Source organism: Bufo gargarizans, chromosome 5 (assembly GCF_014858855.1).
Source record: "Bufo gargarizans isolate SCDJY-AF-19 chromosome 5, ASM1485885v1, whole genome shotgun sequence".
NCBI classification, from domain to species: Eukaryota; Metazoa; Chordata; class Amphibia; order Anura; family Bufonidae; genus Bufo; species Bufo gargarizans.
In genome coordinates, this window is record NC_058084.1 from 459,370,808 (window position 1) to 459,475,250 (window position 104,443).

A 104,443-nucleotide genomic window follows, 5' to 3' on the forward strand; every position below is an offset into this window, starting at 1 on the left:
GCTTTAAGACACAAGATTTTTAAGGAACACCACGATACGGTCCTTGCTGGGCACCCGGGGGCAAGAGCCACAGTGGATCTCATCGCTCGGAGATTCTGGTGGCCGGCGCTTCATAAGTCGGTTGAGGGTTTTGTGGCAGCCTGCGAGACCTGCGCTCGTGCCAAAGTCCCTCATTCACGGCCATCAGGTCCTCTCCTTCCCTTACCCATTCCTTCCCGTCCTTGGACACATCTGTCCATGGACTTCATAACGGACCTGCCTCGTTCCTTGGGGAAGACTGTGATTCTGGTGGTGGTGGACCGTTTTAGCAAAATGGTGCATTTCATCCCTTTTCCTGGCTTGCCCAATGCTAAGACGCTGGCGCAGGCATTTATTGATCACATTGTCAAATTGCATGGTATCCCTTCAGACATAGTCTCTGATAGGGGCACGCAGTTTGTTTCCAGATTCTGGAAGGCTTTCTGTTCTCGCTTGGGGGTTCGGTTGTCATTCTCTTCTGCTTTCCACCCGCAGTCGAATGGCCAGACAAAGCGTCAATCAGAATCTGGAGACATATCTGCGCTGTTTTGTGGCGGAGAATCAGGAGGATTGGTGTTCTTTTTTGTCCCTTGCTGAGTTTGCTTTAAATAACCGTCGTCAGGAGTCCTCTGATAAGTCACCATTTTTTGGTGCATATGGGTTTCATCCGCAGTTTGGGACATTCTCGGGAGAGGAGTCTTCTGGTTTAACTGATGAGGACAGATTCTCCTTGTCTTTGTCATCTATTTGGCAAAAGATTCAGGATAATCTAAAGAGCATGAGTGAGAGATATAAGCGTGTGGCGGATAAGAGACGTGTGCTTGGTCCGGACCTGAATGTTGGTGATCTGGTGTGGTTGTCTACTAAGAATATCAAATTGAAGGTTCCCTCCTGGAAGTTGGGTCCTAAGTTTATTGGGCCTTACAAAATCTTGTCTGTCATCAACCCTGTTGCATACCGTCTTGATCTTCCTCAGACTTGGAAGATCCATAATGTTTTTCATAAGTCCTTATTAAAACCTTATGTCCAACCCATTGTACCCTCGTCTTTGCCTCCTCCTCCGATTATGGTTGATGGTAATCTTGAATTTCAGGTCTCTTGGATTCTCGTGTTGTCCGCGGTTCTCTCCAGTACCTCGTTCATTGGGAGGGTTATGGTCCTGAGGAGAGGATGTGGGTCCCAGTGACGGACATTAAGGCCACTCGTCTCATCAGGGCTTTCCATAGGTCCCATCGTGAGAAGGTGGGCTCTGAGTGTCCGGAGTCCACTCGTAGAAGGAGGGGTACTGTCACCACCAGACATCTGAGAAGCTCTGACAGATGCCTTTTAGAACCTCCTCCTTGAGCTTCCTTTGTTTTGCTTTCAGTTCCTCATCTCGTTAGCCTCTCTCAGCTGTCATGTAGTTGTACTGATTGCATCCCTTTAAATTCCTCCCCATAGTGCATCAGTTTGCGGTTTATATTACTTCCTGGAGTGTGTGTGCATGCTGATCCTACTTCTCAGTCTTCTACAAGATAAGTGTTGTGCATTCATTTGTTTTTCTGTTTGCTGGATCCCAGGTGACCCTGACTCCCTCCGTATCTAGTGTAGGGAGCCGGTGGTCGTGTCCCCTCACTATTATAGGGTGTTCAGGTGTTATACAGTCGAGGTACGAGGATATGCGATCATCTACCATTGGGATTTTCGCATAGGCTGAGCAGTAAGGGAGAGAGTCAGGTCTGATGCAGGGGTCTCCCTTTTTGTTCGTTAGTTTTGGATCCAGTCAGTCGTTTATTCATATTGTGTTTCCTTGTTTCCTGTACACCTTCCGTGACACCTTTCCATCGGCCAGGATGTTCAGCCACACTCTGAAGAGTCAGATTATCAGATGTTCTGGATTATTGGACAGTCATTGAAATGTCTATAACACTCAATTATGATGTTGGGAACCTTCAACCTGCTCAAAGTGAAGTATTAGCACAAAATCTGAAACTGTAAAAGATAATGAAAAAAGTAAAAAAGAAAAGAGATATCACAGTGAAAAATGAAACATCGCCTTTTACACTTCCACACTAGTTCCCTCTCCTTCCCTCCACTTTTAGATATGTTTTATTATTACACTTTAAAGTTTTTTTTATCTTAATATTATTATTGTTAGCATTTTATTAGAGATATTTATTCAGATTTCTATCAATTTTATACGGTAATTTTTAACTATTTTATTTGTGATATTTAATGTAATATAATTTTCTACTATTTTACTTGTATTTATTATTATTGATTTTTATTGCTATTTTATTTGAATTAATTTTATATATTTTTTTATTACTATTTCATTTTTATTATTTCAAATTATTTTTTTGTTCCTTTCTGCTGCAGCTCTCTTCCTATCAAAGTTCTAGGGGTGTGTTCTTTCTATTGCAGCTCTCCCTATAACAGCTCAGGGGGTGACCTTTCTGCTGCAGCTCCAGCCTATCACAGCTCAGTAGGTGTGTCCTTTCTGTTGCAGTTCTCTCCCTATCACAGCTCAGTAGGTGTGTCCTTTCTGTTGCAGTTCTCTCCCTATCACAGCTCAGTAGGTGTGTCCTTTCTGTTGCAGTTCTCTCCCTTTCATGGCTTAGGGGGGAATGTCCTTTCTGTTGCAGCACTATCACAGCTCAGGGGGTTGTCCTTTCTGTTGCAGCTCTCTCCCTATCACAGCTCAGGGGGTTGTCCTTTCTGTTGCAGCTCTCTCCCTATCACAGCTCAGGGGGTGTCCTTTCTGTTGCAGCTCTCTCCCTATCACAGCTCAGGGGTGTCCTTTCTGTTGCAGCTCTCTCTCCATCACTGTTCAGGTGGTGTGTCCTTTCCGCTGCAGCTCTCTCCGTACCACAGGGGTGTCCTTTCTGCTGCAGTCCTTTCCCTATAACAGCTTAGGGGATTGTCCTTTCTGCAGCAGCTCTCCCTATCACAGCTCAGAGGGTGTGTCCTATTGGCTGCAGCTCTCTCTATGTCACATCTCAAAGGGCGTCCTTTCTGCTGCAGCTTTCTTCCTATCATAGTTCTGGAGGTGTTCCCTTCTGGCTGCAGTTCCCATCCTATCACAGCTGTTAGAGGATGGAACTAAGTATGTGCGACCACCTCAGTGATGTCACTGAGGTAGAAGGAGAAGTAAGGAAAAGAACAAACAGCAGGTGGCGCTATAGAGATAGATTTTATTGAATAGCTCAGTAGCTGTACAAAATTTGAATTACATGCAATTACAAAAGTGTTCAGATCCAGGAGCTGGCTTGATTAAGGCCTCTTTCCCATGAACGTATTCGTTCCGTGGCCGCATACTGCGGTTCTGCAATACAAGAGTCACCAGCCGAGTGCATTCCTTCATTACATATGCAGACCCATTCACTTGAACGGGTCCCCAAATCCAGAGATGCGTTGCGGAACGGAAGCATGGAACGGAGTCCCACAGAAGCATTACGGAGTGCTTCCGTGGTGTTCCGTTCCGTGCTTTCGTTCCGCAAAAATATAGAACTTGGTCCATCTTTTTGCGGAACAGACGGATCATGGACCCCATTCAAGTAAATGGGTCCACGATCCGCATGCGGCTGCCCCATGGCCCGGCCAGCACACGGCCATGTAAAAGAGGCCTAATCTAGAAGATTTTTTTGTGGACAACCCCTTTAAGGGTTAATATTATCCTCATAGTTCAGCGTATAAAATATAAACATATTGATGATACCAGACTGTAAACTCCTTATCATCTAGCTTCAGTTTCTTTTTGCCATTTTAAGTTCGCGTTTATTCTATGACATCTATGAATGGAAATCTCAATCTGATATCTGGAAACTGTCAGCAAGCAGAACAGCTGCTGCTGTAGAGCTGATAGTCAACATTCCGTTGTGGAGCTTCAGCGTCCTGGATAGATGTACAGGTGAATATCCTGCAAAGTTCATTTATTTCAGTAATAACATATGAGACTCATTACAGGCAAAGCGAGATATTTCAAGCCTTTATTTGTTATAATTTGGATGATTACGGCTTACAGCTTATGAAACCCCAAAGTCACAATATCAGGGACCCTTTGCTCAGGGGGTATGGGTTAATTACCTGACTAGAGTGTGACACTTTGAGCCGAGAATATTGAACCTTTTCACAATATTCTAATTCTGAATGTTGGTGATCTGGTGTGGTTGTCTACTAAGAATATCAAATTGAAGGTTCCCTCCTGGAAGTTGGGTCCTAAGTTTATTGGGCCTTACAAAATCTTGTCTGTCATCAACCCTGTTGCATACCGTCTTGATCTTCCTCAGACTTGGAAGATCCATAATGTTTTTCATAAGTCCTTATTAAAACCTTATGTCCAACCCATTGTACCCTCGTCTTTGCCTCCTCCTCCGATTATGGTTGATGGTAATCTTGAATTTCAGGTCTCTTGGATTCTCGTGTTGTCCGCGGTTCTCTCCAGTACCTCGTTCATTGGGAGGGTTATGGTCCTGAGGAGAGGATGTGGGTCCCAGTGACGGACATTAAGGCCACTCGTCTCATCAGGGCTTTCCATAGGTCCCATCGTGAGAAGGTGGGCTCTGAGTGTCCGGAGTCCACTCGTAGAAGGAGGGGTACTGTCACCACCAGACATCTGAGAAGCTCTGACAGATGCCTTTTAGAACCTCCTCCTTGAGCTTCCTTTGTTTTGCTTTCAGTTCCTCTTTGTTTTGCTTTCAGTTACAAAATAACAAAAATTCACTGTATAAGGGCTCATGCACACGACTGTATGAATTTTGCAAGCTGCAAAAAACGGATCCGCAAAATATCCGGGTGACGTCCGTGTGCATTCCGTATTTTGCGGAATGGAATAGCTGGCCCCTAACAGAACAGTAATATCCATATCCGTAATGCGGACAATAATAGGACATGTTCTATTTTTTGGGGGGAACAGAAATATGGACATACAGAAACAGAATGCACACGGAGTAACCTTCGGTTTTTTTGCGGACCCATTGAAATGAATAGTTTCACATACGGTCCGCAAAAAAAACTAAATGGACACAGAAAGAAAATACGTTCATGTGAATGAGCCCTAAACATGAGCAAAGGGATATTTTAATAGTTTAGACTTTTCAGACGTGGCGATGTGTAACATGTTTCTTTATTTATTGTTTATATATTTTGTATGTAAAATTGGGAAAGGGGGCCAGAACCTGGGATCTTTTCATCCCTTGTCTTATTCACCCTGATAGATCTCTATCAGGGTGACTAGGACTTCACACTCTCCCTGCTGCCCTGTGCATAGTACACACCACAGCAGCAGGGAGATTACCATGGCAGCCAGGACTTCAGTAGCGTCCTGGCTGCCACGGTAACCGATTTTAATACTGGGGGGTGGGTGCACTGCGCCATCAATGATAATTAACCTTTAATACAGATACAGGAGGCGGGTGCGGCAGAATCACATAGCCAGCACCCGACCTCTGACATTAAGCGGCAGTTAACCCCTCAGGTGCCACACCCGCCTCCTGTATCTGTAAGAGGACCTTTCATGGGTCCACACTTTATTAACTAAGTAGCAGGACATGTAGATCGGTGCCCAGGGATCTCCCTGGACTTATATTATTTCTGGGTGCCGCTCCGTTCGCCTGCTGTGGTCCCCGTTATCGTCTCATGCGCTGTATGCCAAGTAACAGCATTGGAAACACCAGGGAGGAGACATCAGCTTCTCTCCCCGGGCGTTCCTTCTCCCTGACTGTGACGCTCGGACGGCGATTGGACAGCGCTACAGCCAGGGAGAAGGAACGCCCAGGGACAGAAGCTGATGTCTCCTCCATGGTGTTCCAATAGTAGTAATTAGCACGGGAGATGGTAACGGGGACCACAGCAGACGAACGGAGCGGCGCCCAGGGATAATAGTAAGTGCAGGGAGATCCCTGGGCGCCGCTCTACATGTCCTGCTACTTACTTAATAAAGTCCAGACCCATGAAAGGTCCTCTGGTTAATTATCATTGGTGGCACAGTGGCCACCGTCCCTCCCCTGCCCACTCTCTCCTCATTGGTGGCTGGAGGAGGAGATGGGAAGATGGATTGAGCTAAATACAGGGCAATCCTGGAGGAAAACCTGGTAGAGGCTGCAAAAGACTTCAGACTGGGGAGGAGGTTCACCTTCCAGCAGGACAACGACCCTCAACATCCAGCCAGAGCTACAATGGAAGGGTTTACATCACAGCATCTTCATGTGTTAGAACGGCCCAGTCACAGTCCAGACCTAAATCCCATCGAGAATCTGTGACAAGACTTGAGAAATGCTGCTCACAGACGCTCTCCATCCAATCTGACTGAGCGCGAGCTCTTCTGCAAAGAAGAATGGACAAAAACTTCAGTCTCTAGATGTGTAAAGCTGGTAGAGACAGACCCCAAAAGACTTGCAGTGAAAGGTGGTCCTACAAAGTACCGACTCAGGGGGGGGGCTGAATACAAATGGACGACACACTGTCCAGAGTGTTATTTATTAAACATTCTGAAAGCAATGTATCATTTTCTTCTCACTTCACACATACTTGTTACTTTGTGTCTATGACATAAAATCGAAATAAAATACATTTAAGTTTGTGGGTGTAACGTGAAAAAATTTGGAAAAGTTCAAGGGGTATGAATACTTTTTCCAGGCACTGTACATACACAATACACAAATGTATAGTACATACGTATGCATATAAGCACATTACACTCAGTAACCCCCATTCTTTTATAAAGCACTTAACAGGAGCCATATAGCAGTGAGTGAGACCCGGAGACTGATGGACAGGGCTTCTGTTCAGAGCAAAGGCCAGCATGGGCAGGACCCAATCGGAAATATTTGGGTGCTGGCCCAGCTGGAGAGCCAGTCCAACATTAAATTAGGTGCATGTTTGAACCTTCGTGGCCCATTAAGGTTCATGCTAAAATTTACGCTGTATATTCGTGTAAATTTTCAGGAAAATGAGAAGCAAGGTGAAAAAGTGCAAAAAGTAGCAAACTTTGTGCTCAACAATAGGGTTTGTGCCTTTTATACACCAAAAACCTGGCATCGCAGCCATGTAATAGTTACAGTAATAAATCGGCACAGAATTCGGGGGCGTGCAGTCTGTGAACAGGAGCAGGACGTGGTGCTGGAGTCCCCTCTTCCGTGTGTAGTGACCTCCCCGTGATCCTCACAACGCGCTAAATTATTTACACAGTGGAACATCTGTTAATACTAAACCTCGCAGCAGAGGAATCCGGTCCTGTCCGTGCAGCAGCGGCAGCCGCCCCACGCAGAACAAAGCCCTCATGTATTATTTACACTGGAACAGCCACGGATCGGACCGGTCCCTGATTCCATCGAAAAATAAATGGGCTCCTGATGGATGTGGGGCCCCAGGTGACATGATGGACTCAAGGGGTCACTGCCCCCAATGCAAAATCTGTAACAAGCCCCTTCTACCATTAATAATACTGGTGTCTGATTATGTGGCCCCGTCAGGGAACATACGCTGTAGTGTAAATGTCCTGGTAGACCACACGCTATAGTGTAAATGTCCTGGTAGACCGCACACTATAGTGTAAATGTCCTGGTAGACCGCACGCTGTAGTGTAAATGTCCTGGTAGATCGCACGCTATAGTGTAAATGTCCTGGTAGACCGCACGCTGTAGTGTAAATGTCCTGGTAGATCGCACGCTATAGTGTAAATGTCCTGGTAGACCGCACGCTGTAGTGTAAATGTCCTGGTAGACTGCACGCTGTAGTGTAAATGTCCTGGTAGACCGCACACTATAGTGTAAATGTCCTGGTAGACCGCACACTATAGTGTAAATGTCCTGGTAGACCGCACACTATAGTGTAAATGTCCTGGTAGACCGCACGCTGTAGTGTAAATGTCCTGGTAGATCGCACGCTGTAGTGTAAATGTCCTGATAGTACGTGCGCTGTAGTGTAAATGTCCTGGTAGATCGCACGGTATAGTGTAAATGTCCTGGTAGATCGCACGGTATAGTGTAAATGGCCTAGTAGTACGCGCGCTGTAGTGTAAATGTCCTGGTAGACCAAACTCTATAGTGCAAATGTTCTGGTAGACCACACGATATAGTGTAAATGTTTTAGTAGACTGCACTCTATAGTGTAAATGTCCTGATAGACCGCACACTATAGTGTAAATGTCCTGATAGACCGCACACTATAGTGTAAATGTCCTGGTAGATCGCACACTATAGTGTAAATGTCCTGGTAGATCGCACACTATAGTGTAAATGTCCTGATAGACCGCACACTATAGTGTAAATGTCCTGGTAGACCGCACACTATAGTGTAAATGTCCTGATAGACCGCACACTATAGTGTAAATGTCCTGGTAGACCACACGCTATAGTGTAAATGTCCTGGCAGACCGCACGCTATAGTGTAAATGTCCTGGTAGACCGCACACTATAGTGTAAATGTCCTGGTAGACCGCACGCTATAGTGTAAATGTCCTGATAGTACGTGCGCTGTAGTGTAAATGTCCTGGTAGATCGCACGGTATAGTGTAAATGGCCTAGTAGTACGCGCGCTGTAGTGTAAATGTCCTGGTAGACCAAACTCTATAGTGTAAATGTTTTAGTAGACTGCACTCTATAGTGTAAATGTCCTGGTAGACAGCACGCTATAGTGTAAATGTCCTGGTAGACCGAACTCTATAGTGTAAATGTCCTGGTAGACCGCACGCTATATTGTAAATGTCCTGGTAGATCGCACGCTCTATTGTAAATGTCCTGGTAGACCGCATGCTATAGTGTAAATGTCCTGGTAGACCACACACTATAGTGTAAATGTCCTGGTAGATCGCACGCTATAGTGTAAATGTCCTGGTAGATCGCACGCTATAGTGTAAATGTCCTGGTAGACTGCACGCTATATTGTAAATGTCCTGGTAGACAGCACGCTATAGTGTAAATGTCCTGGTAGACCGCACACTATAGTGTAAATGTCCTGATAGACCGCACACTATAGTGTAAATGTCCTGGTAGATCGCACACTATAGTGTAAATGTCCTGATAGACCGCACACTATAGTGTAAATGTCCTGGTAGACCGCACACTATAGTGTAAATGTCCTGATAGACCGCACACTATAGTGTAAATGTCCTGGTAGACCACACGCTATAGTGTAAATGTCCTGGCAGACCGCACGCTATAGTGTAAATGTCCTGGTAGACCGCACACTATAGTGTAAATGTCCTGGTAGTCCGCACACTATAGTGTAAATGTCCTGGTAGACCGCACGCTATAGTGTAAATGTCCTGGTAGACCGCACGCTATAGTGTAAATGTCCTGGTAGACCGCACACTATAGTATAAATGTCCTGGTAGACCGCACACTATAGTATAAATGTCCTGGTAGACCGCACACTATAGTATAAATGTCCTGATACACCGCACACTATAGTGTAAATGTCCTGGTAGACCGCACACTACTGTGTAAATGTCCTGGTAGACCGCACGCTATAGTGTAAATGTCCTGGTAGACCGCACGCTATAGTGTAAATGTCCTGGTAGACCGCACACTATAGTGTAAATGTCCTGGTAGACCGCACACTATAGTATAAATGTCCTGATACACCGCACACTATAGTGTAAATGTCCTGGTAGACCGCACACTATAGTGTAAATGTCCTGGTAGACCGCACACTATAGTATAAATGTTTTTTGTATATCTTGCTGTTACCCCTTTAAATGAAACTGTCAGGAAACATTGTAACAATCTGCTCTTCTAGCAGCAGAACTTGGAGACAAGATTTCATGCTACAGCCAGATGGAGACAGAAGTCAGATATGTAAAGCAGGGGGCGCAGCATCTGTCACCTCATGTTCATGTGGAGCGCCCAGTGTTGGGGGGCGGGGGGGACTCTACAGTAAACTGTGAAATTATAACGATCAGAATATGTCATAATGTAACACCGATTCTGTCACCGTCCCAGAGACTGCAGGATTAGATACATTGTAACAGGCAGAGGCGTTGCTAGGCTAAAACATTCGGGGTCTGGGCCCCTGATGTTTTGTCCCAGGCCCCGAATGTCCTGCCTGACAGCTAGATACAACTGTAAGTCCCCAGGACAGCAGTACAATTGAATCTAATGCAGTGGAAGAGCAGAAGGACCTGTGATGACATCACAGATCATGTGACCAGTAAAACAGGCAGTGGTCGAGAAGGACCTGCGATGATGTCACCATCATGTGACCAGTGCAGAAGAGGACGGCAATAAAGAAGAAAAGTCCTGCTACATGAGGAGAGGTAAGTGAAGGGAGAGGCAGAGCAATGCTGGGAGTTGTGGTTATTTAACTGGGACTGTATGTTAGGGCTGAAGGGAGGGAAGTTATTTACATGGGACTGTGTGTTGGAGGTGGCTGTGGAAGGGGATTATGTTATTTAGGGCGGGTTCACATTACTGTTATGGATTCCGTTTATGTTTTCCGCATGGTTGTAATGGAAAATAATACAATATAATTCATTCATAATAATATTCATAATACAAGTCTATGGGCAGCATAACAGATCCGTCCTGGCTTCCATTATGCAGGAGTCCAGTTATGCTGCCCATAGACTTGTATTATGAAGGATCAAAACGGAATGCCTCTTAAAGGCTTCCGTTTTGACTTCCGTCTTATGGATTCCATTTTTTCCATTACAACCATGCGGAAAACATAAACGGAATCCATAACGGTGATGTGAACTTGCCCTTACATGTGACTGTATGTTGGAGGTGGCTGTGAAATGGAGTGATGTTATTTACATGGGACTGTATGTCGGAGGGGGCTGTTGGGGGGAATTATGTTATTTACATGTGACTGTATGTTGGTGGCGGCTGTGAAATGGAGTGATGTTATTTACATGGGACTGTATGTCGGAGGGGGCTGGTGGGGGGAATTATGTTATTTACATATGACTGTATGTTGGAGGCGGCTGTGAAATGGAGTGATGTTATTTACATGGGACTGTATGTCGGAGGGGGCTGGTGGGGGGAATTATGTTATTTATATGTGACTGTATGTTGGAGGCAGCTGTGGGATGGAGTGATGTTATTTACATGGGACTGTATGTCGAAGGGGGCTGGTGGGGGGAATTATGTTATTTATATGGGACTAAATGTTGAGGGGGGGATGTTTACATGGGATTGCATGTTGGAGGCAGCTGGGGAGGAGGTGATTTTATTTACATGGGACTGTATATTGGAGGGGGCTGGAGAGATGGTGTGATGTTATTTACATGGAACTGTATGGTGGAAGGAGGAATATACTGTAATTGCAGGGGGCACAGCAGGGGGCAGTATAAATACTGGGGGCACTGTAGGGGTATTATAAATCCAGGGGACATTATAGGCGTCTTATTACTACTGGGGGCTCTATAGGAGTGACTTATAGATCCGCATTATTTCTACTAAGAGCACTATGGGGGCCTTATTACGACTGAGGGGTCTGTAGAGAGCTTTAATACCACTGGGGGAAGAATATGGGGCCTTATTCCTACTGGGGGCTCTGTGAGGGTATTATTGTTACTGGAGGGCTCTTCTACTAATGGGGGCACTCCTGGGAGCGTTATCATGGTTGGGGGCACTGTAGGGGGCAGTATAACTAATGACGGTTCTCTAAAAGGGAATTACTATTGGTGGGACTATGAGGAGTACTATTAGGGCGCTGCTATATAGGTGACACTACTGTTTGGGCACTGCTATATAGGTGACACCACTGGCATCACCAGGGATGAGACCAGCGTCTGGTGATGTCTATGCGTTCCAGACTTCAGGCTGTAACTGACTGCAAAGGATTTGCAACCAAGTATTAAAAAGTGAAAGTTTGATTTCTGATTATTATTCTGTCCCATTACTTTTGGTCCCTTAACAAGTGGGAGGCACAGATGCAAACTGTTGTAATTCCTGCACCGTTCACCTGATTTGGATGTAAATATCCTCAAATTAAAGCTGACAGTCTGCAGGCAAAGCACATCTTGTTAGTTTCATTTCAAATCCATTGTGGTGGTGTATAGAGCCAAAAATGTTAGAATTGTCTCAATGTCCCAATATTTATGGACCTGACTGTAGGTGACACTATTCTTTGGTACTGCTATATAGGTGACAATACTCTTTCTATACTGCTATATAGGTGATACTACTCTTTGTATGCTGCTATATAGGTGACAATACTCTTTCTATACTGCTATATAGGTGATACTACTCTTTCGGGACTGCTATATAGGTGACACTACTCTTTCGGCACCTCTATATAGATGTCACGGATGTAGTAGGGGAGAACACCAAAAGACAACAAGAAGGAAGGGGAAAGACACTAGGCCTCACCGCTAGGGAAGGAAAAGGGTCACCACCTATAAAACCCTGCTCCTGGCCCTAACTCCTATTCATATGGGCACCTCTCAATGGTAGAGATGCCCATACACAGGAACCTAGAAAGCCCTGGTGACCCTCGGATGCCCTAATGGTAATGACAGGGCAGAGACAACCTGCTCCTTCCCTGGTGAAGGAACCAGCGTCTTGCTGAGGCCTAGTAAACAACCGGGGGGGGGAGGGCGGAACAAAACACAACAAGCAGAACACTTAACTTCTGAGGATGATGGATGAACAGGACTTCAACTAGAACCACACTCCAGCTCTTCCAAAACCAAATGAAGCTATCCAGAGCAAGGAGTGATGGGTAGAGTCAGACTAAATAGGGGGAGGTAAAGGTCACATGATCCATACCTGAACAGGAGGTGTGGACATACCAGCAACACACAGACAAAGTGAAACCAAAGAGGCTGTCAGATCACTCATGTGCAGTCAGTCTTTCAGACCTTCAAAGACCGGTCACAGGAGTGACAATAGGTGACACTACTGTTTGGCACTGCTATATAGGTGACACCACTGTTTGGGCGCTGCTATATAGGTGACACTACTGTTTGGACACTGCTATATAGGTGACACTACTGTTTGGGCACTGCTATATAGGTGACACTACTGTTTGGACACTGCTATATAGGTGACACTACTGTTTGGGCACTGCTATATAGGTGACACTACTGTTTGGCACTGCTATATAGGTGACACCACTGTTTGGGCGCTGCTATATAGGTGACACTACTGTTTGGACACTGCTATATAGGTGACACTACTGTTTGGGCACTGCTATATAGGTGACACTACTGTTTGGACACTGCTATATAGGTGACACTACTGTTTGGGCACTGCTATATAGGTGACACTACTGTTTGGACACTGCTATATAGGTGACACCACTGTTTGGGCACTGCTATATAGGTGACACTACTGTTTGGGCACTGCTATATAGGTGACACTACTGTTTGGGCACTGCTATATAGGTGACACCACTGTCTGGGAACTGCTATATAGGTGACACTACTGTTTGGGCACTGCTATATAGGTGACACTACTGTCTGGGAACTGCTATATAGGTGACACTACTGTTTGGGCACTGGTATATAGGTGACACTACTGTTTGGGAACTGCTATATAGGTGACACTACTGTTTGGACACTGCTATATAGGTGACACTACTGTTTGGGCACTGCTATATAGGTGACACTACTGTTTGGGCACTGCTATATAGGTGACACCACTGTCTGGGAACTGCTATATAGGTGACACTACTGTTTGGGCACTGCTATATAGGTGACACTACTGTCTGGGAACTGCTATATAGGTGACACTACTGTTTGGGCACTGCTATATAGGCAACACTACTGTTTGGGCACTGCTATATAGGTGACACTACTGTTTGGGCACTGCTATATAGGTGACACCACTGTCTGGGAACTGCTATATAGGTGACACTACTGTTTGGGCACTGCTATATAGGTGACACTACTGTTTGGGCGCTGCTATATAGGTGACACTACTGTTTGGGCACTGCTATATAGGTGACACCACTGTTTGGGCGCTGCTATATAGGTGACACTACTGTTTGGGCACTGCTATATAGGTGACACCACTGTTTGGGCGCTGCTATATAGGTAACACTACTGTTTGGGCGCTGCTATATAGGTAACACTACTGTTTGGGCACTGCTATATAGGTGACACTACTGTTTGGGCACTGGTATATAGGCGACACTACTGTTTGGCACTGCTATATAGGTGACACCACTGTTTGGGCACTGCTATATAGGTAACACTACTGTTTGGGCACTGCTATATAGGTAACACTACTGTTTGGGCACTGCTATATAGGCGACACTACTGTTTGGGCACTGCTATATAGGTGACACTACTGTTTGGGCACTGCTATATAGGTGACACCACTGTTTGGGCACTGCTATATAGGTGACACCACTGTTTGGGCACTGCTATATAGGTGACACCACTGTTTGGGCACTGCTATATAGGTGAAACTACTGTTTGGGCACTGCTATATAGGCGACACTACTGTTTGGGCACTGCTATATAGGCGACACTACTGTTTGGGCACTGCTATATAGGTGACACCACTGTTTGGGCACTGCTATATAGGTGACACCACTGTTTGGGCACTGCTATATAGGTGACACCACTGTTTGGGCGCTGCTATATAGGTGACACTACTGTTTGGCACTGCTATATAGGTGACACTACTGTCTGGGAACTGCTATATAGGTGACACTACTGTTTGGGCACTGCTATATGGGTGACACTACTGTTTGGGCACTGCTATATAGGTGACACCACTGTTTGGGCACTGCTATATAGGTGACACTATATGGCCACCTTTGTTCTTTGGCCTTCATCGTGTGCACATGTAGGAATGATATGGTGCTGGTATCAGATACACATATAGACAGATAGATGGCGAGAATCATAGAATGCAGTGGATGAGCCGTTTAGGGGCTTGGGAAAGCTGGGTCACAACTAATATGGCTACCATTACAGAATTCATAGCGGTTGTCACCCAGCTTTCCCGGATTCTATAATGGCAGACTGTGTTGCCCTGCAGATAATCAGAAGAAATGTATATTTACCAAGAATTAGGGTTTTAGGAGCAGGGCCCTTTAATAACAATCCCCCATACCTTATATTGGGAATTCATGAAAAACACTTTGCACCGGTGTCAGAATCGGCGGCGACCGCGCGGGCGCGTTATCAGCACGATAAGCCTGGAATGTGTTTTTGTGCATTTTTTCACAGAGAAGATGAAAGCTGCGGCTCCGGTGGAGATTGTGCCGCCAACGTGTGAATGTTGAGAGTTTTACTTCTTTTTGTCTGATGGAGAAATAAATGGGCGCACGTCAGAAACGGCTCCAGCCGCCGCATCCCAGCATCAGACATTCCTACCAGTCCTCTCGCATTCTTTTCTTACCAGAGCAGCAATTCGTGCCATACGACAAACTCAGCTCTGCTATGTCTGTCACATAAGAAATGAATACACAGTATATGTGAATATCAGGTAGTTAATGAATGAATTACCATGTTAATCGATGAAAAAGGCTCCAACCCACTTGCCACCTATGGTATTGAAATGCTGGAAATTTTTTGATGTAGCAGTGCTGAACATGTCAACTTCGTTTTTGTGCACCATATAGCAAGTCAGAGTTATGATAATAAAATACGTTTTCCCACAGTTCTATGTAAAGCATTAGAAAATATATAGTGGCATACTGAATGACGAACTCGGCTCTGCTACATCTTTACATAAGGATTATTATTTTTTTGCATAATCACAGCCAACTGTGGCTCACAAGGGTAATTTCTGCAGAGCTGTATATGTCATCGAGCTCTTACATTATGATTAGTCAGATAAGCGCGTCTAATTACAAGTTCATTTACTGCCAATGTGAATTACACAATGCCAATTTTTGGTGTAGCGCTGCTGAGTTTGTCCATCACCTGTTTAATTTCCGATGATAATTGATACCTGAGTCAAGAACAGGTTGACCTGCAGTTGAAGTCTTAGACACCACACACTGGTGCAAACTCAGCACTGCTATGTCAGCCACATCAGCATGTAAATATCTGGTAATCATGACTATTAAACATTAATTAATGGAACAACCTGCCGCCTATCCTCTGGCTATGTCAGTTACACAATTGTAATTTTAGATGTAGCAGAGATGGATTTGTCATGTAACGGTTTGATTTGTGAGCTGCAACAAGACACTAGATGATGATAATGAGCTCAGTCCTGCTGCATCTTTCACATATGGATTATTTCACATCATGAGGCAGTTATTGCATAGTGTCAATAAGGGCTCATGCACATGAACGTATTTTTTTCCGTGTCCGTTCCAGGGTTTTCTGGCAGCCCGTATACGGAACCATTTACTTCAATGGAGTCGCAAACCCCCCCCATAAATGACTCCGTGTGGTTTCTGTATGTCCGTTCTGCAAGACAATAGAAAATGTCCTATTATTGTCCGTATTACGGACAAGGATAGGACGGTTCTATTGGGGGCCGGCTGTTCTTCTCCGCATAATGCACCTGGCCGGTATCCGTGTTTTGTGGATCCGCAATTTGTTGTGTGCATGAGCCTTTACACAGTGATAACTTTTAGTGTAGCAGAGCTGATTATGTTGTGTAACAGTTTATTGTGTGCCATCACATTAAGGGCTCATGCACACGACTGTATGTATTTTGCAGTCCACAAAATACGGATCCGCAAAAAATACGGGTGACGTCCGTGTGCATTCCGTATTTTGCAGAACGGAAAAGCTGGCCCCTAATAGAACAGTCCTATCCTTGTCTGTAACGCGGACAATAATAGGACATGTTCTCTTTTTTTGCGGAACAGATATACCGACATACGGAAACGGAATGCACAAGGAGTAACTTCAGTTTTTTTTTGCAGACCCATTAAAATGAATGGTTCCGCCTACGGTCTGCAAAAAGAAAAAACTGAACAGACACGGAAAGAAAATACGTTTGTGTGCATGAGTCCTAAGGCCTCATGCACACGGCCGCTTAGTCCGCAATTCTGGAGATGCGAAACTGAGTCACGGAACACCGGAAGCACTTCCGAGTGCTTCCGTGGTGTTTTTTTCCGTGGTTCTGCACCGCAAAAAAAATGACATGTCGTATTTTTTCACAGTGCGGACCTACCACGGACCCATTTAAGTTGAATAGGTCCGGCCCGCTGCACGGATGTTGCCCGTGCATTGGGGACCGCAAATTGCGTTTCCCAATGCACGGAATGGACGCACAACGTTCGTTTGCAAGAGGCCTTACAGTAATTTTTGATGTAGCAGAACTAAATTTGTCATGTGGATGCCAACTTAGTTTGAATGGAGCAGATTTTACCTTCAGCTTCTGTCTGACCCATGGCCTGAGCATTTCTGATGTAGCAGAGCTTCGCTTGTCATGCATTAGTTTCCCTGATACACATGACAACTCACTGAGAAAGCCTCTGATACAACATGTCACTTGACATACTCAGCTCTTCTACACCCGTCATATGTGGAATGCATAGCATTGTGTCAGATGACTGGTAATTCGGAATGGAACAAGCTATGATCCATTTTCAGCAGTCACATAAACGATATGCATTTTTGATGTAGCAGAGCTGAATGTGTCAGGCCATGCCTTATACTGTGCATTATTATTGTTCATAATGGAGCAGATTCATTTGCAGTCCTGTGTAAACTCTTAGATCACATCTTGTGCCGTATGACAACCTCAGCTCTGCTATAAAAAGGAAGGCTTTTGATGCGGATTTCCAATCTAGGGTGTGGATTTCCCACTGACAACAATGGGAGGCGGATTTTGAGCCGATTGCACATGGATTCTTGTGTAGAATATGTGCCCATCAGTTGCCAACTGATGCTCCAGGGGCCACACCTACCATGTGCCATTCTTAATACGTGTATCTTTCTGTGTGGCAGACAGGCCTTTGGGGGCCCGGGTGCAGCTGCTGCCTCTGCACCCCCTATAGTAGACATTACAGGATGGGCCCGGGGCTTACCCCTCCTGTGCTGGCATGATGCTGTGAATGCACTGGACATGTTAGCCTGCAGTGAATTGACACCAGATTTTGCTCTCAGGATTTGCATTTCTCTTTCCTGGAAGTGACAGGTGTTTATAAGCTGAAGATGAGGAGTCGGAGAGAGGAAGCGCGCAGATGTGCGGGGACACAGACTTATCTCCAGTGATTCTTAGGTCAGGAAGCAGGAGGAAATGACAACTTCTGTTCCTTCTGTGTCACGTCTAAAAACAAGGAGAAGACGAGACAAAAAGGAGAGAATGAGAGAGCGCAGGGGTCTGCTGTGACCAGAGAGAGAGGAGAAGAGCGAGGAGAGAAGGAAAGAGAGAGAAGAGACAGAAAAAAGCAAAACAGAAAGGGACAAGAGAGAGCAAAAGTAAAGAGAGAAAGAAAGCAAGAAATAGATGGGAAAGGACAAAGGGAGAGAACAAACAGAATGGAAGGGAATGAGAAGGATAGAAGGAAAAATAAACAGTGAAATAAGAGAAGGAAAAGGAAGGAGAGAGATGAGAAGGAAATTGAAAGGAAGGACAGAGAGAAGGGAAGGAAATGCAAAGAGAAATGAGAGAAAGGGTAAGGAAAAGGAAAGAAGAGAAGGAAAAGGAAGAAGAGTGAAATAAGGTAAGGAAAAGGAAGGAGGGCGAAGAAAGGGGAAGCAGACGAGGAAGAGAAATTAAGAAAACAGAAAGACAAGAGAAACAAAAAGTAAAAAGAGAAAGTTAAGGAATTAAAAGAGAGAGAAGGAAAAGGGGAGAAAGAAATTATACAACGCAAGAAGAATGGAAAGGAAGAAGCGAGAGAGAACAAAGAGAATGGAAGGGATTGAGAGAAAGAAAGGCAAGCGGGAAAAGAATACTGCAAAATAAGAGAAGTAAAAGGAAGAAGAAAGATGAGGAGGAAAAAAAAAAAGGAAGGATAGAGAGAAGAGAAAAAAAAGAAAGGGATAGAGGGAAAGGTAAGAGAAAGATGAAGGAAAAGGAGGAGAGTGAAAGAGAAGGGAAATGAGAGTGGAAGAGGGGAAGGGAAAGGAAAGAGCGTGAAAGAAGAGGAGGAAACGTCAGGAAAGTGAAAAAATGAAGAGAAAGGACGGAGAGTTAAACAAGTGATAAGTAAACTGATAGGAAGGAGATGGAAAATACAATGGAAAAAAGAAGGTAACATCAAGGACAAAGAAAGAAAAAGCACTAAGGAGCGCTTCCGTGGGCTTCCGCTCCGTGCCACCGCTCCTCACCGCTCCGTGCCTCCGCTCCTCACCGCTCCGTGCCTCCGCTCCACACCGCTCCGTGCCACCGCTCCTCACCGCTTCGTGCCTCTGCTCCTCACCGCTTCGTGCCTCCGCTCCACACCGCTCCGTGCCACCGCTCCTCACCGCTTCGTGCCTCCGCTCCTCACCGCTTCGTGCCTCTGCTCCTCACCGCTCCGTGCCACCGCTCCTCACCGCTTCGTGCCTCCGCTCCTCACCGCTCCTTGCCTCCGCTCCACACCGCTCCGTGCCACCGCTCCTCACCGCTTCGTGCCTCCGCTCCTCACCGCTCCGTGCCTCCGCTCCTCACCGCTCCTTGCCTCCGCTCCACACCGCTCCGTGCTTCCGCTCCTCACCGCTCCTTGCCTCCGCTCCACACAGCTCCGTGCCACCGCTCCTCACCGCTCCTTGCCTCCGCTCCACACCGTGCCACCGCTCCTCACCGCTCCTTGCCTCCGCTCCACACCGCTCCGTGCCTCCGCTCCTCACCGCTCCGTGCCTCCGCTCCTCACCGCTCCTTGCCTCCGCTCCACACCGCTCCGTGCCACCGCTCCTTGCCTCCGCTCCGTGCCACTGCTCCTCACCGCTCCGTGCCTCTGCTCCTCACCGCTCCGTAGCTTGCGGATTGTGGACCCATTCAAGTGAATGAGTCCGCGCCTGTGATACGGAGCACACACGGCCGGTGCCCATTTATTGCAGACCTGCTGTTTGCGGGCAATGGCTGCACACATTCGTGTGACTGATCCCTGAGAAGAGGACAGAAGGAAACATCATGGAAGAAAAAGACAGACTGAAGTGACAGTAATAAAGGGAAGGACGTGAGGATAAGAAAGGCAGGGCAGGAGGAGATGTCATCTCTCTATCATCTCTCTGTCATCTCTCTGACATCTCTCTGACATATCTCTCTCATCTTTCTGTCATCTCTCTTTTATCTCTCTGTCATCTCTCTCATCTTTCTGTCACCTCTCCATCATCCCTCTGGCATCTCTCTGTCATCTCTCTCTCATCTCTCTGGCATCTCTCTATCATCTCTCTGTCATCTCTCTTATATCTCTCTATCGTCCCTCTGTCATGTCTCTATCGTCCCTCTGTCATGTCTCTGTCATCTCTCTATCGTACCTCTGTAATGTCTCTGGCATATCTGTCTCATCTTTCTGTCATCTCTCTATCATCCATCTCTCTATCATCCCTCTGTCATCTCTCTCATATCTCTCTATCGTCCCTCTGTCATGTCTCTATCGTCCCTCTGTCATGTCTCTATCGTCCCTCTGTCATGTCTCTATCGTCCCTCTGTCATGTCTCTGTCATCTCTCTATCGTACCTCTGTCATGTCTCTGGCATATCTGTCTCATCTCTCTATCATCTCTCTCATATCTCTCTATCGTCCCTCTGTCATGTCTCTGTCATCTCTCTATCGTACCTCTGTCATGTCTCTGGCATATCTGTCTCATCTTTCTGTCATCTCTCTATCATCCCTCTGTCATCTCTCTCATATCTCTCTATCGTCCCTCTGTCATGTCTCTATCGTCCCTCTGTCATGTCTCTATCGTCCCTCTGTCATGTCTCTATCGTCCCTCTGTCATGTCTCTATCGTCCCTCTGTCATGTCTCTGTCATCTCTCTATCGTACCTCTGTCATGTCTCTGGCATATCTGTCTCATCTTTCTGTCATCCCTCTATCATCCCTCTGTCATCTCTTTCCTGTGTATTCGGATATAAGCACACTGGGGCGCTGCATTGACGATACAACAGCGCATTTCTGGTCCTGTATGGCTGCAGGGTCTAATAGGCTGCCGGCTGCAGCGTATTGTCAGCGATCAGTGTGTCAGACGTTCCCAGCGGGACTGAAAAAATAATAATTTAAAAACACAAAAAAAACTTTCTATGTAAATTAAAATAAAAAGAGACATAATTATATAAAAAGAAAAATAACAAATAACAATGGCAGAACTGCTGTCCTGCTAAACTACAGAATAAGGCTGCATTCACACGGCCATAGTGTTTAGCGGATCCGCAAAACATGGATACCTGCCCGGTGGGCTGTCCGTATCTTTTGCAGCCCCATTGAAAAAAAATGAGCCCTAAAAAGCACCAAAAAGTGATGGAAAAATATAAAGGTAACAAATATAAATATTTGCTCTGGTTTTGGTCGACGAGGAATGAAATTTTTATTTTATTTATGTGCATTTTTTTTCTTGGGGGAGTAAAGGCGCCTGTTCCCCTCTGCTTGCTCTCGCCTCCCCTGTTCCCTGCTCGTCCTGGCGTCTGCTCCCCTCTGCTTGCTCTCGTCTCCCCTGTTCCCTGCTCGTCCTGGCGCCTGCTCCCCTCTGCTTGCTCTCGCCTCCCCTGTCCCACGCTGACCTTGCCCTCACGACCCGTCCTGCGAATACGAAAATAGATTTTGCAATATGAGAGCAGCGGAGGAGCATGTCACTGTTCATTATAATAAAACCATGGCGGCTGCGGGGTTATCATGTCATGTGATAGACGCCCACTGGCAGCGTGGGGTTAAATATAGCCTGGCCACTCACACACTGTGTCCAGGCGCTGAGGGGGCCTGCTAAAACGCCAAGATCCTCATGCTACACCCCTGACATACAGGAGAGCAGACCCTATAGCAAAACAGACCATACCGCCATAGAGCTACATCATAGGATGCTGGACGATGAGTGATCCGAAATTATAAACGCTTCCCGTAAGTTATATGTACCCCAAAATGGTCCCCTAACTCATCCCCCCATAGGGCTATGTCCAGCGAAAACAGAAGTCCCACAGCAGGGAATGGGGAAGACACTCCTCCATCCACCGCTATCAGACTTCTGAAGTCCCAGTGGCAGTGAAGAAAACCGTGCATACGCAGCCTCGCCCCTGAGACAAGAGCAGGTCCCAGAGGCGGGAGCCGCACCTATCGGACGTATATGTTATATCCTATCCATACGCCATAAATGTCCAGATGGGAGTTCAAGGTTACAAAAACATGGCCGCTTTCTCCCCAAAAAGCACCACGTCGGTCCACAGGCTATGTCTGGTATTGCAGCTCAGCTCCATTGCAGCGAATAGGACTGAGCTGCAATACTGCACACAGCCTGTAGACAGGTGTGGTGCTGTTTCTGGAATACACCATGTTATGGACAACCCCTTTAATGCCAAAAGTAGGTTGGTACTAAAAGGGATATTTCCATCTGAACATTTATGGCATATTGCAAGGATATACCCTAAATGGCAGATACGTGTGGGTCGGTCCTCCTATCTTCAGAACGGGGCCCATAAAGTGCAGCGCACTCTCCATTCATCGCTATGGGACATCCGAAAATAGCTGAGCATGCTTCCTTGGCTATTTTTGGAAGTATATAGAGAGGAAGCTGCGCATGCGCGGTGTGTTCTCTACCACTTCATGGGCTCCGTTCAGAAGATAGGAGGTGGGACCCACATGTATCTGACATTTACGGCGTATCCTAGTGATATGCCATAAATGTTCAGATGGAAATATCCCTTTAAGCAGTTAAAGGTCTGGATAGCACTGTACCCTCTGACAGGCCCTGGTCATGGAGGGTGTTCTCTGCCTAGAATTGTTATAGGGGCAGTGTGACATAGCTAATGGGGGCACTCTGGATGGCACTGATAATGAGGGCACTCTGTCTGGCACTGATAATGGGGGCACTTTCTGGCACTGATAATGGGGCCCTCTGGATGGCACTGTTAATGGGGGCACTCTGGCTGGCACTGATAATGGGGCACTCTGGCTGGCACTGATAATGGGGCACTCTGGCTGGCACTGATAATGAAGACACTTTCTCGCACTGATAATGGGGGCACTCTGTCTTGCACTGTTAATGAGGGCCCTCTATGTGGCACTGATTATGGGGACACTCTGGCTAGCACTGTTAATGGGGACACTCTGTCTGACACTGTTAATGGGGGCATTCTGGCTGGCACTGATGATAGGGGCACTCTGGCTGGCACTGATAATGGGGACACTATCTGGCACTGATAATGGGGGGCACTATCTGGCACTGATAATGTGGGCACTCTTTCTGGCACTGAAAATGGGGACACTCTGGCACTGTTAATGTGGGCACTCTTTGGCACCATTTATGGTGTCATATTGTTTTTGGTTTACAGATTGGCGCTCTCCAATCAAATTACCTATGGGGAAGGTTTAGAAGGGGGCTCCCAATCTATGTGGCCCCCCATAGGAGGACTGTTATGTAATACAGGACACCAGTAGGGGCCCAGGCAAACAGAAATATGGTCCCTGTTTAAATAAATATGTATACAACAAATGTACAGATATTCACTGTGGTGCCAGAGCAAATCATTGGCCGGTCATGTGGAGCCGCAGAGTCTGAATTGTGGCGACTTAAATATTGATACATTTTGAATTACATTGTTGTCATTTATTCTGGGCAAAATTCCAATCATCGTTGTCATAGCGACAACATCAACCCTTCCAAACGGAAAGGAGATGCATCTTGTGCAAGAAGCAGCATGGACGTGCGCCAAACCTTAACTCCGCAACAGAGAAAACACCAGAGTGTCTGCGCTCCGCCATCTACAGGAGCAGATCGTGACATCAGAGGAACACGGCACCGTGCAGATTCATCCGGATAGAACCAAATCTCCTACCCGTTCAGCTACATATTCATTACTACAGGGAGCAGTATTATAGTAGTTATATTCCTGTACATAGGAGGCAGTATTATAGCAGTTATATTCTTGTACATAGGAGAAGTATTATAGTAGTTATATTCTTGTACATAGGAGGCAGTATTATAGTAGTTATATTCTTGTACATAGGAGCAGTATTATAGTAGGTATATTCTTGTACATAGGAGAAGTATTATAGTAGTTATATTCTTGTACATAGGAGCAGTATTATAGTAGTTATATTCTTGTACATAGGAGCAGTATTATAGTAATTATATTTCTGTACATAGGAGGCAGTATTATAGTATTTATATTCTTGTACATAGGAGCAGTATTATAGTAGTTATATTCTTGTACATAGGAGGCAGTATTATAGTAATATATACTTGTACATAGGAGGCAGTATTATAGTAGTTATATTCCTGTACATAGGAGCAGTATTATAGTAGTTATATTCTTGTACATAGTAGCAGTATTATAGTAGTTATATTATTGTACATAGGAGCAGTATTATAGTAGTATATTCTTGTACATAGGAGCATTATTATAGTAGTTATATTCTTGTGCATAGGAGCAGTATTATAGCAGTTATATTCTTGTACATAGGAGCAGTATTATAGTAGTTATATTCTTGTACATAGGAGCAGTATTATAGTAGTTATATTCTTGTACATAGGAGCAGTATTATAGTAGTTATATTCTTGTACATAGGAGCAGTATTATAGTAGTTATATTCTTGTACATAGGAGCAGTATTATAGTAGTTATATTCTTGTACATAGGAGCAGTATTATAGTAGTTATATTCTTGTACATAGTAGCAGTATTATAGTAGTTATATTATTGTACATAGGAGCAGTATTATAGTAGTATATTCTTGTACATAGGAGCATTATTATAGTAGTTATATTCTTGTGCATAGGAGCAGTATTATAGCAGTTATATTCTTGTACATAGGAGCAGTATTATAGTAGTTATATTCTTGTACATAGGAGCAGTATTATAGTAGTTATATTATTGTACATAGGAGCAGTATTATAGTAGTTATATTCTTATACATAGGAGGCAGTATTATAGTAGTTATAGTCTTGTACATAGGTGCAGTATTATAGTAGTTATATTCTTGTACATAGGAGGCAGTATTATAGTAGTTATATTCTTGTACATAGGAGGCAGTATTATAGTAGTTATATTTCTGTACATAGGAGGCAGTATTATAGTAGTTATATTTCTGTACATAGGAGGCAGTATTATAGTAGTTATATTCTTGTACATAGGAGCAGTATTATAGTAGTTATATTCTTGTACATAGGAGCAGTATTATAGTAGTTATATTCTTGTACATAGGAGCAGTATTATAGTAGTTATATTCTTGTACATAGGAGCAATATTATAGTAGTTATATTCTTGTACATAGGAGCAGTATTATAGTAGTTATATTCTTGTACATAGGAGACAGTATTATAGTAGTTATATCCCTGTACATAGGAGGCAGTATTATAGTAGTTATATTCTTGTACATAGGAGGCAGTATTATAGTAGTTATATTCTTGTACATAGGAGCAGTATTATAGTAGTTATATTCTTGTACATAGGAGCAGTATTATAGTAGTTATATTCTTGTACATAGGAGGCAGTATTATAGTAGTTATATTCTTGTACATAGGAGCAGTATTATAGTAGTTATATTCTTGTACATAGGGGCAGTATTATAGTAGTTATATTATTGTACATAGGAGCAGTATTATAGTAGTTATATTCTTGTACATAGGGGCAGTATTATAGTAGTTATATTATTGTACATAGGAGTAGTATTATAGTAGTTATAAACTTGTATATAGGAGCAGTATTATAGTAGTTATATAAAACAAATGCTGGACCCTACACTAGCTGCCAGGACAGTAGGTCTTCCACAGGGCAATATATCTGGGCATATAAGTGAAAACGATCCCATTCAGAGTGCTTACCTGAATCTCGTGGACCTGCAAAATCTGTAACGGGACCTCAAACTTCCATGCATCATTAACCGCTCTGGTCTTTTCCTATGGGACAGACATACTTTTTGGACCCCCCTAGGGCACGGGTGTGGCTGCAACCAAGAATTCCCACCTCTCGTGACACCGCTGATCACAATGATTGTGCCCCGGTGTCTTGAACCCCCTGGGGTCCGTCAGCTGTCTACGTGGCAAATGCTATTAAATGCAATGTTTCTGGAGAAGGTTAAGGTTTCAGCTGGAGATCTGAAGTGAGCATCAGACGCCGGTCGACCCCGGCTTATCACAACACAATAATTAGCTGCCAAGATGTTTCACTTGCAAAATTAATTATTATAGACTCGTCACATAAATTGCCCTATCTAAAGTGATGATTCATTTAGCCTCACGTCGAATCTCTATAATCTCCGCCAGGATCCGGCGATGGCAGGTGACGATTAAATTGCTGAAAACTGTAATTTGTGATTCTTGATTAAAAGAAAAAGTCAGCCTCACGGGGCTGAAGATCCCGAGCCGAGGACAATTATGTGGAGCGCTGGCATATGGCGCCGCTCAGATTTTTTCTTGCAATATTGTATCTAAAAAAGATACAATATTGCAAGAAAAAATCTTGCAATATTCTGATATAGTAAATATTGCTATAAATGTCTCCACCATACAGGGGGAGCTTTCAGGCCTAATGCACACGACCGTTGGCCGACTGTGGCCGTTTTGCAAAACGGCGCATCCGCAACACACGGGCACCGGCCGTGTGCAACGCGCATCATGGATGCGGACCCATTCACTTGCAATCCGGGATGTGCGGTGCGGAAGGGAAGCACGGATCGGAAGCCAGCGGAGGGTGTTTCTGTCCGTGCCTTTGCACTGCAATAAAATGTTCTACAAACTGGCCCCATATCTGGAGAAACCAGGGAACCCCAGAGACAGGAAAATCCTGAGCCACTAAAGACTGAGCGCCCACAGCCTGGCCGTCGAATCCGGGCAGCATCGACAGAGCTACATGCCTAGAGAAAGCAGACTGTGCCACCTGGAGGTGGTGGAGGATGAGGCCCACTTCCTGATATACTGTCCCAAATACTCAGCAGTGAGGGACATCCACTTTAGGAGACTCTCTGATCTCTGCCCAGACGTCAGCTCCATGGAGGAGGAAGAGAAGCTGCCCATCCTGCGGGGAGAGGAAGAGAACACTGTGGACATAGCAGCACTGATTCAACGTTATCAGATTGTGCAGGAACACGTCCCCAAATGGTGACACCCTTCATTACAAACTGCTGGTAATTTATTCATTTAAATGTTTTAAGCCACACGACGGGGAGATGCAGCGGTGGCCGGGCAGGGATCCGGAGGGACGCGGTGGTGGGGAGAAGGTAAGTATAATGTATATGAGGGGTCCAGGCATGGGGGGTCATTATAGGGGTTGGATAACCCCTTTAAGGAGTGTGTGGGCACAAGAGCTACGCCGTTCCCATAGTAGTAATCGTAGGTTAAAAAAATAAAATTGAATATAAATCCACAAATATAAAAAATTTTTAAAGAAAAACCTTGCCCATTTAGCAAATATAAAAATAAACATAATTTATATTGTTGCCACTGAGCTTCCAAAATATTTGGTTTTTTTATTCCACAAAGTGAACGCCGTAGCGGTCACCTCAGCTTCCACCAAAAAGCAGAATAAAAAAATAGTTATGTCAATTTTTTTTTAAATAGTAAAACATTTTTAAAAAAGTGACCGTCGTAATGCAAAAAAACGATAGCATTATTCCTTTTTTTCTGGTCCGTCCCTTAAATGATTTCCATCTGTTTTACAGTTTGCCCTCGTCTGGCTTTGCCGATGGAAAAAGTTACGGCTCACGGAAGGCCGAGAGCAAAAAACTAAAAGGGATTAAAGGGGTACCCCCCAAATTCAGCTAAATATTACAAAAAGTGAAGCTGAAGTCTTATCTATGCTGTATATCAATTCCCCGGCTTGGGCTTTGCCTTTGTTACCCCCAACTGTGCCAAATGACGGACTCAGAGCCCCCATTTGGACCAGACGGCAGGGGCAACACCTGCCCTGGCTCTTCCTAGAGACAGGCGTTACCTTCTGCTGGTTCCGGGGCCCCTATCTATCTCTATGGCGAGCCATGATGGACACTTAGAATGCTCTGTGGTTGCCAATAAGGATTTGGGGCCCCTGGTTCTCGGAAACAATAGGGCCCAGAGAGATTGGAGGTCTGACTTATTTTACAGGTCAGAAAACAAGAAATAGGTTGTCTCCAGCTGCATAGTGTGCTTGCTCTAGGGTTTCCATGGTAACAGAAAGATGTCTTATAAAGTAGAGTAGGGGTTTGCTAGGCTGCTTTCTCGCAGTGATTTCTATCAGTGACTGTGAGCCATGGAGCACAATCACTGAGGTGTGAACACGGCCATGGTCCAAGGAGCGGATTCCAGTGACAGTTTCCCGCTCTCCAAGCACCGGCTCCTCCTCCGCCCCCTCATTACACTAACGGTGACGCGAGTGCGCAGTGCCTTTTATAAACATCGCAAGCCCCGCCTCCCTCCCAAGCTGTCCGTCATTGACACCCACATCTCCCAATCGCGTTTCTCGCCCCGCCACTTGACCACGCCCCTGAGCGTCCCTACGCTCCGTACGGTGAATTTTACTCTATCGTTGCCGGAAATCGCCTGAATGAGTCACCAATACTATTGGACTTGTACCCGTGAAGCAGTTAACTTCAGGCCACGCCCCTTGTTTATGTCTAAGAGGAGCTCGTCCCTCAGCTGCCGCCATGTTGGGAAGGTCAGTAGAGAAAGAAGGGGAGGAGTGCAGGCTGTCACACCGCCCCCTCCTGAGGGAAAACAGGGACCCGCCGCGGACTCCGTCACCCCCGGGACAGCGGCCCCTTCTCCGCCGCCTGGACTTCATGCTGAGGAGGAGAAAGACGTGCGAGGGAGCCGACCCGGCCGCGGACACCCGGGGGAGTCTAAGCGAGCCGAGCCGGGAGCTGGCGGCCGGGTAATAGCCGCGGACCTTACAGCGGAGGAGAAGAGCTCGGCCGAGTCCATGGACAACACGTCCATCATCACCCAGCTCAGCAACCCGAAGGAGGAGGCCATCCTGTCCTGCGCCCAGGAGAAGGGTGAGCGCCCTGGGGTGGAGGGGGGCAGTGCCAGGGTGAGTGCCCTGGGGTGGAGAGGGGCAGTGCCAGGGTGAGTGCCCTGGGGTGGAGAGGGGCAGTGCCAGGGTGAGTGCTCTGGGGTGGAGAGGGGCAGTGCCAGGGTGAGTGCCCGGGCGTGGAGGGGGGCAGTGCCAGGGTGAGTGCCCGGGGGTGGAGAGGGGCAGTGCCAGGGTGAGTGCCCGGAGGTGGAGGGGGGCAGAGCCAGGGTGAGCGCCCGGGGGTGGAGAGGGGCAGTGCCAGGGTGAGCGCCCTGGGGTGGAGAGGGGCAGTGCCAGGGTGAGCGCCCTGGGGTGGAGAGGGGCAGTGCCAGGGTGAGCGCCCTGGGGTGGAGAGGGGCAGTGCCAGGGTGAGCGCCCTGGGGTGGAGAGGGGCAGTGCCAGGGTGAGCGCCCGGGGTGGAGGGGGGCAGTGCCAGGGTGAGCGCCCGGGGGTGGAGAGGGGCAGTGCCAGGGTGAGTGCCCTGGGGTGGAGAGGGGCAGTGCCAGGGTGAGTGCCCTGGGGTGGAGAGGGGCAGTGCCAGGGTGAGTGCCCTGGGGTGGAGAGGGGCAGTGCCAGGGTGAGCGCCCGGGGGTGGAGAGGGGCAGTGCCAGGGTGAGCGCCCGAGGGTGGAGAGGGGCAGTGCCAGGGTGAGCGCCCTGGGGTGGAGAGGGGCAGTGCCAGGGTGAGTGCCCTGGGGTGGAGAGGGGCAGTGCCAGGGTGAGTGCCCGGAGGTGGAGGGGGGCAGTGCCCTGGGGTGGAGAGGGGCAGTGCCAGGGTGAGTGCCCGAGGGTGGAGAGGGGCAGTGCCAGGGTGAGTGCCCGAGGGTGGAGGGGGGCAGTCCCCTGGGGTGGAGAGGGGCAGTGCCAGGGTGAGTGCCCTGGGGTGGAGAGGGGCAGTGCCAGGGTGAGTGCCCTGGGGTGGAGAGGGGCAGTGCCAGGGTGAGTGCCCTGGGGTGGAGCGGGGCAGAGCCAGGGTGAATGCCCTGGGGTGGAGCGGGGCAGAGCCAGGGTGAGTGCCCTGGGGTGGAGAGGGGCAGTGCCAGGGTGAGTGCCCGGGGGTGGAGGGGGGCAGTGCCAGGGTGAGTGCCTGGGGTTGGAGAGGGGCAGTGCCAGGGTGAGTGCCCGGAGGTGGAGAGGGGCAGTGCCAGCGTGAGGGGGGCAGAGCCAGGGTGAGCGCCCGGGGGTGGAGCGGGGCAGAGCCAGGGTGAGCGCCCGGAGGTGGAGCGGGGCAGAGCCAGGGTGAGCGCCCGGAGGTGGAGCAGGGCAGAGCCAGGGTGAGCGCCCGAGGGTGAAGAGGGGCAGTGCCAGGGTGAGCGCCCGGGGGTGGAGGTGGGCAGTGCCAGGGTGAGCGCCCGGGGGTGGAGGTGGGCAGTGCCAGGGTGAGCGCCCGGGGGTGGAGGTGGGCAGTGCCAGGGTGAGCGCCCGGGGGTGGAGAGGGGCAGCGCCAGGGTGAGCGCCCATTGGTGGAGAGGGGCAGTGCCCAGGGGTGGAGAGGGGCAGTACCCAGGGGTGGAAGAGGTAGTGCCAGAGTAACTGTCTGAAAGTGGAGAGGGCAGTGCCAGGGGGAGCGCCCAGGGATGAAGGAGGTAATTCCTGAATGAGTGTCCAGGGGTAGAGGGGGCAACGCCAGGGTGAGTGCACAGGGGTAGAGGGGGTAATGCCAGTGTCTGAAAGTTGAGAGGGCAGTGCCAGGGGGAGCGCCCAGGGATGGAGAAGGCAATGCCAGGGTGAGTGTCCAGGGGTAGAGGGAGCAATGCCAGGGTGAGTGCACAGGGGTAGAGGGGGAGGAGGGCTGTGACAGTGTGTCCAAGGATAGAGGGGGGTGGGGGGGAGTGCCAGAGTGCTCGGCGGTGGAGGGGTCACTGTTCTAACCTTAGTGTGAAGTATCCTGGGTGATGCCACCACTGCTGGGGTTGTAGCCTGTGCCAAGGTAAAGGTTAGCTGCACCAATATAGGGCTTGTGCCAAAAATAAGATGACCAGAAGAGGGCTATGCTTTCTACTTTGCCCAAACTGGGGGTTAGATGCTTATGGGATTGATCTGTACCCTAGAGCATGATGATGCCGTGTTTGAGGACTGATGGCATCTCTAGAGGGCGGCCTGTGCTGTGCCCGGTGATGCCCAAATTAACGATTTTGGGTATTGGGGGAGTGGGGTCCCTAATGTACTGAGGGGTACACCCAAAATATGGGGGGTCTGTAATGCCCTCTGTACATCAGTAAGGGTACCCTGGTGTGCCAGTCCTTGCCCCAGAGATCGGAGGCACTGGATTCTCTGTGGTAGCTGGTGACCGATTCAGTTATAGCGGAAGGAGTCTTTACGGTACCTGGAGTGGAGATGACATTTAGATCTGGTGCCAAGGGGGAGTGGATGTGATGTGTGCCCGGGGGATGGGCGATAATGGCGGTACCAGGAAGGCTGGCATTGTGGACCTTGCTGGTGATGATGGATCCCCTTTAGAGTGTGGGGAGTTACATGACCTAGTGGATGTGGGGAGTTGTAGTAATGATGATGGGGTCAGACGCTTTTCACTGATTGGCTCGTTACACTAGGATAGCTTCCTGTAGGTGGCACTAGAGAGTGTGAGCTCATTTGCATACTTTTGTTCCCAGGGAGCATTGCTTGTAAGACGCCCTGCACCTCAGAGAATCGGTACCTTCCCAGAGTAGACCACACCGACGCTGGGTACTGGTTGGCCTTGGGGCCCCGGTTCTGCAAAGCAGATGTGTATCAGTCGCTATAAGTAATGCTGCTTGTAGTCTGGCATTGGGCCCCTTCCTCATTCTGATGGGGTGAAGGGACACTAGTGCTTTTGGCCCTTGGAGGGCATCATCCCAGAAATCATCAGTGAAGCTGCGCCCGTGGGCAACCATGTAATTCATGAATGGGCCCAGTCCTCCGGAGTGGGAGCTGCCTTAGGATCCCCTCTCCGTTTCCAGCCTACAGTGTGGCTGTAAGTCGTGCTAGCAGCTCCACCTATGTGATCAACCTATTGTCTGGGTGGACAATCCTTTTAAAAGCTATAGATGTAGCTGATATTTTTTAAGACTGCTGTAGAGTATGTGTAAGTCCTGCACCAAGCTGCTGAATCTGCCATAAATCCATCAGAGCGCTGCTCCTGTTTCTCACAGCTCTCTCTGCTCTCCCCCTCCCTTCTCTCTGTGTTAAAAGGGTTTTCCAAAGTCTTTTTACTGGTGACCATCAGTGAGGGAGGGTCCGACACCCGGGTCCCCCTTCTATCAGCTTTTTGACAAGGCATTGGTGCTCGCAGTAGCGCCGCGGCGTTCTCCCTGCTCACCAAGCACAGCACTTTACATTGTATAGTGACTGTTCTTGGAATCGCAGCTCAGCCCCATTAACTTCAAAAGGCCTGAGCTGCGCCTAGGCAATGTGACTGATGAACGTGGCATCACATGGCCTAAGGAAAGCTACTGCTTTCTCAAGCAGCTGATCAGTGCGGGTAGGAGAAGAGGTTGTATATGGCAGATCTGAGTGTGGAGAGGGCAGAAAGTATCCAAGAAGAGCAGACCACACAGGTTGTAGATGGGGAGGAAAATGCACACAAGGCAGTCTGTAGTTGGGTCGTCACATATGTTGTGTAGAGAGAAAGCAGAGCACCCACAGCAGAGTCTGCAGGAGAAGGCAGAGGCATCGCACACATCGCCATATACGTGAGATCTCTCACGAGCTGTAGAAGGAGAAATCTGAGCTGATGCGGGAGAGCTAGTGGAGCTGGCAGCATCCTGGACACACAGATCCAGCATGTGTTACTAGAAGCAGGATGTCACCTGAAGATCTCAGCCTGAAACGTCTATATTCACTGCAGGAAACGGATGTAGCGGTCATTGTCAGGGGCGTCCTTCGCCTGCAGTTTCTATGGAAGGTGGAGGGATCTGTTCACGATCTTCAGAGTCCCTCGCCTGGGACGTCTTTGTTGACTTTATGCTTTATTTCAGGGACCCTACACGTTAGTTAAATGTCAGCTGAGTGCATAGGCACTTTGTATTTTTGTCATATGTATTTCCGCCACTTGCGCGTACTTTTTATAGACCTCTTATTAAAGGGACACTCCATAACGGCCTGATGCACTGTGTTAGGCCTAGTGCAGGGCCCCTGGGGGTGGAGCATGACACAGGGTTTCAAGGACCGCAAAAGAGAATCTGTGTCGCGCTCTGGGCCTAATGCAGTATCGGCTCTCCCTGGAGTGCCCCTTCTAATATAGCGAGGCTTCCTTATATGCTGTGTGGCAGGAGGAGGTCGCTCCATGCCGGACTCCGGCGCTCCGTCATCCTATCTAGTCAGCTCCATTTATTTTTGACCCAGGACATGGCGGCTGGTGCGAGAAGACTCGTCCCTCAGGTACACACAGCAGGATAATTGCGGTAATCCGTCACCATAACTGTCCAGTGCGGGCAGCTGGTGAGAGCAGGGCCGGCGAGCGGGGCGTTGAAGACACGGCTAAATGTGAATGCAATCTAGTACTCCCGGTTATCGGCCATGTCAGGTGGAGAGCGGGATACCGGCTATTGTTTGCTGCTATCAGCCATTTCAGATGGAAGGAGAGGCTGCCGGCGGCACAGATAGGGAGGAGACGCTGCCAGCGGCACAGATAGGGAGAAGAGTCTTCTGATGGTGGAACTGATAGGGGGAAGCTGCTGGCGGCGCAAAACTGATAGGGGGGGGGGATGCTGCCGGCGGCGACACACTGATGGGGGGGGGGGGGTTGCTGCCGGCGGCGACACACTGATGGGGGGGGGGGGTTGCTGCCGGCGGCGACACTGATGGGGGGGGGGGGGGGAAGGGGGATGCTGCCAGCTGCGACAGATGGGGGCTGGGGATGCTGCCGGCGGCGGCACAGATGGGGGCTGGGGATGCTGCCGGCGGCGGCACAGATTGGGGCTGGGGATGCTGCCGGCGGCGGCACAGATGGGGGCTGGGGATGCTGCCGGCGGCGGCACAGATGGGGGCTGGGGATGCTGCCGGCGGCGGCACAGATGGGGGCTGGGGATGCTGCCGGCGGCGGCACAGATAAGGCATCCATCCGCGCCACAGACTGCCCATAAGTAGTAGTCAGACTAGCTGCTGGTGGTCAGTGAGAGGTTAAGTTAACTACAACTCCCAGCAAAGATTAGCTTCAGTCTATAGTTCCTTACAACTCCCAGTGTTCACTACAGCCAAAAAGTCACGTGCTGCACACCACTTACGGGACACATTGAGAGTTGTAGTTACAACACCGATCATGGTCAGTGCATGCTGGGAGTTGTCATTTTGTCACAGCTGGAGATTCACAGGAAGCAGGTGCCTGGTCATGGGTGAGAGTTGTAGTTTCACTACAACTAGAGGGTCACTGATTTCTAACCACTGCCAGGGCATGCTGGGAGTTGTACTACTCCGCAGCTAAGTGAGCTACAGGCTGCAGACCATCTGGACATAGCAGAGGTTGTAGTTTATCCACTGGTGGACAGGTACAGGCTGAAGACCACTGCCTGGGGATGCTGGGAAATGTAGTCTTGCTACAATGGGAGAGACACAGGGAGCAGATCTCTAGACATGGTGAGAGTTGTAGTTACACCACAGGTTGCAGTTTTACCATGGCTGGGGAGGCACAGGTTACAGACCAGTATCTGTACATGCTGAGAGTTGTAGTTTACAGGGTAGCTGGGTAGCCAGAGGGTAGTTTCAACACAGCTGGAGAGCACAGGTTACAGACTACTCTGCGCATGCTAGGGGTTGTAGTCTGCGCACATCTTTTTGTTGCATATTTTGCGCTGGACTTTTCTGACGTCCCAGGAATGTAGAAAGCTGAAACGCAAAGGAACATTCAGATCCCGCTCCCACGAGGGGCGCCCGCCGGGGTTCACTATCACAGGACGGGGGCAGCGATGCCGCAGGTTTAGGAATGAGGAGATTTTTGGGGGAGAATTTGTAAAATTCCTCTATGTTTGTGTAGTGGCAGGCGTCCTGGTGTCGGCTTAAAATCACATACAAGTCAGTACAGCGCGGGCCCCGCTCTGCTGAGGTCGTCTGAGATCAGCCTCTTGTCAAAGCAGAGGCCAGGCTGTGGGTCTGTTCATCTCCCATGCTTTACACTGCGGCTCTGCTTCTTCTGATGGGCTGGACAGAATTCAGCGCCTGGAAGACTGATGTACACATTACATATGGAGCTAGCAGGTGAGCGAAGCAGAGGTCATAGACGGGACCCCTGCACTTCAGGCGATCCCCAAACGTTCTGGCGCCTCAGTGTGTGTTCTTGGTTTCTAGGCAACAGCGCAGCAGCCATTAATAGCGCGTCATGTGAGCAGCGTGATCCGGGGAAGCTGCCGTGTCCTTGGTGGAATCTCGCACATATCAGCCCCTCTTAATCTGGCATCGCTGGGGCGTGCAGGTGCTGGATCGTCACGATACTTAGGATATTATCTGATTTCCTCGCTCATCTTGTGCATTTTGTGTTCTATTGTAGTTTCCTTCTGCTGGATTATCAGCTGCCGGATTAAAGGAATGCATTTAGCTGTTGCACTGGTGTCCGTTTTAGACGGCGGCCCTGTAAAAACATTAAAGGGGTCGTTTTGTGAAGCCAGAACCTGTTCAGATGGGGCATATAGACATCATAGTGGGGGTCCTGAGCAGAGAACCCCCCCCCTATGTCGCCCAAGACCCATTACCTGGATGGTCCGTCATTCGATGGGGGCTTCAGAAGTTGCATGTAGCTGCTGTTTTGTCAGCGGTGCCAAGCGTTCTGTTGGCACCGCTGATCAGATGGGCGAAGCGCTCACCTACTCCAGTGATAAGCTGGGGAGCGCCCCCCCCTCTGCTGATCCTGTGCGTCCGTCGATCTCATGGCTTCCTTTACACTTGTCGTTTAGTTGCCAACGTTGGCGGGAATGGTTTACAGACCGCAGCAGCCTGTGAATAATAAATACCCCGCTGCTTTGAGGCGGAGCGCTGCCCAGGAACTAAAGGTTTATTTCAGGCCCTGAATCCGGAGGGATTCCCCCCCCCCCCCTTTACACCCCCACCTGTCTGCCCATCAGTAACAGATCAATGTCTCCATAGTCTAGCGGAGCCTCCTGCTGGGCTCGGAGACCATGGATATCCGGCTCATGGTGACCCCGCTCCTCTTGTACATAGATCTGCACCACATAAACAGGGCGTGCTCCCTGCTGACCATATGCACGGGGCGTGCTCCCTGCTGACCATATGCGCTGGGCGTGCTCCCTGCTGACCATATGCACGGGGCGTGCTCCCTGCTGACCATATGCACGGGGCGTGCTCCCTGCTGACCATATGCACGGGGCGTGCTCCCTGCTGACCATATGCACGGGGCGTGCTCCCTGCTGACCATATGCACGGGGCGTGCTCCCTGCTGACCATATGCACGGGGCGTGCTCCCTGCTGACCATATGCACGGGGCGTGCTCCCTGCTGACCATATGCGCTGGGCGTGCCCCCCCGCTGACCATATGCGCTGGGCGTGCCCCCCCGCTGACCATATGCGCTGGGCGTGCCCCCCCGCTGACCATATGAGCGGGGCGTGCCCACCCGCTGACCATATGAGCGGGACGCCCCCCCCCCCGCTGACCATATGAGCGGGGCGCGCCCCCCCCCGCTGACCATATGAGCGGGGCGCCCCCCCCCCCCCCGCTGACCATATGAGCGGGGCGCGCCCCCCCCCCCCCGCTGACCATATGAGCGGGGTGCCCCCCCCCGACCATATGAGCGGGGCGCGCCCATCCCCCGCTGACCATATGAGCGGGGCGCGCCCCCTGTTCGCGGTAATGCATTTTTCTAATTGAAAAATGGACCCTTAAAACATAACTTTTACGAAAGATAAAACCGCCCTGTAATCTCAACAGAGGATAGATAATAATCAAGGGCAACAAAACGGCCCAACTAACATTGTACATGGAGTATCCCAATTATTGATAAATACATTAGGAAAACCGGAGCAGGGCTATGGGAGAGTTGAAGTTGAGCACAGGGAACACTTCCCTGTACCTGGTTGATCCTGCCGGTAGGATATGCTTGTCTCAAAGATTAAGCCATGCACGTGTAAGGACGCACGGCCGGTGAAACTGCGAATGGCTCATTAAATCAGTTATGGTTCCTTTGATCGCTCCAACAGTTACTTGGATAACTAGTAATCCTAGAGCTAATGCATGCCGACGAGCGCTGACCCCCAGGGATGCGTGCATTTATCAGACCAAAACCCATCCGGGGGCGCGGTGGTCTCTGTCTCCCCGCTCCCGCCTGCCGCCGCACTTTGGTGACTCTAGATAACCTTGGGCCGATCGCACGTCCCCGTGACGGCGACGATCCATTCGGATGTCTGGCCTTTCAACTTTCGATGGTACTTTCTGCTCCTACCATGGAGACCACGGGTAATGGGGAATCGGGGTTCGATTCCGGAGAGGGAGCCTGAGAAACGGCTACCACATCCAAGGAAGGCAGCAGGCGCGCAAATTACCCACTCCCGACTCGGGGAGGTAGTGACGAAAAAAATCAATACCGGAATTACGCTTTAAGTCCTTTAACGAGGATCTATTGGAGGGCAAGTCTGGTGCCAGCAGCCGCGGTAATTCCAGCTCCAATAGCGTATATTAAAGTTGCTGCAGTTAAAAAGCTCGTAGTTGGATCTTGGGATCGAGCTGGCGGTCCGCCGCGAGGCGAGCTACCGCCTGTCCCAGCCCCTGCCTCTCGGTGCCTCCCCAATGCTCTTGACTGAGTGTCCCGGGGGCCCGGAGCGTTTACTTTGAAGAAATTTGTGTGTTCAAAGCAGGCCGGGTCGCCTGAATACTTCAGCTAGGAATAGTGGAATAGGACTCCGGTTCTATTTAGTTGTTTTTCGGAACTGGGGCCATGATTAAGAGGGACGGCCGGGGGCATCCGTATTGTGCCGCTAGAGGTGAAATTCTTGGACCAAAGCGAAAGCATTAATCAAGAACGCAAGTCTGACCATAAACGATGCCATCCTGCGGCGTTATTCCCATGGGGTGTTGATACCAATTATTTAAAACCATCTAGGGCATTCTAGGGGTTTCGCAGGACAGGGAAGTCCCACCGCTAGGGGTTGTCCTTGGGCTTAGGTGTAATCAGGGCCTCTATAGGGGAAGTGTTCCCTGTGCTCAACTCTCCCATAGCCCTGCCCCCGGTTTTCCTTATATATTTATCAATAATTGGGATACTCCATGTACAATGTTAGTTGGGCCGTTTTATTGCCCTTGATTATTATGTATCCTCTGTTGAGATTACAGGGCGGTTTTATGGGTCAATTTTTCAATGTATATTACCTTCCACAGTTTGAGGACACCAATACTGTCCTTCTATTATCTAGCTTTAGTTGTTTAGCATTTATCAAATTGCAAGTTTGTAGCATTTCCTCCAGTTGTGACGAGGGAACAAAAAAGATTTTATCTGATAATAATAATCTCTCTAGAACGCCTTACAATTCAGAAGATTAATGTACGAAACAAGAGACTTCACAACGTAACTGGCTAATATACAACCAAAACACTAGGACTGAGGGCCCTGCTCCCAAGAGCTTACAATCTATGAATCTGATGTCCGGTAACTGTCTGCATGAGGTACTTGCCACATGTGTAGATAGTATATAATCTTATCGTGTACTGACCCTGAGTTACATCTTGTATTATACCCCAGAGCTGCACTCGCTATTCTGCTGGTGCAGTCACTGTGTACATACATTACATCACTTATCCTGTACTGATCCTGAGTTACATCCTGTATTATACTCCAGAGCTGCACTCACTATTCTGCTGGTGCAGTCACTGTGTACATACATTACTTATCCTGTACTGAACCTGAGTTACATCCTGTATTATACTCCAGAGCTGCACTCACTATTCTGCAGGTGCAGTCACTGTGTACACACATTACATTACTTACCCTGTACTGATTCTGCGTTACATCCTGTATTATACTCCAGAGCTGCACTCACTATTCTGCAGGTGCAGTCACTGTGTACACACATTACATTACTTATCCTGTACTGATCCTGAGTTACATCCTGTATTATACTCCAGAGCTGCACTCACTATTCTGCTGGTGCAGTCACTGTGTACACACATTACATTACTTATCCTGTACTGATCCTGAGTTACATCCTGCACTATACTCTGGAGCTGCACATTTGATAATGTTGCTCCCTGTGCGCCGCGCCGCCCCCCAGTACAATTCTGGGGTACATAACCTGGTCTGCTTGCTGTCACTGAATGGGGAGCGTGCTTCTGATTTCTGCCACCAGCTAGAAGTGAGAGGAGAAGCTTGTTGTCAGAACAAGTAATGTCACTGTCAGAATGGGTTATCAGCCTTTGGGTAGAAAGAAAAATCCTCCCATTCACTGACTGTAAGCAGAGATCTGTACAATTATAAACTGTAACATGAAGTTTATGAGCAAATAGAAGAGGTTTGTGTAAGGTCCCTGTAATGTATGTACTGTACAGAGTGTAACTGATCCTTATCTGTGTCCTCCTGCCCCCTCTGTCCGGAGCAGTGCACATGTGAGAGAGGTTATGTACACAGGGGGCGCTGCTGAGCGCTATGTACAGGAGCAGATACCGGTGACCTTACACAGTATCATCATCCTCATACACTGACTCTACCAGCAGAATAGTGAGTGCAGCTCTGGAGTGTAATACAGGATGTAACTCAGGATCAGTACAGGATACGTAATGTAATGTATGTACACAGTGACTGCACCAGCAGAATAGTGAGTGCAGCTCTGGAGTATAATACAGGATGTAACTCAGGATCAGTACAGGATAAGTAATGTATGTACACAGTGACTGCACCAGCAGAATAGTGAGTGCAGCTCTGGAGTATAATACAGGATGTAACTCGGGATCAGTACAGGATAAGTAATGTAATGTACACAGTGACTGCACCAGCAGAATAGTGAGTGCAGCTCTGGAGTATAATACAGCATGTAACTCAGGATCAGTACAGGATAAGTAATGTCATGTACACAGTGACTGCACCAGCAGAATAGTGAGTGCAGCTCTGGAGTATAATACAGCATGTAACTCAGGATCAGTACAGGATAAGTAATGTAATGTACACAGTGACTGCACCAGCAGAATAGTGAGTGCAGCTCTGGAGTATAATACAGGATGTAACTCAGGATCAGTACAGGATAAGTAATGTCATGTACACAGTGACTGCACCAGCAGAATAGTGAGTGCAGCTCTGGAGTATAATACAGCATGTAACTCAGGATCAGTACAGGATAAGTAATGTCATGTACACAGTGACTGCACCAGCAGAATAGTGAGTGCAGCTCTGGAGTATAATACAGGATGTAACTCAGGATCAGTACAGGATAAGTAATGTCATGTATGTACACAGTGACTCCACCAGCAGAATAGTGAGTGCAGCTCTGGAGTATAATACAGGATGTAACTCGGGATCAGTACAGGATAAGTAATGTATGTATACAGTGACTCCACCAGCAGAATAGTGAGTGCAGCTCTGGAGTATAATACAGGATGTAACTCAGGATCAGTACAGGATAAGTAATGTATGTACACAGTGACTGCACCAGCAGAATAGTGAGTGCAGCTCTGGAGTATAATACAGGATGTAACTCGGGATCAGTACAGGATAAGTAATGTGTGTACACAGTGACTGCACCAGCAGAATAGTGAGTGCAGCTCTAGAGTATTATACAGGATGTAACTCAGGATCAGTACAGGATAAGTAATGTATGTACACAGTGACTGCACCAGCAGAATAGTGAGTGCAGCTCTGGAGTATAATACAGGATGTAACTCGGGATCAGTACAGGATAAGTAATGTATGTACACAGTGACTGCACCAGCAGAACAGTGAGTGCAGCTCTGGAGTATAATACAGGATGTAACGCAGGATCAGTACAGGATAAGTAATGTATGTACACAGTGACTGCACCAGCAGAATAGTGAGTGCAGCTCTGGAGTATAATACAGGATGTAACTCGGGATCAGTACAGGATAAGTAATGTATGTACACAGTGACTGCACCAGCAGAATAGTGAGTGCAGCTCTGGAGTATAATACAGGATGTAACTCGGGATCAGTACAGGATAAGTAATGTATGTACACAGTGACTGCACCAGCAGAATAGTGAGTGCAGCTCTGGAGTATAATACAGGATGTAACTCGGGATCAGTACAGGATAAGTAATGTCATGTACACAGTGCAGGATCTGTTCTCATGTGATATAACTGTAGTTATATAATTTCGTTAGACTTTCTGTCTGCTCCTGGCAGCTGTGTTGTAGATTTGCCCCGTGTGACGCCATTGCTCTGTATGAAGCCGGAGGAGCAGTCAGGGAAACAATCCCACGTCTTTCCAGTGCACCTGTTGTTGTGACCCGCTGTGTGCCCTGGCATAGCTGCCGCATTCCTGTGTGCCTGATTCCATACTGTAAGCGCTCCCCTGGACTGCTGTCTCCGAGGTGGGCTGCCTGCGCTAGGGAGGAAAATAGAAAGGAATGTGTTGGTTCCTGTGGTCATTTTGTCCTTTTGGGCAGCCCTCTCCGTCACCAGTCATGTGCCCGCTTGTCAGTAAACATCCAGGGCACAAAGCTTCCTTCCCAGTGGTGCCCGTTTGTAGCCCATACAGTTCAGATTGGTAACTTATTTTTTTTTTTTTTTAATGTCATCTGCGACAGTTTCTTCTGGCATGATAAAATTACGAACCCTGGGTTTGCAACTTTTTGAAATGCCATTGCACCCAATTCTAGGCACAAGTGTTTCTGAGCCGCCCTCGCCACTTTCCGGAGCAGCAGCGGCGGACTGTGGACGAGGCCATTGGCCCCAGCACTTTCATATAATAAAACGTAAAACTTGGAATTCCCATCTTTTGCGTTTCCATTCCACAAAATAATCAAGATCTCCGCTTGCTGATCTAAACTATTTTGTGAAATCCCATAACAGTGAATGGAAGGTAGCTGCTCTCCCTTCAATTTGGGGGACCTCCTCTGGACATAGGAGCGCGTCCAAGAGGTGAGACCCACTCCTATCTGACCCTTGTGGGCCATTATAGAGATGTGCCGTAAATTCCGGGATGGGACAACCCCTCTATAGTCAGTGATTTACATTCCGCTCTTAATCTGCCCCCCCCCCCCCATTGGTATCAGATGGGCCACAATTATTTAGAAGCACACCGCTCTTATGCTGTACTCCTGTCCATGTCTGTGCGCCAAATTTCTAATCTATAAAAGCAAGGGGCTACTCCAGGCCCACTTTTTTGGGAGGAGAAGAGGGCAAAATCCCCCAAATTAAAATAATAATAAAAAAAAACTTGCAACTTTTTGATCCTGGGTTTTTGCCCTACAGGGGTTGATAAATGACCCCCTGGGGGGGTAGTCTCTGTGGCTGACGGGGGCGGGGGGTAGTCTCTGTGGCTGACGGGGGCGGGGGGTAGTCTCTGTGGCTGACGGGGGCGGGGGGTAGTCTCTGTGGCTGACGGGGGCGGGGGGTAGTCTCTGTGGCTGACGGGGGCGGGGGGTAGTCTCTGTGGCTGACGGGGGCGGGGGGTAGTCTCTGTGGCTGACGGGGGCGGGGGGTAGTCTCTGTGGCTGACGGGGGCGGGGGGTAGTCTCTGTGGCTGACGGGGGCGGGGGGTAGTCTCTGTGGCTGACGGGGGCGGGGGGGTAGTCTTTGTGGCTGACGGGGGCGGGGGGGTAGTCTTTGTGGCTGACGGGGGCGGGGGGGGGTAGTCTTTGTGGCTGACGGGGGCGGGGTAGTCTCCTTTAAGTTCTTTGTGGGTTATTCTCTTAGGAGCCGACGTGGAATAGAAGTAGCCGCTGAGTGTTGGGGGGGGGGAGAAACGGCGCCACTCTTGCCTGTAGGCAGTGTCTGGCATTGCAGCCTAGCCACATTTGCTTGCATCTAGTGGTTGGCATCTGTCACCATGCCCCTGTGATCTTGCCCTGGGGCGTAGAGGCATGAAATGGCAGCTTAATATTCCACTGATGTATTTCTGTGCCGCGAGGTCTCGGGGTTTGGCCGCGTCATACGGACAGCTGTCTCTACATTTCTAAAGCAGCAGAGCGCCCTGTAGGTGAACGGCCCGGCTCTCCCTGGTATAGAACGCCCAAATATCTGCCTATTAGCATGCCTCACCTCCAGGGGGTGCTAGTGCTTGAAATGTCATCACAGGGCAGAACCTGTACCATCCAAAATGCTAGTTTGGACAGCTTTGTATTGTCTATGGCTGATTGGCAGTGTCGGTCTTCACTGCAGTTTGGTATTCTATTCGTGAAACAGGAGGCCAGTATAGTGTTTTTTTTTTTTTTCTATTATCAGCAATTCTGTGGCCATTCCTGGAGATCCCGTGATGTGAAGTGGTGACAGAAGTGCTGACGCCATTGCTCCGGCACAGAGTGCCCTCGGCCTTCGCTTGCTCGTTAGCGTTGGCTTTGATGACTGTCAGTGGCAGGTGCCCGGCTCGGCGGCTTCGTGTTATTCCCATGTAGACATTCGGTTTCCAGCCGCTCAGTCGTCCCTTTCCTTGGTCTCTGGGCTGTTTACGTACTGAGATAAATAAATTGAATAAAGCTTTTTAGCATTTGAATAGTAAAAAGTTTTGGTGAAATTCCTTTAAATCCGACCTAGACTGGAGCAATTGAAGGGGAGCTGCCGCCTCTCCTGACATGTCTGGTCCAGCGACTACCTGCCTTCTACATGTAGTAACAGTTCTGGAGCTTCTGTTCTTATGACTCTGTTTTGTTGTTCCTCTATTATTCCTGCTAGAGGTCTATGAATGAAATGCCAGTAGTCTACAATAAAGGTCCAGCTGGGTGTTACCAATCAGAGGTATCTGCCAGTGTCAGCCCGTGCAAGGACACACACCCAACTGGAAACAGACTGTTGTCAGTTTGTGCTAGCGGGAATAATAGAGGAACGGCACAAATATAGAACCATAAGAATAGATGCTCCAGAATTGTTATTACATGGGGAATGCAAGTAGTTACTAAAACAGGCCCGCGAGGAGAGGCGACCGATCCTTATTAAAGGGAGCCTGTCACCTCGATTTTATTTTACATAATAGAACCGGATAGTCATAATTATTCCTTTTCTGTACATGATTAAGGGGGCGGCCATCTTGCCTGAGATGTTATCAACAGCCTTATGGCAGCCACACGAACCTGCAGGCCGGGCATGCTCATTGACTTCTATGGGGAAAGTGTTGTGGGCATGCTCTGTGACCTGGGCAGAGGTCATTGTGCAGGGAGGGGAAGGAGGTGAGCTGTGACATCACCTATTGTAAGTGGTTGCTCCTGTGTTGTCATGGGTAGGTCTTACCTATCACTGTAATCCTGCCTGTGATGATAATGAGATGACTGCTGAGAAGCGCCAGACTATTAAGAGGCTCAGTGGTCGAAGTGAAAACTGCAGGATTTGAGGATTATTTTTTTTTTTTATTAATATAGATAAGGAGATGAAAAAAATAAATAAAAAAAACTTTGAAATATATTTATTGTGATAACAGCCAGCAATGAGCAGTATGTGATGTCCTCGATTGTAGTAATCCAGAATATCTGCTAATCCGGCACCTCTCCAGTGTCCATTGATGCTTGATACTGGCCCTTGAGTTTCCTCAGTTTTATGGCTGATTGTTGTCAGTGAATAGAAACATTGGATCAAACCATCAGGGCAGGAGAGAGATTTGTGCTATTGCTGTGTGTCCAAACGGCATTCTATTGTAACAAACCCTCAGCTGTGCAAGGTATGAGGTCCGGATAGGTTGTCAGCATTTGGATGGAAACAGGATTGCTAGCACTCACTGACAACAAGCAGAGATTTTGACAAGGTTGAGGAACTGAGACACAAAGGGTTTAGCCTCGGGGGCTCTCTTCCCCTGCCCCACCGAGCCGCACGGCGCCATTGTCTGCCTGTCCTCAGCCTGAAGAGGCTGATATCAAAGAACAATAGCTTGTATTCAATGGCCTGACTGTGTTCCTTAACGGTCCGGGATTACGTAGCGTTCCAGGTCGGAGCTGTGACTCTGCAGTCGGTTTATTCTGTAAAGGAAGAAGCAATCTGAGTACAAGGGGGAGCAGTCAGCATGGAGGAGTCCTGGAATAGATTCTGGGAAGGAAAGACTCTGCCTAAAATAAATGCGCCTTCACTGAACTTTGTTATCTTACCGCTGCACCACTTTGATGGTCTCTGAAAGGTCAAAATTCCCTAAAAATAATTTCTCGACCAGGTGCCTTTCTGTGACAATGTCCTGAGTGTGATCCCCAGTGGTTGTCTGAAAGTTCTTCAGAGCTGAACTCACACAAACGTTTGTACTGTATTGTAACAGCTATCAATGCATATAGAGGGAAAACACTGGTCACATGATGAGGACCCCCGTCCGACTAGGTGTATCCATTGTGAGCACAGCTCTGGAGTAAAGTAAATTATGTACACAGTGACTGCACCAGCAGAATAGTGATTGCAGCTCTGGAGTATAATACAGGATTAGTAATGGACACAGTGACTGGAGTATAATACAGGATGTAACTCGGGATCAGTACAGGATAAGTAATGTATGTACACAGTGACTGCCTCAGCAGAATAGTGAGTGCAGCTCTGGAGTATAATACGGGATGTAACCCAGGATCAGTACAGGATAAGTAATGTAATGTACACAGTGACTGCCCCAGCAGAATAGTGATTGCAGCTCTGGAGTATAATACAGGATTAGTAATGTATGGACACAGTGACTGGAGTATAATACAGGATGTAACTCTGGATCAGTACAGGATAAGTAATGTATGTACACAGTGACTGCCCCAGCAGAATAGTGATTGCAGCTCTGGAGTATAATACAGGATGTAACTCAGGATCAGTACAGGATAAGTAATGTAATGTATGTACAAAGTGACTCCACCAGCAGAATAGTGAGTGCAGCTCTGGAGTATAATACGGGATGTAACTCAGGATCAGTACAGGATAAGTAATGTATGTACACAGTGACTGCACCAGCAGAATAGTGATTGCAGCTCTGGAGTATAATACAGGATTAGTAATGTATGGACACAGTGACTGGAGTATAATACAGGATGTAACTCCGGATCAGTACAGGATAAGTAATGTATGTACACAGTGACTCCACCAGCAGAATAGTGAGTGCAGCTCTGGAGTATAATACAGGATGTAACCCAGGATCAGTACGGAGATTCGGCAGGGTCTGAAAGACCAGATGAGTCCATAAGGTAAATGTAAGATGCATTACTCCTCCTGTCCATTACCAGCTCCTCCTTGAAGTCTCCCGTCCCTACTTCTTGTAGACTGAGTGCAGAGGAGCAGGCATCTGCAGGATTATGAGATCATGCTGGGGGTCGGTGCGGCTCCGCTGCAGTGCCTGCTGCATCCACACTGATTAGTATTATGCAGAGTCTCTCTTCTCCTCATATTACCCAGGTGTAAGAAGAATGTCAACATTGTTTGAAGTTGGGGTCCTCCCATAGTACTAGGTTGGCAGTAATTATTCCCGAGTCTCCTGACTCATGAATAGAATTCCAGAACGGCAGTAAAGACCGACACTTCTAAAGAAAAACCACTAGGGAAGAGGGCCATGTAACATTGCAGGGTCTGTGCAGAGTGGGGTGACAACTTGAGTGTTGTCATGTAGCCACGAGGAAGGTTGAGGGTAAATATAAATAGTGGCCTCCTCTGTAGTATCTGGCATCACTTCTATATCAGAAGCCCTCTTGTCTGTGCGCCACCGCAATCCCCTACACCCGGGGCTTTAAGAATCAATAATGGTCCATCTTAATGAGTCACGTAGGAAATCCGCATTATGATCTAATCCTGCCAGGTATTCGCCCGGTGCCAGGCCTGGCAGAGCTCAGTGCCGTAATAAAGGGCTTCACAGAAAACCACATCCTCTGCGCTGTTCAGCCCACAAGGCAAGAGGCTGGCGTCCCTCAGTATAGCGGGCAGTGCCACCACATGCATGCCGGGCATGTTTGCCCAGCTACGCGCCTTTGTAGTAGAGTTGTAGTGGGCTAGAGCATTGAGAAAGAGCAGCTTCATTAGAAACGCTGACTGAGCTGCAGCTCCGATTGTGGCTTGGAGGAGACTATCGCCTTCTTTTAACCCCTTCCTGCACCATGCTGTATATGTGCCTGCTCTGCTAAAGCCTGACTCAGCCCATCTAGGCCAGGCTTTAGGAGAGCGGCGCTGGTACAGGCATTACCTGGGGGAGGATAGGTTTACATTCACTCCCTGGAATATACAGCACAGTGTGTATTCTTGTCAATTTTGTGCTGTCCGAGGCCATTAGGGATATGATTATTGCGCTTGGTCTTAAAGAGACAGTGACATTAATATTTAATGTGGCTTTTTGCTGGGTTAGCACGAGACGCGATGTGGAGCCGCGCCGTAATACCCAAGCGAGTGTGTATGAGGTAATACCGAGGAGCTCTGTGGCTTCGGTAATGACTGAAATCCACAGCTTGCTCTGGGTGATGGGGCTTTAGATGCTGAATGATTAGTCGACTTAAAGAGGTTCTGCAGCATCTGGGGCAATGTATTAAGAAAAAACAAAAACAAAACTCACTTCTCAGCCTCTATGGCGCTGGTTTAAAAGCATCACCTTCCATTTATTACAGAGGGTCTGCAGCAGCAGGTTGGGTATTTATAAGAAGCCTTGGGCAGACTGCTGCAGAACCTCTTTGGGGAGTCAGTCAGGTCTTGCGCCTTGTGTGAATGATGAAGTTCTGGCGACTTGCAGCTGCCACTAGGGGGAAGTGTAGAGTAGATAGTGTCTGTATATGGACTACTGAGATCTGTATGCAGTGAGCTCCCCCTAGTGGTAAGCTGGGCACATTCGGAATTTACAGCCATGTGGAAGGAACCAGGAAATATGAAACTCTGTAAGTTTAGGGCCAAAGGGGACCAAATTTTGAGGGTTCCTGCAGATCTGCAGCAGAATAGTCGTTCCGAATACAAAAATACATTTCTTTTGGGGTACCAAAATTGTGCGGACCTATACACTAAAAAAAATTGCTGTTGCTTTAAGCAAATAGGCGGGGCTTGTTGGAGGGGGTGTGGCTTGTCTCCTGCAGGCAGAGAATTGGAGGGTTCCTGCTGTTCCCTGACACTAGCACTGGATGGCAGGGGGTGGGAAATGAGGGGGCGACTAAATGGATGCTTCCCCTGACTCAAGAAGGTGATTTTTTACTTTTTAGATGGTGCATAGGACAGAAGGATTTATACATCAACCCCATAAGTGACCCGCAGGGATGTAGCGCCCCCTCCCCCCACAGCGTTCCTTACACTTCCCCTCCTTAGAGTAGTCTGTAGAGAAGATTCATGGTCCCACTGTACAGAACAGCACAAGGGAGGGGAACGGAAGGAATTTGGAAGAGTCTCTGTCGTCTTGCAGTTTCTGGAAAGTACCGAGTATTCCTTTCATTTTTATTTCTTAGATTTATTTTATTACTGCTCTTTTTATCTCATGTAGGGTGTGTATACTTTTGCACAGTTTCTTTTCATTGCAACTTTATTTACAGATTATGTTCACGTCTAGTCTATCCCAATTAACAAAGTTTAAAAAGAAAGCAACTTTGTAAATAGCCTTGATTAAAAAACCTCAAGGCTGCGTTCACACAAGGGGCTGTTCACGTGGTCATATTTATAATAGCGGTCATCAAAAAATAGGACGTATTTTCACAGCCGGACGAACCCCATTGAAACCAATGGACCCGTTTTAATGTCCGTTTAGACAGCAGTGCACCCATCTGACAGCCGTTAATCGGGTACATGAGGGACCTTTAAGTTAAAAAGTAAATAAAACACCCTGCCCTCGGGAACGGTCATTCCACCCTGAAGGCAGCAGGACCTGACACTCCCACTGTCATGTGATCACACTGGGAACCTCGGGTCCTGCTGCCTCCAGTGTGGAGCAAGTGTTTGTACTGTGGTAAGGTAAGGGGCCAATGTATGTCCAGAGGCACTGCAGGGGTGTTTTATATTTATTTTTTAAAGCAAATAAAAATAATCTGTTTTTTTAACTTTTAAAACTGGTCCAAAACGGCAGTTAAAAATGGAAAGACGGTCCGAGAATGGTTGAAGATTGGCCATGAATAACTGAGTGTGTCCATTTAACGGATGTCCTTTTCACTGCCGGGTGCATGTCACTGTTGTTTTTTTTGTTTATTATTATTCTTCTTGTTTGGGGACAGGGAAGTTTAACCTTTTCCTTAATATAGTTTAAAGGCTACATTCACCCTATTGATGACTACTGCCACCTGTCCACCGGACCCCATGGACTATAATGGGGTCCGGCAGAGATCTAGCCACTACCCGGCAAATATGCTGAGGATTGGCCAGACAAAAAAACGTTGCACGCAGCGGTTTTTATCCGCCCGGGTCCTGGCATTCTCTGCTGGCACTGCCGGCCGGATCACCCAGCCGCAGATGATCTAGCCTAAGAAGACTCGTTACGCCCTGTTTTCTAGTAGTAAAGAACATTACAAAAATGTTTACCATTCCGTAACAGTCACGTGGCCGTTTTTGTAGCTACTTGGTGAATATCGGCCAATATAAATAAGACACGTCCTGTTTTTTGTCCCTTTTCACGGCCAGACGGTCTCCATTGAAATCAATGGTTGTACGGACAGGAGTCTGCCTGTTGAAGTAATCTACGTTACAAGGGCCTATCATGGGTTACAATTAAAGAAAATGCTCGCCCCCATCTTCTTGAATGCATGGGGACACCCGCTCCTCGAACCCTCACTCCTCACTGGATTCAGGCAGGACCTGCGATCCCAGTGTGATGACATCACATGATCATTCTGGGAGCATCAGGTCCTGCTGCATCCAGTGAGCAGCGAGGGTTCCTGCGTGTTAAAGTGAATACGATTATTATTTTTTGTGTGTGTGTGTGTGTGTGTGCCTCATTGGCTAGAGGCTTGAAAGAATTGTCCGAGTTATTTTTAGTTATTTTTTGTTCTTTGTATGTTTCTAACTAATCAACACATGACTTGTGAGGTCAGCTTCTGTCCCTGCTCTGATGATGATGATGATTGGTGGACAAGCCTGAGAGAGCAGATATGTGTCTGTGCACAGACTGTACTGGCCACGCCCCCCTTCACTGCCGTCTGCTCTCTCCCTGGATTCTTCAGGAAAAACTTTAACCCCTTCAGCAGCACAGACTCAGGGCTGAAGGCTTTACTGAGTAGCTGCAGGCAGTGAGGAGACAAATGCTGGGCACAGGAGCTGACAGACTAGAGGAATTCTGCAGAGCATTGCACAAGAACAGGTAGGGAGAAGATCCCGTGTATCAGCAATGTCATTGTACAGCTGGGACTTGTAGTCCTACACATACAACATGCTGCTGAGTCTCCCAGCAGGCAGACATGTCACTCAGGGCAAACGGATCCGTTACAATAATACAACCGTCTGCATCCGTCATGACCGGATCCGGTTGTATTATCTTTCACATTGCCAAGACGGATCCGTCATCAACTCCACTGAAAGTCAATGGAGGACAGATCCGTTTTCTGTTATGTCAGAGAAAACGGATCCGTCCCTATTGACTTAAATTGTGTGTCAGAACGGATCCGTTTGGCTCAGTTTCGTCAAGCGGACAGCAAAACGCTGCAGGTGGAATGGAGACGGATCGGAGGCAGACTGGTGCATTCTGAGTGGATCCTTTTGCATTCAGAATGCATTTGGGCAAAAACTGATCCGTTTTGGACCACTTGTGAGAGCCCTGAACGGATCTCATAAACGGAAAGCCAAAACGCGAGTGTGAAAGTAGCCTTAGCTATATATTGCTGCCCATCAGATACAGTGCTATATTTATTTATATTTTATTTATTTTTTGTCATTCGGACAACCCCTTTAAGGGGGCATTTTATAATTCTGGGAGGGGGACACTATGGGCCCATCTATACTGCAGGGGGGCAATGTGGAGGCCATTATCTACACTGGGGTGGGGTCACTATGGGGGCCGTTATTTATATAGGAGGGCACTATGGGGGCCATTATCCATAATGAGCAAAAAGGAAGCGGTTATCTATATTGGGGGCACAAAGGGGGCAATTATCTATACTGGGGGGCGCAAAGGAAGCGGTTATCTATACTGGGGGGCGCAAAGGAAGCGGTTATCTATACTGGGGGGCGCAAAGGAAGCGGTTATCTATACTGGGGGGCGCAAAGGAAGCGGTTATCTATACTGGGGGGCGCAAAGGAAGCGGTTATCTATACTGGAGAGCACAAAGGGGGCCGTTATCTATACTGGGGGGGCGCAAAGGGGGCCGTTATCTATACTGGGGGGGCGCAAAGGGGGCCGTTATCTATACTGGGGGGCGCAAAGGGGGCCGTTATCTATACTGGGGGGGCGCAAAGGGGGCCGTTATCTATACTGGGGGGGCGCAAAGGGGGCCGTTATCTATACTGGGGGGGCGCAAAGGGGGCCGTTATCTATACTGGGGGGGCGCAAAGGGGGCCGTTATCTATACTGGGGGGGCGCAAAGGGGGCCGTTATCTATACTGGGGGGGCGCAAAGGGGGCCGTTATCTATACTGGGGGGGCGCAAAGGGGGCCGTTATCTATACTGGGGGGGCGCAAAGGGGGCCGTTATCTATACTGGGGGGGGGCGCAAAGGGGGCCGTTATCTATACTGGGGGGGGCGCAAAGGGGGCCGTTATCTATACTGGGGGGGGGGCGCAAAGGGGGCCGTTATCTATACTGGGGGGGGGGCGCAAAGGGGGCCGTTATCTATACTGGGGGGGGGGCGCAAAGGGGGCCGTTATCTATACTGGGGGGGCGCAAAGGGGGCCGTTATCTATACTGGGGGGGCGCAAGGGGGCGTTATCTATACTGGGGGGGGCGCAAAGGGGGCCGTTATCTATACTGGGGGGGGGGCGCAAAGGGGGCCGTTATCTATACTGGGGGGGGGGGCGCAAAGGGGGCCGTTATCTATACTGGGGGGGGGGCGCAAAGGGGGCCGTTATCTATACTGGGGGGGGGGGCGCAAAGGGGGCCGTTATCTATACTGGGGGGGGGCGCAAAGGGGGCCGTTATCTATACTGGGGGGGGGGCGCAAAGGGGGCCGTTATCTATACTGGGGGGGGGCGCAAAGGGGGCCGTTATCTATACTGGGGGGGGGGCGCAAAGGGGGCCGTTATCTATACTGGGGGGGCGCAAAGGGGGCCGTTATCTATACTGGGGGGGCGCAAAGGGGGCCGTTATCTATACTGGGGGGGCGCAAAGGGGGCCGTTATCTATACTGGGGGGGCGCAAAGGGGGCCGTTATCTATACTGGGGGGGCGCAAAGGGGGCCGTTATCTATACTGGGGGGCGCAAAGGGGGCCGTTATCTATACTGGGGGGATTACATATACTGCAGGGGTTGGGATTTTATTTATATTTTTTTTTTACGTATGAAATTCATCCGTTTTTAATGGGTGTTTTTATCGTCTCTGTTCGCAGACTCTGTGCACTCCGATCCTGCTGGCTACCTGACAATCTGCAGGGGTTTGTTGGTAGTCTGCAGACACAAAGACGCATGGGTCTGCAGAGGAGCTGTATGCACTAAACGGTAGAGGATTTTTAGTTGCTGTGGAACAATCCACATACTGAAGGCTGATCACATCTCCAGTGCTGAGCACCTCCAGAGGCTGAGTCGCTCCTCTGAGAAGCCGAGGCACCTAAAGGGGTTCTCCGGGAATTAAGAAAATGAAAATACTTAAATGTTACTTTATTATAAATATATTCCCAAATACCTTTTCATTAGTTATAATGGCTCGTATTGTCTGTGGAGCAATCATTAGGAGAAATGAAATGGCTGCCATCCTGTTAGTCCAAACAAAACCTGCCCTAATCACACAGGAGGACAAGTTACTTCAGAGCCGCCTCAGCCTCCTCTCCGCTCTGCTTGTCAGGGATTATGATCCTGAAAAGAGATAAGATCTCCAGCTGAATATCTGTAGGAATGAAGTTCATGAGGAGACATGAAGTACAGAGAGGATGGATAGGACAGACTGTGGTAATAAAGACAAGAGCTGCTGCTCATTACCACACCTCACCCTCCTCTCTGTACTTCATGTCTCCTCATGATCTCCATTCCTACAGAGATTCAGCTGAAGATCTTATCATCTCTTTTCGGGATCATAATCCCTGACAAGCAGAGAGGAGGATGAGGCAGCTCTTTAGCTCAGTGTTGTGAAGTAACTTGTCCTGCTGTGTGATTAGGACAGGTTCTGTGTGTACAAATAGGACGGCGGCCATTTTATTTCTCCTATTGATTGCTCGACAAACGAGCCATTGTAACCAATAAAAGGTATTTGGGAATATATTTAGAATAAAGTAATATTTGAGTATTTTCTTGTTTCCCGGAGAACCCCTTTGAGGCTACTTTCACACTAGCGTTCGGGCGGATCCGTTCTGAACGGATCCGCCCATAATAATGCAGACGGAGGCTCCGTTCAGAACGGATCCGTCTGCATTATATTAGCTAAAAAAAGCTAAGTGTGAAAATACCCTGGGACGGATCCGTCCAGACTTTCAATGTAAAGTCAATGGGGGACGGATCCGCTTGAAGATTGAGCCACATTGTGGCATCTTCAAACGGATCCGTCCCCATTGACTTACATTGTAAGTCTGGACGGATCCGCACGCCTCCGCACGGCCAGGCGGACACCCGAACGCTGCAAGCAGCGTTCAGCTGTCCGCCTGTCCGTGCGGAGGCGAGCGGAGCGGAGGCTGAACGCCGCCAGACTGATGCAGTCTGAGCGGATCCGCCTCCATTCAGACTGCATCAGGGCTGGACGGCTGCGTTCGGGTCCGCTCGTGAGCTCCTTCAAACGGAGCTCACGAACGGAAACCCGAACGCTAGTGTGAAAGCAGCCTAAGATTACTGGCCCTTTAAATGCTCCTCGGTTGCCGCTCTGTGGCTGTCACATTGTTGAGAGTAGTCCGCAGGACGTATCTTGTTACTCTGTTAGAGGAGACTTTGGTGCATTTGGCGGATCCTGAGATCGCTTGTGGGAAAACCCATAAACCGTGTTTGGCCGGCGTTCAGGTCTCCGTGTCCCCGCGATGGCTTCCTTGGCAGATTTAGCGCTCTTGTATGGCGCAAGAGGCTACGATGAAGAATAAATCTGTCCCCGGTGTCAGCGAGGATGACGTCAGATACTTTGTTGCAACCTTGATGTTACAATCCTTCTGTATTTAAAGGGGTAGTACACATTTATACAAGGTTACCTTGTAGCCGTGTTCTTCAACCTGTGGCTCTCCAGCTGTTCCAAAACCACAACTCCCAGCATGCCATGACTGCCTTCGGCAGGTCGGAGATCACCACCGCTTATAGGCCCCCTTTTCACACGAGTTTTTTGCGCGGGTGCAGTGCGTGACATGAACGCATAGCACCCGCACTGAATCCTGACCCATTCATTTCAATGGGTCTGTGTACATGAGCGTTGTTTTTTTACGCATCAGTTCTGCGTTGCGTGAAAATCGCAGCATGTTCTATATTCTGCGTTTTTCACGCAGTGATTGGGGCTGCGTGAAAAACGCATTGCATCCGCAAGCAAGTGCTGGTGCGATGCGTTTTTCACTGATGGTTGCTAAGAGATGTTGTTTGTAAACCTTCAGTTTTTTTTATCACGCGCATCAAAACGCATTACACCCGTGCGTAAAAAACGGAACAACTGAACGCAATCGCAGACAAAACTGACTGAACTTGCTTGCAAAATGGTGCGAATTTCACTGAACGCATCCGGAGCTAATCCGTCACGCTCGTGTGAAAGAGGCCATAGTCTTCTATCACAGGCCTCCAGGTGGAGAAGCAGTGCAAGGATTGGCTAGATTACAGCTAGCCCTCTGGACCTCTTCCAGTTCACTGACAGCAAGCTGAGATCTTAGAAGTTGTGGGGAAATGCCACACAATCGGTGATCTTCTAGCCTCTCCTGGATGTGTTCTGCAGGAGCGATGTGCTGCGCCCTCGCTGGCCCGGCGTGGGTGGATGTGACCGGTAGTTGGCGGGCGGCCTGGATCCGGTGGATTAGTTTTAAATAGACATTTGGAGCACTCGCCATCATCATCAGCGAGCTGGGCCAAGAATCCGGCCTTTAAGATGATGGGTGTTATATTCTCTTATGACCTGGAGAAGGAGAGGAAAGTAACACTGCAGGATGTCTGAGATGGGGGGGGGGGGGGGGGATTTAATCTTATTGTGTGACATTGTCTGCTCAGCTGCTTGTATCCAAGCCCTGTATAATTTCAGGGTGCTGAAAGTCCCTTACACTTGAGGGGGCAGTGCCATTCCCTTACAATTGGGGGGGGGGGGGGTGCTGCGCCTGTCCCTTTAGGTTTGGGGGGGGGGGTGCTGCGCCTGTCCCTTTAGGTTTGGGGGGGGGGGTGCTGCGCCTGTCCCTTTAGGTTTGGGGGGGGGGGTGCTGCGCCTGTCCCTTTAGGTTTGGGGGGGGGGGTGCTGCGCCTGTCCCTTTAGGTTTGGGGGGGGGGTGCTGCGCCTGTCCCTTTAGGTTTGGGGGGGGGGGGTGCTGCGCCTGTCCCTTTAGGTTTGGGGGGGGGGGGTGCTGCGCCTGTCCCTTTAGGTTTGGGGGGGGGGGTGCTGCGCCTGTCCCTTTAGGTTTGGGGGGGGGGGGTGCTGCGCCTGTCCCTTTAGGTTTGGGGGGGGGTGCTGCGCCTGTCCCTTTAGGTTTGGGGGGGGGGGTGCTTCGCCTGTCCCTTTAGGTTTGGGGGGGGGGTGCTGCGCCTGGCCCTTTAGGTTTGGAAGGGGGGGGGTGCAGCATCAGGCGCTTTTAGGTTTGGAAGGGGGGTGCAGCGCCAGTCCCTTTAGGTTTGGAAGGGGGGTGCAGCGCCAGTCCCTTTAGGTTTGGGGGGGGGGTGCTTCGCCTGTCCCTTTAGGTTTGGGGGGGGTGGGGGGGTGCTGCGCCTGGCCCTTTAGGTTTGGAAGGGGGGGGTGCAGCGTCAGGCGCTTTTAGGTTTGGAAGGGGGGTGCAGCGCCAGTCCCTTTAGGTTTGGAAGGGGGGTGCAGCGCCAGTCCCTTTAGGTTTGGAAGGGGGGTGCAGCGTCAGGCCCTTTAGGTTTGGAGGGTAGCGCCATCCTCTGGCTGCAGACATTTCGGTTTGGCTGGGGTGCGGGGAGGTTGCGCACATTCTTCCGGCTCCTCTGTAGATGAAAGATCTGTTTGTCGGCCGGGCCCTGGGGACGGGGAGGAATGCCGCGCGCTCATCACCATTTCCTCTCCCCGCCATTCCATCGCTGAAGTTCTTGGCAGGGCCCCAGATGGGGCATTGGGGTCTTTGCTTCACGGTTGTGACGCGCTCGTAGGATCTGGACATAAATGTGAATCTGCTAGAAACCCGCAGCACCACCCGACCGCACGGTCCGGCGCCGCTGTCACATGGCTGTACGTGCGCACCGTGTCCATCCACAAGAGGAAAACACAAGGGGCCAGATTCATCATTACTGACGGCTCACTCCACTTTCACGTATGGCTGAAGTCAGATTTATGATCGGCCCTTTAAGACTAATAAATGTGGTTTGACGGTAGCAGTTTATCCGTCAGTAAACAGCTTTACAAAAGTCGCACGTCTTTACGAAAAAGTCGCATGTTCTATTAAAAAGTCTCATAAGATAAGCATGGTCCTCACTGGAGTGAAATTGTGCATTTTTTTGCGGCTTTTCAAATAGTCCCAATAGTAAATCTGTCTAGAGATTCATTTACATAAGAAAACTTTCAGAAAACTGGCGAGCATAGTGCAGAGCAGAAAAAAGTCGCAAATCTTTGCTCAGTTTTAGCGATTGCGCCAAGTTTTGCGACTTTTTCACTCCATTATTCTGACTTGAGCTAATGATGAATCTGGCCCAAGGTGTATTTCATACAGAGTTCCATCAACTATATAAAGTGCAAGTGCCAAAAACATATACAAAAGATCCATAATGTGTTTCCTCCGGGATGACGCCAGCCCCGACGCGCGTTTCGGCGAGCCTTCGTCTGTGGGTCCTTCCGAAACCCGCGTTTGAAAAAAGTATATAATGGAAGATATTGTAATACTTTATATGCGGTCTGGTAATATTTTATAGGATTGTAATTGATTACCATAGGTATAGCGCTTACATTTACTAGGAGTGCGTATCCGTGGCACCATATGGGCTACTAATGTTTATATTGTATATATGTGCTGATTTTTTAAGTGTAGCCATAAAGCTTAATGTACAAGACTGCTCATCCAGACCTGCATGCTTCGTGAATAGAATTCCAGAGCTACAGACTGACACAAGGGCTAGCGGAATCTCACTGTATATAAATGTATGTTATTTAGGCCGAGAACGTTCCGTGGTATGCCGGGCTGGATTCCTGTTCAGAGCAGGAGCGCACGGCGTCATTGGTTGTGTATTACTGTACAGCAGCGGCGACATGAAGCGCACGGCGTCATAGCAACCAATGACGCCGTGCACTTCTGCTCTGAACAGGAATCCAGCCCGGCATACCACGGACCACTCTCAGCCGCGGAACGTGTGCATTCGGCCTTAGGCTACATGCACATGACCATATGTGTTTTGCGGTCCGCAAATAGCGGATCCGCATAAAAAACGGATGACGTTCCGTATGGCATCTGTTTTTTTTTTTTTGCGGATCTATTGTAATAATGCCTATCCTTGTCCGCAAACTAGAAAAAAAATAGGACGTACTGATGCGGACAGCACACGGTGCGCTATCCGCGTTTTTTGCGGACCCATTGAAATTAATGGGTCCGCATCCTATCAAAAAAAACGGAACGGACACGGAAACAAAATACGGTCGTGTGCATGAGGCCTTAGGCTGTGATCACCCTCTCCCCTCCCTGGGGCCTATAGGTGTCGTCTCCCAGACTCAGATAACCTATGCAACTTTTGTAATCTACGTAGTATCAATTCCTCACCGGTTTTAAGATCTCTGCTTGCTGTCAGTGAACGTAAGCATTCTTTATTTATTTTTCACATTCAGCGGATGACAACTTGTAGGCACCTAATGCTTCTCACAGCTGTTACAGTTGTATCCAGTCTAGGGCTGAAACGATTGAATCGAGTAATTCGACACACAAGAATACTCAGCAAATGTTTTGGCAACGAGGATTCGTTTGTGTCATGTGACCACAAGCGGGAGTGAAGCACTTGCTATTACTTACCGCTCTGTGGTCACCCGCCGCCCCGCACCGCGCTGCATTTTCAGCCCTGACACGTAAGTGCACACTATGACCCGGCGCTGTGTGGCGCCAGGACTACAGTGCAGCGCGCAGAGAAGAAGGCGGAGGAGGTGTGGAGCGGCGCCCCTACAGGAAAGGTAAGTACTGGCACTGGGGACATGGCTAGGAGGGGGCAGCTGATGGCACTGGGGAGGAAGCTGATGGCACGGGGGGGGGGGGGGGCTGATGAGTTTCTATAAAGAAAAACATTCTTTTAATTAGTTTCTTGTTATTAGATTACTTGATTAATTGTTGTATTAATCAATAGAATAGTCGATGGCTGCAGCCCTAATCCAGTCTAGATGACCCTCTGTGGACTCCAGACTGATACATTGTACCTGCACTGATACATTGTAACAAACTGCCAGGATAGCAGATAGGTTTCTGCAGATGCTGTGTTTTTTTTGCTTAGACAGTGGACTATACTTCATGCAGTTGTAACAAACCTTCAGCTGTGAGATGCATTGGAGAAGCCGGGGCAGGTTTGAGCCAGTTGGTGTGCATTTTCTTTAACTGACTGCAAGCAGAGATCCTGGTGAGGCATGCATTAAAACACAAAGCATAAGGCCCCTTTCACACGAGCGTGACAGATTAGGTCCGGATGCGTTCAGGGTGCGTTCAGTGAAACTCGCACTATTTTGCAAGCAAGTTCAGTCAGTTTTGGCTGCGATTGCGTTTAGTTGTTCAGTTTTTTCCGCGCGGGTGCAATGCGTTTTGATGCGTTTTTCACGCGCGTGATAAAAAACTGAATGTTTACAAACAACATCTCTTAGCAACCATCAGTGAAAAACGCATCGCACCCGCACTTGCTTGCGGATGCAATGCGTTTTTCACGCAGCCCCATTTACTTCTATGGGGCCAGGGCTGCGTGAAAAACGCAAAATATAGAACATGCTGCGATTTTCACGCAACGCAGAACTGATGTGTGAAAAACAACGCTCATGTGCACAGACCCATTGAAATGAATGGGTCAGGATTCAGTGCGGGTGCTATGTGTTCACGTCACGCATTGCACCCGCGCGGAAAACTCGCTCGTGTGAAAGGGACCTAAGGCTGGTTTCACACGGGCGTGACGGATTTGATCCGGATGCGTTCAGGGTGCGTTCAGTGAAAATGCTGCGATTTTGGCACTAAAACAAGTCAGTTTTGTCTGCGATTGCGTTTAGTTGTTCAGTTTTTTCCGCGCGGGTGCAATGCGTTTTGATGCGTTTTTCACGCGCGTGATAAAAAACTGTTTACAAACAACGTCTCCTAGCAACCATCAGTGAAAAACGCATCGCACCCGCACTTGCTTGCGGATGCAATGCGTTTTTCACGCAGCCCCATTCACTTCTATGGGGCCTGTCCTGCGTTACAAACGCAGAATATAGAACATGCTGCGATTTCAAAGCATTGCAGAAGTGATGCGTGAAAAAAAACGCTCATGTACACAGCCCCATTGAAATGAATGGGTCAGGATTCAGTGCGGGTGCTATGCGTTCACGTCACGCACTGCACCCGCGCGGAAATCACGCTCGTGTGAAAGGGACCTAATAGAAAGCTAATGGTTAAACTACTTTTCTTCACATATTGGGGGGTCCGACCAATGGGACCCTCTGCTCAGCACTGCTCCTTATTAAGAGAACTGCAGGCACTGAGAGTGGTAGTCTGTAATAGGTAGTGTTTCCCAGTTTAATAATCAGGACTTGCTGGGAGTTGTAGTCTGATCATGTTTGAAGAATAAAGTGGCAGCTGTCGCGTAGCTACAACCCCCAGCGTGCAGTTTTGAGAGACCGCTGGTCTACAGGATAAATTCCCATAGCCAGTGGTGCGGCAGCAGATAACCTCCCAGTGCGGGGCCCCTGTGACCCCGGCAGGCAGGACTCGCCACGCGCTTTCCTTCCTGCTTCCGTTTTACTTCTTTGTTTGAATCCAGCTGGAAATATAAATTGAGACATCACTCCGGATAATTATCTGCAATTAGGCTTTATATGTGAACGGACTACAACCCCTAATATCAGATGACGACAGCGCCACCTACTGGATAACGTTGGAATAGTCACACCTGAAACACTAGCCATTATACACCACTCACAAAAACCTAGGGATATTCGGATTTCCGGTGAAATTTTTGGAAAATGTTAAAAATTCCGGCTCCAGTGATATTGGATCATGAAAGTCGGGCATTTCAGTAGAAGCAGCGATGGTGATTTCCTCATCTCAGACAGTTTTATTGAGACAAAAGCCGACACCGGTGCTGGGTATACCCCCACAAAATGTCAGTGTCTCAGTAACTTGTCATGTGGTCCTCAGCATCAATTCCAGCTGGACAACGACGTCTCCTGCTGTTCACAAGTCGACTTATTGTCTGCTGAGGCATGGCACCCCACTCTTCTTGAAGGGCGGCCCTCAGGTTATTGAGGTACAGAGTTACGAGCCTCTATGCGGTGACTCGGCTCATCCCATAGGTTTTTAATGGGATTGAGGTCTGGAGAAAGTGGAGGCCACTCCATCTGAGGTCCCCCGGTCTCCAGCAGCCGTTCCCTAATGATGTGACCTCGATGAGCCGGTGCATTGTCCTCCATGAAGATGACATCAGGCCTGTGATGTTCCTGCAGAAGCACAATGACTGGATTCATGATGTTCTGCAAGTAGTATGGGCTTGTCACTGGACCATTCACACAGTGTAGGGCAGTTCTGCATGGACTAGACACACCTACCTGCACTGTAACACCACCACCTAATGCATAGCGCTCTCCTTGACATCTCCAACATCATTGGTGGCCATCATTTCTGCTCAGCGTCAATCAACTTTCATCAGTGAACACCACTGAGGCCCCCTGGTCCTTCGTCCAGTGTAGATGCTCAATGACCCCGGTGCCTGGTGGTGTGGTCAGGTCATCTAGCACGCAGACCGCGCTGATGTAAACGGTTTCCAATGGTCTGACCTGACACTTGGTGCTTCTCACCTCCCTTCAATGTGCCTGGAGTTGTGTGGCTTCATCATCCGTTTCTGCATGGCATTGTTCACAATGAAGCGGTCATCAGCGTGGGATGTGGCCAAAGGACGTCCACTTCTCTGCCTCCCAGTCTCTGTGATACAACCTGCTGATGACACTCGGTGACATTCTAAGCTCAGGGGACACTTCCGTCTGAGAACTTCCTGCTTGAAGCCTCACAATGGCGAGGTACTGTTCATCAATTGTTAGGTGTCGTCTTGGTCTCATGATGTCAGGATGTGAACAGCATGATGAGGAGGACTGTTGCGAATTTTGCTGTTAACTCCTTGGTAGAGAACAGCAAGTTGTGCAAAAACTACTGAAACATTGAACAGCTGGACATGTGCCTTCAGAAGGTTAGAGAAGGTCACATTAAGTTCACCTGTAAAGTTAGAGGGCATTTTAGGTATATTCTGAAATTTCACCCACAAGCCAAATATCCCTAACTTTTTGTGAGTAGTGTGTGTTCTTTACATGTAAGCTCTGCACCCAGACTGCTCCCCTAATGTGGAGGTAACAGCACCACCTAGTGGCCAACACTGGAACAGTCACATTTGACACGTAAGCTGTTAAGTGTTCTTTACATGTATGGTCTGTACCCAGACTACTCTGCTATGTACAGGTGACAACAGCACCACCTACTGGTGAACACTGGAATAGTCAGACGTAACATATGAGCTTTTATGTGTTCTTTACATGTATGTGCTGTATAGAGCGCCCGTTGCTTCCATGGCAGTGCTGTGTGATGCAGACTATATACATAGACCTGTAGTCTTCTGGAACTTGTAGTCCTACATCAGAAAGGGCTGTAAACATCCGGCAGCCATACTGTCTCCTGCCGTTTTACATGAATTCAGTGAGTTATCCAATAAATGGGAACGCGACCGCTGGAACACACGAACACAGATTTGTGAGCAATATTTGTGAGCAATGGGTCTTTTGTGTCTGTCTGTAGAAAATGTTTCAGATCTTTGAGTTCAGTTAATGCAAAATGGGAGCAAAACCGAAAGTGTAGTTTATATTTTTGTCCCGTGTATGTATGTGTATATATTTATATACCGCTGTCCGTTGTCTAACATCGTTGTCTTCTCTTCTCCAGTTTCGCAATGCAATATCAGCCTGAAGAAGCAGCGCAACAGAAGCATCTTCAGCTCCTTATTCTGCTGTTTTCGGAGCTACAGCGTCGAGCCGCCCTCCTCCAATAACAACAGCAGCCCCCTGCCCCCACAGGTGGAAGAAAATGGCGGCATTCAGAAGGTAAGGGCTTCCCGATGGAAATAAAGCTTTTATCACACTACGGATGAATTTACGTTTTTGCAGACTTCCTATTAGACGTTGTGTTTTGACTTCCTCACCGTTTTCAGGATCTCTGCTTGAAGTCAGTGTATGGTAACCTTGCTGACATCTGGGGACTGAAAACATCTGCAGCTCTGGACTTGATACATTTAAAGCGGCTCTGTCACCGGGATGAACCCTATTGAACCAGACCTACTGCCTGGTAGGGCTCTTCACACTGATTTAAAACTATACCTTTCTTTTGTCTGTATGCTAATCAGCTGCAGATAAATCAGCGTGTCATTCGTATGCAAATGAGAAGTTAGAGCACCAGGGGGCTAAGCTGAATCCTTCTAGCACTATTTGTAACACCCCCTGTGCTCTGCACACTCCCCCTTCCCCTAGACATGCTGAGGACAGAGCTGTGTCCTAGCATCTACATATCATCATATACACTATGTACTATAGCTTCACCACATTGAGATCTGCTCAGAAAGGTAATCTACATATCATCATATACACTATGTACTATAGCTTCACCACACTGAGATCTGCTCAGAAAGGTAATCTACAGATCACTGCTTTATTCATGGGCACAACATATGATTATAAATTGACACCAGAAATATGTATTAGCTTATAAGCATAGAAAATGCATACTTTTCTATGTGGTAATGCTATAGTATAGTGGTAAGTGTATGGTTTTCCATGTAGAGAGCCCAGGCTTGAATCCTGGGAGAGACTAACATAAACTTGTTTTTCTCATTTTTTTTCTCTCTCATTTAACCTAATAAAAGTGCAGGGCTCCAGATGGCGACCAAAACGGTCGCCAATACGCCTTAAAATTTGCAGATGGCGACTAGACTTTTTAGTCTTGTCGCCATTTGCGACTGTACCGCCGCGATCCTGCGCAGCCCAAGTTCTCTTCAGTAGCACAGTGAGTGGAGAAGGAAGGAGTCCCTCCCTCTCCACTGTGACGCGGCCGCCACTACCACCAATGGGGAGATAGCAGGGAGGAGCTGTCGCCACTGCGCCACCAATGAATGTAAAACATTCCCGGCACCCGGCCTCAATAACAGGGCATGACGCGGCAATTAACCGCTCAGGTGCCACATCGCATGCCCTGTTATTGAGGCCGGGTGCCGGGTCTGTGATACCGCTGCAGACAATTGTATACAGGAGTTAAAGAGGACCTTTCGTGGGTCCAAAGAATATGAGCTTAGTAGTAGGCTGCATAGAGCGGCGCCCAGGGATCTAAGTGCACTTACTATTAGTCCTGGGCGCCGCTCAGTTCGCCCGCTGTGGCCCCGGGTATTTTCAACATGCAGAGCAAGGAGGAGGAGACGCCAGTGTCTCTACTTCTCCCTGACAGCAGCGCTGACCAATCACAGCGCAGCGCTCAGAGGCAGGGAGTTTTTTTTCTCCCTGGCTCTAAGCTCTGCGCTGTGATTGGTCAGCGCTGCTGTCATGGAGACTGAGAGACACTGGCGTCTCCTCCTCCTTGCTCTGCATGTTGAAAATACCCGGGGCCACAGCGGGCGAACGGAGCGGCGCCCAGGACTAATAGTAAGTGCACTTAGATCCCTGGGCGCCGCTCTATTCAGCCTACTACTAAGCTCATATTCTTTGGACCCACGAAAGGTCCTCTTTAATTACATTAATTGCTGATGCAGTGCTCCCTCCCAAAGCCTCACCCCCCCCCCCCCCCCCCCCCCATTATCGCTGGCCATAAGTCGTCGTCGTCCCCATTGTTATATGGTGGCCACAGGGTCCCATCCCCTCCATTGGTGGCAGTGGCAGATTACACTGCTGGGGCTCAGATCATTACCATGGCAGCCAGGACGCTACTGAAGCCCTGGCTGCCATGTTCAGCTCCCTGCTGCTGTGTGTACTATGCACAGGGCAGCAGGGAGAGTGCGAGATCCTATTCACCCTGATAGATCTCTATCAGGGTGAATAGCATAAGGGATGAAAAGATCCAGGGTCTAGTCCCTAAGGGAAGAAATGGTTATTAAATAAAAAGTTAAAAAAAAAAACCAAAATACTAAAAGTTTAAATGGCCCCCTTCCCAGTTTTACATATAAAATTTACAAACAATAAAGAATAAACATATTACATATCGCCACGTCCCAAAAAGTGTGAGCTATTAAAATATAAAAAAATATTTCCGCTCGGTGAAGGCCGTAACAGAAAAAAATAAAAAAACTGTAAACCACGCAATTCGCCATTTTTAGTCACCTTGTCCCCCAGAAGATGTCCCTGGATGTGAGAGCTATGTGGTTTTCTCCTATATGTGGTGCTGGCTCACTACTGTGACCTGCGTCTCATCTTCTCAAAGTCCTTTTTTTTTTTAAATGATATGCATTTTAAATTTGGCGACTAAAAAATGTAATTTGGCTCCTAAATTTTTTAGTTTAGGAGCCAATGGCTCCTGGTCATTTTTTTTGACTGGAGCACTGAAGTGTATGCTATAATAAAAAAAATATACAATCCTACAATAACCATAAAAGGACTATATTGAGACTAGTGTCTGGAAGTCTCTCCTGGGATATCTACTTGCAAAACAACACACTTACCACAAAGCTATAGCATTACCACATGGAGAAGTATGTATTTTCTATGCTTATGAGATAACACCTATTTCTGGTGTCTTTATAATCGCATGTTGTGCCTGTGAATAATGCAGTGATCTGTAGATTACCTTTCTGAGCAGATCTCAGTGTGGTGAAGCTATAGTACATAGTGTATATGATATGTAGATGCTAGGACACAGCTCTGCCCTCAGCATACTGATGTCTAGCCTTGTCAATCAAGTGGAGGGGGGAGTGTGCAGAGCACAGGGGGTGTTACAAAGCAGTGCTCAAAGGGTCCAGCCCCCCCCCCCCCCCCACTGGTGCTCCAACTACTCATTTACAGATGAATAAAACACAGATTTCTCTGCAGCTGTTTATCGTACAGACAAAAAAAGGGTATCGTTTTAATCAGCATCATGAGCCCTACCAGGCAGTATATCTGGTTTAATAGGGTTGATCCTGGTGACAGAGCCGATTTAACCTGCACTGATACATTGTAACACAGGCAGGTAAGCAGTGTGGGGTCTGAGCAGGTTTTCTGCCTTGGTGTAAGAAGAATATTCCTTTTCACTGACAGCAAGCAGATGTGCCGGAACCCCATGCAGACTGTGTCCTGCTCACACTCTTGGTTTGCTGCAGTTGTATCCAATCTAAATATACACGAGTGAGAATTCCAGGCACTGATGCGTTGTAACGGATCAACACAACAATTGATGTGTTTACCTCACAGGTGACTGTCGAAAACTGGATGCAATTGTAACAAACCCTCTGCTGTGAGAAGTATTGAACTAACCAATGAATGCTCCTATTCAGTGACAGTAGGCAGAGATTTTTTTCAAAGGATGAGGGAAAGAAACACAAAGTTTTACATGACTTGTAATATTATTGAGGCGAGCGGCCGGCCTGTGACCCTTCATATTCCGGGTCCTCCTGTTCCCCTCCCCCCTTTTATTTCTCCCTCCGTCTCCTGTAGATCTGATAGTAACTCATCTCTGTTTTTGCTTTTCTCTCTTAGGGCGATCAGACGCAGGTCATTTCCATTCCCAGTGTATGTATTTTATTTTACCCTCCTTCCTTCCTCTTCTTTTTGCTTTTTTTTGTTGTCATTTCCGTCCATCTCCATCTTCCATCCCTGATCAGGACATGGTTGTTTCCCAGTCATCTGTGCAGCAGGGCAGGTTTACAATGGTTTTGTAGGTTCAGGGCGCCCTCTGCTGGACTGACCCTGTTATTATCGGAGGAATCTCGGCTGTATGCCAGTTGTGGCGTCCCATGTTCCGCATGTTTATCTGCAGACGTTGTAGAATCGCAAGAAAACTGTTCTAACACTATGAACCCAGTACTTCAGGATTTTTTTGCAGTCTGCCCACTACCCTGGCTTTCTGATGTACTGCGTTCATGGTGTTAGACCAGTTTTCCCGGTGTTAACAGCCCCTATGGTCTTCCAGACCAAGGACTTCTAGCTTGTGGTGTCCAAGATGTAGAAATTGAGTTTTCCTTTAAAGCAGTATCTACATCCCAGACTTTTATCCACAGGGTATGCCATAAAATTCCAGGGTCCCCCCCTCTGTGGCCCTCTGTCTGGAGCACAGGACCCTGTCTGCCGTCTGCAGTGTATGGAGAGGTGTCTGTGTGTGCGGTTCCGAGCCCAATTGTTCACCTTTTGGATAAACTATAAAAGGACTACCCCTTTAAGAAATCTTAGCGAGCATATGTTAGCAGGACCAACCCCATTAAACTAGGTATACTGCATGCTTGGGTTGATACTGCTGATTAAAACTATACCGGTCCTGTGAAAACCAGTTGCAGTGTTTCCGAGAACAAAAGACTGTCTTTTTGCAATTGAGGCCTCCAGTGCACTGAGAGGTGGGCCTAGCCCCTCCGTTCTCCTCCTCTTTCCATGCTGGCCCTGCCTCTCAGTGCACTGAAGGCCTTACTTGCATAAAGACTAAGTGTTTCCCCGCCTCCCCTCTGGAACGCCACGACCGATTTTTCACAAGACAGATATGTTTTTAATCAGCAGGATGTTTTTAATCAGCAGGATTAACCCTGCCAGAGACTGATAGGTTTAATAGAGTTGATCCTGCTGACACAAACTCTTTAACCACTTCAAGACTGGGCCACTTACCACCCTTCTTGACCAAGCGCATTTTCCTTTTCTTTAGTACACGCGTCTTGAAAAGCCATAACATATACAGTACAGACCAAAAGTTTGGACACACCTTCTCATTCAAAGAGTTTTCTTTATTTTCATGACTATGAAAATTGTAGATTCACACTGAAGGCATCAAAACTATGAATTAACACATGTGGAATTATATACATAACAAAAAAGTGTGAAACAACTGAAAATATGTCATATTCTAGGTTCTTCAAAGTAGCCACCTTTTGCTTTGATTACTGCTTGGCACACTCTTGGCATTCTCTTGATGAGCTTCAAGAGGTAGTCACCTGAAATGGTTTTCACTTCACAGGTGTGCCCTGTCAGGTTTAATAAGTGGGATTTCTTGCCTTATAAATGGGGTTGGGACCATCAGTTGCGTTGTGGAGAAGTCAGGTGGATACACAGCTGATAGTCCTACTGAATAGACTGTTGGCTGCTTTTTTCTTGCCATAATACAAATTCTAACAGTCTATTCAGTAGGACTATCAGCTGTGTATCCACCTGACTTCTCCACAACGCAACTGATGGTCCCAACCCCATTTATAAGGCAAGAAATCCCACTTATTAAACCTGACAGGGCACACCTGTGAAGTGAAAACCATTTCAGGTGACTACCTCTTGAAGCTCATCAAGAGAATGCCAAGAGTGTGCCAAGCAGTAATCAAAGCAAAAGGTGGCTACTTTGAAGAACCTAGAATATGACATATTTTCAGTTGTTTCACACTTTTTTGTTATGTATATAATTCCACATGTGTTAATTCATAGTTTTGATGCCTTCAGTGTGAATCTACAATTTTCATAGTCATGAAAATAAAGAAAACTCTTTGAATGAGAAGGTGTGTCCAAACTTTTGGTCTGTACTGTATATATTTATTTTATTTTTTTTCTGTTGGGTTATATAAATCATTTTTGTGTCTTTCGGTCAGATGTGGGGCTTAATTATAATTTTAAATATTTTTATTTATTTTTTATAACCACAAAAATTTTAACCGTGGAAGGGAGTAGTCTGCACAAAACAATAGGTCATTTTCTAAAGTCTCTCTGCGCACTCTATGCCTGTGCGTTTGCTGACATTAAATATATACTCATAGGTTCCCATTATTCCAACAGAGGCTAAAAGAGCCTGCTTTTTGGTATGAAAACAGGATTGTGGGGTTTTTTGCAGCGTAAAAATTGCTGTAATAATGTAAATGCAAAAATTCTGGCTTCCTGCAGGTACCACTAGGGGGAGCTCACACTGTATGACTGTATCCAGCTTTCGCTGTGCTCTGTAATTGGTAGCTCCCTTTAGTGGTGGCTCCAGGTACTGTAGTTCATCTTGATTAGAAAAAAAAAGCTCCTTCTTTTATAAAAATAAATAAATACTGCATGATGTTAAAAGTTGGAGGCACACTTTAAGATTTAAAGCCAGTACCAGACTTACAAGATGTTAGATGCTCTTACTGGTTATACTTACTACCTTGTATACACTGCTTATTTTCCATATTACCTGCTGGTGAGCCCACTTTTTTAATACTTTTTTTTTATTTTTTTTATATCCTTTTCAGCCCTCTACGAAATACCTCCTGCCAGAGCTGAAAGCGTCTGATTATGGAAAGAAGTGTGTGGTGATTGACCTGGATGAGACCTTGGTGCACAGCTCATTTAAGGTATGGTTCACCTCTCCCACGTGCTGCACCTGTCTCTTTATACTCAGTCACTCGACCAGTTGCTCTTCCCCTGGTCAGCTGTCGACGCCCAGGAAAGGTCCCGCTCAGCCAATCACTAGCTGAGGCGGGTCACTGCTGCGGCCACTGATTGGCTGTGCAGGGATTTCCTGTGTGTCCAGACAGGATCAGGAAATGGAGACCAACCTGACGGACAACCCCTTGATGCTTTTAATCGTGACTGACCCTTCATATATTATTATTTTTTTGCCTCACTATTGTGATCGGGGGGATTTTTTTCTCGCTTCGTCTGTTGTAAATATGTAGACATAGACTTGAGTGACATTTACGACCTCTGCACATCCTGAACTTTCATTTTTCGGAGGTGCTGTGTTCCAGGACCTGCTTAGTTCAGATATTTAGAATTTTTTTACACATTTTTGCTAAAATGTTTCAATGCAAAATTGCATGAAGGCGCCCATGGATGCCCTTTTAGTCGTATAAAGTGTTTTTTTCAGTATTCCGATATATTTTGACCTACCCTCTGGCTAGGAGGGCCTACCCTCAGACCTGTAGGGGTCCAACTCCCGGAACTCCCATCGATGAACTGTTTGAAGCCTCTCTAAATCATAATTTCCTGTTGTTGTCCCCCCCCCCCCCCCCCCCCCCCCCAATGGATAGCGCCTACCTGTCACATGAAATAATTGGTATTATTCATGTTTTTATGGAAAGTGAAATTGTCACAGTTTTTATATTTCTATGTAATTCAGTGTTTTCTTTGTTCCTCCAGCCAATTAATAATGCTGACTTTATTGTCCCCGTTGAAATCGATGGAACGATACATCAGGTATGTGGGGAGCACTTTCCTTAGAAGAATTTCCCGAATATAGTGGAATGCAAAAAAAGTGAAAAGACAATGAAGGACATTTATCAAGACTGGCGTTCCCACACTCCGGACATGATCCCCCTGCACTGGAGTAAGATGCGCTTAAGTGGGCTGCCATAGGTTTCGCCCGTCCCACTAAATGTTGCCCCCTTTTCACGCCTTTTTCAGAAAAGTGTTTAGAAGCTCGAAAAGTCACAAATACAGCATGTGTCATAATTTGCGAGTTTTATTCACCACAAAAGTCATGTAAAATCTTTGATAAATGTCCCCAAATGAGTTTAGATTCCGAGAGGGCGGAGCATGTCACAGATGAGTCAGAGGACACCAGTGTTCATGCCCCGCCCATGAGGTTCTGCAATACATGATTGTGCAGTTTTAGATTAACAGTCTTTTTTTTTTTTTTTTTTGAGCGGTTTTGTTGTTTATAATTATTATATTAAAGTTCTTTGTTCTACTTTTTGTTTTTGGTGGAATGGTCTTTTTAATTCATATGATTATTGTGATGATTTTGTTTGTTCTTATCATTTGAACTATTTTTGTGTTATACTGTTGTCATTTTGTGCATCTGATGTCCTGTCAACAGTCTTAAAGGGACACTTCCATCAGGAAGGGGTAATCTTTTTTTTTTTTTTTTTTGTATTTGTAGAAAAACTTTAAGAATATTTTTTTAGACTTTTTTTCATTTCGGCAATACAATACCATTGGAAGTTAATTACAAATTATTGGTCTTCCGTAAAGGCCAACACACATAAAAAAAGACCTCCTATTTTGAAAGGTAATCTATTGTCGCTTTACTGCTGTTGTGAGGGGAAGATGTTATCTGAAGGGTAATCCTCATTATAATAGTAGGTATAGAACTGGGGTGAGAGCATGACCGCTCTATTGTTCTCTTGATAGAGGAGCATTGCATTGATCTGTGTAATGTGAGATGCTGCAACTGCCTCTGGCCGCAGTGATGGTCAGACTGAGAGAGTTGTTCAAAGGCAGGAAAGGAAGTAGAATACTTGAAGTAGAAATCTACCTGTTTTTATTAAGATTTTTTTTTTACATAAAACATTCACATTAGGCTGCTAATATGTAATAAAAAAAAAAAGGGTATGGAAGTGTCCCTTTAAAAAACGACTCCTCACATGTGACCTGCCCCTGGGATAAAAGGCGACTCCAGGATCCGTCCGTCAAGTGGGCTTCAGCCGGGTTCAAGTAATCCAGGATAGGCTGTTCACATTCTACCGAGCCTATCCTTGATTACTTGCATTTGGAGGAAGCCATATTGATCAGCGTCAGGACCGGACTATGGTAGGTTTGTGCAGCAATATTCTAGATTCTTATTATATTTTTGCTGTTATTTTATTTAGTTTACTTTTGTTTTCATCTTTTATAATCACTTTCCTGTTGACATTCTCAGAGTGTATGATGGGATTTTAAAGAGCGCCAGTCAGCAGCATCAACCCCATCAAACCCAGGTATACTGCTGCTAATGCCAGGTAGGGTTGATCCTGCTGATTTTAAATCTATACCTATCTTGTGAAAATCCGTTGTAAACATTCCCATGTAAACAGAGTTTTATTCATTATATAGATGAGGGCTTCAGTCAACGAAGGGCGGGGCCACGAAAACTCGCATAGGGGCCAAGCCACGGCCTTTAATGTAGTGAAGCCCTTTTTGACATAAAGAATAAAAGTCATTTTTTCTTGGGATCACCACAACTGATTTTTCACAAGACCAGTATCATTTTAATCAGCAGGATCAGCCCTACCAGGCAGTATGCCAAGTTTAATAGGGTTGAACCTGCTGACAGGTGCCCTGTAATACTGATAGGCCATCAATATCTGATTGTTGGGGATCCGACACTCCTGCTGACTTCTGCCCCAACTACCGTGTACTTAACGTAGCTGGTAATTGCAGTAACCAGTCCCAGCCAGTACAGAATGGTTGGAGCCGCAGAACAGTTGCAGGGTATTGGACCCTCGCCAATCAGACATAGCCTATCCTGAGGACAGCCCATCCATATTAAATTCCTGGACAACCCCATTACTTTTAGTTGTCAGTATTAAAAAATGGTCTGAATTTTTAATAAAAAAATATATTTTGTGGAAGATATCATTGAGACAGCAGCGATAATCTGCTACAATGTAGAAACTAGACTGTAACGTCCTCCACAAGGAGCACGGATTATCCAAGGTTTTACTTTCATTAAAGGGACTGCCTGTCCAATTATATTAGAATGATATAAAATAAACCACACTCCCACCGCCCCAGTTCATACTCTTCCCAGGTCCCTTCCGGGCTTTACTTCCTGCCCTCTCCCGACACACAGGAAATGACCCACCTCTAACCGTGATTGGCTGAGCAGTCCCCCTCGGGAAGCATCAGAGCGGGATAAATATTTAAGCAACCGGACAACCCATTAATGTATGAAAAACTCTGCTTTTAGCATTTAAAACAAAAATAAAATCTTCCTTTCTTTCCTTTAAGGTGTACGTATTAAAGAGGCCGCACGTGGACGAGTTTCTTCAGAAGATGGGCGAGCTCTTCGAATGCGTCCTATTCACGGCCAGCCTGGCGAAGGTGGGTGCAGTCTTGTCCTCCTATCCCCTCGTTACTTTTGTCCTTTTTTTTATTTTTATTGTTATTATTTTGTGTCTGATTCTCTTATTTTTGTCAGTTTTTTTTTTATAACTAGAGGGAGTGGATTGTTTTTTCAGAAATTGTCTTACGTTTCTTCCTTTTCTTCCTCGCTTCTTTTGTCTACCAGTGTGTCTTTGTCCTTTCTGCTAGTTTGTGGGTAAGTGTCCCCCCTCCAGAACCACCCACCCCCCTTCCCCACCATGGTAACGAAAAGACATATGGGCTCTGCTCATCATGTAGCTTCCATGAACAGCTCATGAAGCCGCACCTAGCCAGTTACCATGGTTAAAGTAGCGCCGGTGAAGACAGCGCCTCCTCTTTCCGCCACACAAGCAGGTCGCTGGCTTCAGTCACCTGCAGGAAGGGGACCGCTGCCCGCCCGGATACTTAGTCTGCCCCCTGTAAGTGTTAGTATTATACCGCATGCAGTGTCCTGGTCACTTATATGACCCCCCCCCCATTAGCAGTGCAGTAGTCGCTTGTAATTAGTCAGACTTTTATTTACAAGCAACCAGGAGTGAATGATGGGAGTTATGGTAAAATCCCAAGTCCATGAATCCTGCTGTCAAGCGGTTGAAACCCTACTGCTGACATGTCTTAGTAAATAAAATTCTGGGACACCCTCTCTCAGAATTCTGCAATGTGTCGACCCTCTATTATTCCTACTGTATGAATAAATTGGCAACTGGGTGTTACCATTCCTCTTGTCGAAGGGGTGTGTCCCTGCACAGTCTGATTCTGTCGGTGTGTACAGGAGGAGGAGGAGGGGACTAGTTAGTTGTCAATTTATTCAACATTTCCAGTAGGAATGCACCAGAATTGTTAATTCGTGAATAGTTCAGGTATGTACTAAAACAGACTTGTCAGGAGAGGTTCTTTTAACCCCTTAATGACGAATGACTGACCAATACATCCGTCATGATTGGGTAGGGGCTCAGTTCTGCAATGTTCCCACGAGATGGGGGTTGATTGCCCACAACCGTTGGGATTGGAGCTACTTCTGATCCCAGCAGTTTAATAATCCGTGAGGGGGGTGGCCTATCTTTTAAGCCATGTTTGGTGGAACAAGGCTGCCATCTTGAAAGCCACCATATTGGATCAAGGGCAAATTTTTCCAACGGGATAATTTTTGTACCACAAGAGATATTGCAAATTTGATTGCGGCAATCGATTTCTGAGAAAATATTTGATATGCTACATGACCCATGTAGCATATCAAATATTTTCTCAGAAATCGATTGCCGCAATCAAATTTGCAATATCTCTTGTGGTACAAAAATAATCAACACAGAAAGTTGCATCAACAACCGGGAACGTTCCCTGTGATGCGCAGCTATTTGACATGTTCAATGTGTTGTCCCTGGTGCTGAACACAGAACTTTGAAGTTTAGAACTTTCTGTGTTTAACTTTTGACCCGCAAGAGATATTCCAAATCTGATTGCGGCAACCGATTTCTGAGAAATCTTCTTCGACGTGCTACATGACCCCCTTCACATTGGAAAAATGTGCCCTTGATCAAATATGGTGCCTTTAACCCCTTAAGGACTCAGCCCTATTTCACCTTAAGGACTTGGCCATTTTTTGCAAATCTGACCAGTGTCAATTTAAGTGCTCATAACTTTAAAACGCTTTGACTTACCCAGGCCGTTCTGAGATTGTTTTTTCGTCACATATTGTACTTCATAACACTGCTAAAATTGGGTCAAAAAAGTGAATTTTTTTGCATAAAAAAATACAATTTTTACCAAAAATTTCGAAAAATTAGCAAATTTCAAAGTTTCAGTTTCTATACTTCTGTAATACATAGTAATACCCCCAAAAATTGTGATGATTTTACATTCCCCATATGACTACTTCATGTTTGTAGCATTTTGGGAATGATATTTTATTTTTTGGGGATGTTACAAGGCTTAGAAGTTTAGAAGCAAATTTTGAAATTTTTCTGAAATCTTCAAAATCCCACTTTTTATAGACCAGTTCAGGTTTGAAGTCATATTGTGGGGCTTAGATAATAGCAACCCAAAAATGACCCCATTCTAGAAACTACACCCCTCAAGGTATTCAAAACTGTTTTTTCAAACTTTATTAACCCTTTAGGTGTTCCACAAGAGTTAATGGCAGATGGAGAAACAATTTCGAAATTTCTATTTTTTGGAAAATTTTCCAATATAATCAATTTTTTCCAGGAGTAAAACAAGGGTTAACTGCCAAACAAAACTCAAAATGGGTTGCCCTGATTCTGTAGTTTGCAGAAACACCCCATATGTGGTCGTAAACTACTGTTTGGCCGAACGGGAGCACATAGAAGGAGGGGAACACCATATGGGTTTTGGAATGCAGATTTTGCAGGACTGGTTTTGTTTATACCATGTCCCATTTCAAGCCCCCTGTTGCACCCCTAGAATAGAAATTTCAAAAAAGTGACTCCATCTAAGAAAGTACACCCCTCAAGGTATTCAAAACTGTTTTTTCAAACTTTATTAACCCTTTAGGTGTTCCACAAGAGTTAATGGCAGATGGAGAAACAATTTCGAAATTTCTATTTTTTGGAAAATTTTCCAATATAATCAATTTTTTCCAGGAGTAAAACAAGGGTTAACTGCCAAACAAAACTCAAAATGGGTTGCCCTGATTCTGTAGTTTGCAGAAACACCCCATATGTGGTCGTAAACTACTGTTTGGCCGAACGGGAGCACATAGAAGGAGGGGAACACCATATGGGTTTTGGAATGCAGATTTTGCAGGACTGGTTTTGTTTATACCATGTCCCATTTCAAGCCCCCTGTTGCACCCCTAGAATAGAAATTTCAAAAAAGTGACTCCATCTAAGAAAGTACACCCCTCAAGGTATTCAAAACTGGGTTTACAAACTTTGTTAACCCTTTAGGTGTTCCACAAGAGTTAATGGCAGATGGAGAAACAATTTTGAAATTTCTATTTTTTGGAAAATTTTCCAATTTAACCCTTACTTTATTACTGGAAAAAATGGGTTAACAGCCAAACAAAACTCAAAATGAGTTGCCCTGATTCTGTAGTTTGCAGAAACACCCCATATGTGGTCGTAAACTACGGTTTGGCCGAACGGCAGGACATAGAAGAAGGGGAACGGTTTTTGGAAGGCAGATTTTGCTGGACTGGTTTACTTACACCATGTACCCTTTCAAGCCCCCTGATGCACCCCTAGAGTAGAAACTCCATAAAAGTGACCCCATCTAGGAAACTACGGGATAAGGGGGTTGTTGTTTTGGGACTATTTTAGGGGTAAATATGATTTTTGGTTGCTCTATATTACTCTTTTTTGAGGCAATGTAACAAAAAAATTCTAAAATTGTTTCTACATTCGCTATTTAGTTTGTGGAACACCTAAAGGGTTAACATAGTTTGTAAAGTAACTTTTGAATACCTTGAGGGGTGTAGTTTCTTAGATGGGGTCACTTTTTTGGAGTTTCTAGTTTAGGCTACATCAGGGGGGGCTTCTAATGGGACATGGTGTCAAAAAAAAAACTGTCCATCAAAATCTGCCTTCCAGAAACCGTATGGAGTTCCCTTCGTTCTATGCCCTGCCGTGCGGCTATATAGCCATTTACGACCACATATGGGGTGTTTCTGCAAACTACAGAATCGGGGCAATAAATATTGAGTTTTGTTTGGCTGTTAACCCTTGCTTTATTACCGGCAAAAAGGATTCAAATGGAAATTTTGCCCAAAAATTGTTGTTTTGGCACCGTTTTTTTTAAATATTTTTAACACCGTTCATCCGAGGCGTTTGGTCAAAAGTTATTTTTATAGCGACGACTTTTACGCACGCGACGATGCCCAATATGTATGGCTCTCAGACTTTGGAGACACTAAGCAGGCATCCTAAAACTGCGGCCCTCCAGATGTTGTAAAACTACAATTCCCACCATGCCCTGATGATGGCTGTAGGTTGTCTGGGCATGCTGGGGGTTATAGTTTTACAACATCTGGAGGGCCGCAGTTTGAGGATGCCTGCACTAAAACTAATATTTTTTGGGGGAAAAAAAATGTTTTCGTGTCTCCAAAGTCTGAGAGCCATAGTTTTTTATGTTCTCTAGTGAACTGTTGGGGATTATAAAAATTTAGTACTCCATGGAAGTGTGATACTCCCTGAAGCAATCGATAATGCAGAGGCCCGGATGATCGGGGCAAGTGTCACATTGAGTTGTGGTGTCCTTCCGTATCCCCCTCCTGCGACACACTCTGCACTTTTTTTGGGTTCGTCCCTTCTTTCCAGTATGGGGGACCACACCTGGAAAGTGTTGGCCAGGGACGATCCGGGCGCCTCCAGTTCCCGAGGTACTCCGGCCTGCTCTTTCCCGGTCCGAAAAGATCAGGTCCTTGAGGACTGCCTCATAGAACTGGAGGAATGTCCCTGTGCTGCCAGCGCTTCGGGATAGTACAAAAGAGTTGTACATGGCAACCTGCACCAAGTAGACCGCAACTTTTTTGTACCATGCCCGGGTTTTGCGCATGGCGTTATATGGCGTGAGGACTTGATCAGAGAGATCAACTCCTCCCATATACCGATTGTAGTCGACGATACAATCGGGCTTGAGGACCGTTGCCGTGGTACCTCGCACAGAGACTGGGGTGGTGCCGTTACCGTGGATTGTGGACAGCATAAGGACATCCCTCTTGTCCTTATACCTGACCAGCAACAGGTTTCCACTGGTAAGTGCACGGGTCTCACCCCTGGGGATAGGTACCTGGAGGGGGTAGGCAGGGAGGCCGCGTTGATTTTTCCGCACGGTCCCACAAGCGAACGTGGATCTGGCGGCAAGGGACCTGAACAAGGGAATGCTGGTATAAAAGTTATCCACGTACAAGTGGTAACCCTTATCCAGCAGTGGGTACATAAGGTCCCACACGAGTTTCCCGCTAACACCCAGAGTGGGGGGACATTCTGGGGGTTGAATACGGGAATCTCGCCCCTCGTACACACGAAATTTGTAAGTGTACCCTGAGGTACTCTCACAAATTTTGTATAGCTTCTTGCCATACCTCGCCCGCTTTGTGTGAATATATTGGCGGAAACTGAGTCTCCCCTTGAACGCAACGAGAGACTCATCAACCGCGACCTCCCTTCCAGGTACGTAGGCCTGCTGAAATGTGGCCCCAAAGTGATCGATGACCGGCCGTATCTTATACAGCCGGTCATAGGCAGGATCACCTCGGGGTGGACATGCTGCATTATCGGAATAATGCAGACATTTCCGGATGGCCTCAAACCGGGGACGTGTCATGACCATACTGTACAGTGGGGTCTGGTATAGGACGTCCCCACTCCAGTATTGCCTGACACTGGGTTTTTGGACTAGACCCATATGCAGCACGAGGCCCCAAAATGTCCTCATTTCGGCTGCACTGACCGGCGTCCAGCCACCGGGTCTAGACAAAAATGAGCCTGGGTTTTGAGCGACGAACTGTTGGGCGTACAGATTCGTCTGCTCCACCATCAGATTCACCAGTGGGTTACTGAAAAAAAAACTAAAATAGTCTATTTCAGTAAACCCCACTGTGGGAATCTGGATTCCAGGATTGCCAGCAAAATCCGGAATCTCAGGCTCAAAGTCCACTGGGGGACACCAGCTAAGTTCATCGGCAGGGGGCTCCGGTGAACTTATTTGGTGGGCCGGGAAACCAGTACGAACCCCAGGGCGGCTCGTACTAGGGTGGGCCACAGGATCCCTAGCATGTGGGGCCCCTGGCTCCGCCTGGCGGCGTCTCCGCCGCCTTGGTGGCTCATCGTCATCCGATGATGATGAGGAGGATGCGGATGACAAAAGGAACGTGGGGTCATCCTCATCCTCACTGGGGCTCTCAGAGTCGGAGGCAATCTGGGCATATGCCTCCTCGGCCGAGAACACCCGGCGGGCCATGGGTGTGTGTGCGTGTAGGTGTGCGTGTGTGGCAAACTTTATTATATGTGCGTGTGTGTGGGGGCAACGGGTGTTCGCGTACTAAAAAGGGCAAGTGTTAGGAAAAAAAGTTAAAACTTGCTGATCAGCGGTACAAGGCTGATCAGCGGTGGGGTGGTGGGGCGCTAACAGTGGACGGACGCTAAAAAGTGCCGACCAGTCAGTGCACGCAGAAAAAAAAAAAGGGGGGCTGGTGGTGAAGTGGGGGGGGGGGGAGGGGCTGGTGGTGGTGGGGGGCTGGTAGGGGGGGGCAAGTGGCAGGGGGGAGGCTGGGGTCTGATAGATGGATCAAAAAAGTTAGGAATAAAAGTTTGTTTTGTTTTTTCTAACTTTTCCCTTCTTTCCCTGCCTAACGGTGCCTCTCCCTCACTGACCCTAACCTACCTGGGTGGCGATGGGTGCAGGAGGGTGATGGATGGCGATTAGGGGGACACAGGAGCTGGTGCTGGACGATGCTGCCGGGTGCTCGTGCAGAACAGGAAGAGGAGGGGAGAGAGGAGCGCAGGAAGTTTGAATCTCGCGCCTCTCTCCCCTGCACCAATCAGCACCCTGGACAGCAGTGTTCAGCACCAGGGCCAGCACCGCCTCCTCAAATCCTCGGACTGCGATTGGTGGTGTATAATTACGCCACCGATCGCAGTCTTTTTCCGGTTCATCGGGTCACAGGACACCCGAATGGACCGGAAACGCAGAAAACCGCAGGTCTGAATTGACCTGCGGTTTTCTGCGATCGCCGATACGGGGGGGTCAAATGACCCCCCCCCCTGCATTGTTACGGGATGCCGGCTGAATGATTTCAGCCGGCATCCCGTTCCGATTAACCCCCGCGGCGCCGGAATACCGATTTAAAGTTAGGACGTACCGGTACGCCCTGAGTCCTTAAGGACTCGGGAAATAGGGCGTACCGATACGCCCTGCGTCCTTAAGGGGTTAAAGATGGCAGCCATGTTCCGGACATAGCCTAAAAGATAGTCCCCCTCACCCATTACTTGCTGGGGTTTTCAGATATTTAATTTTCCCTTTAGTTTCTGAAATAAGTGTTTCCTAAGACTTTTGACCCTGTATATATTAAAAAAAAAAAAATTAAATGGTAAAGCATAAAGGATGGACATATTTGGTATCGCTGCAATCCGAACAAACTGTGGAATACAGCACAATGCATTTTTTTCCCCATTTCCCCGGGAAAAATTCTTAAAAATGAATCCATACATTTTACATTCCCCAAATGATGCCAATAAAAACTACAACACATCCCACAACAAAACCACCTCATACTTCACAGGAGAAGTCAAGTTATGGCTCCAGAATGTGGCGCCCCACCAATGACTTTTTTTTTTTTTTTTTTCCCCATAAGTACTAAAAATAAAAAATACTATATGCCTTTGGTGCAACGGGATTGGTACAGTCTTCTAGAATAAATCTCAGGTGTCCTTTTTGCTGTGTGGGGGAGAAAAAAAATTCCTGAATTGCCGGAGGTTTGTTTTTCGATTATACATGTAATCAATCTGTTTCCCAGGGATCTTGAAAGTGCAGAAGAATTAGAACAGCGGTTTTGTTTGAAAGTTGCAGAACTTTTCATTGTAAAACAATTTGGCTTTGGTTAAAGGGTTTGTGTCTGATCGTTAATGGGTACGACCACAGGGACCCCTCATGAGAACGGTGCCCCTCGACTTTGGCACTGCAGGGAGAGCAGAGCGCCGGACTCATGAGTCCCATAGAGACTGGAGCGGCAGCCCCAGTGCGTGACCACAGGGGACATGAGCCCCCATTCTCATGACCAGTTGGGGTCCCAGTAGTCAGAACCCTGGCCTGTGGATAAGTGATAAATGCCTTTCGTGTTAGTGTTGGTCTGGCATTCCCGCCTCCTTGTTTTGTGGATCTCCAGGTATATATGATAGATTTGTAGTTGTGTTTCCTCCAGGGAAGGCAACTACAACCCCCAACATGCCCGGGCAGCTAAATTTATTTATAGGTACTGAGATGTAAGAGCCATAGAAGGTCAAGTGACACCCCATGAAGCATCTGGACGGTCCGTCACCCACAAGTGTCTGGGTGTCGCCCCAAATTATCCAACTAGACTTGTGTTCCACCTGAAATAATTCTGGAAAAAAAAAATGATTTCACCATTTTACTACAGGAAATGTGTTATTCGTAAATTACTGGCCATTTATGAAGCAGTTGGAGTGTGATCTTTGGCTGACGGACGCCACATCCCCGGGTGCATCGGCCGGGACCTCTGTGTATAGCAGCCAGGGCATCCGCCTACTATTCACCCCAATGCTGCACACTACATTCAGCCTTAGGCTACTTTCACACTAGCGCTTACGTTTTCCGGTATTGAGATCAGTCATAGGAGCTCAATACCGGAAAAAAAAACGCTTCCATTTTGTCCCCATTCATTGTAAATGGGGACAAAACTCAACAGAACGGAGCGCGCCAAAATGCATTCCGTTCCGTTTAGTTGCATTTCCATACCGGAGAGCAAACCGCAACATGTTGTATTTTGCTTTCTGTCCTGAGATGCGGAGCAAGACGGATCCGTCATGACCCACAATGCAAGTCAATGGGGACGGAGCAGTTTTCTCTGCCACAATAGAAAACAGATCCGTCCCCCATTGACTTTCAATGGAGTTCATGACGGATCCGTCTTGGCCATGTTAAAGATAATACAACCGGATCCGTCCATAACGGATGCAGACGGTTGTATTATCAGTAACGGAAGTGTTTTTGCTGAACCCTGCCCGATCCAGCAAATACGCTAGTGTGAAAGTAGCCTTACCTAGCATGAAATGGCTGATAACCGAGAACAGTAGACTGTATCTAATCAAGAGAAGACAGGCTGCGGGTGCAGGGTCCTCCTCGGGCCTTCTTTAACCCTTTAGAGGCACCATCCAGTGTGCGGTCAAAGTGAATTTTCTTTCTTTTTTTTCCCTCCACGTTTGCTCTTGTTCAGTACGCGGACCCCGTGGCCGACTTGCTGGACCCTTGGGGCGTCTTCAAGGCGCGGCTCTTCAGAGAATCATGTGTGTTCCACAGAGGAAACTACGTGAAAGACTTGAGCCGTCTAGGGAGAGAACTGAGCAAAGTCATCATCGTGGACAACTCGCCAGCATCATACATCTTCCATCCCGAAAACGCGGTAAGAGCAACGGCAAACGTGTAAAGGGCAATTAGAAGAGGCTTGCCGTGTTACCTTCAGTAGTAAACACTAGGGATGAGTGACTCGGCTTCGCATGCTTCATCCGATGTCAATTTGCATAAAACTTTGTTGTAATACTTCACGGAGCGGGAGCTCCGTACAGTAATAGAATGCATTGGCTCCAATGCGCTGAAGTTATTACTTTGCAAAGTATCGCGAGACTTCGTGTAATAACTTTGTGAATTAATTATTACTGTAAATAACCTCGGTACCACTTGGGACCGAACCAGAGTTCAGTATCAAGGTTTTTTTACAGTAATAATTCACAAAGTTACTACACCAGGGCTTGACAAATTTCCTTGGAATCTAGGAGCCAGCTAAAAAAGTTAGGAGCCAGGAGGAGCCGCGTCATAAAGCCCCCAGTAGATGCCCCCATAGTGCTCCTTCCCCTCTTCTCCATAGTGCCCCCTATAATGTGCCAGTATATAGTGCCCCCCATAATGTGCCAGTATATAGGGCCACCATAGTGCTTCCCCTCTTCTCCATAGTGCCCCCCCATATTGTGCCAGTATATAGGGCCCCCATAGTGCTTCGCCTCTTCTCCATAGTGCCCCCTCATATTGTGCCAGTATATAGGGCCACCATAGTGCTTCCCCTCTTCTCCATAGTGCCCGCCCCCCCATATTGTGCCAGTATATAGAGCCTCCATAGTGCCCCCTCATATTGTGCCAGTATATAGAGCCCCCATAGTGCTTCCCCTCTTCTCCATAGTGCCCCCCCATATTGTGCCAGTATATAGGGCCCCCATAGTGCTTCCCCTCTTCTCCATAGTGCCCCCCCATATTGTGCCAGTATATAGAGCCCCCATAGTGCTTCCCCTCTTCTCCATAGTGCCCCCCCATATTGTGCCAGTATATAGGGCCCCATAGTGCTTCCCCTCTTCTCCATAGTGCCCCCTCATATTGTGCCAGTATATAGAGCCCCCATAGTGCTTCCCCTCTTCTCCATAGTGCCCCCCCATATTGTGCCAGTATATAGGGCCCCATAGTGCTTCCCCTCTTCTCCATAGTGCCCCCTCATATTGTACCAGTATATAGGGCCACATAGTGCTTCTCCATAGTGCCCCCTCATATTGTGCCAGTATATAGGTCCCCATAGTGCTTCCCCTCTTCTCCATAGTGCCCCCTCATATTGTGCCAGTATATAGGGCCCCCGCCCCCCTTCTTGCCACAGTATACTATAAATAATAAAACCAATAAACGCATATACTTACCTTATGCTGCTTAGCGATGCGATGCAGCCTCTTCCGGCCTGTGTCCCCCGCTGTACGGCTCAGGCGGCGCGATGACATCATGCACCGGCCTCTGATAGGCTCCCCTGCTCCTCCACACCATTGATCTTTATCACTGTCCTGAGGACGGCGATACAGATGAATATGGAGATGAGCGCTTCCACAATGGAGGCGCTCATCTCCACTCCTGCTGCCTCCGGACAGAACGGGCACTCCTCCGGTGCCCACACCCGTCGCCCGGGCACCTTTGAAAACGGGCTGACAAATACCCAAGCTCCAGGACCAAATTCCTGATCGCCATGGCGACCTGGCGCCTGGGATTTGTCGAGCCCTGTACTACACGAAGTCTCGCGAGACTTCAAGAAGTAATAACTTCAGCTCATCGAAGCCAATACATTCTACAGTATTACAGCAAAGTTTTATGTCAATCGACTTCGGATGAAGCATCCGAAGTCAATTTGTTTATCCCTAGCAAACACAATTGTACAGATGGCACCCTGCGGTCGCTGCCCGGATCGGCGAGCACTCTGACCCCAGCATCCAGGTGGCTAGAGAGAGGGAGGGGTTAATAGGTATTATATGTGAGATTTACTGTGACGGGCAGAAGCATTGCAGTGTATTATATAAAGGCATTTGAAAAGGGGAAAAATCTTTTTTAACTTGAAGTTTTAGGTTTCAAAAATTGTTGTGTCCTGTGGTCCAAAATAGCACGCATCCTTAAAGCGGTTCTCCCATGATTAATGTAAAAGATGAAAATCGGACATCATATAGAACATGACAATCTCTTTCTACCAAAGCCCTGGACCTCACATGGATCCAGAGGTCTCCCCATTCATTGCTCTGCTAGATTTATATCAAGCTAGCTGCTCAGGGGTTGTGTCCTTTCTACTGCAGCTTTCTTCTTATAACAGATTAGGGGGTATGTCCTTTCTGTTACAGCGCTCTCCCTACATGGCTCAGGGGGCGTGTCCTTTCTACTGCAGCTTTCCTCCAATAACAGATTAGGGGGTATGTCCTTTCTGTTACAGCTCTCTCCCTACATATCTCAGGGGTTGTGTCCTTTCTGCTGCAGCTCTCTCCCTGTAACGGTCAAAGATTCTATACAGATACATTTTATTGGATAACTCAGTGGCTATACTAAACGTTTTAATTACCTGCAATTACAAAACTATTCAGAACCAGGCGCTGGCTTGAAAATTGTAGACTATTTTTCATGAGACGACCCAAGACAAATTTAGAAAAAAAAGGAATATAATAATAAAGAAGAAAAAAAACTAATATTTACCATAATTAAACTATTAAATAGAACGTCTAAAACAAACGGCATACACATTTGGTATAATGACGGTCACAATGACCTGCACAATAATTTTAATAATTTCATTGATAAACGGTGTATGGTGTAAGATAATTTTTTTAAAAAGTTAAAAATTGCAGAAATGCAGTTTTTCCAGTATTTTTGCCCAAAAAAATAATTGTGTTCATGTAGGCAGCTTCATAAAGCACAACTTGTCTTGCAGTAATAACCGTTACTACTCTTATTATCATCCGTATTGTTTTTCTGGTTCTTTTTTAGTATTTTTCTCACGATGCCCCTTCTCTCTGCTGCAGGTCCCGGTGCAGTCTTGGTTCGATGACATGTCGGACACGGAATTGCTTGATCTGATTCCTTTCTTTGAAGGACTGAGTAAAGAGGAGAACATTTACAATACACTCAATAAACTGTGTAACAGGTAGCCTTTATGGAGCGCCCCCCGGCGGACACGGCTCTCGCCTGCAGCAGCCGCCCCTGTGCTCTCATTCGGACACCCGTTTTCCTCTCTTTGCGCTCCACCCAGAAATGCTTGCAGGAAGACGCTCCTCTGGTGCCATGGTGAGGGGGAGAGATGCCCTTAATCTTCCCAGCAAATTAGTCCTGAAGAAGCTCCACCCTCATAAAGAGGCGGAGTTTGTGACTGGGTGAAAGGGCACTTTTTCTTTTTTTTTTTCAGTCTGTTTAACAATGGACTCGGAAATACGAAAAAAAAGCTAAATATTTTTAGAAAATGCTTTTCACTAATTTTCATACAACGGATGAGAACTTTTCAGGCTTTTATAAAGGAAAAAACACCAAATGTTTCAAATTTACAAAAGATGTAACCCCACCCCCACCCCTGCGCTTGGTTAACACTGGCAATGGGTTTTCTTTGCCCCCCCCCCCCCCCCCCGCCCACTCGCACTATGCAGACATTTACCCCTCCCCCATGCTTTGGGGCAGTTGACCTGCCCCCGGGGTGTGTATATTTTTGGTTATTTCCTCCCTACAGATTGAAGTGCCTTTTTCAAGTGTTTGATTTTAAAAAGAAAACTTGAAAAAATAACAAACATTTTCTACTACAGACGACGACAAAAAAAAAAAAACATTTCACAAACCGGTTCTCTTTTTACCATCTACCGGAAGCGAACAAAACGTTCTACGTGGAGGCCTCCTGACGCTGGGCTACTAACTGCAGTTCTAGACGCAGGCCGCATGTGGTTGCAACGCTATTATGTTATGAGACATTTGCATATCCTGTTGTGTTTTTTTTTTTTTTGTTTTTTTTTCATATTTTTGATGCGATTTGCCTCCACCCTCATATTTTGTTTCCTATACAGTTTGGTCAGGACTGGTGTACATTTTAATTATGGTTTTGTGTGGATTTGTTTTTTGTTTTTTTCTTCTCCCATATAAAACTTATTTTTTTGCTGCCTCAATGTATTCAGAGCTCCAGTTTTTGGTAGCACATCTTTGCAGTTTTTCAATTTGGAACGTCACATACTTCCCCTTTCCTTAATGTGAATATCCATCTTTGAACACCTTTTTTGTTAAGTCCAGAATTTGCACAGATTGCTATGAAGTAAGAAAGCAATCAAAAGCATTTTTTTTTTTTTATATATAATTTTTTTATATTTTAAATCCCCTGCATAGACACAGTTTTAAGTTATCCACCAATATTGGGAGCTCAGGGGCTTATTGCATACATATATATATATATATATATATATATATATATATATATATATATATATATATATAATATATATACATACACAGCCACCACTAGAGGGAGCTTATTGCATGTAGTTATATACAGCCACCAGTAAGGGGAGCTCAGGGGACTACTGCATACAAATGAATACAGCCACCACTAGAGGAAGCTCAGGAGATTACAACATACAGATACATACAGCCACCACTAGAGGGAGCTCAGGAGATTACAACATACAGATATATACAGCCACCATAGGAGGGAGCTCAGGAGATTACTACTTACAGATATATACAGCCACCACTAGAGAGCGCTCAGGAGATTACTACATACAGATATATACAGCCACCACTAGAGGGAGCTCAGAAGATTACAACATACAGATATATACAGCCACCACTAGAGGGAGCTCAGGAGATTACTGCATACAGATATATACAGCCACCACTAGAGGGAGCTCAGGAGATTACTGCATACAGATATATACAGCCACCACTAGAGAGCACTCAGGAGATTACTATATACAGCCACCACTAGAGGGAGTTCAGGAGATTACTATATACAGCCACCACTAGAGGGAGCTCAGGAGATTACTATATACAGCCACCACTAGAGGGAGCTCAGGAGATTACTACATACAGATATATACAGCCACCACTAGAGGGAGCTCAGGAGATTACTACATACAGATATATACAGCCACCACTAGAGGGAGCTCAGGAGATTACTATATACAGCCACCACTAGAGGGAGTTCAGGAGATTACTGCATACAGATATATACAGCCACCACTAGGGGGAGCTCAGGAGATTACTACATACAGATATATACAGCCAGCACTAGAGGGAGCTCAGGGGAATACTACATACAGATATATACAGCCACCACTAGAGGGAACTCAGGAGATTACTGCATACAGATATATACAGCCACCACTAGAGGGAACTCAGGAGATTACTGCATACAGATATATACAGCCACCACTAGAGGGAGCTCAGGAGATTACTGCATTCAGATATATACAGCCACCACTAGAGGGAGCTCAGGAGTTTACTGCATACAGATATATACAGCCACCACTAGAGGGAACTCAGGAGATTACTGCATACAGATATATACAGCCACCACTAGAGGGAGCTCAGGAGATTACTGCATTCAGATATATACAGCCACCACTAGAGGGAGCTCAGGAGATTACTGCATTCAGATATATACAGCCACCACTAGAGGGAGCTCAGGAGATTACTGCATACAGATATACACAGCCACCACTAGAGAGCGCTTAGGAGATTACTACATACAGATATATACAGCCACCACTAGAGGGAGCTCAGGAGATTACTGCATACAGATATATACAGCCACCACTAGAGGGAGCTCAGGAGATTACTGCATACAGATATATACAGGGAACTAAATAATACAGTGCAGTTTGCGCCCTCTAGTGGTGGCTGCAGTCAGACAGAGACTTAGCGTTTCTATGCATGGGATTTGGAGCTCTGTATCAGGACAAGGCGCTCTGACCGCTGTGCCAGAGGATGTTAGACGTAAAAACAACATGGTGTTAAAAGATGGAGATTCAGTCGCCCATACACATGAGAAGAGGCTGAACCTGCTGTTTTTGGTTGGATTGGTCAGTTATCGAATGTGTGGGTGTCCCAGCTGTTGTGGGGAATAAATGATTGGGTATGCTGGATTCCAACATGCCCAATCCTTTTAGGGAATTAAGACTATGCCAGAGGTGTTTTGCAGCAGCTTATTCCCCAGTCTCAGTTGAGAACATGTATGCTTGGCCGAGCCCAGTGTGCATGTGTATGGGGAAGGTCAGAAGGAGTAGCGGGCTTATGGGGGCACCTTAAAGGGATTCTGTCACCTCTTTTTACCCTATAGAGATGCGGACATGCACGGCTAGATCGCTGCTAGCATGTCCGCAATATACCTGTCCCATAGCTCTGAGTGGTTTTATTGAGTGTAAAAAATGATTTTATAGATATGTAAATCAGCCTGGTAAGGAGGCCAAGGGGCTGCACTAACCGCTCTGGAGCCCAGCACCGCACGCATCCACGAATCTCCTCCTTGCTCACAAAGTCAGATCGCCGTAATCTCACGATGCGCAGTTCCTTCCCTTAGGCTGATGCCAGCACAGGGAAGGAATACTATGCCAGCACTGCGCATGCGCGATCTTGCGCATCGTGAGATTACGGCGATCTGACTTGGTGAGCAAGGAGGAGATTCGTGGATACGTGCGGTGCTGGGCTCCAGAGCGGTTAGTGCAGCCCCTTGGCCTCCTTACCAGGCTGATTTACAGATCTATAAAATCATTTTTTACACTCAATAAAACCACTCCGAACTATGGGACAGGTATATTGCGGACATGCTAGCGGCGATCTAGCCGTGCATGTCCACATATCTATAGGGTAAAAAGAGGTGACGGAATCCCTTTAAGGCGAGCTCCATTGACACAAGCCTTTCAAAGACAATGAAGAGACCTAAGTGTAAGGCTACATGCACACGACCGTATGGCATCCTTCCGTTTTTTTTTTTTTTTTTGTGGATCCATTGTAATAATGCCTATTCTTGTCCGCAAACTAGAAAAAAAATAGAACATGCGCTATTTTTTTGTGGGGCAACGGAACGGACATACGTATGCGGACAGCACACGGTGTGCTGACCGCGGTTTTTTGCGGACCCATTGAAATGAATGGGTCCGCATCCTATCTGAAAAAAAAAACGGAACGGACACTGAAACAAACATCGTTCGTGTGCATGTAGCTTAAGGGTAACCTATGAACAGGTTTTTGGAAGAAAGCGGCCATGTTTTTCTAATCCTGGACAACCGCCTTGATGTGTCGCTGGTTACTCACGATGCATTTGTCCTTTTAAATTGGTCGTCCTATACGGGCTTTGAGTGTTTATTACTGATAACCTATACTCAGGATGGGTCCATCAGTATTTGATGGGGTAGTCCGCATTTTGAAGAGGCCGGTGAATGCCGCAGCCTCTTCCTATGTCTGTGAGGTCATGTTCATTGATTGCTTGGCCTAGGCTCAGTCCCATTCAAATGAATGAGCTGCAATACCAAGCACAGCCACTATCCAATCAATGGCGCTGTGCTAGGTAAGCTGTGAGAAGACAAAGCTCCCCCATATGCTGAACCCCTCAAAATGACTATACTTACCTGGTCCCCGCACCACCGCTGCTGCTTCTCCCTGTGCGCAGATGAAAACATCCGGTTCGGTGGGGGTGAGGTTAGCCCCCCCCCCTGCAGGGAGCCAGCTTCTTATAGTCTTGGATAACCCCTTTAAGATTGTGGCCTGTTGCTAAGAAGCAGCTGAGGCAAACTCCATTATTCATTGCGAAAGAAGCTAGAAATCGGGCACCAATGAATCCAGGTCTTAAAGGGATTGTCCAGGATTAGAAAAACACGGCCGCTTTTATTCAGAAACTGCACCACCCTTTTTTTCATAGGTTGTGCCTGGTAATACAGATAAGATTTTTTTTTTAAAGTGAATGGGGTTCTGCTGGAATACCAAGCGGAACCTGCGGACAGGTGTGGCGCTGATTTATAATCCCGGACAACCCCTTTTAAAGGAAAATTCCACCTTTTGATTAAAATAATCTCCTATTAAAGGTGGTAAACTGATATATCTAGCTTTTGGGCTGAGTGGGAGGAGCATGACACTGCGATTCAAGAACACCTGTGTCATGCTCCGCCCCTTCAGACTTTGCACTGGCTCCTAAATGGATCAGTTTTGCCCAGATGGATTCCATCAGTTACACTTGTAACGCTGAGTGGTAACAAAGTGTCAGTTTGCGCTCTGTTGCTAAGAAACCACTCTGAGAATTCTGAAGCTCTGCCGAAAAGGAACCAAAAGATCGGGGAAGTTTTTAATGGCGACACGTTCCGGGGATGCTGGGGAACTATTTATTGAGCAGATTTTTTTTTTCTTTATAATAAGCCGGATGCTTGTGTGTTTTATTATTATTATTATTATAATTATAAAGGTTTTATAATTGCTGCTGCTGTACAGTCTCCTCCAAAAAGAAAAAAAATAATCTGTTGACCGCCGGCTATTGAGACTGTTCTTTGCCACCGTGCCTAGGCTTTGAGTGTGTTTGCTGCAAAACTGGAGCAGTACACAATGCGCCCCTCGCCATCACTGCCCCCTCCGCCCCCGTTCTGTGTACTGGGGATTTCCAACCAGTGGGTTCCAGCTCCTGGGAAACTACAACTTCCAGCATGCAGAAAGTTATGCTTGGAGTTGTAGTATCACAGCAGCTGGAGAGCCGGTGGTTGGAGACCAGCGCCCTGCAACCTCCACGCCATGTGTATTTGTTCTCAGGAATACACATTTCCAATTGTGCCAGGTTCTACGACTTCTCCTCCAGTCCCTGCCAAAGCTGCATTCACAGTTCTATCTGCCAGCTAACTGCTTGCCCCAGATTTTGTCCTGCGACCTGTGGTGAAATTGCAATCTGCATTGCATTCTGGGAGACATGGCTATCCTTTTATACCCCAGGCGGTCAACGGCTTCTGCTTTAAAAGGGACTTTTTCCCCATAATGCATCAGCAAACGAGGGGTCACGAGATGAAGCCTGAGTGGAATTTTGAGTGCAGCTCTGGAAGCAATTGGAGTATAAGATAAAAATAATAGAATAGGAAGCCTTTGTCTCGGGTCATTGTGGGACTGGAAGACCCGATGCCTGGGACTTGTAGTTCTGCAGGACACAGAGGGTCGGAGGTTACCTTTTTTAGGGTTCATCACTTGGTCATGCGGCTTTGGTGACCGTTAATTCCTTTAATTAACAGGATCTCCGTCATTATTTATTTTTATTTTTTTTAATTGCTAATTTTGCCGATTAAAGTTTTTGAATCCTGAAGCTTTGGTTCTGTTTTGCCGACTCTGTACGGTTTTCGGTTTGCAGCGCTGGTCAGTGGAAGTCTTGTTACCAGTATCATGATGTTTGTAATAAAACCTGATGGCACGTACATCACTTTTCCACCGCTTTTGTCCATTTTTATTTTTTGCTTAAATTTTGGGGTAAAATTTAATTATACATTTTTTTTTCTGTGTATATAAAGCAGCCAACACTGAAAAAAAAAAACACTCACATCTCCCTAACGGACCATGGTGTTCACACCCAGAAACCAATGTTTGAAGATCTGTGCTTGCTGTCAGCGAAAGGAAATTCTCAAAGTGCTGAGGAGCAAGTGTGTGATGTCTCTAAAGGAGTAAGTGGGTCTCAGCTATTAAGTGTTAACTTTTCCTTATGCAAAACTTCCAGTTTTCAAGATCAGTGCTTGCTGTCATTTAATAACTGTCTTGGATAAGCTGTGCGTTTGTCACTTAACAAGTTATTGTCCCATGTGATAATGGAAATTGATATTTTTTTCCATTATGATTTATTGTCCACAATACACTTTTTGCATCAGTTCCTCTGCTTTTGCAGTCAGTGAATGGGAACCTTCATTATTTTCTTCCAGGTAGAGCGTCTCCCTCTCTCTGGAGGACCCATCCTGTTCTGCGCTACATTGGTATGGATAAACATGGTGTAATGCTTCATTTCCCCTGTGGTGGCGCTGCAGAGAATCGGAACACTTACTGCCAAGTTTCTCCACAGGTTACCGCTGATTGCTGCTGGTCACAGGAGGAGAAGGCTTTGCGAGCCTCTCGGACATGACCTTTAGCTCCTTGGCTACAACTGCCGGGACTCTAGGTCCCACAAATGGATGTATTGTCCCCCTGTCCCTGGCAGCTAGGGATACGGTGGTGTAAATCGGTAACCGAACACCCCCAATGGGGTTTGCTCATTTCGGATATCACCAATGTCAGATAGGTGTGGGTCTCACTTCTAGAATCCGATCCTATCTCCAGAACAGGCTCCTCCAAAGGGAAGGTGAATGTGCTGCGCAGGCGCGGCCACCCTCCATCCACTTCTATGGGATTTCAGATAAGAGCTGAGCACTGGCTTGGCCATTTCCAGCTGTGCCATAGAGGTTAAAGGAGAAGCCTGGTGTGCTCCGGTTAAGGTGATGGGACTTGGCTCGCTTGGCTATTTTTGGAACTACTAAAGAAGCGAATAGCTGGTGGTCACACTTGCTCGGTGAGCTCTCCTTCTCTTTGAGAGGCCCATTGTGGAGTTGGTCCCAGAGGTTGGACCCACACTTATGAGACATTAATGACCAGGGGAAGACTGAGTGGCCCCAATTTTGTGGGTGGGTCTAAATTGATGAACACAAGTAGATGGGGCCAATACAAGTTGGCAGGGTCATCAATGCCAGCGTGCAGCACAGAATACCATCCTACAGAACCAAGTACCATAGTGCAGCACAAAATAACTCCCCAGAAGCTGTCCCTCTCTGGTGGTCACCAGTAGCTGCCATGTTTTGCCTTCTTACGATTGTTTCTAATCTGGATATGTTGTTTGAGGGAAAGAGTAAGGAATCGGCGGCACTGCTGCTCCCAGCTCGCCTGCACCCCCCACTGCAGCGAAGATCACGGACCAGCGACTTAGCAAATGAGACAGGTGTACGTGGTGCTCCGCGAGAATGTAAGTAGACACTTGATACAAACTACGTGTTCCAATTTGACCGGCAGTGGTACCGCCAGATACTAGGTACAGCGATGGGTACACCTGTATCTTGCACCTTTGCGAACCTGTATCTGGTGGTACTTGCGTCTTCTCGCTGGAGAACCCCTTCCTGAAATATGTTCACCTTTTACCTGCGTTACGTGGACGATGTATTCCTTGTCTGGTCGGGCAGCGAAGAGTTGTGCAAGCAGTTCGTACAACATTTAAATGATACCAATCGTATGAATATGAGGTTTACCCTCAACTTTGGCGGCGATTTGTTGGATTTTTTGGACGTAAGAGTCACCATTGATAATGGTGTGCTCCATACCACAGGCTTTCGTAAGCCTGCTGCTCCACCAGACCAGTTTTCACCCTCCCGCGGTCAAGGATGCTGTCCCCTTTTGGACAATTCATCCACCTACGTAGAATAAATACTACGGATGTGGGCTATTTCAGGCAAGCCCACCAGCTAAAGGATAGGCTTTTGGAGAGGGGTTACCCCAGGAGAGACGTTATTGATGCTTTGCATCGTGCCAGTCGTCATTCACGCTCGCATCTCCTAAGGGATAAGATTGAGGATAACGACCAGGACAGATTTGCATTCGTCTTGAAATTTAGTCCAGCGGGAGACATAATGAGACAGGCCGTGTTAAACAATTGGGACCTTCTGAGGGGCGAATCCTCTTTAGGGGCTTTCATCTCAAAAAGACCTCTTGTTACTTTTAAAAAATGCCACACTCTGAAAGATAGATTAGTCCACAGTGTGCTTAGACCAGTGTTTCCCAACCAGTGTGCCTCCAGCTGTTACACAACTACAACTCCCAGCATGCCCGCACAGCCAAATGCTGTCCGGGCATGCTGGGAGTTGTAGTTTTGCAACAGCTGGAGGCACACTGGTTGGGAAACACTGGCTTAGACAGCCCAAGCAAACCAATTGGTTACAGAATAAAAAAAACACAAATTACAAATGCGGCACGTGTTCCTTCTGTCCCCAAAATTCGCAGAGAAAAATACTATCTTTTGGGGGGGGGGTTACACACAAAGTCAAGGACTTCATCACCTGCCGTACATCCCACGTAGTTTATGCCATAACGTGTGCCTGCCGCAGGTTTTATATTCGAAAGAGTAAGGGAGCACTTGAGTTCCATTAGGACAGGACGGGGTTCTCCTCGTTTGATTGAACATGTCCGTGTGGTCCGCGATGGTGATCCATCGAGCCTCTCTTTTGCCGGCATTGAGGCCGTGGGACCCATCCCTAGGGGTGGTGACCGACACCGCCTCTTGCTGCAGCGGGAGGCTCGATGGATCATCAGGGCTAATGCCATGGGTCCACACGGATTAAATGATAAAAATGACATGGCTGTATTTCTGTAAAGCGATTATGTATCTATTCGCGTGTCTGCCTGTTGCGATTTGTTGCCGCGATTCTATAATGTTCGCTCATTTGTCTTAGATCGCATTGTTATGTGTCCTTCTCTTTGTATCTCATGTTCGCACAGATTCGCACCTGTGGAGCGTCTCTTGGTCACCATGGTGATGACCCAGGGTTCACCCATAAAAGGACGGCGGTGCGCTTGTGCGTCATAGCGGTCCGAGGAAGCGCAGGCTGAGCGCGAAACGGCCGTCACCGCCGATCCACACCTAGGGCCTATCCGCTATTTTCAAGATCGGCTGAGTGCCGCGATTCTTTTCCTCCATTCCCGCATTGTATCTTATCTGGATATGGACCAGGGGGCTTAAGAGGTAAAATGTCTGCCACAACTCCAAGCCAGCTGTGGGCTTGGGTGGCACTGTGGACATTGGCCCACCGGGAAAATTCACAATAGTGTCTATGGCCATTCCGACCCTATTAATGGCACATCTTAGTGTCTTGAGATGACACAACCCCTTTAATTTTTGGGCATAAACTTTTAAGTATAATTGTCTTTTAATGGACCCCTGGACCCTGTTGGTTACGTCACTTTATCATGCCAGGGGCCACCAGATGATATTCTTGATTGGGCTATCGTTTCCAGTTCTCTCTCATGTCAGGTCCCACAAAGGAGTACTGCGGTATGTGTTCCTGCAGAAGGAAATAAACTTCGGTTTTGACCATACTGAACTGCTGCCAGCATTAGGTAGGGGCTGGGGAGGGCGGAACAAACATTCTTTCTATGGAGCTTTTATCACCAGGAGTAGTGTGAATAGGAAGTTTTAGGGAGCCTTCACGCGCAGCAGATTTTGTGGCAGAAAATTCTGCGACTGAAAATCAGTGCAGAGACCAACTGGTCACAAGTACTTAATTTTAGCCCTCAAAATGCTTCTCTGTTTATTAACGTTCGCTGTGCATCACCCCCCAATATACATAGAGACCTGTTTAGTACATTGTACCATGATATAGGCTGCATGAAGCACACGATGTAACTCTGCTGAAACAAACATGGCTCAACTAGGAAGGAAAAACTGCTCAGTTAGCACAAAAAATAAGAGATCCATCTTTTTTTGAACATCAGTTTCGATCAGTTTGCATCAATTTTTTGTCAGTGCTCCGTGAGATGTTCAGAGTTGGGATATTTTTTATAACCTAACACTGATTTACACTTCTTGGCAACTTTATCCCTGACCTGTCTGGTGTGTTCCTTGTTTGATCACTAATGTTCTCTAACAAACCTCTGAGGCCTTCACAGAATAGCTGGAGTTATACTGTGAATACATTACACACAGGTGGACTCTATTTACTAAGGAAGTGACTTCAGAAGGCAATTGGTCACACTGGATTTTACTTAGGGGCATCAGAGTACAGGGGGCTGAATACAAATGAACGCCACACTCTCCAGATTTTCATTCATTAAAAAAATGTTACAAACCATGTATGATTTTCTTCTCACTTCACACATACTTGCTACTTTGTGTTGGTTTATCACATAAAATCCCAATAAAATATATTTAAGTGTGTGCGTGTAATGTGAAATAATGTTGAAAGATACAAGGGGTATGAATACTTTTTCACGGCACTGTATATACTGTAATTGCAAAAATGCATGCCCATGTTTGTGAAGTTGTGTTTTATGCTGCACCGTAGAGTAAGATGAGATCGGGGGTGATGTAAGAAGGCAAAAAGTGTGTGAACTGAACATGGATGAGGGAAGAAATGATGTGGGTGGAAGGGACAGAGGGTGGACGTTGTGGATGAGTTTGAAGGTAAACAGCAGCTACAATGAAACCAGAAGATTGAGCAAGGTGAGGCAATACTGCGAGCAACTTTGTTTGTGCAGCTGGCATAGCATCCGCATCTCCTGCCCTGTCTATCTGCCAGGATTAACTGCCCGAGCTTAGACAATATGGCGCATTGACTCGTTCCTGTACACACAATCAGTTCTGCTCCTGGTGAGGAACTAACTTGGGCCAAGTAAAACTCTTCTAGTTTGGAAACTTACCAAGGGGAGGCCTCCTCTTTGAGGACTTTAAGTGCAAGACCGCAAGGCCGTGTGCCCAGCGTTTGCGGACCCATTCACTTGTGATCCAAAAGATACGTTCCGCAATGCAAAAGTTTTGAGGCGCGGTTTACACATGTACGCAAACAAGGTATTAGCTGACTTCCGTGTAGGGCTAAGGCTGGGATCACATCATGCTTTTTTTGCCTCAGTTTTTACAGAATACATTAGATAAAATAAAAATGAAAGGATACAAAAACGCAGCACACCATGTTCTTGTATGCACAATCCGATAAAAAAAAAAGTGTGTGTGTGTATATATATTTTTTTTTTTTTAACAATGGCACTCTATGGTGAATGGATGCCACTGTATGCCATCAGTCTGAGGCATCCGTTTAATGTACAAGTTTTTTGTATATGTTAAACTGATGGGGGGGGGGGAAATGTGATGTGAACCCAGCTTAAAACATTAGGCCAGATTTTATCCTCCTTTTTTTTTTATTTAGTTTTTTTTTTTTTTTTTTTTTTTTAACCTGTTCTTCTGACCCGTGTGAGCATTTGTTATGATGAGTTTGCATGCGTCAGTTTCGTTACAGATCTGTTATTTTAGACTCTGCACAGGACTTGGGCCATAATTCCAAAAGATATGTTTGGCCCAAAAACAACACTGCACATCACCAAAAGAACCCCATCCCCACAGTGAAGCATGGTGGGGGCAGCATCGTGCCAAGGGGCTGTTCTTCTTCAGCTGGAACTGGGGCCTTAGTTAATCTAGAGGGAATTATGAACAGTTCCAAATACCAGTCAATATTGGCCCAAAACCTTCAGGCTTCTGCTAGAAAGCTGAACATGAAGAGGAACTTCATCTTTCAGCATGACAACGACCCAAAGCATACATCCAAATCATCAAAGGAATGGCTTCACCAGAAGAAGATTACAGTTTTGGAATGGCCCAGCCAGAGCCCAGACCTAAATCCGATTGACAATCTGTTGTCACCACCAGACATCTGAGAAGCTCTGACAGATGCCTTTCAGAACCTCCTCCTTGAGGTTCCTTTTTGTTTTGCTTTCATTTTCTCATCTCATTAGCCTCTCTCAGCTGTCATCTAGGTGCACTGATTGCATCCCTTTAAATCCCTTCCCAGACTGCTTCACTTTGCGGTTTATATTCCTTCCTGGAGTGTGTGCATGCTGATACGTTTTGTTCATTCATTTGTGATTTTCTGTTTGCTGGATCCCAGGTGACCCTGACTCCCTCCGTATCAAGTGTAGGGAGCCGGTGGCCGTGTCCCCTCACTATTATAGGGTGTTCAGGGGTTATACAGTCGAGGTACGAGGATATGTGATCATCTACCATTGGGATTTTCGCATAGGCTGAGCAGTCAGGGAGAGAGCCAGGTCTGATGCAGGGCTCTCCCTTTTGTTCCTTAGTTTTGGGATCCAGTAAGTCGGATATTCATTTTGTGTCTTCTAGTTTCCTGTCCACCTTCCGTGACATCTGTGGGGTGATCTGAAGAGGGCTGTGCCCAGGAGATGCCCTCGCAATCTGACAGATTTGGAGTGTTTTTGCAAAGAAGAGTCAAAATGTGCCATGCTGATAGACTCATACCCAAAAAGACTGAGTGCTGTAATAACATCAAAAGGTGCTTCAACAAAGTATTAGTTTAAAGGGTGTGCACACTTATGCAACCACATCATTTTATTTTTATATTTTTTCTTCCCTCCACCTAAAAGATTTCAGTTTGTTTTTTAATTGAGTTGTACAGTTTATAGGTCACATTAAAGGTGGAAAAAGTTCAGAAATGATTTATCTTTGTCTCATTTTTTGACATCACAGAAACCTGACATTTTAACAGGGGTGTGTAGACTTTTTATATCCGCTGTATCTGTACCCAAAAGGCGCCAAAAATAGGGGAGAAGGGGTGTAAACCTGTATGAAAAAGAAATGGCCATTCCCGAAACTATATAATAATAAAATAAGAATTCACATTCATGAATAAATGTAGACATTCAAGTAAAGGGGTTTGGCTATAGATTAACCCTACAAAAATTAAATAAGCCCTGAACTTATTTTAAGCCGGGAGGTTCCTATGGAGATGGGAACGCTTCCAGTGGAAAAACTCTCAGGAGAACCGTATGCAGTGTCGGACTAGGGTGCCTAGGGCCCACCAGTAAAACAAAAATTGGGGGGCCCACAGTACGGATACATTAGAATATTACCTGCTCACACAGCAGCAAGACTCTATCAGGTGACTGAATATGGGGTCCCTGCAGCAGCTTTGAGAAGGTAGGTCCTGGGGAGAAGAGGACACTGGTGGCTTTCCTCTATACCGGGAAGTCATCTCCGCTCTGATCGGGTCTATAATAAACTGGGGAGTTTCTTTATCTATCACGTTTTTTATATGAACATAGGCTGGTTGAGGTCCTGTGCATTTAATATATGTATGAAGTGCAGTAAGTCTACTGTGTTATGTACCACCTGTGCAGGGGATGGGAGACTAGGGCCCACCTGGCTCAGGGGGCCACCGGGGGGTTCACCTGTACCCCTGTGGGGCAGTCCGAGCCCGACCGTATGATTTAATATAAGAGAAAGGGGCAACAATTGACTGTACTTGATACTTTGTGAAGGACACTATTAGAGATAAATAAATTTCCGGTTATGAAATTTGTTCATGCTTCGTTTACTGGTAAGCGGTGAATTGCGTTATGTATTACATTACCACGGAGGCAGGAGAGGACTCCCCTGCGAAACGGAAACGGGACAGATCCGTTATGCAGCCCATAAACTTTTATTATGACGGAATAAATAACTAAATGCCTCTAAAGGCATTCTGTCATAGAATTGCGTTATGGTCGGTGGCAACGGAATCCATAACGCAATTCTGCTTTTTACCAGTAAATGAAGCGTGAACGAATTTCTAAATATGAAATTCGCTCATCTCTAGACACTATGATAAAAAGTGTCTAGCAGCATCTTTCATATTCTACCAGCATATTACATATATTACACTATATATCCATTTCTATTATTTAAAAACATAAATAGGGGTATGGATGGCAAAGGGTTGTTCCTCCCCTCCTGGTAGGAGCGGCTGATCCTGCTTCTTGCCAGCAGGGGGAGTCTTTGAGAGGAGAGGAAGCAAACTGCAGAGCTCCTGCTCCTTGGAAAGATTCGCCACAGAGGCCAAATTAATTCTGTTTGAAGAAAACACTTAAGTGACAAGACAGCAGAGTGATCAGCCAAATTCTGAATTACGGACACTGCTGCAAGGTGAGGGACTACGGCTCAGACACCAAAACTACCACAAGGCCATTTAAAGTTCAAGTCTGACAGTGGATAACTATACCCACCAGAGCTAAATTTCTGCCATCCAACCTGTCTCCAAACCTCCCTAACTGGTGCGAGAAACTGCACATTGAATCTGCGGCTGGATGTGCCATACGTTATAGCCTGCACGTAGTAAAAAGAGACTGTTGTTATACATTCACTTCTAGCCTCATTCTTCAAATTACATTTCCACTGCACCGACCCCCAGGGATCAACGGCCTGAGGGAGTATACAGGGACACAAAATCTCATCAGGGCCACTACTACTCCCATCCTGAGCACAAGCTTCACGGGAGCTCTCTGCAAGGTCAAAACAGGAGACCAGACTTTATTTTACATAATTGGTTCATTAAGCATACATCTGCTGTAATTAGGGCTGTTACTATAAACTTTTCTATTGTTTTCATAGAGTGATTTGCTTTTTATTATGTTTTTTGTTTATATTAACTTATGTTTATTTGTAGGGTTGAGTGAACCCGAACTGCAAAGTTAGGGTTCGTACCGAACTTTGCGAGTTTGGGTACCCGGACCCGAACCCAGACTTTTTAACTGAAGTTCAGGTGATTTTATTATTTTCCATTATAACATGGTTGTAACGGAAAATAATAGCATTCTTCAGACAGAATGCTAAATAAAATGGCCATTGAGGGGTTAAAAATTATAAATAAATAAAAACTCACCTCATCCACTTGATCGCGCAGCCAGTATCCTCTTCTTTCTTCAGGACTTGCAAAAGGACCTGTGATGAAGTCATTGCAGGTCCTTTTGCAGGTCCTGCAGAAAAAAGAAAGAAGAAGATATGAGGTAATTTTTTTTTTTTTTTTTTTTTTATTATTATTTTTAACCCCTCAATGGCCATTTTATTTAGCAATCTGTCTTAAGAATGCTATTATTTTCCGCTATAACCATGTTATAACAGAAAATAATAAAGTGAAGTTCGGGTCAAGTTCGGGTTCGCTCATCCCTATTTATTTTATTTTCATGGATTTGTTAACATCATAGTGTTCTCAAATGTAACCACTCGCAAGGATAGCTTGGAGTTGATGTGTTCACATGTGTTAGTGATTTTGGTTTCACCTTCTCCTATATAGCTCAAAGTGGTAGTGGTGAAAGCCCAGCATGATGACTAAGGCCCCTTTCACACGGGCGAGTATTCCGCGCGGATGCGATGCATGAGTTGAACGCATTGCACCCGCACTGAATACCGACCCATTCATTTCTATGGGGCTGTTCACATGAGCGGTGATTTTCACGCATCACTTGTGCGTTGCGTGAAAATCGCAGCATGCTCTATTTTGTGCGTTTTTCACGTAACGCAGGCCCCATAGAAATGAATGGGGTTGCGTGAGAATTTCAAGCAAGTGCGGATGCGGTGCGATTTTCATGCACGGTTGCTAGGAGACGATCGGGATGGAGACCCGATCTTTATTATTTTTCCTTATAACATGGTTGTAAGGGAAAATAATAGCATTTTGAATACAGAATGCATAGTACAATAGCGCTGGAAGGGTTAAAAAATAAATAAACTCACCTTAATCAACTTGATCGCGCAGCCCGGCTTCTCTTCTGTCTTCTTTTTTGTTGTGTGCAGGAAAAGGACCTGTGGTGACGTCACTCCGGTCATCACATGATCTTTTACCATGGTGATGGATCATGTGATGACCGGAGTGACGTCACCACAGGTCCTTTTCCTGCACACAGCAAAAAAGAAGACAGAAGAGATGCCGGCTGCGCGATCAAGTTGATTAAGGTGAGTTTAATTTTTTATTTATTTTTTTAACCCCTCCAGCGCTATTGTACTATGCATTCTGTATTCAGAATGCTATTATTTTCCCTTATAACCATGTTATAAGGGAAAATAATACAATCTACCAAAACACCAAACATGCAGATTTTTCTCACGCGCGTGCAAATGTTTTGCACTCGTGCGGAAAAATCGTGCATGTTCCCGCAACGCACCCGCACCTTTTCCCACAACGCCCATCTGAAAGAGGCCTAAGGGTGCTTTCACACTTGCGTTGTTCGATTCCGGTACTCTGTATGCAAACGGATATCATTTGTAGACTGATCCAGATGCGGATCCATCTCACAAATGCATTGCGATACCGGATCCGTCCCTCCGGTTGTCATCTGAAAAAGCGGATCCGGTATTTATCTTTTTCACATTTTAAAAAATCTGCGCATGCGCAGATTGCAAGACCGGATCCGTTTTTCCAGAACACTTGGGGTCGGATCTGGCATTAATGCATTTTAATGGAAAATAATGCTGGATCCAGCATTCAGGCAAGTGTTCCCGGACTTTTGGACGGAGAAAATACCATAGGAGTATTTTTTCCGTCCAAAAAACGTACAGTGACTGAACTGAAGACGTTCTGATGCATCCTGAACAGATTGCTTCAGGATGCATTAGGATAAAACTGATCAGTTTTTTTCCGGTATTGAGCCCCTAGGACGGAACTCAATACCGGAAAAGTTTAACGCAAGTGTGAAAGTACCCTAAAGGCTCATGCACACAGCCATTACCGTTTTTGCTGTCTGCAAATCGCAGATCCAAAAAACACAGATACCGCCCAAGAGCCTGCCGCCAATTTTTTTTCCATCTGCAGAAATATCCTATTCTTGTTTGCAAAATGTACAAGAATAGGATATGTTCTATTTTACTGTGGGGCCGTGAAACAGACTGATACCTCTCGTATGTACAAGAATATAACTACTATAATACTGCTCCTATGTACAAGAATATAACTACTATAATACTGCTCCTATGTACAAGAATATAACTACTATAATACTGCTCCTATGTACAAGAATATAACTACTATAATACTACCTCCTATGTACAAGAATATAACTACTATAATACTACCTCCTATGTACAAGAATATAACTACTATAATACTACCTCCTATGTACAAGAATATAACTACTATAATACTGCCCCTATGTACAAGAATATAACTACTATAATACTGCTCCTATGTACAAGAATATAACTACTATAATACTGCTCCTATGTACAAGAATATAACTACTATAATACTGCTCCTATGTACAAGAATATAACTACTATAATACTGCTCCTATGTACAAGAATATAACTACTATAATACTGCTCCTATGTACAAGAATATAACTACTATAATACTGCTCCTATGTACAAGAATATAACTACTATAATACTGCTCCTATGTACAAGAATATAACTACTATAATACTGCCTCCTATGTACAAGAATATAACAACTATAATACTGCCCCTATGTACAAGAATATAACTACTATAATACTGCCCCTATGTACAAGAATATAACTACTATAATACTGCCCCTATGTACAAGAATATAACTACTATAATACTGCCCCTATGTACAAGAATATAACTACTATAATACTGCTCCTATGTACAAGAATATAACTACTATAATACTGCTCCTATGTACAAGAATATAACTACTATAATACTGCTCCTATGTACAAGAATATAACTACTATAATACTACCTCCTATGTACAAGAATATAACTACTATAATACTACCTCCTATGTACAAGAATATAACTACTATAATACTACCTCCTATGTACAAGAATATAACTACTATAATACTACCTCCTATGTACAAGAATATAACTACTATAATACTGCCTCCTATGTACAAGAATATAACAACTATAATACTGCCCCTATGTACAAGAATATAACTACTATAATACTGCCCCTATGTACAAGAATATAACTACTATAATACTGCTCCTATGTACAAGAATATAACTACTATAATACTGCTCCTATGTACTCTATGTATTCTATGACGTAAAGTCATGATTTTATTAAAGACACGGAGGCGAGTATTGCATTAACTGTCTTTACTGTCCACCATAGCAGCAAAGAATGAACAGTACAATCATGAAGAAAAAACCATAGCAACCGGTCCCACCCCCACATTCCAGTATATAAGGGAACAACCCTCTGGAATCCTCCTCTTTCTTTGCGCGACTGCAACACCACGAAGCTCACTGAAACTGGAACTCCGACCTGGATCCGGACCGAAGACACGACTCTTGAATAACCTCCTCAACGGGAAAAAAGGCCACGAACTAGTGACGACAACCAACTTGAACAGGAACAAGGATGAACACCTCCCAGCGTACGCTCGACTCAACCTTAGAACAGAAACAAATGGAATAAAAAGCCACTAGATGCTAGAAAAAATGTAGTCAATAGACACAGTCACCAAACACATTACACGTGTAATACACAATACTATGCAATACAATAGTAATCCAGACATTCCAAAAACCCAGGGTGGGAAAGGGAGGGCAATACTCGCCTCCGTGTCTTTAATAAAATCATGACTTTACGTCATAGAATAGGAAAATCATGTAATTTTATAACAAGACACGGAGGCTCATATTGCAAGTTTAAAGTTGAGAAATTACAGTCTCAAAAACGTGTGCCTGAGGGCGGAAATAAAACTCCCGAAACGTGGAGACTCTAGACCAGTCTGCCAGTCTCATGACATCCTCAAGGCGGGCGCCTGCAACCGTCATAGATGTAGCAGACGCACCGCGAACCGAATGTGCCGTAAAAATACTCGTGTCAACCCCAGCCAGGCAGAGAATCCACTTCACCCAGCGCGAGAGAGTAACACTGGTGACCGGGGAATGAGGCCTGCGAAACGACACAAACAAATGGGGGAACTCAGGAGAACGTAACGCAGAAGTGCGAGACTCATATTCCCGCAAGCAGGCCACAGGACAAAGCTGAGGCGAGTGCGGAAAGTAAGGATATCTCACCGAGCGGATATTAGTTTTCGTCCGTCTAGAAATATTAAAGTGTACGCCCTCTGGAGTAAACGAACGAGCGTCCACATCTAAAGCTCGCACGTCCGAAACTCTCTTACAAGAGATCAAACAAAACAACGTGGCTAGTTTAGCGGATAGCTGGCGGAGGGACAACTGGGAATTAGACGACCATCCGGAAAGAAAATGTAAAACCACACACACATCCCAGGTGGCCGAGAATCTAGGCCTGGGGGGACGGGACAGGCGAGACCCCCGTAACAACCGACACACGAGGGGGTGTTGACCCGCAGGACAACCCTCAAAACCCTCGTGTTGAGAAGAGATAGCCGACCTGTACAGGTTGATAGTACGATAGGCCTTACCGGCATCATAGAGCGAAGATAAAAAGGATAGAATTGAGCTCACAGGCGCTCGAACGGGATCCACATTGCGTGCTCCGCTCCAACGTGCCAAAGAGTCCCAAGCGGCTCTATAAGCACGTCGAGTTCCCGGGGCCCACGCGCTCTCCAGTAGGAAAACAGTTGTCCCTGAAACCTCTGACATTTCACCGGAGATCCCGAGACCCTGCATGCTAGAAGCCGAAGGGTACCCAACTGCAAGAGAGGATGAGGGTCCCCCGCTGGATCCAGAAGGAGAGACGGAACATCTGGAAGGAGAAGAGGAAAATCGATC

The 104,443-nt window shown here is 46.8% G+C and overlaps 1 protein-coding gene across 2 annotated transcripts; it reads left to right on the plus strand.

Annotated features, from left to right (window-relative positions):
* Positions 1–28,510: 28,510 nt before the first annotated feature.
* Positions 28,511–85,377, plus strand: LOC122938578 (CTD small phosphatase-like protein). Of its 2 annotated transcripts, XM_044294174.1 has the most exons (8): positions 28,511–28,910; positions 62,202–62,359; positions 65,966–65,998; positions 68,662–68,763; positions 69,551–69,607; positions 72,122–72,214; positions 81,168–81,353; positions 84,256–85,377. In XM_044294174.1, exons 1-8 carry the CDS (start codon positions 28,526–28,528, stop codon positions 84,379–84,381), a joined length of 1,140 nt encoding a protein of 379 aa, XP_044150109.1. In that variant the 5' UTR covers positions 28,511–28,525; the 3' UTR covers positions 84,382–85,377. The 2 variants fall into 2 exon arrangements, with proteins under 2 accessions (XP_044150109.1, XP_044150111.1); XM_044294176.1 differs by lacking the exon at positions 65,966–65,998.
* The last annotated feature ends 19,066 nt before the right edge of the window (positions 85,378–104,443 follow it).

Bases quoted from the DNA above. Each gene is read 5' to 3' on its own strand.
- LOC122938578 (XM_044294174.1), top strand. From the start codon at position 28,526: ATGTCTAAGAGGAGCTCGTCCCTCAGCTGCCGCCATGTTGGGAAGGTC. The intron at 28,911-62,201 runs GTGAGCGCCCTG...TCTCTTCTCCAG, and splicing joins GTCCTGCGCCCAGGAGAAGG to TTTCGCAATGCAATATCAGC. The intron at 68,764-69,550 runs GTATGGTTCACC...TTGTTCCTCCAG, and splicing joins TGGTGCACAGCTCATTTAAG to CCAATTAATAATGCTGACTT.